General features: G+C 46.7%; 3 protein-coding genes across 6 annotated transcripts; 2 read left to right on the top strand and 1 right to left on the bottom strand.

Moving 5' to 3' along the window:
- The first annotated feature begins 5062 nt into the window (after positions 1-5062).
- Positions 5063-82917, top strand: LOC136586550 (sodium-dependent neutral amino acid transporter B(0)AT3-like). The gene is made up of 12 exons (XM_066584686.1): positions 5063-5192; positions 21679-21819; positions 24148-24285; positions 25774-25955; positions 52319-52429; positions 54123-54235; positions 60504-60632; positions 60709-60865; positions 73161-73365; positions 77995-78154; positions 80439-80601; positions 82729-82917. Exons 1-12 carry the CDS (start codon positions 5063-5065, stop codon positions 82915-82917), a joined length of 1818 nt encoding a protein of 605 aa, XP_066440783.1.
- A 10633-nt stretch (positions 82918-93550) lies between these two features.
- Positions 93551-104929, bottom strand: ALG2 (ALG2 alpha-1,3/1,6-mannosyltransferase). 4 transcript variants are annotated; one of them, XM_066584658.1, is made up of 3 exons: positions 104753-104929; positions 100636-100969; positions 93551-95023 (listed from the first exon to the last, which is right to left on the bottom strand). In XM_066584658.1, the coding sequence occupies exons 1-3, from the start codon at positions 104923-104925 to the stop codon at positions 94115-94117; spliced, it is 1416 nt and encodes a 471-aa protein (XP_066440755.1). In that variant the 5' UTR covers positions 104926-104929; the 3' UTR covers positions 93551-94114. The 4 variants fall into 4 exon arrangements, with proteins under 4 accessions (XP_066440755.1, XP_066440756.1, XP_066440757.1 ...); XM_066584659.1 differs by having other exon boundaries at positions 104713-104817; XM_066584660.1 differs by having other exon boundaries at positions 104686-104758.
- A 16-nt stretch (positions 104930-104945) lies between these two features.
- SEC61B (SEC61 translocon subunit beta) lies at positions 104946-111969 on the top strand. Its single transcript, XM_066584662.1, has 4 exons — positions 104946-105060; positions 107336-107433; positions 108966-109067; positions 111639-111969. The coding sequence occupies exons 1-4, from the start codon at positions 105058-105060 to the stop codon at positions 111724-111726; spliced, it is 291 nt and encodes a 96-aa protein (XP_066440759.1). The 5' UTR covers positions 104946-105057; the 3' UTR covers positions 111727-111969.
- Positions 111970-123554: the final 11585 nt, after the last annotated feature.

The following is a 123554-nucleotide window of genomic DNA, read 5'->3' as shown; positions in this document are numbered from 1 at the left end:
ACAATGTGATGCAGCAGCCAAAAAGGCAAACTCAATTCTAGGATGTATTAAGAGAAGCATAGAGTCTAGATCACGTGAGGTCATTATCCCCCTCTACTCTTCCTTAGTCAGACCTCATCTGGAATACTGTGTCCAGTTCTGGGCACCCCACTTTAAAAAAGACCAACAAACTGGAGCAAGTTCAGAGAAGAGTTACCAAGATGGTGAGAGGTCGCAAATCATGTCCTATGAGGAACAGTTGAAGGATCTGGGAATGTTTAGCTTGCAGAAGAAAAGGCTGAGAGGAGACTTAATAGCTGTCTGCAAATATCTGAAGGGCTGTCACAGTGCAGAGGGATCAGCCCTATTCTCATCTGCACAAGGAAAGACTAGAAGCGATGGGATGAAACTGAAAGGGAGGAGACACAGATTAGATATTAGATAGTGAGGGTGATCAATGAGTGGAACAGGTTGCCAAGGGAGGTAGTGCATTGAGCAGGGGATTGGTCCTGATGACCATGGAGGTCCCTTCCATCTCTACCATTCTATATGATGATGTGTCTTCTGAAGCCTGTTAAAGTGACCAGACTATATAAGAAAACCCATGATGTGCAGCAATATACAGCAATAGTAAAATATATATGTAAATGATGCATCTTCAAATATATATATGTAACGTGACAAGCGCACAAAGTAAAAAAATTGGAAACATAAAAAAGCATAGGAAACATACATACATATATAAAACCAGCATTGTAACAGGTGACCAACATAAATAGGTAGTTCATCTCCACAAATAGATGCAACAATTAGAAAGAAACATGAATTCAGGCGAAGACCACAACCATACTGATGCCGCGTCCCACAAGTAATACACATTTGGTCCAAAAGGAAATCCTATGGCTTAAAGGAAAAGCCCTTACAACAGAAATAAAACCATCAGGCGAAGCCTCGCCGCTGAACTTTTGGCTCTTTGGGCTCCAGGTCGGGTTGTCAGCGCAACCGGAATTGTTTGGTGCGTTGCCATATAGAAGTGACAGGTACTAATACTAAAGAATATGCGATTGCTCAGAACTACTTTGGGTGTTACCTACCTGGCATCATGTCCATGTAATTTCAAATATGTGGGCCTAACACCGACAGAATGACACACGAGGGCAGGTGAACATGTGTAGGGCGTTCAAGCAGAGATGGACTATATTTATCTTGGTCCCCCGTTACAATGCTGGTTTTGTATAAGTTTTTTATGCCTTTTTTATGCTGTCAGTTTTGTTTTTCTTTTTTTTGTGCACTTATCACTTTAATATACTGTATGAGTCTTGGAAGATGTGTCATTACATATATATTTTATTATTGTATATCGCTGGATATCATATAGTGAAATCGTACACAGTGTTATCACTAACAAATCCATGCTTCAAAAGATGCATCATATGACATATTTTATTATTTCTGTTCATTGTTGTACAGCACAGGTTTATTAACATGTGTTCAACTGCCCTCAATATGGGTCTGCCTAATTGCCATATTATTTTCCATTTTTTTTGTTTCCTTTTTCAACATATTATTTGTATCTTTCGTGGCTTTTCCTTCGGTGTGCCTTAGCTCTGATTTGGCTAAGGACTGCAAATTCTAAAGAAACTTATTCAATACAATATTGTGATAGACTGCAGTACCCATTACAACCACTGGGTGGCCACTATAGACAGATATAGGATAGACATCTCCTGAAAGAGTATCATGAGATCAGGTTGTTTTAAAAGATACCTTGTGACACACATAACTATATATACCCAGCCAAGAGGAAAGGGAAGGAAGCGCATATTTGTAATTACAAAGGGGTCACTCACTCTTTCTTGCATCTGTTTAACCTCACCTGAATAAACTAAGATTCTTACAGATCAGTAGTGAAAGTGTCTTTACAAATGTATTATTCAAAATACAGATATGAGTACACATATAGTCTCAGCCACTGCAGTTTTGGATCCAAAAATGAGAATTGGATCCAAAAATGTGTGAACATGGGCTATTTTGTGAAAAACAGTTAAATATGTTAACTTGTGAGTCATGGCCTAGCCTATGGCAGGATAAGATGCAGGTTTCCAGAGCTCCTGAACACCCTGTAGCACCTACAAATGGCATCTCAACACTCTCATGCTGACACATGGGATGCAGGAAGAAATGCTCAACACCAGCGACAGCAGTGGAGGGAGATCCAGGCACCATAGTGCGATTTTTTATTTTTTTTGGTGTGCAGACCTTATGGCATGACCGTACACTGCCTCGCCTCCCAAGATGTCACCAATACCTGCTCCCAATACCAACACTAGTGCCCCGGAGAAACCAGCCACTCCTGTCTATCCATCACAATACTCTGATGGCCCGGAGTGCTCACCTGCAGAAGCTCCTTTGTCCCCCTCAGCAGCAGTGGTACGCGGGAGCCCTCAGGTCTCCACACCATCACCTGTATCACCCCACACAGTTACAGCACAATGGTCCCCTTTCTCCACTAGCACTTCACCATCTTAGCCTTCAGGACAGAGGAACTATATGTATGGGGGTGCTGATAAGTATTGAGCCTTAGCCTGAAAAAATTGAGCTAGGAAGCTGTAAATGGCAGGATGTATTTGTCTATTTCTCTATATTCAATGCTGTAAAGATCAACTACCTGTGATTTTAACTTATCTTTTTTTCCGGTCCAAAGTAAACATGGCGGCATCTGCAAAGGCATTCAGTGTGGAAGAGCAGAGGACCAGAATCACGTTCCTGTTTCTCCAAGGGAAAGGTGCACATCAGATCAATGATGAAGTGTCACAAACGTTGGGTGACGGCGGCCCTTCATGTGCAACACTTAAACGTTGGCTTGTAAATTTTAAAACTGGGCATTTCGGTGTTGCAAGCGAGAAATCCAGTGGAGGCCTCTCTCTATCTCCTTGCCTGCAAATGTGAAAGCCATCCATGACAGGATCATGGAGGACTGCCGAATATCAGCCAAAAGTATTGCTACATATCTGGTCAGAGAGTTGGTGCCGTTATCCACAATGACTTGGGAATGAGAAAGCGTACAGCCAAGTGGATCCCGAAACTTTTGACAACTGAATAGAAGAGAAGACATGTGGAGACATCGATGTTTTGGAGCATTTTGGCTGTTTCGGAGCATTTTTCAAGAAATTAGTCAGATTTCCTGGACCAAATGGTAACTGGTGATGATACATGGATCTACTATTATGGTCTAGAGACAAAGGAACAGTCTAAGGAATGGGGGCACAGCGGTTCCCCCAGGCCAAAGAAGTTCTGCGTACAAAGGTCAGCGCAGAAGCAAATAGCAACCATTTTTGGGATAAGAAGAGAATTCTGCTCGTGGACGACCTCCCAAAGGGTTCAACTATCAATGCAACATGTTGCTGTTCATTATTGACAAAGCTGAGGCAAAAACACCGAGGAAAGCTCTCCAATGGTGTCATCCTGTTGCATGACAGTGTCCCATCACACAGCACCTTAGGCTTTCCACTGATGCCCCATCCACCCTATTTGCCCAACCTGGCTCCGTCTGACTACCATCTGTTCCCCAATCTCAAAAAAACACCTACAGGGACAACGATTTGGGAGTGTTTTGGAGGCAACTAGTGCTGCAAACGAGTGGTTTGACCAGCAGTCGGAAGAATTCTATTTTCAGGGACTTAAGATGCAGGAGAGACGTCACAAGTGCATCCTGGGGAATGTGTAGAATAGTGGAGCAGTTTCAACTTCCTAGCTCAATTTTTTCTGGGTAAGGCTCAAAATTTATCAGCACCCCTTTGTCACCTCTGATGAAGTAGATTATTGGGATTGGAAAGCCCTCTTAGAGCTATTACTTCTAAAGCAGAAATGGACAGTTCATTTAGAAACATCCCATAAGCAGGCTATGGAGTCCCAGCAAAGAGAGATACAACATGTTGGCCAATGTTTAGCAGAGGTTGTGTGTGCACAGGAACAAATCCTTGACCAAATCAACATACATCAGACTGTTTTGCAAAAATATTCAAACCAGATTTACAATAGATTGACCTATCCATATGATATAGAGACCCGCCATAGGTGCAATAAATATTATATATTGTAAACATTACATAATATATTATATAACATATATTATGTTATATATTCGCATCCGGGGGCTGATTGAGAAGCTTGAGCCAGCGAACTTAGAGCAATAGGCACAAAAATGCTTTGGTGAATTACTACAATAGCTGGAAGAAAAACTGGTTGAAATAGACAGGATACGCAGATCTCTGGGATCAAAACCTCTTTTTCCTGGAATATAATTTGTCAGATCCATTTCAGTAGAGGAAAATATGCTATTTTAAAGATGACCCAAGACAAGGGCCCTATCATGTTTAAGAACACAATGCTCACTGTCACTCCTGACCTTTCCAGACAGACTCTCCAGCTCCACAGAGTTCTCCTTCCACTGCTTGTGGACTTGAAGGAGAAAGAGATACCTTACCAGTGGGGGTACCCCCTCCAACTCGGGGCCAGACGTGACCAGTAGATCTGCTATCTTCAAGACCTTAGGGGATTGGCCCAAGTTCCTGGCCAAATTTGAGTTGCCCATGACTGCACTTCCAGAATGGCCAACACCAGCCGTTCCTCTCACCCTGCCTCCTAGAGAAAAATAGCAACCGGGTAGATTCAGCACCATGCGGAACACTAAGAGTACGGATAGATATCCAGCTGGAATACTCAATAAATTACTTGAATAAAAATGAAATCAGAAAATCCGTCCTATCAGTTAGAGCTGAATAAATTCTACCGGACAAGGAAGGCAATGAACATTTTCCCGATGATGCATATTATTTGTCATCAAGACAAACACAGAAAATCCTTTAATATTAGTTACGGTTTAACTTACCTGTCCACCTATTGCTCTTGGCTAATGGTAAAAGAAAACCTCATTGTCATTCAGGAGATACATTCTTTCCTCTCACTTGTTATGTTAAGCCCAGCTGATCACTGAAATGAGGTACATATTAAGGTTGGTCGGAGTGGTCAAAGGCATTTCCACAAACCTGTCCGACACGAGAGACATTTGTCTCATAGAACCATGGCTAGTAATGACCGGGAGAGGCCAAAATGGGACAATAAGGTCCAGTACTTGTTGACGTGTATTGGATTTGCAGTGGGTTTAGGAAATGTATGGAGATTTCCTTACTTATGTCAGACCTATGGAGGAGGTAAGTGAGCTCAATAATATGAGCTGATACTAAATAGCTGAAAGCATGTTTCATGTTCCCGCGTTATATTTACTATTATTTGAGACGTATTGCCAGCCATATTCTTCTTTTTTTACGCATAGACAATATATCCCAATACCCAGTGCGGTCTTTACATGAAATTGTGATTTTGTATGAGGTTTGTATTGTGACCAATCTGCCTTCATTTCATATGACTAGGGCTCTGTTCACATATACACTATCAGCTTTCATTGTTCAGCTCCATCATAGGAAAATCACAGAAGCGCTAGATCTGGCACACCAAAGACATAAATGGTGACTGACAGACTTCACTAATTATAATGGAGTCTGTTGGGTTTCCATCATGGCGGACGGCAACGTACCACACAAAATAGAGTAGCATACAGAGCTTTTTATCAGATTTTGGGCTGAACCTGCGATAGAGAATCAGAACAGCCTGATGCAATCAGATCCTCGTGTGCGTGTACAGGCAGGGTTTCCTTCCAATTACATATGAATCAGTGGGTTGGCCGCTCTCACATTGATTTCAATGGGGCCCCGTAGACCTGCACTCGAATGCCACATTAAAAACACCGTGATTTTCAAGCATTGTCTGTTTTATTTTCTTGCGCTTTCACATTTTTTACCACACTTCATCACTAGAGATGAGCGAACGTGCTCGTTTAGAGCAATTACTGGAATGAGTATCGCTTTTTTCGAGCGTCTGCCTACTCGGGTGAAAAGATTCAGAGGGCGGCAGGGTGAAGTGGTGGGTAGCAGGGGGAACAGGGAGGAGCTCTCTCCCCCCCCCCCCCCCCCGCAACCCCTTGCTCACCCCAGGCGCCCCCGAATCTTTTCCCCCGAGTAGGCAGTTACTCAAAAAAAGCGATGCTCGATCCAGTAATTGCTCTAAACGGACACGTTCGCTCATTTCTATTCATCACACATTACACTGATGGGGGACATTAAAAAACACCATCAAGCGCTGTGAAATGCGTGCAATAATGCTGCTCTAAATCGCAGATAAGCGCTGTGGTTTTGAATGCGCGTTTTGTGAACTCATGTGGGAGAGCGGCCTCAAGGGGTAAGAGGGCAATAAAATAGCGTTTATCGCTCCTGTAGTTTCCTTCTGTTCAGTGACTCACTTCTGCTGAATCGCCACTTTTTTCCCCTTACAAATCCTTCTTGCAAATAATCGCAGTTCTTGAAAATAGGAAGGATAAAAGGTTTTCCTGCGACACTTATAAAAGAGGACTTACTTCACTTGGGGAGGGGTGGATATATGCCAACTCCCCCCCAAGTCCAGGTCAGCCAAACGTAACAGGGGAATCAAATGGCAGGCGATCTGCATCCAAAATTATATATTTGACAATACAAGCAGTACATACACAGGTATAGCGATAACAGCAGCGCGTTTCGGGCTGCTCTGTACACCTTTTTCAAGCCTAGTAACACTTAGAAGTCTCCTCACTTTTATAACACAGCGTCTTCATGTTGGTCTATCTCATTCGGATGACGCCACGGGGCTTCGTGAGGTCAGTGGGATGCACAGAACGTTATGCGTTCCATTTGCGGTCCATTTCCCGCGTGCGTCGTGATGGTCGTTGCAGGTCATATGCGTTTCAAACAAACGCCATATTAGTTCCTATCTATATCAGTATAGTGCGGAGATTCTATTCATTCCATGCAGTGTTTAATAGGATCGTTCCTACAGCTCGCTGTAATTAATAAAATGCATTCTTCCTTATCACTAAGGGAATATATATATATAGTTTTTCTAAAACTGTATATATAAATCGGTCATCCATAAAAAAAATATATATTTCTATTCAATCAAAGAAATATGATTTAAAAACACAATTAGTACAACATACCTACCCCAATGCTACATATTATGATAACCACCAGGATATCTATCGTCAGATTTTGGAACGCTAAATCTACCCCATCCATTACTGAGATTATTACGGACGTGAATAGTAATAGCTGGTTCGAGTATATGAATTCCTGCGCTTCCAATAAAAAGGGGAAATACATGAAAGATTGGGAAATCTGGATTCATAGCAATTTTCAGCCATACGCCAATTTGGTTCTTACTTGAACTATTCTAAGTATGCAATTTTGTGTTTTGGTTTGATGACCTGATCTACAAGTTCCTTTTTTTGTTACATATGTTTTCTCTTTACCTATATTATATTCAAGTTATGATAAGCGAACGTCTGTCTATTCTCACATTTTGTAAACATCTATGCATATATATCAGTACGATATCTGAAGATCAAATAATATAAACCAAGACTTTAATATATCTATATATATATATATAGAATTGATAATATTATATATTTAGGTATTAAACAACTGGGGAAATACCATAGAATTCAGGGGTGTCCAAAAAGTAAATAAATATGTTACTAGGTAATCTAGTTATCTAAAAGTGCCCGTATTTGATCATTCTCCAAGACTTCATTTAGCCCTCTAGGTTGTAGGGTGTCCAACATATAGATCCAATACATTTCCTTTCTTTTAAGAGTATAAAATTGCTCTAATGGAGTAATATGCATCTTACAGATTACAGACTGCGACCCTGGACCATAGGTGTGGAGCCTGGTCAGAAATGACAGGCTCCATACCAGGTGAGTCCTTGCCATATTTTACCTGGATATCTATATCATTCAATCTAGAACTAATTTATTCTGGTACTCTATATCCATATATTTTATTACTATCTCTAAATCTCGTCTTTGGAGCACGGACACAATATTTTAAATATTTCTTTCTTGAAAATAATGACAACTGGGAAGAAGGACTCTAAATAAAGATAATTTGCTTATTTCAGCTGCATTCTGGGAGTAGTAAAGAGTCACTGTGAATGGGATGATTCCTGTTTTTAGCTAGGTCCAGCTGCTCGGAGAACATCTAAATCTAGAGAGATGGTGAGGGAACACTTAACTAACTTAAATTAAGTCAAGTCTCCAGATCCAGGTGAATTACATCCTAGGATACTGAAGGAAGCAGCGGAGGTAATTGCTGAACCACTCGCCCTAATCTTTGCAAATTCCTGGAGAACAGGAGAAGTTCCAGAAGATTGGAAAAGGGCAAATGTTGTCCCTATCTCCAAAAATGGCAAGAAGGTGGATCCAGGAAACTACAGGCCTGTGAGCCTGACTTCTATACCGGGAAAGATCTTTGAACAAATTATTAAACAGCATGTATGCAAGTACTTGGATAAAAATGGAGTAATTAACCAGAGCCAACATGGGTTTGTAACAAACAAGTCATGCCAGATGAATCTAATTTCCTTCTATAATAGGATCCCTGATTTCAGGGAAACGCGGTATAGTACATCTTGACTTTAGTAAAGCATTTGACAAAGTATCTCATACCATTGTTTTAGTCCATCCTCTTCGTTTATTACTTTAGTTGCCTGCCTTTGTACCCACTCAAGGGCTGGTAAGTCCTTTTGGAGTACTGATGTGCAAAACTGTCCACAATATTCCATGTGTGGTCTGACCAGTGACTTGTACAGAGGAAAAACAATGTTCTCGTCATGCGCCCCTAGCCATGTTTTGATCCACCTCAATGATCCTATTTGCCTTGGCAGCAGCTGCCTGGCACTGGTTGCTCCAGTTAAGCTTACAGTTAACTATAATCCCCAAGTAATTTTCCATGTCAGTAATACTCGGTGGTTTCCCATTTAGTCTGTAATGGTGACATGTATTTCCTCTGCCAGTGTGCATAAACTTACATTTATCATTGTTAAACCACATTTGCAACTTTTCTGCCCAACCTCCATTTTATCCAGATCCTCTTGCAACCAACTTGTTTCCTCTCTTGTGTTAATTACTTTCCATAGTTTTGGATCATCTGCATTGATATTTTACTGTGCAATGCTTCTAACATTTTATTAATAAATATATTAAAAGAAATAGAGCCCAACACTAGCCCCTGTGGTAACCCACTAGTAACGGTGACCCCTCCAGTGATGATCCCTGGGGAACCGCACTAGTAACTGTGAGACAATCAGAGTATGTACCTTTACTAACCCTCCTCTGCTTTCTATTACCAAGCCAGCTACTTGATCTCTTACACACATTCTCACCCAGACTGAGCATTCTCATTTTATATACCAACCTTTTATGCGGCACAGTATCAAACACTTTAGAAAAGTCCAAATACACAAGATCCAGTAACTCCCCTGTCCAGTCTAGAACTTACCCCCTCGTAGAAGATCACCCTATAAATCCATGCTGATATGGAATTATACAGTTATATTCCTAAAAGGTTCTCCTGGCTGGCATCTCTTAGAAACCCTTCAAACATTTTACCCACAATAGAAGTAAGACTTACCAACCTGTAGGTTCCAGGTTCACTTTTTGACCCCTCTTTGAATATTGCCACCAAATTGACAATGCGCCAATCCAGTGGAACAGACCTGTTCCACTGGAGTCTTTAAATATAAGAAACAACAGTCAGGGTTTAGTCACACGGGCGCATCGGCACCCGTACACGGGCGCCGATGCGCCCGTGTGACTGTGCCCTTACTGCAGGAAGAAGACGGCCGTACTTCAGGACAGATGACTCCCCGCAGTGCTGAAGAAAGAACACATGACCGGCAATGAAGCCGGTCACATGTTCTTTTCTCCGGCGCTGAAGAGAGACGTCCATCCTGAAATGCGGTCGTCTCCTTCCTGCAGTAACACGAGCGCCGATGCGTCCATGTGACTAAGCCCTTAGTCTATCACATTACTTAATTCTCTCAGAACCCGAAGGTGTATGCCATCGGAACTCAGCAATTTGTCTATTTTAATCTTTTTAAGGCAGCTCTGCACTTCTTCCTGGGTTAGACTGGTGACATTTAGTGGAGAGTTTACTTTATCACTCTGCATCTCATCTGACATTTCATTTTCCTCTGTGAATATACTGGAGAAATAACTAGTAGATTTGCTTTCACCTCATTACCCTCTACAACTTTATCTACATTTTTTATTAAAGGGCCAACACTTTCAGTATTTATCGTTTTACTATTTATATAATTGAATAACAGTTATGGGTTAGTATTACTCTCCTTGGCAAGAAGTCTCATTGTCTCCATCTTTGCTGCTTTTATTTGCTTTTTATATACCGTATATACTCGAGTATTAGCCGACCCAAGTATAAGCCGAGACAATAAGTTTCACCACAAAAAACTGGTAAAACTTATTGACTCGAGTATAAGCCAAGCTATACTCGAGTATATACTAGGTAAAGTAAAAATGTAACTCTCACCTCCCAGCTGGCGTCTGTGTCCCCGGAGCAATGGTCTCCCCGGCAGTGTGGCAAGCTGCTTGAGAATTCTCCCAGCTGTCATCTTCCTGGCTCGGTTTTCAATTCCCCGCTGTCAGAGCTGTGTAAGTAAGCGCTGTGATTGGATCGAGCACCAGCCAAGCACAGCCGGCGCTCGATAAACCAATCACAGCCATTCAGTGATGTCATCCACTGAATGGCTCTGAATGATCGAGCGCCGGCTGTGATTGGATAGCGCTCGATCCAATCACAGCGCTTACGACGGGGGAATTCAAAGCTGAGCAGGGAAATGACAGCGGGAAGAATTCTCAAGCAGCTTGCCGCACTGCCGGGAGACCATCGCGCGGGGAGCACAGGTGCAGGCTGGGAGGTGAGTATTGTGGGTTTTTTGTTGTTTTTTTTTTTTACCTTACTCGAGTATAAGCTGAGGGGCTTATAAAAAATGTGCTGAAAAACTAGGCTTATACTCGAGTATATATGGTAATTTGTTTCCTTGTAGGTTTTTAGTTCCTTTTTGCTGCCTTCTTGTTTTCAAAGTTTAAACACTTTCCTTTAGCTGTTTTTTGCCCCCTTTATTAAGCCACATTGGTTCCCCCTTTTCCTATCCATTTTATTCCTTTAGCGTATGTACATTTACCATTTTTTGTCTCTACTCTTATTTCTGAGGGCATTGTCTCAGTCAATAAGGTTAAGGGCATCTCTGAGCTGATTGAACTTGACCTTCTCAAAGTTTAGCTTTTTTTTTGTAGCCCTTTTGAAAGACAAGTGGAAATTTATTATATTATGGTCATTATTTCTATTGGTTAATATTGAGTTCAAAATGGCGGTCCCTCTAATTGGGTCCTGTACATGTTGGGAAAGGTAGTTATTTGCAGAAACTTGTTACCTTTATGAGATCCACAGGCTTCAGCTTCCCATCCCAATAGTTAAAGTCTCCATAATAATTACCTCATTGTGATTTTCCCACTTCATCTATTTCCTTCATTAATACATTTCAGTAGCTTCTGTTATGTTTGATGGCCCATAGAAAACCCCCATCAGGATTGTATTATTGTTTTTTCTACCATGTATCTATACTTAGAGAGACTCCATATGTTCATCTCCCTCACATATATTTTCCCGTAGTGTAGGCTTTAAACAGGACTTTACATAAAGACAAACCCCTGCCCCTTTCAATTTTTATGGTCCCTTCTGAACAAACTGTAAGTTCACTTCCCAGTTACAGCTTTCATTCAACCAGGTCTCAGTTATTCCCACTATGTTATAGTTTTCCTCAGATATTATTACTTCCAGTTCACCAACCTCATTGGTCAGACTCCTAGCATTAGTCACCTTATTGGTCAGACTTATAGCATTACTCCTCTATTGGACATACTTCTAAGATTAGTCCCCTTATTGGACATACTTCTAGCATTAGTCACCATACAGTTTTAGAAGATTTTGGTTACTTTTTATTTTAACAGTGTCTCTATTAACTCTCCTGCCAGTTCTAACTGTACTAACCCCTCCCACTGCTGTACCCCCATTCTCATTTCTTAGTCCCAGGTCACTGTTTACACTATCTTCCACTCTGTCTCTCTGGATTTGGGGGTCTTTGCCCTAAGCTTTCATCCTAATTCGCTGAAATTGTTTTAAGGACCCCCACCTATCTCTAACTTTATCATTGGTGCCAATGTATACCATGACTGCAAGACCCTCACCAGCCCCTCCCAGTAATCTCAACTCAATCCACAATGTCAAACTCAATCTTCAGGAAGAGAACACATCGTTCGATGATCCCAGTCTTTGTGTCAGATTGCCATGTATGCCCCCCTAATACTTGAGTCTCTCACTACCAGGACCTGTTTAGCCTGCCCTGCACTCCCATTCCCCTTTTGACTAGAACAGACATCCCCATCGCGGTCAGTGGCCATGAAGTGCTGCAGCAGTGCTAATCTTGTAATAGTATCCCCCTCATCTGCCAACTTTGCTGTTTATTGATCGAGAATTAGATAAAAGAGTTCGAGAGGGGCTTGGATGTCTTTCTTAAGTGTTACAATATTAGATGTTATATCAATTATTACGTCAGAAGGGTATAATGATCCAGGGATTATTGCGATTGCCAGGTTGGAGTTGGGAAAGATTTTTTTCCCTTAAATGTGGAAAATTGGCTTCTTCCTCATTGGGTTTTTCTGCCTTCCTCTGGATCAACATTGGGGGTGGGGAGGTGGGTAATAGGCTGAACTGGATGGATATATGTCTTTTTTTGGCCTTACATACGATGTTACTGAATGCCTGCTCAGTGAGCAGCAAACTCCTTTCCATGGTACCAATGGATCTCAGTGTTGCAAGCCACACAATTAGATCCAGGATCTGGGCTTCCAAATGCGCAACATGCTCACATTTTGTACAATAGTATGCACCCTCGAACGACTGATCAAGGACCGCATACATGGCACAAGATGTACCCGGGATGGCATTGTCAGTCATGGGGCACATTGTAAATGGGGACCGTACAGATAGATTAGATAAAAGTAGTAGATGCCAAAATTCAAACAGATAAGCAATAGAGATGAGCGAGCACCAAAATGCTCGGGTGCTCGTTACTCGAGTCGAACTTTCCGCGATGCTCGAGGGTTCGTTTTGAGTAATGAACCCCATTGAAGTCAATGGGTGACTCAAGCATTTTTGTATATCGCCGATGCTCGCTAAGGTTTTCATTTGTGAAAATCTGGGAAATTCAAGAAAGTGATGGGAACGACACAGAAACGGATAGGGCAGACGAGGGGCTACATGTTGGGCTGCATCTCAAGTTCCCAGGTCCCACTATTAAGCCACAATAGCGGCAAGAGTGCCCCCTACCAACAATTTTTACTTCTGAAAAACCCTCATTAGCAAGGCATACCTTAGCTAAGCACCACACTACCTCCAACAAAGCACAATTACTGCCTGCATGACACTCCGCTGCCACTTCTCCTGGGTTACATGCTGCCCAACCCCCCCGCACGACCCAGTGTCCACAGCGCACACCAAAGTGTCCCTGCGCAGCCTTCAGCTGCCCTCATGCCACACGCTGGCCTCATAGACACACCACCCTCATGTCTATTTATAAGTGCGTCTGCCATGAGGAGGAACCGGAGGCACACACTGCAGAGGGTTGGCAGGGCCAGGCAGCGACCCTCTTTTAAAGGGGCGGGGCGATAGCCCACAATGCTGTACAGAAGCAATGAGAACTCCAATCCTGTGCCACCTCCGTCAGGAGCTGCAAACATGGGCATAGCAATGGGGAATCCATGTGCCACACAGTATTCATTCTGTCAAGGTGTCGCATAGCTCAATCCACACTGCAAGGGGAAAGCCATCAGCGCTCTGCCCCCTACCCAAGTCAGTCAGTGCCTTTGTGCCAGACAGGTCAAACACCGCAATGGGAACTAAGTTTGCACCAACAGCATAGGTGGGTCCTAGGAAACCCAATACATGAACAAAAAATTGATCTGAACGGCCAAACATGGCAGACTTGCACCGCGCCCACGACATAGGCCTCAGCCCACAGCCTTAGCAATCCTAGGCTGGAAGCGGACTTTCACTGCACCCAGGACATAGGTCTCTGCACAAACCCTCAGCAATCGCGTGCCTACAGCGGACTCCAATGCTAGCGTAGCAGTGCACGTCTCATTATTGTATTGATCCTGTAGTTTGTCCCAATGCAGTGCCCCGGATAGTAGAGCTAGTCAGATTAGTCAGACATTAGTCAGAGCTAGTCAGACATTAGTCAGATTAAATACAGCTAGGCTTTGGCCCACACTGCATGCCCCAGTCCGACCGGGGTTCTTTATAAGTAGACACAGGCAGGTACAACTCCGTGTGGACCAACAGCATGGGTGGGTCCCAGGAAGCCACCGGCGTTACAGAAAATAAATCCCATTGCATTGCCCAGCACAGCTGAGGTGACGTCAGATTAAATGCAGGTGGGCTTCGGCCCACAATGCATGCCCCAGTCTGACCGGGGTTTTTAATACATAGACACAGGCAGGTACAAATCCCTAATGTGAAGTCCGTGTGGACCCAAAGCATGGGTGGCTCCCTGGAACCCACCGGCGGTACATAAACAAATCCCATTGCAGTGCCCTGGACAGCAGAGCTAACGTTAGATACAATACAGGTGGTCTTCGGCCCACAGTGCATGCCCCAGTCAGACTGGTAACACCTTAACAGTAACCGCGTTGGTGGGAATGTGGTTGCGACTGCGGACCTAGTAGCGCGGTTTTATTTAGATGGTTTTCGGAATGTGGCCAGGATTAAGTGGGCCGTGGCGGGGGGATGGTGGGGGGCTCTCTTGTTGTGTCGTTAAAGGTGAAATTCTTGGACTGCCACCAGACGGACCAATGCAAAAGTATTTGCCAAGAATGTTTTCATTGTTGGAGGAGGAGGGGGATGTTTTTGAGGCACTACGTGTCCTCTCCACGTGTCCGTGGTTATATGCACCTTAACAGTAACCGCGTTGGTGGGAAATGGCCTCGCCGCCATCATGTCTTTGGGAAGCCTCCGTTTCCACACCCCAGTGACATAGCATTAGCAGCGGTATAGGCAGAGCCCAGAATTAGTAACATTTCAGCGGTAGCATAAGGGACAGGCCCCAGTAACATATCACTAGCAGCATTATAGGGGGAGCACAGTATTAGTTCCATTTCAGTAGTAGTAGCAGTCCAGACAGGCCCCAGTAACAATTCCGAAGCAGCAGTATAGGGGGAGCGCAGTCTTAGTTCCATTTCAGAAATAGTAGCACTCAAGACAGGCCCCAGTAACAATTCCGAAGAAGCAGTATAGGGGGAGCACAGTCTTAGTTCCATTTCAGTAATAGTAGCATTCAAGACATGCCCCAGTAACAATTCCGAAGCAGCAGTATAGGAGGAGCACAGTCTTAGTTCCATTTCAGTAATAGTAGCACTCAAGACAGGCCCCAGTAACAATTCCGAAGAAGCAGTATAGGGGGAGCACAGTCTTAGTTCCATTTCAGTAATAGTAGCACTCAAGACAGGCCCCAGTAACAATTCTGAAACAGCAGTATAGGGGGAGCACAGTCTTAGTTCCATTTAAGTAGTAGTAGTAGACAAGACAGGCCACAGTAACATTCCCGTTGCAGCAGTTTAGGGAGATAACAGTCTCTTTCACATTTCAGTAGTTGCAGTATAGACAAGGCCCCAGTTACATTTATGTAGCAAAAGTGTAGGCCAACCTCACACACCTGGCTGTACCATGAGTGCAGGCGAAGCCCATAAAAATTACTAGGATTACACTGTAGGCGAGGGCCCAAAAAAATTGGTGTACCAACAGTACTAATGTACCTCAGAAAAATTGCCCATGCCCAACCAAGAGGGCAGGTGAAACCCATTAATCGCTTTGGTTACTGTGGCTTAATTTATAACTAGGCCTAGAGGCAGCCCAGTTAAAATAAAAATTGGTTCAGGTGCAAGTTTCAACGCTTTAATGAGAATTGAAACGTATAAGCATTGTTTACAAAAGTAATATGACTGAGCCTTGTGGGCCTAAGAAAAATTGCCCGTTCGGCGTGATTACGTGAGGTTTCAGGAGGAGGAGCAGGAGGAGGAGGATGAATATAATACACAGATTGATGAAGCTAAAAGGTCCACGTTTTTGATGGTGATAGAGAACGATGCTTCCATCCGCGGGTGCAGCCTACGTATTGTTTAGGTACCGCTGCTGTCCGCTGGTGGAGAAGAGAAGTCTGGGGAAATCCAGGCTTTGTTCATCTTTATCAGTGTAAGCCTGTTGGCACTGTCAGTTGACAGGCGGGTACGCTTATCCGTGATGATTCCCCCAGCCGCACTAAACACCCTCTCTGACAAGACGCTAGCTGCAGGGCAAGCAAGCACCTCCAAGGCATGCAGCGCGAGTTCAGGCCACGTGTCCAGCTTCCACACCCAGTAGTTGTACGGAGCAGAGGCGTCACGGAGTCCGGTCGTGCGATCGGCTACGTATTCCCTCACCATCCTTTCACAGTGCTCCCGCCGACTCAGCCTTGACTGGGGAGCGGTGACACAGTCTTGCTGGGGAGCCATAAAGCTGTCAAATGCCTTGGAGAGTGTTCCCCTGCCTGCGCTGTACATGCTGCCTGATCTCCGCGCCTCCCCTGCTACCTGGCCCTCGGAACTGCGCCTTCTGCCACTAGCACTGTCGGATGGGAATTTTACCATCAGTTTGTCCGCCAGGGTCCTGTGGTATAGCATCACTCTCGAACCCCTTTCCTCTTCGGGTATGAGAGTGGAAAGGTTCTCCTTATACCGTGGGTCGAGCAGTGTGTACACCCAGTAATCCGTAGCGGCCAGAATGCGTGTAACGCGTGGGTCACGAGAAAGGCATCCTAACATGAAGTCAGCCATGTGTGCCAGGGTACCTGTACGCAACACATGGTTGTCCTCACTAGGAAGATCACTTTCAGGATCCTCCTCCTCCTCCTCAGGCCATACACGCTGAAAGGATGACAGGCAAGCAACATGGGTACCCTCAGCAGTGGGCCCGGCTGTCTCTTCCCCCTCCTCCTCATGCTCCTCCCCTCCTCCTCCTCCTCCTCAACGCGCTGAGATATAGACATGAGGGTGCTCTGACTATCCAGCGACATACTGTCTTCCCCCGCCCCCGTTTCCGAGTGCAAAGCATCTGCTTTTATGCTTTGCAGGGAACTTCTCAAGAGTTGAATGGTGACGCTAATGATTGCAGCATCGCCGCTCACCATCTGGGTAGACTCCTCAAAGTTTCCAAGGACCTGGCAGATGTCTGCCAACCAGGCCACTCTTCTGTAAAGAATTGAGGAGGCTGACTCCCACCACGCCGCCCATGTTGGAGTTGGTATTCCACTATAGCTCTACGCTGCTCATAGAGCCTGGCCAACATGTGGAGCGTAGAGTTCCACCATGTGGGCACGTCGCACAGCAGTCGGTACACTGGCAGATTAAACCAATGTTGCAGGGTCCGCAGGGTGGCAGCGTCCGTGTTGGACCTGCGGAAATGTGCGCTGAGCCGGCGCACCTTTCCGAGCAGGTCGGACAAGCGTGGCTAGCTTTTCAGAAACAGCTGAACCACCAAATTAAAGACGTGGGCCAGGCATGGCACGTGCGTGAGGCTGCCGAGCTGCAGAGCCGTCACCAGGTTACAGCCGTTGTTACACACGACCATGCCCGGTTGGAGGCTCAGCGGCGAAAGCCAGCGGTCGGTCTGCTCTGTCAGACCCTGCAGCAGTTCGTGGGCCGTGGGCCTCTTCTCTCCTGAGCTGAGTAGTTTCACCACAGCCTGCTGTCGCTTGGCCACCGCTGTGCTGCCATGCCGCGCGACACCGACTGCTGGCGACGTGCTGCTGCTGACACATCTTGATTGTGAGACAGAGGTTGCGTAGGAGGAGGGTGGTTTAGTGGAGGAAGCATACACCGCCGCAGATACCAGCACCGAGCTGGGGCCCGCAATTCTGGGGGTGGGTAGGACGTGAGCGGTCCCAGGCTCTGACTCAGTCCCAGCCTCCACTAAATTCACCCAATGTGCCGTCAGGGAGATATAGTGGCCCTGCCCGCCTGTGCTTGTCCACGTGTCTGTTGTTAAGTGGACCTTGGCAGTAACCGTGTTGGTGAGGGCGCGTACAATGTTGCGGGAGACGTAGTCGTGCAGGGCTGGGACGGCACATCGGGAAAAGTAGTGGCGACTGGGAACCGAGTAGCGCGGGGCCGCCGCCGCCATCATGTTTTTGAAAGCCTCCATTTCCACAAGCCTATACGGCAGCATCTCCAGGCTGATCAATTTGGCTATGTGCACGTTTAACGCTTGAGCGTGCGGGTGCGTGGCAGCGTACTTGCGCTTGCGCTCAAACAGTTGCGCTAGAGACGGCTGGACGGTGCGCTGAGAGACATTGCTGGATGGGGCCGAGGACAGCGGAGGTGAGCGTGTGGGTGCAGGCCGGGAGACGGTCGTGCCTGTGTCCTGAGAGGGGGGTTGGATCTCAGTGGCAGGTTGGGGCACAGGGGGAGAGGCAGTGGTGCAAACCGGAGGCGGTGAACGGCCTTCGTCCCACCTTGTAGGGTGCTTGGCCATCATATGCCTGCGCATGCTGGTGGTGGTGAGGCTGGTGGTGGTGGCTCCCCGGCTGATCTTGGCGCGACAAACCTTGCACACCACAGTTCGTCGGTCGTCTGCACTCTCAGTGAAAAACTGCCACATCTTTGACCACCTCGGCCTCTGCAGGGTGGCATGGCGCGAGGGGGCGCTTTGGGAAACAGTTGGTGGATTATTCGGTCTGGCCCTGCCTCTACCCCTGGCCACCGCACTGCCTCTTCCAACCTGCCTTGCTGCTGCACTTGCCTCCCCCTCTGAAGACCTGTCCTCAGTAGGCTTAGCAAACCAGGTGGGGTCAGTCACCTCATCGTCCAGCTGCTCTTCCTCCGAATCCTCTGTGCGCTCCTCCCTCGGACTTACTCCAATTACTACTACCTGACTGATAGACAACTGTGTCTCATCGTCATCGTCCTCCTCACCCACTGAAAGCTCTTGAGACAGTTGCCGGAAGTCCCCAGCCTCATCCCCCGGACCCCGGGAACTTTCCAAAGGTTGGGCATCGGCCACGACAAACTCCTCCGGTGGGGGAGGAACCATTGCTGCCCAATCTCGGCAGGGTCCCGAGAACAGTTCCTGGGAGTCTGCCTGCTCCTCAGAATGTGTCATTTTCATGGAGTGAGGAGGCTGGGAGGAAGGAGGAGCAGCAGCCAGAGGATTCAGAGTTGCAGCTGTGGACGGCGTAGAAGACTGGGTGGTCAATAGATTGCTGCATGCACTTTCTGCCATCCACGACAGGACCTGCTCACACTGCTCAGTTTCTAATAAAGGTCTACCGCGTGGACCCATTAATTGTGAGATGAATCTGGGGACCCCAGAAACTTGCCTCTCTCCTAATCCCGCAGCAGTCGGCTGCGATACACCTGGACGAGGAGCTCGGCCTGTGCCCACATCCTGACTTGGGCCTCCGCGTCCTCGCCCCCGTCCTCTAGGCCTACCCCTACCCCTCAGCATGGTGTATTACGAGTAGAGCAGAAACAGAACACTGTAATTAAATGTGCCGCTTATTGGCCTGTGGTTGGAGGCTGACTTCGCTTACGGAACGCACAGCAGAGCCAGGAAACAATTATGCGCAAGGCTGGGTATTAATCAGCAACTACTCCCCCCAGCAGACACGGCGTAAACTGAAGACGGTCACTGCCTGGCCAAATATAGTATATTTTTAAACTTTTTGGGAAAAATCCCACTGCCTCTGATATACACTGTATTTCGATTTCCCTGTTGGAGGCTGACTTCGCTTACGAAACGCACAGCAGAGCCAGGAAACAATTATGCGCAAGGCTGGGTATTAATCAGCGACTACTCCCCCCAGCAGACACGGCGTAAACTGAAGACGTCACTGCCAGGCCAAATATAGTATATTTTTAAACTTTTTGGGAAAAAGCCCACTGCCTCTGATATACACTGTATTTCGATTTCCCTGTTGGAGGATGACTGTGGTTACTGAAAGCCGAGTGCAGCCAGGAAACAATTATGCGCAAGGCTGGGTATTAATCACCGAATACTACCCCCAGCAGACACGCAGTAAACTGAAGACAGTCACAGGCAGGCCAAATATAGTATATTTTTCTACTTTTTGGGAAAAAGCCCACTGCCTATATAGCCAGTATACCTCTTTCCCTGTACCACTATCCCTGCCTCACCAGTACTGCCCCTATACTCTGTAAAATGACTGCAGACTGAGGACGCAATGCTCTGCACGCCCAATATCCAAAAAAAAATAAATTGTGCAACACTGCTAAAAGCAGCCTCAACAGTACTGCACACGGTCAGATGTGGCCCTAAGAAGGACCATTGGGGTTCTTCAAGACAAATATAACACCTAGCACTCTCCCTATAGCAGCAACAGCATCAGCAGCACTTTCCCTGATCTCTCTCAGCATGCATCTGTGGCGAGCCGTGGGCGGGGCAGATTTAAATACTCAGGTGTCATCTGATCTCCCCAGCCACTCACTGCAGGGGGGTGGGATAGGGCTTGAACGTCGCAGGGGGAAGTTGTAATGCCTTCCCTGTCTTTCTATTGGCCAGAAAAGCGTGCAAATTTCTCAGGGAGCGAAAGGTAATGGAGTCGAGCACCGCGTGGTGCTCGTCTCAAGTAACGAGCATCTCGAACACCCTAATACTCGAATGAGTATCAAGCTCGGATGAGTACGCTCGCTCATCGCTAATAAGCAGTAAATGAATACAAGTGACTCTTCCAAAATCCCTGAATCCAACGTCACTGATCCCAAGTCACATTTATGACGCAGTACACTTAGAATACAGCCATGGATACTCACATATATATATAGCACTTAGCTGTATTACTTCTGCTCCATTTAAAAAAGGTTAATACACCAGAATCATTATACAATAAAAAACTTGTCAGTGAATCCCATTCCGGATACGATGGTCTGCTTATACAACGCCAAGCATCAGCTTTCAACTGCCCATCATAGCAGCTCTCTGCATCTATAGCCTAAAGAATTGCACGAGGCTTCACATAAAAAAAAACTAAAGAAACCACTAAAATGTTTTGCACAAGAGAAAAACATAGACACAGAACAAGATCCAATGTAATTAGCCTGGGCGCATTACTGCCCATCCTGCTGGACCCGGCCATCTCTTTGAAATGAAGGTCGCTAATGGTGATGTTGCAATATTAACTTCTAACTTTAAAAATGTCCCCACTTCCTGTTCCTGTGTAAAGTTTAGGTTTTGATAATAAAATGAGCCTCGTGTGGTGCAGAGTGTAAGCTCTCGCCTACGACCTGAAGGTTGTAAGTTCGATCCCCAGATGATTCAGGTAGCTGGCTCAAGGTTGACTCAGCCTTCCATCCTTCTGAGGTCAGTAAAATGAGAACCCAGCTTGGTGGGCGGTCATAAGTAATAATTACCTGAAAGCGCTGCGTAATAAGTTGGTGCTATACAAATACCAAGATTTATTTTATTTTTATTTAAAACTTTATTTCATGTATATAGCTGAGGATTTTATGAGGCTTTCTTTTACTACAGTAATCCTCGTTATCTGTTTTAGGCCTCTTTCACACGGGGACCATTTCCGCTATGTGCGGATGCACCCCAACATTTATTGTCTAATATCTAACAAGAATACCTTTCTTCCCAGGGGCATTTCTAATTCCATATGGAATCGCACTTATCCTGGAAGGAATCCCGCTATTTCATCTGGAACTTGCAATTGGGCAACGATTAAGAAGAGGAAGCATAGGAGTCTGGACTGCAATTTCCCCATATTTTGGAGGAGTTGGTATGAGTTCTTATCATAATCTGTTTGGCATCATGAAGTTCTGTACGGAGTACCCGTGCTGATATTGTAGGGTATATGTCATGTGAACAGTCTGGATTACCACATATTGGGGAGATTTAGTTTTTGAGCACCATTGCCTTTTAAGAGATACATAAATCTGACCGCTAATTGTTCCAATGTCGAAGTCACTCAATTACTTCCACTGTGACTAAAATGTTCGATCCAGGAATAACTGAAGGCTCGTGGGCCCTGGGAGAAAACTCTAGCATTTCTTAACGTACCTTTAAGGTAGGTTTACATGAGACAACTGTTGAGCCATTAGCACCTGCCAGCTGTCTCACAGACTACCGCCCAACTATCGTTGCTGTGCTTTACACTGCAGCAACAGTCACTCTACGAATGGAGGCGGAGCCGGATGCAGATCGTTCTGACCCGCCAGCCTCCATTCACATGTAAACAGGTAGTCATTCATAGCTGAATGACTACCTGTTTACACGGCCTGCTAGGCTCTTGGTCTTTAGTTCTGCTAAAAACTAAGTGACTCCAACAAGTGCGCGATTAGTTGCTCAGTGCCCAGTCGGCGGCCGCTTCTCCACAGAACAATTAGCACCTGAATTTGCTGTTTCCCGCTATAATTTGGACGCTAACTGCCCCATGTAAAGCTGCTATTACACGGGATTATTGTCCCACGCATTATCACTGGAAACCACACATTCGAGTGGTAATTGTCCCGTCTACAAGCGGTCGCCAACAGGGCACTGAGCAACGAATGGAGTCACTTGGTTTTTAGCAGAACTACAAAAACGAGCGACTGTTGGGCCGTGTGAACAGAAGCTCCTGTTCACTGTGAATAGAGGCGGGCATACAATCCTCGGCCTGCTCCGCCGCCGCTCACTTGAATGATTATCTTCCCTGTGTGATAGTCACCGGTACGGCTGTCAGGCACCAGTGCGCCCAGTAGTTGTGCCATCTAAAGGTACCTCTAGGGTGTAAATATATGATTTATTCTAGTCAAGATTTCTCTCTTATTTGTTTTTTGTGGAAAATCATCACAAATACTGTGAACAAAAGAACTCATGTAAACACACCCTATACATACCCTACACACACCCTACACGCCCTATACATGCCCTATACACCCAATACACACCCTATACACCCCTATACACCCCCTATACACATCCTATACACACCCTATACACCCCTATACACGCCCAATACACACCCTATACACACCCTACACACCCTATACACACCCTATACACCCAATACACACCCTATACACCCCCTATACACAGCCTATACACATCCTATACACACCCTATACACCCCTATACACACCCAATACACACCCTATACACATCCTATACACACCCTATACACCCCTATACACGCCCAATACACACCCTACACACCCTATACACACCCTATACACCCCTATACACCCTATACACACTCTACACACACCTATACACACCCTACACATACTATACACACCCTATACACACCCTATACACCCCTATACACACCCTATAAACACGCTACACACACCTATACACACCCTACACACCCTATACACACCCTACACACACCCTATACACACCCTACACACACCCTACACACACCTTATACACACTCTATACACACCTTACATACCCTATACACACTGTATACACACCCTATACACACCCTACACACACCCTATACATACCCTACTCACACCCTACACATACCCTACACACACCCTATACACACCCTACACAAACCCTACACACCCTATACACACCCTCTACACAACCTACACACCCTATACATACCCTCTACACAACCTACACACCCTATACACCCTATACACACCCTACACACACCTATACACACCCTACACACACTATACACACCCTATAAACACCCTACACACCCCAATACATACCCTATACACACCCTACACACACCTTATACACACTCTATACACACCTTACATACCCTATACACACCCTATACACACTCTATACACACCATATACACACCCTGCACACACCCTATGCACACTGTATACACACCCTATACACACCCTACACACACCCTACACACACCCTATACACACCCTCTACACAACCTACACACCCTATACACCCTATACACACCCTATACACACCCTACACAAACCCTACACACCCTATACATACCCTCTACACAACCTACACACCCTATACACCCTATACACACCCTACACACCCAAATGATGAATACACAGATTGTATATCACTTTTGTTTACTGCTTGCATACTTCATAGTCTTTTCCCAATATATTTATCTTCTTTTTTTCAGGTATTGTTTCACTGCTTGTTTCTTTTTTGGTGGGAGTATATTATAATACAGTTATCGCCTGGATTCTTTGGTATTTTTTCAATTCGTTTCAAGACCCACTTCCTTGGAGTTATTGTCATACTAATTTAAACATAACAGGTACAGTAGTAGCAACATATTCCATCCTCCAAGATAGAATCCTAGACTGGTAGAGTTGGAAGGGACCTCCAGGGTCATCAGGTCCAACCCCCTGCTCAGTGCAGGATTCACTAAATCATGCCAGACAGATATCTGTCCAGCCTTTGTTTGAACACTTCCATTGAAGGAGAACTCCTCACCTCCCGTGGTAACCTGTTCCACTCATTGATCCCCCTCCCTGTCTAATATCTAATTTGTGGCTTCTCCCTTTCAGTTTCATCCCATTGCTTCTAGTCTTTCCTTGTGCAGATGAGAATAGGGCTGATCCCTCTGCACTGTGACAGCCCTTCAGATATTTGTAGACTGCTATTAAGTCTCCTCTCAGCCTTCTCTTCTGCAAGTTAAACATTTCAAGATCTTTTAACTCTTCCTCATAGGACATGATTTGCAGACCGCTCACCATCTTGGTAACTCTTCTCTGAACTTGTTTCAGTTTGTCGGTATCTTTTTGAAATTGAGGTGCCGAGAACTGGACACATTATTCCAGATGAGGACTGACTAAGGAAGAGTAGAGTGGTGTAGTCACCTTACGTGATCTAGACTCTATGCTTCTCTTAATGCATCCCAGAATTGTATTTGCCTTGTTTGCTGCTGCATCACATTGTTGACTCATGTTCAGTCTATGATCTATTAGTATACCCAAGTCTTTTTCACATGTGCTGCTGCTTAGCCCAATCCCTCCCATTCTGTATGTGCTTTTTTCATTTGCCCAGATGTAGGACTTTGCATTTTTCCTTGTTAAATACCATTCTGTTAGTCGCTGCCCACTGTTCAAGCTTTTCTAGATCTTTTTGAATACTCTCTCACTCTCTTCCCTAGTGTTAGCTATCCCTCCTAGCTTTGTGTTGTTGGCAAATTTGATCAGTTTCCCATCAACTCTGTCCTCCAGATCATTTATAAAAATGTTGAACAACACTGGGCCCAGCACAGAGCCTTGTGGTACCCCACTTGATACATTCTTCCACTTGGATGTCCAGCCATTTATGACCACTCTCTGAGTACGATCACTAAGCCAGTTGTGAAACCACCTAACAGTTTCCTTGTCGATCCCATATTTGGTATGCATGTTGTGCGTGGAGAACTTGAGCACAACTCACATTGAACAGCACAGACATCCATCTGAGAACTGTTCAATCTACTCACACACAATACACATTGCATGTCTTAAATTGCTCATGTGAATTACCTTATGGGTTGTAGTGGGCCATGTACTGTCCATGGAATATGCAGACAGCACAAACCCTGAAAATAGAGCCATGGGCCATTGGGCTAGATGTTTCTCCATAGATATTGTTTTGTGAATATATATGTCAGTTCACTCAAATTAACTAAACTGTATGTTGTAGAAAAATGTGAAACCTCCCATATATATTGAATATATAATACCATAAATAAATTCATAACTTTAAGAAAGAGAAGAATTAAACTGTGTGATACTGATTCTTCTAGGTGACGACGAGGAGTGCGCCCAAAGTGGCCCAGTTAATTATTTTTGGTATAGAAAAACATTAAATATAACTTCATCTATAAAAACCAATGGAGATCTGCAGTGGTGGATGGTGGTATCTCTGGCAGCTGCCTGGGGAGCTGTATATCTATGCATAATAAGAGGGATTCAATCTTCAGGAAAGGTAAGTTACCTATTAATGTACCATGTACATGCAAAAAAACGCGTGAATGCAGGTCCGTGCATTGTTTTCAATGGAGCAGCGGCTGAAAACAATGGTCTCCGGCCCCCTGCATTGTTTTTCAGGGAAGGGCTTTACATATAAGCCCTTCCCTGAAAAACAAAAATTTTAGTGTAAAAAAAAAGAAATAAATGAAAAATAAACTTACCTGTCTGCCGCTGCCGTGTCCCCTGCGGGGATGCAGAACACATCTGCAGCATGCGGCAGATGTTTCCTTCATTCCCGCTAGTAAAAAGAATTCCCTGCTGCTGCACCTGCCACATCTATGACAGATGAATTCTTCAATTCTCTACCACAGCTGTCACACATGTCATCTGCGGTAGAGAATTCTGCTGCTGGCACCCCATCAATTGATTTCAAGGAAGGGCTTTAAATATAAGCCCTTCTCTGAAAATCCAGTAAAAGTGCTGTAAAAAACAAAAAAATAGATACTCACCTCCCTTCAGCTGCCGGGGCTCAGCCGTGTCTTCTCCTGCTGTCCCCTGCACTGTGGTGCTGATCTATCAGCAGACGGGGATTTAAAATCCCCGCCTGCTGAAAGAGCTGAATGTGATTGGCTGAGGTGCTACCAAAATTATTTTTGCTGCATTTTTTCTCCATGACATATAGGGCGATTTTTCATATTTTTTCTTTTGTTTTATTGAGGGTAAAGATTAAAGGGGTTGTCCCACGGCAGCAAGTGGGTCTATACACTTCTGTATGGCCATATTAATGCACTTTGTAATATACATTGTGCATTAATTATGAGCCATACAGAAGTTATAAAAAGTTTTTTACTTACCTGCTCCGTTGCTGGCGTCCTCGTCTCCATGGTGCCGACTAATTTTCGCCCTCCGATGGCCAAATTAGCCGCGCTTGCGCAGTCCGGGTCTTCTGCTTTCTTCTATGGAGCCTTTCGTGCAGGATGCCGGCTCCGTGTAGCTCCGCCCCGTCACGTGCCGATTCCAGCCAATCAGGAGGCTGGAATCGGCAATGGACCGCACAGAAGAGCTGCGGTCCACGGAGGAAGAGGATTCCGGCGGCCATCTTCACAGGTAAGTATAGAAGTCACCGGAGCGTGGGGATTAAGGTAAGCGCTCCGGTAAGCTTTCTGTACGTCCCTGCATCGGGGTTGTCTCGCGCCGAACGGGGGGGGGGTTGAAAAAAAAAAAACCCGTTTCGGCGCGGGACAACCCCTTTAAGGATAACAAAACAGGTTTTTTTATTTCTAGTTTATTTATGCTAAAATAAAGTACAGGAATTTGTTCCTCATTTTGTTTTGGACGTTTTGATATATAATATGTATGGTTTGGGATTACAGGGCGCATACGACAACTGTTTTGGTTGGCGTCGGCTTTGGGTCATTTTCTTTTTTATGTGTATATTTTTATTTTATTCTTTTTTACTTATTTTTGTAAGTGTAGTTGTACCATCTATACCCCCATGACGTCCTGTAAGCCTTTGGGGCTTATCCACAATGTCTGTTTTTTGTTTTTTTTTATTTCATACTTTTCCACTGTAGCTGGGGCATCCATAGGATCCCCCTGTAGTGACAATAGTCACTAGCAGAGTTGATCTTGGTCTGCTAGGACCCTGCAGCTCTGCTGTGCCAGGGGGCTTCTGGCAGTCATGTGATCGCCGGGTCACATAGTGGAGCTAACATTTCTGCCTTCTCTCTTTACTACATTGCAGTCATTGAGTACTATGGAGCCTGGAAAGTAGAAGGCATGAGCAGTTAAAAACTGCTTTTCCCTTCTCCTCCAAGTCCTCAGCTGTGTCTGACAGCCGAGGACCCGACCTGCTCCTGCTTGATTGCCGGAGCAGAGTATTTTATTGTCATATTTTTCTATCGGCCAGGATTAAAGCCCAGGACCAAGCGCTCGTATATGTACTCCACTTGGTCCTTAAGGGGTTTACATAACAAATTAAAGTATACTCACCACTCCAGTCTCCCCCCAGTCCAGCACCACTATTCCTGGTGTTCCCTCAGGGCTCTATTGACTTTGGTTGTAGTGGTGACATATATGGAATGTCATCACTGCATAGCCAAGTAAGGACGGCAGCAGAGGTGCTGGCAGTAACCGTACCTTTACAAAGGTCAATAGTCGCTCAGCAATTCAGGCAATTGTTGTCCCGTGTACACATGGCCTCTGACACGGCACTGAGCCAGAAGTTGCTCAGTTGACACTAGTTGTTCCGTTTCAGCTCAGTGTAAGCAGCAGATATTCAGTCTATGAGCGAGTCCTGTTCCTATGATTGGAGGCGGGCAGCCGATCCCCGGCCCGCTCCGGCTTCACTCACTTAAAGGACCATCACTCATAGCCGCTGCCACAGCTGTGAGTCGCTCATGCGTCTGACAGCCACACTGTGTGAGGATACCTAAAGTAAAGCTTAGTTTGTTATTTTTAACTATTTGCTGCCCTCTCAAATATCTTTCTAGAGCATGGAGGAGCCCCTTTACAGCACCACGGTGGGAGGTGTTAGGTCTTCGTTGTCTCATTAAAGTCCTGTAGTAAGTTGCCAGTGTGTGAAAATATAAAATAAAGACTAAAACACATTAAAAAGTAAAGAAAAAACTTTTTCCATTTTTCCCATAAAGCATCATTGCTATTGCCGTGTCTTTAATAGTCTGAACTGTTCAAACATGGAATTATTTATCCTGCATGGTGAATGCCGTTCAAATCAATAGAAAAACTATAAGCAATGCCAGAATTGTGGGGTTTTTGTCTTCCCCAAAAAAACAAAATATATAAAGTGATCAAAAACCCATATGTACCCTGTTAGGGCTCCGGCACGCTTTTTTTCACGCGATATCACTGTGTTTTTGTAACGCAAATGTCAATTGGACTTTCTAATGTTAAAAACGCATCACACAAAAATGCAAGTTTGTGCTTTGCGATTATCCAATGGATAACGCCAATCGCATAAAATTAAACAGAAAGTGAAAAAAGGTAAAGTTTCAGCTCCCCTCATGGATTGGCAGCTGAAAATACTCGCTCCGGTCCTCGGTGATGTCCTAAGGCGATCTGAACCTGCCGCAGGCTTCTGTGCATGTGCTGATGTGGCGCGCATGCACAAAAGCCCATAGAGCCCAGCAAATTAAAAACCTCCCTGCGCCCAGCTGTCAAAGCTAGTCGAGTGCAGAGAGATGTCACCAGGGCCACTGTATGCGGTACCTGGTCACATGATCACTGTTATCCATCGGATAACAGCGATCATAAACAGTTAAAAAAAGTTTTTAAAAAAGTTTAAAAAGTTAAAGTTTCATCTTCCCTCACAGATCATATCCACGAGGGGAGATGAAATTACATACCTAAGTACCCAGATGGGATCTTTATCTGCAGACACTACCCCGGCTTCTGCACATGCGCCCGTCAGCAAAATGACGGACGCATGTACAAAAGTTGAGGACTGCCCAGGAAATGTTGAATCTCCCTGCTCCTGGCTACCTTAGGGGTCCGTGGTGAGCAGTCCCTGGTCACATGACCCCCATTATCCAATGGATAATGGCAATCATATAAAAGTTTTAAAAAAGTTGAAGTTTCATCTCCCCTCCCCAATTCGATCGGTGAGAGGAGATGAAACGTCTTACCAGAGGCTTCCGCATTTGAACCCCAATGCAAACCTCTTCCACAGATCTTCCCCGGCTTCTGCACATGCGCTCACCATCAAAATGCCGGACACACGCGCAGGAGCCGGGGAGGGCCCGGGAAATTTGAAATCTCCTTACTCCTGCAGCCCATATGCAACCACATTGTATATGGGCTGCGGGTTCCCACGTCATAGCTAGGTGACAGCGTGGGAAATACAAACAAAAAAAGGTGTACTGCGCATGACCACCTTTGTGAGTATGCAGTTATGTGCAGTACATTACACAGCACCATGGCCGGGCTCACAGCTGGGATCCACTATGGGCCTCCACAAGTGGATTCCATATACGGCCGTGTGAGCCCGACATTATTCAGACCGCTACCTGTAATACGTAATTTACAAGAAGCCCCGGGAACGTTCGTCTTCCTGCAGTTCCAGGAGCAGCTTGTTGAGCGCCTTCTGTGTGAGACCCCCGCACCTCAGCAAGATTACAAAGCCTTATAGAGTGTCTCTTTACACCCCATCCCCGCCGCTGAGGTCAAGAAATACCCCCCAGAAAAGCATGAGAGGAGGAGGGATACCGGGTTTTCTTGCCCCGCGTGCCCATCCCAACCAGCCTCCGTAATTACCCCTGTTTTCAGACATACCACACAGTATACATTATTACTTTTATTTAAGATTTAGGGAATGCCAAAAAGGAGGGGGAGGGGGGATTATTTTTAGGGAGTATTTTTTTTATGCACACTTGAGCAATGAGGACTGGAATTTATTCAGTTGTGTCCTGAAATCCAATAGGTGTTCCCTCCATTATAGGCCTAGCCATGTGTTCAGTAAGCAGATTGGGGCTGCAATGGATATATTTCTGATCATGGGACAAACAGGGGGATCCATTTTGGGGTGAAAGTCATTCATTCATATGTGTGCTGAACAAAATAAAAACAGTTTTAAAATTGACACAATTGCCAAAACAATGAAAATCGTAATTTTTTCCTTCTGCTTTGCTTAAATTTATTCAAAAACTGTGGGACCAAAATATGCTGTACACCCCTAGATGAATTCGTTAAAGGGTCTAGTTTTCAAAATGGGGTCATTTGTGGGGGTTCTCCATCGTTTTAGCCGCGCGGGGGCTCTACAAGTGAGCAATGGGGCCTAAATCACCTTCAAGAAAAATGTCTGTTCTGAAAGCCACCGGCTGCTCCTTTTGGTTTGGGCCCCGTTGTGCATCCAGACATAATACTAGGGCCACAATGGGTATGTTTCTGAAGACAGGAAAAACAGGGGTATCCATTTTGGGGTGAAAATCTTTATTTTCATCTGCACTATAGAAAAAAATTGCCTTTAAAATGACACATTTGCAAAAATATGAAATTTTATTTTTTCTCCTCTAAATTGTATTAACTCCTGAAAAAAAAAACTGTGGGGTCAAAATCCTCCTGACCCCCTCAGTAAATACATTAAGGGGTGTAGTTTTTAAAATGGCGTCATTTGTGGGGGCATCTATCATTCTGACACTTATGAGTCTTTGCAATCTTGGCTTGGTGTAAGAAAACAAAGTGATCCTCAGAATGTTGATAATTTCAATGTTAAACTTGTACGTCTCCTAAATGGTTAAAAAAAAACTGAAGTTTTGGGTCCAGAATAAAGTAAACAGACGGAAATATATATCGTATCAAACAATTTATAGTATGGTTGGACATATTTGAGATATTGCAATTAAAAATGTGAAAAAATGATAATTTTTTCAAACTTTTCCCAATTTTGGCAATTTTAATACAAAAATACACAAATTCTATCGGTTTGTTTTTACCATCTAAATGAAGTACAATATGTAGTGAAAAACAATGTCAACAATATGCGAAACCTTAACGCAGTTATTCTATGTTAAAGTGACACTTGTCAGATTTCCAAAATTTGGCCAGGTCATTAAGGCGCAAACAGGCTTGGTCACCAAGGGGTTAATATAAGATACAAAATGCAGCTTTTAAATGAAAGTTCCATTGATGATGATGATGATGATTTATTCTTAACGTATATTATCCATGTGTAAAAGTAATTGCCCCCTTATAACTGGTTATACCTTGGCAGCAACAGATGGAACCAAACATTTGTGCTACCTTGTGAGGAGTCTTTTGCTTCTCTGTCTAGGAACTTTGGCCAACTCTTTTCTGCTGAATTGTTCAGCTACATCGGAGGGTTTTCAAGAATGAACTGCACAGGAGGATCTCAATGGGGTTCAAGTCAGGACTTTCACTCGGCCACTCCAAAACCTTCATTTTGTCAGGACTCGGGGTCCGGGAAACTGGAAGTCCCTGAAAATACCCGCAACCCCTGTCCCTGCCTACTTGCCCCCCTGGGCTAAGCCCCAGGGCGACAACTGGGCGACGGTCCCTACGCTCACTAAGGAAGGGGGACACTGGGACTAACAAATGGACAGACACTGAAACAAACAACAGCAAGGAGAGTCAGACAATCCGGGTCAGCAACGAGAGGGTACGCGGTACAAGAGGGTCAGGCAAAGGCAACGTCAGGTCAAAAGGCAGAGAGTCAGTAACAGGAGTCAGGAGTCAGAAATACGCAGTACGCTGGTGTAGCAGGAAATCCAAACTAACACTGGCACTGGTTTGCAGACACCAACAGGTTTAAATGCTGTCAGAGCTCCCGCCCCAGCAGCTGATTGGGGCGGGGAGCCTGACAGCAGCTGAGTGCACCCAGCAGCACTGGGGAACCCACCCCCAGCCCTGCAGAAGGCAGGAAAGGAGACACATGCCTGGTTGCCATGATACCTAGGACGCGACACGGGGCAACACCCATCGCATCCCTAGCAACCCGGCGGCGAGGCGGAGCTCGGCGGCCAGGGGAGGTGACGAGGACCGGGGCCCCCCTGCGCCGCACAGCAGCCGCACGTGTGACAGGACCGGCGGTGCGGGCATGCCGGACCCGCAAACTGCCAGTCTTTACAGTACCCCCCCTTCTACGGGGGGACACTGGACCCCCATGGCCCGGAGCAGGCTTGAGGGGAAAGGCGCTGTGGAACCGTCGAACCAACAGTGGTGCATGTACGTCCCGGGCAGGAATCCATATACGGTCCTCAGGGCCAAAACCCTTCCAATGTACCAGATATTGTAAAATACCTCTTACACGCCGAGCATCAATCAAACGCTCTACCTCATACTCCAGTTCCCCCTGTACAAGAGTAGGAGAGGGCGGGCTCTGGGCGGGCAGAACTGGGGTTACATATTTCTTCAGCAGCCCCTTGTGGAAGACGTCATGAATAGAGATGAGCGAACGTGTTCTTCCGAGCTTGATATTCGTGCGAATATTAGGGTGTTCGGGATGTTCGTTATTCGTAACGAACACCATGCGGTGTTCTGGTTACTTTCACTTCCTTCCCTGAGACGTTAGCGCGCTTTTTTTGGCCAATTGAAAGACAGGGAAGGCATTACAACTTCCCCCTGTGACGTTCAAGCCCTATACCACCCCCCTGCAGTGAGTGGCTGGGGAGATCAGGTGTCACCCGAACATAAAAGTCGGCCCCTCCCGCGGTTCGGCTCAGATGCCGTGTGAGTTAGTGAGGGACAGTGCTGTTTGTACCGGAGCTGCTGTAGGGAAAGAATTGGTAGTTAGTGTAGGCTTCAAGACCCCCCAAAGGTCCTTATTAGGGCCACTGATAGCTGTGTGTTGGCTGCTGTTAGCAGTGCCATTTTTTTTTTCTCAAAATCGGCTCTGCAGAGCGTTGCACCCGGCATTAGGGACAGAAGTGCTGCATAGGCAGGGAGAGTGTTAGGAGTGAGTGTAGCCTTCAAGAACCTCAACGGTCCTTTCTAGGGCCATATTTATCCGTGTGCAGTACTGTCCAGGCTGCTGTTAGCTGTGCTGCATTTTTTTTTGCTTCTCAAAATCGCCTCTGCAGAGCATTGCACCCTCCATTGATACTGCAGGGAAAGAATTGTATAGGCAGGGCCACAACACAGTTATTATTCATTGAATATACGCAGTGCTGCCTTTTGCTTGTAAAACAAGTGAAAATAATTCTATTTGTCCTGCCTCTGTCCGTCCTAACGCCGGTGGACACGTGTCGGCTGCGTGTGCAACCTGTAAAAATCATACGCACCCAGCTACGTTTTACTCCTGGCTTCGCCATTTGCTTTCCTTAATTGGGAAAAAAAATACCTGCTCTGCCACAGTAAATAACTCTGCTACCCTCACGTTCTGTGACACATTAGCAGGAAAACAGCACAGTTATTAAACTTCTCATGTTCATAGAATATACGCAGTGCTGCCTTTTGGTGCAAAAAAACGGAAAATAATTCTATTTGTCCTGCCTCTGTCCGTACCAACGCCGGTGGACACGTGTCGGCTGCGTGTGCAACCTGTAAAAATCATACGCACCCAGCTACGTTTTACTCCTGGCTTCGCCATTTGCTTTCCTTAATTGGGAAAAAAAATACCTGCTCTGCCACAGTTAATAACTCTGCTACCCTCACGTTCTGTGACACATTAGCAGGAAAACAGCACAGTTATTAAACTTAGATTATTCATTCACTAGAGGCAGTGGGGCCTTTCGTTTTCAAAAAAGGGAAAAAATTATATTTAGCCTGCAGTCTTGCGCCAATTTATTAGCTGCCTGTGAAATCAAATCACTGGTAATACAGCATGCTGAGGGGTAGGGGTAGGCCTAGAGGACGTGGACGCGGCCGAGGACGCGGAGGGCCAAGTCAGGGTGTGGGCACAGGCCAAGCTCCTGATCCAGGTGTGTCGCAGCCGACTGCTGCGCGATTAGGAGAGAGGCACGTTTCTGGTGTCCCCACATTCATCGCCCAATTAATGGGTCCACGCGGGAGACGGTTATTAGAAAATGAGCAGTGTGAGCAGGTCCTGTCCTGGATGGCAGAAAGTGCTTCGAGCAACCTATCGTCTACCCGCAGTTCTGCGCCGTCCACTGCTGCCAATCCAAATCCTCTGTCTGCTGCTCCTCCTTCCTCCCAGCCTCCTCACTCCACTACAATAACACCTGCTCAGGAGCGGGAACACTCCCAGGAACTGTTCTCGGGCCCCTGCTTAGATTGGGCAGCAGCGGTTCCTCTCCCACCAGAGGAGTTTATCGTCACTGATGCCCAACCATTCGAAAGTTCCCGGGGTCCGGGGGAAGAGGCTGGGGACTTCCGCCAACTGTCTCAACAACTTTCTGTGGGTGAGGAGGACGATGACGATCAGACACAGTTGTCTTGCAGTGAGGTAGTAGTAAGGGCAGTAAGTCCGAGGGAGCAGCGCACAGAGGATTCGGAGGAAGAGCAGCAGGACGATGAGGTGACTGACCCCACCTGGTGTGCAACGCTTACTCAGGAGGACAGGTCTTCAGAGGGGGAGTCAAGGGCATCAGCAGGGCAGGTTGCAAGAGGCAGTGCGGTGGCCAGGGGTAGAGGCAGGGCCAGACCGAATAATCCACCAAGTGTTTCCCAAAGCGCCCCCTCGCGCCATGCCACCCTGCAGAGGCCGAGGTGCTCTAAGGTCTGGCAGTTTTTCACAGAGACGCCTGACGACCGACGAACAGTGGTGTGCAACCTTTGTCGCGCAAAGCTCAGCCGGGGAGCCAACACCAACAGCCTCATCACCACCACCATGCGCAGACATATGATGGCCAAGCACCCCGCAAGGTGGGACGAAGGCCGTTCAGCGCCTCCGGTTTGCACCCCTGCCTCTCCCCCTGTGCCCCAACCTGCCACTGAGATGCAACCCCCCTCTCAGGACACAGGCACTACCGTCTCCTGGCCTGCACCCACACCCTCACCTCCGCTGTCCTCGGCCCCACCAGCAGTGTAGTTCAGCGCACCGTCCAGCCGTCGCTTGCGCAACTGTTGGAGCGCAAGCGCAAGTACGCCGCCACGCACCCGCACGCTCAAACGTTAACCGTCCGCATAGCAAAATTCATCAGCCTTGAGATGCTGCCGTATAGGGTTGTGGAAACGGAGTCCTTCAAAAGTATCATGGAGGCGGCGGCCCCGCGCTACTCAGTTCCCAGTCGCCACTACTTTTCCCGATGTGCCGTCCCAGCCCTGCACGACCACGTCTCCCGCAACATTGTATGCGCCCTCACCAACGCGGTTACTGCCACGGTCCACTTAACTACGGACACGTGGACAAGCACAGGCGGGCAGGGCCACTACATCTCCCTGACGGCACATTGGGTCAGAGTCAGAGCCTGGGACCGCTCATGTCCTACCCACCCCCAGAATTGCGGGCCCCAGCTCGGTGGTGGTATCTGCGGAGGTGTATGCTTCCTCCACTAAAGCACCCTCCTCCTCCTCCTCCTCCTCCTCTGTCTCGCAATCAAGATGTGTTAGCAGCAGCATGTCGCCAGCAGTCGGTGTCGCGCGGTGTGGCAGCACAGCGGTGGGCAAGCGTCAGCAGGCCGTGCTGAAACTACTCAGCTTAGGCGATAAGAGGCACACGGCCCACGAACTGCTGCAGGGTCTGACACAGCAGACCGACCGCTGGCTTGCGCCGCTGAGCCTCCAACCGGGCATGGTCGTGTGTGACAACGGCCGTAACCTGGTGGCGGCTCTGCAGCTCGGCAGCCTCACGCACGTGCCATGCCTGGCCCACGACTTTAATTTGGTGGTTCAGCGCTTTCTGAAAAGCTACCCACACTTGTCAGACCTGCTCGTAAAGGCGCGCCGGCTCTGCGCACATTTTCGCAAGTCCCACACGGACGCTGCCACCCTGCGCACCCTGCGCACCCTGCAACATCACTTTAAGCTGCCAGTGCACCGACTGCTGTGCGACGTGCCCACACGGTGGAACTCTATGCTCCACATGTTGGCCAGGCTCTATGAACAACGTAGAGCTATAGTCGAATACCAACTCCAACATGGGCGGCGCAGTGGGAGTCAGCCTCCTCAATTCCTTTCAGAAGAGTGGGCCTGGTTGGCAGACATCTGCCATGTCCTTGGTAATTTTGAGGAGTCTACCCAGGTGGTGAGCGGCGATGCTACAATCATTAGCGTCACCATTCCTCTGCTATGCATCTTGAGAAATTCCCTGCAAACCATAAAGGCAGCTGCTTTGCGCTCGGAAACGGGGGCGGGGGAAGACAGTATGCCGCTGGATAGTCAGGGCACCCTCCTGTCTATTTCTCAGGAGGAGGAGGAGGAGCATGAGGAGGATGAGGAGGAGGGGGAAGAGACAGCTTGGGCCGCTGCTGACGGTACACCGGCTGATTGCCTGTCATCCTTTCAGCGTGTATGGCCTGAGGAGGAGGAGGAGGAGGATCCTGAAAGTGATCTTCCTAGTGAAGACAGCCATGTGTTGCGTACAGGTACCCTGGCACACATGGCTGACTTCATGTTAGGATGCCTTTCTCGTGACCCTCGCGTTGCATGCATTCTGGCCACGACGGATTACTGGGTGTACACACTGCTCGATCCACGGTATAAGGAGAACCTGCCCACTCTGATTCCCGAAGAGGAAAGGGGTTCGAGAGTGTTGCTATACCACAGGACCTTTGCGGACAAGCTGATGGTAAAATTCCCAGCCGACAGCGCTAGTGGCAGAAGGCGCAGTACCGAGGGCAAGGTAGCAGGGGATGTGCGTAGATCGAGCAGCATGTACATCCCAGGCAGTGCAACAGTCTTTAAGGGCCTGGCCAGCTTTATGGCTCCCCACCAAGACTGTGTCACCGCTCCCCAGTCACGGCTGAGTCGGCGGGAGCACTGTAAAAGGATGGTGAGGGAGTACGTAGCGGATCGCACGACCATCCTTGGTGACGCCTCTGCCCCCTACAACTACTGGGTGTCGAAGCTGGACACGTGGCCTGAACTAGCGCTGTATGCCCTGGAGGTGCTTGCTTGTCCTGCGGCTAGCGTCTTGTCGGAGAGGGTGTTTAGTGCGGCTGGGGGAATCATCACAGATAAGCGTAGCCGCTTGTCAACCGACAGTGCCGACAGGCTAACACTCATCAAGATGAACAAAGGCTGGATTTCGCCAGACTTCTGTTCTCCACCAGCGGACAGCAGCGATACGTAAGCAATACGTAGGCTGCACCCGCGGATGGAAGCTACGTTCTCTCTCACCATCCAAAACGGGGACATTTCTGCTTCATCAATTTGTGTCTAATATTCCTCCTCCTCCTCCTGCTCCTCCTCCTGAAACCTCACGTAATCACGCTGAACGGGCAATTTTTCTTAGGGCCACAAGGCTCACTCAAATAATTTTTCAGAACAATTTTTATAAGTTTCAATGCGCTTAAAAGCATTGGAACTTTAACTTGAACCAATTTTTCGTTACACTGGGCTGCCTCCAGGCCTAGTTACCACTTAAGCCACATTAACCAAAGCGATTAATGGGTTTCACCTGCCCTCTTGGCTGGCCATGGCCAATTTTTGGGATGTACATTAGTACTGTTGATACAGCAATTTTTGTGGGCCCTCGCCTACAGTGTAATCAAATTAATTTTTAGCCCACCTGCATTACAGCTGACGTTACCTCAGCTGTGTTGGGCAATGCAATGGGATATTTCTATGTACCGCCGGTGGCTTCCTGGCACCCACCCAGGCAGTGGGTCCACAGGGAGTTTAACCTACATGTGTCCACTTCTAAAGAACCCCAGTCTGACTGGGGCATGCAGTGTGGGCCGATGCCCACCTGCATTATGCACGACATTACTACCTCAGCTGTGTTGGGCAATGCAATGGGATATTTTTGTGTACCGCCGGTGGGTTCCAGGGAGCCACCCATGCTGTAGGTGCACACGGAGTTTTTAACACATCTGTACACTTGTAAAGAACCCCAGTCTGACTGGGGCATGCAGTGTGGGCCGAAGCCCACCTGTATTACGCACGACATTACTACCTCAGCTGTGTTGGGCAATGCAATGGGATATTTCTATGTACCGCCGGTGGCTTCCTGGCACCCACCCATGCTGTGGGTCCACAGGGAATTATAAATGCATCTGTTTCCACTTATAAAGAAACCCAGTCTGACTGGGGCATGCAGTGTGGGCCGAAACCCACCTGCATTAACCCTTTCCAGTCCACTGTGTGACCTGTGAAGACATTAGGGTTTAAGGCTGTACAGCTCCGTTGTTGGTAGACGTCCGTCGGGGTTCTCTTACTGTATATTGCCAGCCTCTCTGCTGTCGGAGCCTATCCTACGTGTCAGCTCATGCAGTACTGGCTTTAGCCAGCATATAGCGCCGTTGTATAACGGCAGAAAAAGAGTAAGCCCCCTAGGAAAACCATATACAAATTGGATTGGAAAGGGTTAAGCACAACATTACTACCTCAGCTGTGTTGGGCAATGCAATGGGATATTTTTATGTACCGCCGGTGGGTTCCAGGGAGCCACCCATGCTGTAGGTGCACACGGAGTTTTTAATACATCTGTACACTTCTAAAGAACCCCAGTCTGACTGGGGCATGCAGTGTGGGCCGAAGCCCACCTGTATTACGCACGACATTACTACCTCAGCTGTGTTGGGCAATGCAATGGGATATTTCTATGTACCGCCGGTGGCTTCCTGGCACCCACCCAGGCAGTGGGTCCACAGGGAGTTTAACCTACATGTGTCCACTTCTAAAGAACCCCAGTCTGACTGGGGCATGCAGTGTGGGCCGATGCCCACCTGCATTATGCACGACATTACTACCTCAGCTGTGTTGGGCAATGCAATGGGATATTTTTGTGTACCGCCGGTGGGTTCCAGGGAGCCACCCATGCTGTAGGTGCACACGGAGTTTTTAACACATCTGTACACTTGTAAAGAACCCCAGTCTGACTGGGGCATGCAGTGTGGGCCGAAGCCCACCTGTATTACGCACGACATTACTACCTCAGCTGTGTTGGGCAATGCAATGGGATATTTCTATGTACCGCCGGTGGCTTCCTGGCACCCACCCATGCTGTGGGTCGACAGGGACTTCACAATAGGGAGTTGTACCTGCCTGTGTCTATGAATTAAAAAGCCCAGTCTAACTGGGGCATGCAGACACCTTGACAGAATGAATAGTGTGTGGCACATAGGTTCCCCATTGCTATGCCTACGTGTGCAGCTCCTGATGGCGGTGGCACAGGATTCTATTTCTCATTGCTTCTGTACAGCATTGTGGGCTATCGCCCCGCCACTTTTAAAGAGGGTCGCTGCCTAGCCGTGCCAACCCTCTGCAGTGTGTGCCTGCGGTTCCTCCTCATGGCAGACGCACTTCTAAATAGACATGAGGGTGGTGTGGCATGAGGGCAGCTGAAGGCTGCGCAGGGACACTTTGGTGTGCGCTGTGGGGGGGAGGGGGGGCGGTTGGTCAGCATGTAACCCAGGAGAAGTGGCAGCAGAGTGTCATCCAGGCAGTGATTGTGCTTTGTTGTAGCTAGTGTGGTGCTTAGCAAAGGTATGCCATGCTAATGAGGGCTTTTCAGAAGTAAAAGTTGTTGGGAGGTGGGGGGGCCCACTCTTGCCGGTATTGTGGCTTAATAGTGGGACCTGTGAACTTGAGATGCAGCCCAACATGTAGCCCCTCGCCTGCCCTATCCGTTTCTGTGTCATTCCCATCACTTTCTTGAATTGCCCAGATTTTCACACATGAAAACCTTAGCGAGCATCGGCGAAATACAAAAATGCTCTGGTCGCCCATTGACTTCAATGGGGTTCGTTGTTCGAAACGAACCCTCGAGCATCGCGGGAAGTTCGTTCCAAATAACGAACACCCGAACATTTTGGTGTTCGCTCATCTCTAGTCATGAATCTTCCACGACTGCGGAAGAGATAGTCTGTACGCAACAGGATTGACCACCTGGGAGATGGTGAACGGACCAACAAAGCGGGGAGCCAGCTTTAGGGATGGAACCTTGAGTCTCAAATTTTTTGAGGCCAGTAATACCTGCTCCCCAACCACGAATGGTGCAGAGATCGTGCGTCTTTTATTAGCTTGACCAAGAAGTTTATCCTGGGAACCCTGAAGGTTCTTACGAACCTGGGCCCAAACTGTGCACAGTTCATTAATGGCAGAGTCCGCAGACGGCGTGTCAGTAACTGAGGGAGAAAAAGAAAATCGAGGATGGAAACCATAATTACAAAAGAACGGCGACTAATGAGAAGACGAATTTACATGGTTGTTAATGGCAAACTCGGCGAGAGGTAGGAAGTTAACCCACAGATGTTGATTGTCAGACACGAACAGTCGCAGGTATTGGATTAATTCTTGATGCATCCTCTCAGTTTGCCCATTCGACTCGGGATGAAAAGCAGACGAAAAGGACAAACCAATATTCAATTTCCTGCAGAAAGCTCGCCAGAAGCGAGCGACAAACTGTACACCTCTATCTGAGACCACGTACTCAGGAACCCCATGCAACCGCACCACCTCCTTAATAAACATGTCAGATAACAGTTTGGCATTTGGTAATTTGCTCAGAGGAACGAAATGTGCCATTTTGGAGAACCGATCTACAATGACCCAAATGACCGTATTCCCCTGTGACGGCGGCAAATCTGTGATAAAGTCCATGGACAGATGTGTCCAGGGTCTGGACGGAATGGACAAGGGAAGAAGAGGCCCCTCAGGACGTCTCCTGACGCTCTTCCCCCTGGCGCACACCGGACAAGCAGTGACAAAAGCCCGAACATCCCTACTCATATGAGGCCACCAATAAGTTCTGGAAAGTAATTCCTGAGTTCCCCGGATACCGGGGTGACCAGCAAGAACTGAGGCATGCGTCTCTTCTAACACCTTCAACCTTAATGGTAAAGGAACAAAGAGTTTGCCTTCTGGAAGTGCTTCAGGGGCTGATTGCTGCGCAGCCTGAATTAGCGGCGAGAGGTCAGAGGAGACAGCTGCGAGAACCACCCCAGGGGAAAGGATAGTCTCAGGTTCCGACTCAGGAGGTTCCGGAATACCAAAACTCCTAGATAGGGCATCTGCCTTCACATTCTTGGAACCGGGTCGGTAAGTAACCAGGAAATTAAAACGAGAAAAGAAAAGAGCCCAACGAGCTTGTCGAGCATTCAACCTTTTAGCAGAATCTAAATATACAAGGTTCTTATGGTCTGTGAGTACCATGATCTGATGGCGTGTTCCCTCCAAAAAATGCCTCCACTCCTCGAACGCCCATTTTATAGCAAGTAACTCACGATTGCCTATATCATAATTCTGTTCGGTAGGGGAAAATTTTCTAGAAAAGTTAGCGCACGGTCTAAGATTTGTGAGTGTAGACGGCCCCTGAGAAAGTACCGCCCCTACTCCAAACTCAGAGGCACCCACCTCCACGACAAATGGGCACGACAGGTCTGGTTGGACAAGAACGGGTGCGGAGGAAAAGGCAGCCTTCAGGGTAGCGAAGTCCGCCAGCGCATCTGGAGACCAGGTACTCACTCACATCTGCCCCTTTCCTGGTGAGATCCGTTAAGGGTTTAGCCACCACAGAAAAGTTCTTAATGAACTTCCGATAATAATTAGCAAAGCCCAAGAAGCGCTGGAGGGCCTATAGAGTGACTGGTTGGGCCCACCCTGTGATGGCTTTCACCTTCCCCGGATCCATCTGGATATCCCATGGAGTAATGATATACCCTAAAAAGGTTATCTTCTGCACCCCAAAAACACATTTTTCAAGCTTAGCAAACAGCTGGTTATCCCTGAGTCGAGTCAGGACCGTTTGAACATGTACCTGGTGTGTCTCCCAGTCGGGGGAAAAAATCAGAATATCATCTAGATACACTACGACGAACATCCCCATGATGTCCTGAAAAACTGAGTTCATGAAACCTTAAAATATAGCAGGGGCGTTACACAACCCAAAAGGCATGACCAGGTACTCAAAGTGACCGAGGGGCGTATTGAATGCCGTCTTCCACTCATCCCCCTCCTGAATACGAATGAGGTTGTAAGCTCCCCTTAGGTCGAGTTTAGAGAACCACTGGGCACCAGTGACCTCGTTGAGGAGGTCCAGGATGAGCGGAAGGGCGTACTGGTTCCTGACAGTGATTTTGTTTAGCTCCCTGTAATCAATACAGGGTCTGAGACCCCCATCCTTTTTCTCCACAAAGAAGAAACCAGCCCCTACTGGAGACTCGGAGGGCCGGATGTGCCCCTGGGACAAACTATCCTGGATATAATCCTTCTTCATAGATTCCCTCTCCGGAACCGTAACATTATAGATGCGACCTTTAGGAAGTTTGGCCCCCGGAATCAACTCTATCTTACAATCCCATTCTCTACGGGGAGGCAAGGCTTCTGATAGCTGTTTGGAAAAGACATCCGAAAACTTGGAGAGGTAGTCAGGTAGTTCAACTCCCTCGCAGGTGGAGACATCCACCCCCACTGGGCGCACGTGGCTGTCACAGCAAGAACCCCACTTGACCAGTTCCAACGTGTCCCAGTTAATTACTGGGTTGTGTTCCCTTAGCCAGGGTAGCCCCAACACAACATCCACAGACAGGTTCTTCATAACCAAAAATGTACAGGACTCCGTATGCAAGGCCCCAATAGTGAACTGTAACTCCGGGGTAACCAGATTTACAAGACCAGCCTGCAAGGGAGTAGAGTCGACACCAGAGACCAGAATAGGGGGGGTCTACACGGAAAAAATACTCAGACAGTTTAGCAACAAATTCAAAATTAACAAAATTAGCAGCAGCTCCAGAATCCAGAAACGCTTGCCCAGCACGGTAGAAAGACCGGAATTCCAAGGTGCAGGGCAACAACATTTTAGACTTTACAGGGAGTACCTTAGCTCCTAGACAGTCCTCCCGACAACTGCCTAGGAGCGGAAGGTTTCCTGCTGCGGCTTTTTCTCACAGGTCACAATGCGATGACCCGCTCCCCACAGTAGAGACAGAGGTTCATCCTGAGACGATATTCCCGACGTTGCTTCGGGGTCATGGTTCCCAGCTCCATGGGTTCTGTGGAGGGAGAGGTTAAGGTCAGAACCACCGAAGATGTAAACGTTCGGACAGGGCAGGTCCGAGTCGAGCGTCTGGCCCTCAAGCGTCGGTCAGCCCGGATGGCCAGAGACATGGCTTGCTCCAAAGTTCTAGGCTCCGGGTGTGCCACCAAGAGGTCCTTGAGGCCCTCCGACTGACCAGTCAAAAACAGATCCTTTAAGGCCGCGTCATTCCACCCAGACTCCGTGCAGTGTTGGCGAAATTGTGAACAATAGTCCTCAGCCACCTTCCGCCCCTGTCGCAAGGCCAGGAGTTTAGAGACTGCGAAGGCAGCATGGTCAGGTTCGTCATACAGCCAGCCCAAAGCAGCAAAAAAGGCGTCTAGTGACTGTCGGATGGGGGAGTCAGCTGGTAAGGAGAAGGCCCAATTTTGGGGTTCTCCCCTCAGGCGAGTTATCACGAAACCCACTTTCTGGTATTCTGTGCCAGAGGTGTGGGGTCAGAGGTCAAAATAAAGCTTGCAGCCTTCTCTGAACACAAAAAACTGACTTCTCTCCCTGGAAAAGAAGTCAGGAGGTGTTGCTCGGGGTTCAGAAACCGTACCAGGAGTGGCAGGGAGCTGTATCATATTAGAAGCCCGTCGCTGCTCCTGATGCTGCAGGCGAGCAGTCAGGTCCTGGACCAGGTCCGTCAGAACCTGTACCTGGTTGGCTAAGGCCGCCACAGCCTTCATAGCGGGGTTCAAGGTTGCTGGTCGGATGTAGGGATCCGACTTCCGTTCGGCCAGTGTTACTGTCAGGACTTGGGGTCCGGGAAACTGGAAGTCCCTGAAAATACCCGCAACCCCTGTCCCTGCCTACTTGCCCCCCTGGGCTAAGCCCCAGGGCGACAACTGGGCGACGGTCCCTACGCTCACTAAGGAAGAGGGACACTGGGACTAACAAACGGACAGACACTGGAACAAACAACAGCAAGGAGAGTCAGACAATCCGGGTCAGCAACAAGAGGGTACGCGGTACAAGAGGGTCAGGCAAAGGCAATGTCAGGTCAAAAGGCAGAGAGTCAGTAACAGGAGTCAGGAGTCAGAAATACGCAGTACGCTGGTGTAGCAGGAAATCCAAACTAACACTGGCACTGGTCTGCAGACACCAGCAGGTTTAAATGCTGTCAGAGCTCCTGCCCCAGCAGCTGATTGGGGCGGGGAGCCTGACAGCAGCTGAGTGCACCCAGCAGCACTGGGGAACCCGCCCCCAGCCCTGCAGGAGGCAGGAGAGGAGACACATGCCTGGTTGCTATGATACCGAGGACGCGACGCGGGGCAACACCCACCGCATCCCTAGCAACCCGGCGGCGAGGCGGAGCTCGGCGGCCAGGGGAGGTGACGAGGACCGGTGTCAGGGTAAAATTCTAAGTACAGCACCAATCAGGCCCACCCCACTTGGCCCGCTGCCGGCGGAAAGAAGAAAACACCACACGGAGGTCTGGTATAGTTTCTCACACGGGGACATGACTGCGCTGCCCTTTATTACAGATTACATGAGATCTTATACCCTTTGGTCTCATCACTAGAAATGGGTGATGGGCTCATTGGCTAAAATTCACAGCATAACCATATATGGGAAGTCCGGATTTCCGGCCTGAGACAGTGAAAGTTCAGATGCATAGTTGAACGGTCTTCATCTAGATATGGCGCTTCTGGGAAAACGGCCAAGTACACGCGGCCTTGTCCGATTCTTCTTTGCTGTACATTTTGTCTTCGCCTGGCAAGGCCTTTGGAATATCTGGTATAAGGCGAAGTTAGAGTTCATAGAGTTAGTACATATGAGAATAAAGTTAGTTATACATATAAAAAGAAAGGCACATAACTATATCTATATAAATGTATATATTCCAGTGTTTTCTTTTCTACCTACAAGGATATATATATTTCCTTCTCAAACCCCCCTAAAAACTTAATACGGAGATCAAGCACCAGACCTTGCACTCTTCCTCGGTCGCCTCTCCCTTGCGTCAGGGTTTCCCCACTGCCCGTAAGGCCCTACTCCTAGGAGGGGGGGATCCCTACCTCACCTCAGAAAGAGGCCATGGATTCCCTGGGCTCATTTCCGGACATCCATACCCTCTATCTGTACAAGTTAACACCCCACAGGGTGTGCCCTCGCCGGAACCTAAGGTCTTCTGCACTATCCCTAGGCAAATGGGAAGTCCACTGACAGTCCATCTTAGGAGACTGAGGCGGCGCAGTACTAGTACATCTCTCCATTCTTCTGGTAACGTACGTGGTTGGCATTATCGGAACTGGCTCTTCATCTTTTTCAAACAAGGGAAATGTTGGTGTCACCTTGTCCAGTCCCTCACTCATACTCTTTTTGATCAAAGGGATAATACACGTACAGGAAGTTACATACCCCACCTCTTTCTGCTAAAATCATATCCAGGGCCACTCTATGGCCATGGATGCAGTGGGCCCTTACTGGTCCGCTAACCCTTGTAAAGCATCTCTGGTGTAGTTTACAAACCTCTGCTGATTGTAATAGATATAATTCATCCAATCTACATTATTATTAACAGTGACAAAAGCAAATAAGGACTCAAAACCTGCTTTAACCTGATCTCTAGAATTAAATTAATCTGGCACCCCCCTTGGCACTCCTATTGCATCTATGTATACATGTGGATCAAAGTTACCACCTGGAGCGTCAACGTCTCTTTTAGCACGATGCAGTGTTGGATTCTCACCCTCAGTGTAGTCTTCATATTGCACATTTGATTGTATTAATTTGTTCTGAAACAGGGAGCTAGTGTACAGTAGTCAAAGGTGTGTGTTAGAGGAATTGTACCACATTATAGCATGTAAAGCATATGCAGGATCATTAGTTTTTTCAGTGCGAAGTGTGGATCCAAGTGGGCTTTCCTTCGAGCTTGACTGCAGTTGGGGTGGTAAGCAACATCTGGTAAGGACCTTTAAACAGGGTCTCTCTCTCAAACTTTTTCACATAGACCCTGTCACCTGGTTTCAGATTGTGACACTCATCTGTAGGACCTGGGAGAAAAGCAGAGACTGCAGAATGCATTATTGACAATTCCTTGAAGAGGCCTATGACAAAATTAACAAGAGAATCATTCCCCAAATTCAACTACTGTGGCATGTACCCTCCGGAGAAAAGAAAAAACTAATGGAAGACACTCAATTCAAGATTTACCCATTTCCTCTATTGGCTTTTGGATCTACTTTCCTACTACTCCGCGGATGGTAGGGTGTGTGAAAAGCCTGAAATATACCCAAAGCAGACATGATGTGTTGCATTATTTCACCTGTGAAGTGTGTACCTTTGTTTGACTCAATCACTTCCGGTACCCCGTATCTGCAGATTACCTCATTCATGAGCTTCTGTGCGGCTACCTGCTTATTTACTTTGGTAACAGAGTAGGTCTCCAACCTGAAAAACATCAACAACAACAAGCACATATTCATGCTTCCCAACAAGTAGGAGCTGAGTGTAGCCAATTTGCAATCCCTGAAATGGGTAGAGTGGCCCCGGCAAGTGTGATGTGGCAAATTTACTTCTGCCCTGCTGCTTAAGGCAAAGATCATGCAAAATTGGACAAATGATGCAGCAGCTACAGAAAACCCAGGAGCCACCCGTCCTTGTTCAAGCGTTGACATCATTGCTGCTTTGAGAGGTGCGTCTTTTCGTGCGTCAGCTGGGCCATCATGGGGCACAGGGATCGTGGTGGGCAAGTTCTGTTGACTGTTCGCCATACACCGTCCCTTTTTAGTCCATTTTTCCTTTTCTTCCTTGCTGGCTTGTAACTGTAAAGTCTTTAGCATATCAAAGTCCAAAGTTTTTATCAAAGTCCAAGTTCATATCAAAGTCCAAGGTTTAGTCAAAGTCCAAAGTTATTGTTAAATTCTTCTTTTTCTTCTTTTCTTCCACGGCTTGAGGGCCGCTGCTTTTGCTGTGTGGTCTGTGATGGCATTACCTCTCGCTTCTCCGGTGTAGGAATTGGTGTGAGCTTTCCACCTTGTTAGGTAGAAGTAGAGCCTCCGTGAGGCTCTGCACCGCTGCATCATTCTCAATTGGCTGTCCTGCTGAGGTAAAAAACTGTCTGGCCTTCCATGTTGGGCCGTAATCATGAGCTATGCCAAATGCATACCGGGAGTCAGTGTAAATGTTTGCCGTCTTACCTTTCGCCACTCTACACGCCTCAGTGAGGGCATTCCATTCCGCTTCTTGTACTGCGACATGCGGAGGCATTCTGCTTTTAGGACATCTTGTTGTGTGACCACTGCATATCCAGTGTGGAGTCGTCAATCACCCTGGTACCATCTATAAAAAACAACTCAAAATATGCATTGTTAACAAGGGCTTTCAGTAACTTTTTTAAAACTTAAATTTTCTTGTTGCATCAATCCTAGACAATCAGGCTGATATTCTATTTCAAAAAGATCAGAACCTTGTTGCAAAAAATTTTAAAATTTAAAAATGGCTTGCAAAAAATTTAAAAATGGCTGATTTGCAATACCTAGATCACCTATGCCTTCTCCTCCCCCCCTTTGAACCAGGGTACTCAATTGGAACAAGAGTACCCGAGTTCAAGGTAGTATAACATTGTAAAAAGATTTGCTGGATGCAGATAAGGCCTGTAAGATGTCAGCACCAATAACAGAGACATGAGTTACACCGGGGAAGAATAATCTACAAACATGTATTAATATTGGAAATGTGATATTCCTTTAAGCAAATTCATTATTAATCTGTTCCTGCCTGCAATGTCTTATCAAGTTTGAGAGAGAAAAAAAAAACCCAAAAAACTTTTACTAGCTGCTCAAGATCCTCACCCCCTCCCTTGTGGACAAGAGGGATGAAACATTACGTACTTTTACATCATCTAGCTCCACCCCTTTGATACTGGCTGCGTGCGTCTTTTTTCCCAACTTCATTTCAGCTGTACAGTCTAAGCATCCACATCACAACCAAGTAAAGTCCCATGCATGGGGGGGGGGGACTTTTATCCCCAGTCAATAACTCTCATCCATCCATGCGCTCAAGTCCGCTCCGTCACCCCCCATTGAAGGTGTACCAGTACATACAGATGCACAGACAAAAAAAGTTTGACAAACAAACATACATCAGTTGAAAAACATTGAGGTGAGTGCTACAATGTTACAAAGTACATGATTCTATTGAGATGAGATTGTGAATGAGCGCTATCTTTGACAAATTATGTGAAAAAAATTTGCTGAGTGACTGAGACATTCTATATTTCTTATTTACTGAAGCTATTATATGCTGTATTAAACGCTGAAGTATTTTAGAATGCGTGGGTATCTTTCAGCCCCCCTTGTCTTTCTTTCTCTGTATTTGACCCTGAACAAAAAGTGAAGTCTGAAAGCCCCCACCTTTGCAAACTATCTGTTATCTCTCTACGAATATGACACACAGACTGAACAGAGTTGTTTTAGTTTAAACTATTGCCTGCATTTGAACTCGTAATTAACACATATGCTGGGACCTTCTGACAAATTTAACATGTTTTGCATTTTCAACCCCTGCATTCTTAAAAGCCCCCACAGGATGTGAGTGGGGTAAAACTTACACCTGTATGAAAGAGACCAAGACATGTCCATTTGTGACCCCAGAACCCAGTAAGAATATATCTTAGAAATTGCTATATTTCCTGCCTACTAAGACAGTATAATTAATTAAATTCATTTCAAGCCTCCATTCCATTTAAGCAAGCAGATATTTTTCAGGGTTATTATTGCATTCTCTCTGCTTTGTTATCGCTTGACCTTGAAAACAAAACACAAGCTCTACAGCTTCATGTAAACAATCTTTCTCATCTAAAAGCAAGCTCAGTTAACTATTTGCACATACAGTATATACATATATACACACATATATATCTATCTATATCTATCTAGTATTATACACCTTTAAACAATTATACACCTTTAAACAAATAATGTGTACATACTTAACTTTCTCTGACTATCTCTCTGCTTCTCACTCCAGCACTTTCTAGCAAACCTTGATCTTTTAAGGCACGCTTCTTGGTCCTAAAGACCTCCTAGTCACCATACTGTAATCTACCGTGCGGGTCCTTGTTACACATTTTCATAAGTTTTCTTACATTTTACAGATTGTGACCCTTGTCTCTCCTACTGTCTCTCCTCCATCAATTGATCCGCACGGTGGCAGCCCTTGAGGGGCTCTGTCTTCTTTAATAAGGTCTTACGCATATTAGAACATCAACAACAAAAATAATAACACGCTCCATAGAGTGCATCCTTCTGACCCGAATTGTCAGCCCCTTATATATGGCAAAACAACCGAAGGCATCTTCTTCTATGGAACCAGTCCCAAAGAGTGCATCCCTCTCCTCAGCTAAACCATCAACAACTTAACTAAACTAAAACCGAGGGTCTCTTCTTCTGTGGAACCTATCTCACAGAGTGTATCCCTCTCTGCTAAACCATTAACAACTAAAACAACCGAGGGTTCCTTCTTCTATGGGACCTGTCTCACAGAGTGCATCCCTCTCCTTAGCTAAACCATTAACAACTAAAACAACCGAGGGTTCCTTCTTCTGTGAGACCAAATGAAAAGTAAGAGAAAAAAAAAATTCTGCAGATACAACAAACAATCTCCACTATCGTTAAAACACTACGGACTTCAACAACAAATAGACTACAGACTAGTTCCTGGGTGAGCGATTGGTGCGCATATCACGGTCAGTGGTTCATGACGGCAAACCCGAAGCCCACACGAGTTACCGTCTAGAACTCTTAACCCAACCCGTCCGGTCACAAAACACAGATAGTCCCTCCTGCTGCAAGACCCGCAGTGTAAAACACAACATAAATATATGCTGGTCTTACCTGGAGTTCTGTGAGTTGATCAGGCTCGGTTTGCAGCAGGATGGCTTCCCCGTGGCGTGGAATGCGTTGTACGGCTCCGGTTTTGTCGCCCCAGTTGGTTGCGCCAAATTGTCAGGGTAAAATTCTAAGTACAGCACCAATCAGGCCCACCCCACTTGGCCCGCTGCCGGCGGAAAGAAGAAAACACCACACGGAGGTCTGGTATAGTTTCTCACACGGGGACATGACTGCGCTGCCCTTTATTACAGATTACATGAGATCTTATACCCTTTGGTCTCATCACTAGAAATGGGTGATGGGCTCATTGGCTAAAATTCACAGCATAACCATATATGGGAAGTCCGGATTTCCGGCCTGAGACAGTGAAAGTTCAGATGCATAGTTGAACGGTCTTCATCTAGATATGGCGCTTCTGGGAAAACGGCCAAGTACACGCGGCCTTGTCCGATTCTTCTTTGCTGTACATTTTGTCTTCGCCTGGCAAGGCCTTTGGAATATCTGGTATAAGGCGAAGTATTAAGTTTTTCATAGAGTTAGTACATATGAGAATAAAGTTAGTTATACATATAAAAAGAAAGGCACATAACTATATCTATATAAATGTATATATTCCAGTGTTTTCTTTTCTACCTACAAGGATATATATATTTCCTTCTCACCGGGGCCCCCCTGCGCCACACAGCAGCCGCACGTGTGACAGGACCGGCGGTGCGGGCACGATGGACCCGCGAACCGCCAGTCCTTACACATTTATTCTTATAAGACCTCCTTAATGAGTCGTTAATGTGGTCCTGGTGATATTTTGGTAGGCCGGCCACCCTAGAGGTTCTCGGCTGTTCCAGGTTTTCTTAGCTTGTGGATAATGGCCCTCACTGTGCTTTGCTGGGGTCCAACCAGTTAATAACGATAACCCTCTGCACTTTGTTGTGCCCCTGTATTTGAATCTCTTTACTCCGCTATCACACGAGCACTGGCAGCCAGGCTATTACAGGAGCGTTAATGGCATTCTGCGCCACATTGTCAGGCCGGTTCTAGTTATGTGATGTTTAGAGTCAGCGGGTCTGCAGTAATCATTCCTGCTTGTGGCTCGTGAAATTGAATCCAATTGTCAATTGAATTGAACGAATCCACTTGCCAGCTATGGGGGCAATCACCTGTTCACATAGGGGCCGGTGTGCTGAACAGCACTCCTTCAATCAATAAAACCCTAAAAGTGTAATTTTGTGTTTACTTGGGTTGTCTTTGTCCAATGCGAAAAATAGTCGATAATCTGAAACATTCAAGTGTGACACATATGCAAAGTAGAAGAAACTGGGAAGGAGCAAATACTTTATTACAGTACTGCATAGACAGGTCTAAGGCAGCTCTCACACAGCCCGCTAACCAAGGCACAACACTCCCATTGATTTCAATGGGGCTTCGCAGACCAGTGCTCGAATTCGATGCTGTCTGCTCTATTGGATCGGAAGAGGTGTTGTCTCTCCTTAAGGAGAGCACCCATAAGGGATGTGGAGACACCTAGGAGATGAGTGAGGAGACTTATAAGGCCATGCATGCTCCTGTGGGTAATATATGCAAATAAGATGGAACAATACCTCTGCAGCGTCACCTATTGCGTGGCAGCATTCCTTCAGATCTCTATTTTCATGTGTTTAACGCTTTTTAACGCACCTCATCACCCATCACAATGATGGGGTGTGTTAAAAAAATGCTGTCAAATGCTGTAACGGGCTTTCGAAAACGCTGCACAAAATTGTGGTAAAATGCTGCGGTTTCAGACACGGTGTCTTCAGGCTTGTCTGAGTGCAGCCCAAGTCTCATAACATGGCCTGACATTCGTAGCCTTTGTACAATCATGTCAGACTTAGTAATTCAGTGTTTCCTATTAATGTTTCTAGAATAGTTACTTTCCCATCTACAAACGAACACACGTGTTTATCATCTCGCACTATTCATACCGCTTCATTTGCTTTCATCTTACAGGTGGTTTATGTTACTTCTACTTTTCCATATGTAGTTTTAACGATATTCCTAATTCGTGGATTCACATTGCCAGGAGCCATTGATGGATTACAATACCTGTTTACTCCCGACGTAAGTTACTAATTTTTATGAGAAAGTACTAATTAACATCTAGCCTAAAATCTACCTGTATTAGGCCGTCTTCACACAAGGAATGCCGCGGAATTTCCATTGCAGGAATCACGGTGGACATTCCACAGCGTTTACAGTACAAGCCACGTGGCGGTGAGTTCAGCAATCTGCTTCACACGGTGCGCCAAACTACAACAAATCTACAGCATTTTCCAAAAACGCTGCAGATCCTAAATCCGTGGCACGCCCGTCTATGTTGCTGATTTCTGCGGTGGAATTCATAATTGAAATACAAGGGTTAATCCACTGGCCACTGCGTATTTGTTGCAGGAAAGCCTGTGAAGGCGTCCTTACAGTAAAAGCGGAAAGCATACTCTTCCAAATATCATCGAAAGGGTTGCACCAAAATCTAAAGTTATCCCCTACCCACAGGATATGACATAACTTTCTGATTGGTGGGACTCTGTCCACTGGGACCCCACCAATCCCAAGAATGGGGCTTCCTACTGTTTCTGAATAGATAAAATGGCAGTTGGACACGTGCGTCACCCTCCATTCATTTCAATGACAGTTCTGGAAACGTCCAAAGATGACTGCTCAGCAATGAGTGGACTAGTGATATGCATGCACAACTGCAGCATCATTCAGGCGGAGACCCTCAGGACCACCACCAATCATAATGTGGATAGGGGATAACTTTAGATTTTGGTACAAGCCCTTATCACTATGTATACATAATACATGGAACAATCACTGCATCAGGGACACCTTCTCAATAATAGGTTGGTCTACCTTTTTGGGCAATCATGGCTTTCAGATGCTAGAAACAGATCCCACAAGGATCGAGGTCAAGAAATGAGGGGCCCATACAAAGATTTCACTGTTTATCAGGGTGGTCATCAGAAATATCTGGATCCTATACCCACAAATAGTCAGGACTCCTGAACTCCCCATTATGTCCATCAAACTCGCTCTCATTTCCTATAGTGTACATTTGTTGAGCACTTGAGAAAGGCTGTTCCTCTCAAGCAGTGACCCGAACATTGACCCACTCACTCATTTAGAAATGAAGGGGAATATTATAATCTATATGTAATTTCTCGATTCTATACTATACTTTTAGGTCCTTGTTGCCCATAGTATGCCCATTATCAATTATTAAAAAGGACCAATTCATGGTATAAGTGAAACATTAGAGTTCTCATGACATGCTTGGTGTATGGCAGCCCAGAAGGGAGTTTGGGCTCGTTAATTGCCAGCACCCCCAACAGCAATACCACCTGTACTGCCCTGATGGCGGCCCGGCTGGTAATTGCACTATAAGAATGGATTACATAAGCACAATTGCTTCTAGGTAGTCGGCAAGTGCCAAATATCAGAGTTGTCCCCGACTAGTAAGCCTTGGTCGGTTAAATGCTCTTCTATCTCCATCTGTTCCTTCTAGCGGACACATCCTGCCATCTCTTTAATATCAGGGTAGAACATCCTATGTGGTGGAGCCCACTCTGCCCACTGATGTTAGTTCCAACCTTAGGGCACTTTACTGGATTTCTATGTCATCAGTGCCAGTAAGGTGTGCCAGTTCCAAGGATGGAAGTGAAGGCCCCAGACGTCAGGAAGCACAGGTGACTGAACGGCTGTGTTCATGGTGAGTGGCTGTTATAAGGAACATAATGACGTTTATTTTTTGCAGTTGGCAATATTGATGAATCCCCGAGTGTGGCTGGATGCTGCAACCCAAATATTTTTTTCTCTTTCCTTGGGTTTTGGAGGATTAATTGCATTTTCAAGTTACAACCCTGAACAGTAAGCACCTTTTATTCTCATAGTTTATGATATTTAATACCTAAATCTTGTTCTTTTAATCATTTACCATTTTGATTAAAACTATGTATTAAAAATGAACCGGGGATTATGAAAAGCCAAGTAAAGATATTAAGACACAAAGGTTCTGTTTTCTTTTTACCAATACAAATAACTATAGACACAAGCATTTGTGAAGTTGTATACAGGACCCCCGAACACGTACTATATGACAAATACTAATACGGTTGTGACAAGCTGATGCATCTGTGGCCTTAACAGCGAGTATCACGTTAGACTCCGGCACAGACATGCTTTCCTTCTGCTGGTGTGGTGGGTGGTCTGTACAGGACCTCATCGTACAAACACATTGCAGTCCATTGCAATATTACATCTGTGTCTGCTGCTGCATAATATAGTATACTGGCGGAGCTGATGCGGCGGCCAGGGTCAAATCAGAAAATCGGTCTGTCCCGGCAGCATGCGACGGTAAATGCTAGTGACTACTATTGGTGACTTTTTATGGAGGAATAAAGTCTTTTTGTATTTTTTACTCTTTTGCATCTTCCATTGCTGCCATAACTTTACTATTTTCTACGCCAGTAGAGTAATGATAGCTTAACTGTTCACGTGACGCCAGTGCCCCTTTTCCAGTAACAAGTTAACAAAATCAAATAAGGAGTCCACAGTCAAAGCTTTAAAACTGGAGGCACATGTTTTTACTGGATATTTTCCAATTTTGATTTTCCAAGTACATTACTGAAACAATCTCAAGTACAATACTCCTGGTATTTTCTTTCACCACCTTCCGACACACTTGCATTGGACATTCACTCTTTTCCCGAGTCATCAGTCTCAATTATCTGATGGAAGGTTCTGGGAAGAGCGCTCTGGACACAGAGAGACAAACACGAGAGGTCTTTGCTTACTTTTCACGCTCTTTTCTCACTGACCTCGCAACATTCAGGGGTCAAAACACTCATGCCAGGCTTGTCCTCCGACTTACAGTAGCAAGGTCGGTACTGTCTCTCTACTCCGTAGTTAAGCAGCGGAGTGTACAGCATTCTCCGCTGACTCCTACTGCAAGAACTGATGCTCACTTTAAGTCCCCAGAGGGGATCCATCTCAAAGCTAAATGAGACAAGTCCGGGCCTAACCCAGACAGAAGCATCACAGCCTCAGCCTCCTGCTCACACATCCCTATTTCTCCGACTACATCTCTCCTTCTCTCTCCTTTTTCTTCCAACTCCGCCCCCAACCGCTCTACCAGTCACAACACACAGAGCAGGTTAGGGAAACAGTCACGCGGACACCACCAGGATTGGTGACACTAACATAAGACATTGACCAAATTGGTCTGCCATGATCGACCCCTCATAAACCCATGCTGATAAGGAGTTACGCCATTGTTTTCCTTGAGGTATTCTAGGATGGCGTCTCAGAAACTCCTGGAATATTTTCCCAATTATTGAGGTGAAACTTACCAGCCCGTAGTTACCAGGCTCTCTTTTAGACCCCTTTTTGTATATTTAACCACATTGGCAATGCACCAATCCAATGGTACAACCCCGGTCTCAATGATGTCCATAAATATAAAAAAAAATGCTCTAGCTATCACGTCACTTAGTTCCCTTAGAACCCTTGGGTGTATTTCATCTGGGCTCGGACATTTATCGATTTTAATCCTCTTTAATCGGCACTGAACATCCTCCTGTGTTAGGCATGCAATATTTAGTTGGGGGGGTCATTTTATTCCCCTGCATCTCGTGTGGCATTTCTTTTTCATTTGTGAATACACTTGAGAAAAAAAACTATTTAATAGATTTGCCTTCCTCCCATCGTCTTTTACGATTTCTCCTGCATTATTTGTTAGCAGGCCAGTATTCTCAGTACAAATCCTTTTACTGTTCCTATAATTGAAGAATAATTTAAGGTTAATTTTGCTCTATTTGGTGATCAGTCTTTCTGCCTCCTCTTTAGCAATTTTGATCTCTTTACATGATCAGTTTTTTCCCTGTATAATTTTAGCACTTCTTCACTGTCTTCTTGTTTTAGTAGCTGAAATGCTTTCTTTTTTCATTTATTGCCCCCATTACAGTCTTCTCGAGCCACATTGGTTTCCTTCTACTTGTAGTTATTTTATTTCTAAAGGGTATAAACTGCTCATATAAGGTAATTAGCCCAGTACACTCACTTTCCAAAGCCTCTTTGGCCTTTTACAAGGTTTCTTTCACCTTTTCATTTTGCTCTAACCCACATGTGTCAAACAAAAGGCCCGCGGGCATATGGCCTGCGGCGTCCCGAAGCCGCTCACCACTGAAGCGATTACCAGCTGGGGTGCCGTAGCTCCCCGCTGGTAATTGCGCTATTACCGCTGTTCCCGGAACACACTGACATCAGTGTGCAGCCAGGATCCTCCTCCCCGAGTCCCCTGCTCTTCAGTTCCGCAGGAGAGGACTCGGGGAGGAAGCATGCTGAGCGCACACACTGTTGTCAGAATGTAGCCAGGATCAGCGTGAGCAGAAGGAGAGCGGCGCTGACTGCAGGGAGCGGGTAAGTATAAGGGTTGGGGGAGGGTTAATATTACTGCTGGAGGGGGGGGTGTTAATCTTGGTGCTGGAAGGGGTTAATATTACTACTGCTGCTGGGGGGGATAGGGTTAATATTACTGCTGCTGAGGGGGGGTTAATTAATATTACTGCTGCTGGGGGGGTTAATTAATATTACTGCTGCTGGGGGGGGTTAATTAATATTACTGCTGCTGGGGGGGTTAATTAATATTACTGTTGCTGGGGGGGGTTAATTAATATTACTGCTGCTTGGGGGGGGATAATTAATATTACTGCTGCTGGGGGGGTTAATATTACTGCTGCTGGGGGGGTTAATATTACTGCTGCGGGGGGGGGTTAATATTACTGCTGGGGATGATGTTGCTGAGGGGTTATTACTAGTGAGGGGGTATATATTACTGTGGGGGTTACTATTACTACTGGGGCCACTGTGGGGCTCGCTATTACTAATGGGGCCACTGTGGGGCTCGCTATTACTAATGGGGCCACTGTGGGGCTTGCTATTACTAATGGGGCCACTGTGGGGGTCAATATTGTTACTGGGGCCAGTATGAGAGTCACTATTACTACTGCGACCACTATAGGGGTCACTATTAGGGCTCGTTCACACGGGTATAATCGTATTTCGGTCGCACAAATACGCTGTGTATTTGCGAAATCGAAAATCGCTTATGCCTCCATATTTGGGCACGCAAAAAACGCAGATGGGCCCACTGAAATGGTGCGCAAATATGCAGTGAATACAGAGGTTTCCTGCGCATTCACCACGTATTTGCGCGGCCCATTCACTTCAATGGCCTATCGGGGTGTGTCGTACGCAACAAAATAGGTCATGCTGTGTGAAAATATACATCATGTGAATGACTCATTGAAACCAATGGCTTCTATTCACTGCATATTATGTACGTAAATACGCTTGTGTGAACAGGCCCCTACTGTACTGTCTTACAATCGGCCCTTTGAAGGTCACCATAAGCCCGATGTGGCCCTCGGTAAAAATGAGTTTGACACCCCTGCTCTAACCGTTTGGACAGTTTTCCCATAACTAGAGCATGATTCTGTTTAAGCGCCTGGGTCTGGGTGTAATATACTTCATCTTCCTCATCCCAAACTTTACTTCATTTTCAGGTTTTCTTTGAGCTCACTTATCTGAGACTCCAATTCACCATTTTGCTTTGCTAAGTGCATTTTCAACTCTGCAACTTAATTACACGCATATATCGTCTCTCTTTCTAACTTGCAACTCGTCATCTCCAGCTTTTGGGCTCTCCTATGCATTTTCTTACAGTCCTGCTCACGCTGTGCAGCTCACGCTTCCAGAAATAATTTTTAGCTCCATTTCTGAGGAGCTCATTCTCTTCAACCCCGACTGACTCTGTCAGTGTAGCCATCTGCTTCATTAGGAGTAGCTTTGTCTCCTGCTCCTAGGTGGTCATTTGAACCAACTCTTTCAGCAGCTCCTCCATGCTTGGAGGAGCTGTTTGCAACTTTTCATTTTCTTTTTCACCCTGGACCACAGGGTCTGCACTGACTACATCTGCTGTCTTACTAGAAACAAACTTCTTTCTCTTTGCATTTTCTTCACTATTTCTTCTCTCTAGCACTAGAGGCATATTTGAGCTAACTCCCACATAGGTGGTAGCTGAATTCCCTGAAACACCCTGCTCACCTGTGTAGGCTGGGGAACATTTCTACAAATTCTCGACATTTTATAGACAGAAAACATACCACAATCCCCCTCGCATTAGGCTTCTGTGTCATCCTGCAAGGAACACATCCTATCATGCAACATTTTCCTTGCATTTGTAACATAACCTTTTTCAACATTGCATCTATCAGTTCTTTTAAGTCCCATTGCCTTTAAGAACTCCATCACGCTCCAGTGGGGTTTTACTGGGTGCTTTACTCTGGACACCCATACATGCTAAATTCCACTTGCAAACATCCCTTGCAAGGCTCTTTTTGGTGGTCTCCCTTGACAACTGCTATCTCTGTAGCACAATCCAATACAGACAAAAAACAAGTCCACTCACTTGGTTTCGCAGTCGTCATCTGCCTGACCTTTGTTGCCCCACAGCAACTGCACTTTCGGCCTCCTGGACCATTAAACGCAACTTGCGAACTTTTGTTGTCCCATGTCAACTGCACTTTCACTCCCCTGGCCCTTTAAATGTATCCAGCTAACCTTTGTTGCCCCACAGCAACCACACTTTCGGCCTCCTGGCCCTTTAAATGGAGGGATAGCTAACACTAGAGAAGAGAGAGTATTCAAAAAGATCTAGAAAAGCTTGAACAGTGGGAGGCAACTAACAGAATGGTAGTTACCAGGGAGAAATGCAAAGTCCTACATCTGGGCAAAAAAAATGAAAAAAGGACATACAGAATAGGAGGAATTGGGCTAAGCAGCAGCAAATGTGAAAAAGATTTGGGTATACTAATAGATCATAAACTGAACATGAGTCAGGAATGTGATACAGCAGCCAAAAAGGCAAACACAATTCTGGGATGTATTAAGAGAAGCATAGAGTCTAGATCACGTGAGGTCATTATTCCCCTCTACTCTTCCTTAGTCAGACCTCATCTGGAATACTGTGTCCAATTCTGGCACCCCACTTAAAAAAAAAATGAACAAACTGGAGCAAGTTCAGAGAAGGCTGAGAGGAGACTTAGTAGCCATCAACAAATATCTGAAGGGCTGTCACAGTGCAGAGGGATCAGCCCTATTCTCATTTGAACAAGGAAACACTAGAAGCAATGAGATGAAACTGAAAGGGAGGAGACACTGATTAGATATTAGAAAAAACTTTCTGACAGTGAGGGTGATCAATGAGTGAAACAGGTTACCATGGGAGGTGGTGAGTTCTCCTTCAGTGGAAGTCTTCAAACAAATGCTGGACAGACATCTGTCTGGGATTATTTAGTAAATCCTGCACTGAGCAAGAGGCTGTACCAGATGGCCCTGGGGGTCCCTTCCTACTCTACTATTCTATGATTCTATGAAATGCAGCCTGCAGACTTTTGCACCATTCCCTGCCAGTGAATCCTCCACCATATGTGGCACCCTGGAGGTACTCGCTTTTCAAATTGCCATCTTTGCCTTTCAGCAGGAACGTGCACCATGTGCATAAAGGCTCCAAGGATTTGGATTACTTGAAAACTCCGGCTTCCACCTGTTTTTATTCCATATCACAGTAATCACTTAAACCATACAATGACTCAGAGTTCACAATCCACTGGGTCTCCGTCACTATCCTACACCCGGGGCATCTAGAGTGTGTCCTCCTCTGTCAGACCCTTGTGACAGGCCCAGACTGGTCATAACGGACCTTAGGCTCCATGTGCCTGATGGCTGCTCCTTCAGCCTCTCACTCTCTCTGGCTGCCAGTCAACTTCCCTCTGAGTGTAACAGGAACTCATACTTATATTACTTCCTGCCACACCCACAGGTGTTTTCTCTAATTTCTGCAGCCCAAATGCCTGTCTACAGCCCTCTGCAGGCCATTCTGTATACTGCAGCACCACAATATATTATTATTAACACATGTATATCTATAGATATATATACATACACATCAAGGACCCTGAAGCTTTATTCCATCTGAGAGAATCTTCAAGTGGGAGGGTCTTATTGCTAGGTTCTAATTAATATCTGAGAACTATAATCAAGCATATTTTGAATAATTATCTTGTTTTCCCTCTAGGAATGATTGTCAAAAGGATGCTGTGACCATAGCGCTCATCAATAGCATGTCATCACTCTATGCTTCCATTCCAATATTTTGTATTTTAGGATTCAAAGCAAAAACTAACTACTGGCAATGCTTGGACAGGTAAGTGCGGATTCAGGCACCCGTTTCAGAAAATGACATTTACATTTGATGTAGTTAACCATTTTAACTATTTCAGGAATATAATCTCCTTAATGAACGAGTTTGATCTTAGTGAACTGAATATTACGAGAGATAACTACAGGGAATCTTTTGAAATTCTTAATTCAAGCCACACAGAAAGGATTCTACATTTAAAAATGAAAGAATGTAACCTGAATGAATTTCTTGATCAGGTAACAATTTAAAAAAATATATTTAAAAAACGTGAAAGTATTTGTTCCACTAACACATACATGGATATTCTTGTGGCCTGTCACACCACATCCAAGAGAAATGCTGTCCTAAGCTCTCACTCATGACCTGAAGGTTGCAGGTTCAATCCCTGTGTGATTCAGGTAGCCGGCTCAAGGTTGACTCAGCCTTCCATCCTTCCGAGGCTGGTAAAATGAGCCCCCAGTTAGCTGAGGGGTAAAAGATGACTGGAGAAGGCAAACCACCTCACAAAAGCAGTAATAGTTTCTGAAATACTACGTTTACCATGTGCCACATCAGAAAGGCAGTGGGAGATTAGGAAAGTAATCAAGTGGCTCCAGTGCTGGTGCAGGAGCGAGGGCTTCAGGTTCCTGGAGAATTGGGCCGACTTTGCTGTTGGCTACAGGTTCTATCATAGGGTGGGCTGCATGTCAATGGGGAGGGGGCAGCTGTGCTGGGGGAGAAGATGGTGAGAAGGTTGGAGGAGAGTTTATAACAAAGGCTGGATGAAAGCTGTGACTAGGTGGTGAACTTACAGGGTTACAGTCTGTCCGGAATGCATCAAAAGGGGGAAAGGGTTTGTCTTTATGTAAAATCCTATTTAAAGACCACAACACCTAATAACGGCACCTCTTTACTGACAGTGACTAGCCCTGAAATCAGCTGATCGACAGGGATCCATGCTGATCTGCTATTGATGACCTATCCTGATATAACTAGATGATAGGAGAGATCTCTGTATAGTCCTCTGATGTATTTATACATAGTTATTAGAGCGCCCCCTTGTTACAGTCCTGGGTACAATAGATGATGGGAGAGATCTCTGTATTGTCCCCTGATATATTATACATAGTTAGTAGAATTCCCCCTTGTTACAGTCCTGGGTATAATAGATGATGGGAGAGATCTCTGTATTGATATATTATACATAGTTATTAGGTTGTCCATCAGCCATCTTTTTTACTAAACTAAATAACTCCAATTTTTAGAACCTCTCTGGGTATTGTAGTTCACCCATTCCATTATTTACTTCAGTTGCCTGCCTTTGAACCCACTTAAGCTCTGATATGTTCTTCTTGAGTACCAGTGTCAGGACTCGATTCAGGAACCTCCTACACACTCCAAGCAGTAGCACTTCTTATTCAGCTATCCAGCCTTTGGAGAGCTCGCTTTCTGAAACTCAGCCTTGTTCCAGTAATCCTGATCTAGTCCCTGTTTTGGCTCCACCCTACCTGTTAATTGGACTTCCTATAAAAGCCTGGCCCTGCCACTCACTCAGTGCGAGATTATTCTGCTCCACTGCATTGCTAAGTTCTTCTTCTGCATGCTACTCTGCATTTACAACAAGACCTCATGATATCAACTCCAGGTTTTCCATCTGACTATGTTTCCTGCCTCATCCCATCCTTTGTAGTGCAAACCCAGACTTCCCATTGCTGACTCCTGGCTTCCATCTAACTACTCTCCAAACCTGTGGCTGCTACATCAGAGGCTCCTATTCAGTGCCAGTAAGATGCTACACAAAGACTTCCCGTTCATGATTCTTGGCTATCCAGACTGCTCTCTAGTGACCTGCATGGCTACTACACCCGTGGTTTCTATCCAGCCACGGTAAAATGTTACAACCAGTGCCCAAAACTGTCCACAATATTCCATGTGTGGTCTGACCAGTGACTTGTAAAGAGGAAGAACAATGTTCTCATCATGCGCCCCTAGACCTATTTTGATGCACCCCATGATCCTATTTGACTTGACCACTTGACACTGGTGGCTCCAGTTAACTTTATAATCAACTAAAATCCCCGAGTCCTTTTTAATGTCCTTATTTTTTCAATTAATTTTTATTCATGAACCATGGTACATGTCATAAACATACAAAAATTGCACAAATTAAAAAGCTTAGTCACAATGATTTAGTTGGAACTCAATCACATAAAATTTTCTAGTTTTCAACATTTCAACATATTAATGCTTGATCGAAAACAAGGATTCTGGAGACTTTAATAACGTTTTATGAAATAGGAGAGGTGGGGGGGTAGTCATAGGGACAGGAAGCTATAGGAGGGAAGGAAGAGGCAGGGGAACCAGGCTGGGAATGAGGGGAGGAGGGATAGGGCAGGGTCACCACATAATGTTTGCTCAGTATGATCCTGCGCGTTTGTTTCGCATAGGGATCTGCTAAAGAGTTGTTCTTAATAATTATAAAAACTATAAAACCATTTAATGTCATTTTTGTAGGGTGTAATGGTGACATGTATTTCCCTGCCTATGTGCATAATGTACATTTATCACTGTTATGCCTCATTTGACACTTTTTTGCCCACACCCCAATTATCCAGATCGATTTGCAACTGCATTCTGTCCTCTCTTCTGTTGATTACTTTACATATTTTTGTATTATCTGCAAATATTGATGTTTTACTGTACGATCCTTCTACCACATCATTAATAATATAATAAAAAAAATAGGGCCCAATACTGCCCCTGTGTTATCCCACTAGTAAAGGTAACTCCCTCCAATACTACCCCTGTGGCACCCCACTAATAATGGTAAATCCTCCAATACTGCCCACCCACTAGGTCACCCACTAGTGACAATGAAGCCTCCAATACTGCCCCCTGTGGTACCCCACTAGTAATGGTGACCCAATCAAAGTAGGTACCATTTTTAACCCCCTCTGCTTTCTATCACTGAGCTAGTTACTTACCCCCTTAGGGCTCATGTCCACGGGCAAAATAGGATTTAGGATCCGCAGCGGATTTCCTGCATGCGGATCCGCATCCCATAGGGATGCATTGACCACCCGCGGGTAGATAAATACCCGCGGATCGTCAATAAAAGGGATTTAAAAAAAAATGGAGCATGGAAAAATCCGGACCATGCTCCATTTTCGTGCGGGTCTCCCGCGGGGACGGCTCCCGCGGGCTTCTATTGAAGCCTATGGAAGCCGTCCGGATCCGCGGGAGACCTAAAATAGGAATTTAAAGTATTTACCATCCGGCGCGGGCGGGGAAGGTCAGCTGTTCCTCACGGCCGCATCTTCCTTGCTTCGGCTCGGCGGATGTGCCCGGCGCATGCGCGCGGCACGTCGGCGACGTGCCGGCGACGTGCCGCCGGCGTCAGGAATTCATCCGCCGGCCGAAAATGAAGATCCGGCCGTGAGGAACAGCTGATCTTCTCCGCCCGCGCCGGATGGTAAATACTTTTAAATTCTTATTTTCAGCGCTCATGTCCGCGGGGCAGGAGGGACCCGCTGCAGATTCTACATGTAGAATCTGCAGCGGATCTGATTTTCCCCGTGGACATGAGGCCTTACACACATTCTCGCCCAGACCAAGCTTTCTCTTTTTATATACCGACCTTTTATGTGGCACAGTATCAAGTACTTTGGAAAAGTTCAGATAGAGAAGATCCAATCACTTTCCCCAGTCTAGTCTAGAACTTACCTCCTCATAGGAGCTGATCTGGTTGATTTCACAGGAGCCATCCCTCATAAACCCATGCGAATATGAGTTATACCATGAGGTCCTCCAGGACAGTGATTCTCAAAAACTCTTCAAACATTTTACCCACAATAAAAGTCAGGCTTACCGGTCTGTAGTTTCCAGGTTCACTTTTTGACCCCTATTTTTTCAGAATCAAAAGTTTATTAAAACAACAAGGATAAACGGAATAAAGTAAACAGGTACTTAATTAGACGTAATTGATAATAACAAAGCAGAAAATAAATTCTAATTATGATAATCCAAATGTTATCGCAGGCACTAGAGAACCTGGATACAGTAGCAATGTAGAATAGTATGGTGCCGACGAGTATCTATGCCATTTCAGTTAGAGGATGTTTATACAAGTAGGCCTGGTTGATCAATATCATTCAATCATATTTTAACCAATAAATAGAACAAGAAACAAGAATGATAAGGACAAATGTTCAAGGAAGGTTTACATAGCAAATACATAAGGAAAGAGAGAGAGAAGACAAACAACAACAAAAAGAGGTCGGGGTGGAGAAGGAATTTTTTGTAAGCCAATGAGCCAATTCCGCACTATCTTTAAAATCTACCCAACAGCCCAGGTATGGTGAAATGCATCAGTCTTATCATTGTCATCAGCCATAATGCGCTCCATTTCTTGCAAAAACCTCCCCTATTCCTGAATAGAAGGGCTGGTAGGAGATCTCCAGCGCATAGGAATAATTGTCCTAACCGCCAAGAGAACGGGTCGCAGGATCTATTTTAATACCAGGAAAAAAACTGGAATGATAGAGAGTAAGGCTGCCTTTGGTGAAGGGTGTAGCTCGCACCGATATACACAATTATACGTGGCAAATGTGATTACCTGGCAAGTCCACCAAATGTGACCCATAGACCCCGCTCCAGACATACATCACCAACAAGCCTCAGGAACCCAAAGGGTAAACTCAATGCAGGGAGACCGGACAGCGGTACCATGGTGTCATTGTTCTGTAACTTCTCTCCTGCGCAGCACAAGCTGTCGGCATCTTTTGAGTGAGCAGGAACACTTTGGCTCAGTCTTCAGAGATCTTCCTCTCATGCCCTTTGAAAATCCAGCTGTTCATTGTACGTGAAAAGCATGGACTGAAATCACAGAGAGAATGTGCGTTGGTGGGGAAGCCCACATTAACAAGACCTCAAATAGTGTGAGGGGCCTGAATGTAGTTCGAGTAGGACCTAAGTTTACACATGATCACCGTTCAAGGGAAACCTCTCCAGGCGATCACTACTGATAATGAGGGAAAATCTCCGCCATCAGTCAGGATCTGGCTCAAGCGGGTCTGATCCCTAGATAACCATATTAGAAAATCCTTGGCGTCCAGCGCTGATTCAAAATCAGGGTTACCAAACAGCGAAGTCAATGGGCATACCGAGGAAGAGATATGCAGCTCTGCAATGAGTTTGTCCCAGAGACACAAAAAATGAGTGATCAACATAGGTAAAGAGTGACAGAGGTGAAATTTGGGTCCACTTACCCAAGGAATGACAAAAGCACAACAGAGGATAGCTGTTCCTCAATCCTGACTCCCTGCCTCAAATCCCAAAACCTAAACCAATCGGTTAACATCATACTGCCGCCTGATATTTGCTAAAGTCATGGAGGCCTACCCCTCCACAGCTTTGTGTGAACCCCAAACAAAGTGATCAACCTCCGTATGTAACTGGCTGGAAAAAGATAGGGAACCCGGCTCGGAATAATCTGGAATATATATAAAAAACGTGGCAGAATATCCATTTTGGGGCATTTATTCTACCAACCACAATAGATGAATTCTGTTATAACTTCTAAAGTCAATATTGGTTTCTTGTAGAAGGGGGATGTAAAGTTAGAGTAAACAATTGTGAGAGTTGAGTAGGAATCTGAGTCCCGAGGTATAGAAGTAAGCCTGCCGGTCACCGCAGAGGGAAAGCCCTAGATAGGTGTTCCAACTCAGAATGAGGAAGGGAAACATTAAGGGCCTCTGTTTTCCCATATTTTCCTTTAAAGTTGATGATCTTACCATATCTTTCAAATTCCCCATTTACAGAAGACAGAAAGATATGGGGTGCGGTAACAAACAAGGGCAGGTCGTGGGCATATAACGCCAACTTGTGTGTCTGGCCACCCGGATGTAATCACCTTATATTTGGGTTTCGGCCTCATTGTAACAGCTAAATGTTCCATGACCAAAGTGTACAGGAGAGGGGACAGCGAATAATCCAGTCTGCAGGCTAGCAGAGAGAAGGTCATTAATCCGTACCCTCATGGTAGGACTATAATATAAGGCCATGCTTCTGTTGCACAGGTGAGGACCAACACTAACCTGTCAAAGAGTACTTTGGAGAAAGGACCAATGGACTCTATCAAACACCCTTTTGCTATCGACTTACACTAAGCATTTTGGGATGTTTTTATCTTGAGCGTATGACATTAGAAGGAGTGTGTAGTTGGTGTTCTTCCTCACTTCCCATCTCCGCACAAAGCCCATCCAATCATCATCTAGTCAGCCTCTAAGACCTGTCCCGAAAATAAGCCCTGGCATGATTTTTCTGGATTTTTAGGGAGGCTTGAAATATAAGCCCTACCCCGAAAATAAGCCCTAGTTACAGTTCATAAAAAAGGTCAATAGGAATGCATTAGGTGCGTGAAAAGGGACGTAAAAACGCTGATTTTTTACAGTGCTTTTCACTTACCCAGCAGGCTCGGTATAGGTCCTTTCCGCTGCTCTCCAGTGCCCAAGCACGGTTCCCGCAGTCCTCGGTCGCCGACACAGGATCACTTTCTGGTTACAACTCAAAGGATCAATGTTCTGCAAAGTAGAAGTAGCATTAGATGCTGAGTCCGTGGCCAAGCAGGCATGTCTATGACAGAGACCAGGCCACGTTTTAGCATTATGCAGATAACAAGTAGCAATGGGTATAGATAGCAGTGGAGTTCACGCTCCTCTGGGTTACAGGTTAACAAGAACAGTTCAAGGTTTGTGGAAAAGCAACAACTATAGAATTTGCCGCACAGATGTTTTACTTTTCAAGATGTTATACTCCTTAGCATCCACTAGATGGGAGTAGAGGATCAAAGATAAAGTGTTATATTCTGTAATGTCCACTGGGTGGTAGTAGAAGATTAAGAGAAATACACCATCTATTCCTACTGTAATGTCAGATTGAAAAATTCTAGTAGTGCAGACTGTTCACATGGTCCTAACAAACTGGAAGTTGCAGAATAGCGGATGGTGTAGACAGTGCAGGCAGTCCGAAAAAATGAGGGTAGATTCCCTGTATCAATATGGGCACTGTATGTGGCTTCTAGAGTCTGTATGTTAGTCTGCAGTGAGTGATGAGGTAGTCTAATGAAATCTGTTGATGACCAGGAGGCTCTAGCTATGTTCAGATGATAGTTAAAATAATTACGGTCACTAGATAGCACCAGAGTCTTATCTTTAGGATTGAGCTATTAAGTTTAGAGGAACTTGGGAAAGTCCAGACTGCTTTAGTGCTGTGTCTCTAATAGCACTAAAGTGGTACTATTCTGCAATTGTCCTATGCCTACCACCGTTCCATCGTGCAAAGATGGCGCCCATGTGAGGATCAATGCCTGGATGGAGCTGCAATCACTGCTGACCCACTAGGATGGCAGCTGCAGAAAGATCAGGCATGCTTGGGACCTCTGCAGTTGCACAAGATCAGCACAGTTTCAGAGCCTTCGGTGAAGCAGAGACAGCACAGTGCTGGTGGAGAGGAGCTGTGCAGTCTGTAGTGCTGATGGATCTGGCACCAGGCCGCAGAGTGAGGAAAGGCCGAGATCCTCCTTCCAGGCAGGCCGCAGGCAGGCCCTATCGTCCGGGACATCCAAGCATCTTCAGCACGTGTTCACAGCATGAGGGGAACGTCAGCAGTAGATAGCTGGGGAATGGTAGTGGAAAGAACCGTGATGCCCAGAGCTACTCTACGGTCCACTTGCTCCTACCAATAGCTAGGCCACACCACTTTTTGTATGGCGGCATTACATCTCCTATGTGTTAATCCAGTGCAATAGACCCCATCACTATAGAGTCCTAAAATATAAGAAACAATGGTCTGTCTGTCACATAACTGAATATCCTTAGAACCCGGGGGTGTATATCATCAGAACCCAGTTATTCGTCCATTTAAATCTTTTTAAGGCAACTCCGCACTTCTTCCTGAATTAGACTGGTGATATTAAATGGAGAGTTCCCTTTATCACCCTGCATTTCATTTTTCCAAGTTAATACACAGTCGAAAACACTATTTAACAGATTTGATTTCACCTCATCTCCCTCTACAATTTTTTGCGCTTTACTTTTTAAAGGGCCAACACTTTGTTTTAATCTTTTCACTATTTATATAGTTGGACAGTTTAGGGTTAATTTTACTTTCTTTGGCTTTGAGTTTCTTCGCTGCTTTTATTTGCTTTTTAGGTTTAATCTGTTTATTTGAATTCACAAAGTATAAATGCAGAACAATAAAACAAAGCAGATACAATAACACTCGGGGGGCATTATGTGTATTTATGTGTGATTATTACATAGTTCATATAGCAATGGACCGTCCTCACAGATTAGGTGGCTCAGCTGTCTGCAAAGGATGTCGGAGGATCCACTGCAGATTCTAGGATCATCGAGTATGCCGAAGGGGCTGGGTACCCCAGACTCGATCTTACCGACTCCAGCAAATACGTTACTCCCCAAACATAAAATACTCAACACTAAATCAAAAGGAAGAACAGGGAAGTACAAGAGGAAAAAAGAAGAGAAACTATAGACAAAAAAGAGAGAGAGAGAGAGAAAGGACAGAAGGAACAGGGTAAGGAAATGAAAGTAAGAAAAAAAGGGAAAGAAGGAAAGTAAAAGGATATCATTTACCTCAGTGCGGCTTACTCCAAGAAACTCCGGAAATCAGACGTATCCAAGAAAGAAGACCAGGAGATCAACTGATCTGGGGTTCTGCTAAGATCAGGCCTATTCTCAGCTACTAACGCCTTCATATGCAAGTTCTACAATAGATGGAGGTTGCATACTCCACCAATGTCTTGGAATCCATGCCTTTGCAGCTGCTGAGAAGTAGCTCAGGATGCCTTTCTTCACAGAGGAGAAGCTAATCGGAATAGTGGAGAGTAAGGCCAGTTGAGGAGTCAACACAAGTGAACAGGGAGTCACATTTTCATACATTAAGAAGCAGGGGCGTAACTAAAGGCTCAGGGGCCCTGATGCAAAACGTGAACTGGGGCCCCCCCTCTATCTGTATCTGTACCCGTACCCATACCTAAACCATGCTGCACAGAGACATAACTTGAAGCTTCTGGGCCCCAATGCAAAACCTGTAACAGGGCACCCAACTATAATGCTTTATTCATAGTACTGGGCTCCCTAAATGGAGAAGAGAGGCCTTATGGGCCCCTAAGGCTCCTGGGCCCAGGTGCAACCGCATCCCCTGCACCCTCTATAGTTACGCCCCTGTTAAGAAGATAGCACTCCAAAAAAATCCTAAAGTCTGTGCAGTCACACCGGATCGGAAGTATGGTTCCAACAGCCAACCCACAGTGCCAGCAGGAGTCAGAAACTGTTGACAAAGCATGATGAATGAGATCAGGACACCGACACCGTCTAGCGAGCAACTTGTAGACCATCTCTTGCGCTACACATGCTAAGGGCATTTTATGCAAAAGCAAGAGAAGGCTTTATCCCACTTAGTCAGGAATTGAAATTTGCTTCTCCAGGCTGTGGCAAAGGTGGATTCCCCGGGAAGAGAATAACGATTAGAAAGTTGTTTCCTAGCTCACAATCTCTCAAAAATCTGCAATCTTGCAATAACAAATCTTCAATTGGAATTGAGGGCCTGCAGATGGTAAATACCAGACTTTGATATCAGAGAAGAAGCCAGTTGCAACCACATCAAAGTCCCTGATGTCGCCTGTCTCTTGCCAGCCTAAGAACATGCATTTTTCTTGTCTTGGAGGAAAGGTGGGGGTTGTGGAAAAGTGGGGCCAAGGTACCCTACCGGATAGATTGCCTCTAGCGATACGGCTATTTCATAATGTTAGACAAAGGAGTGAAATGCAAGAAACAGTCTTTTTGGTGTAAGCAGGACAGGGTGTGGAGATGAGGCTCCATCAAGTGCACTTTTAGCCATTGCTTAGATTGGCGATGGTAGTGCCAATCAAGCAGTCTAGTAAGGATAGCAGCTGAATGGCATAGTTTAATGTTTTGTATCCCAGCGCCCCCTTGAACAGGTCAGGACTAGAGATGAGTGAACTTACTCGTTTAGGGCGTTTTTGCACTCGAGCACCGCTTTTTCCGAGTAACCGACTACGCGGACAAAAAGATTCGGGGGGCGCCGGGAGTGAGCGGGGGGTTGCAGAGGGGAGTGGGGGGGGAGGGGAGAGAGAGAGCTCCCCCTGTTCCCCACTGCTACCCCCCGCTCCACCACGCTGCCCCCCCCGGCACCCCCCGAATCTTTTCGTCCGAGTGTCAGCTACTCGGAAAAAGCTGTGCTCGAGTGCAAAAACGCCCTAAACGAGTACGTTCGCTCATCTCTAGTCAGGACCCAATTAAGCCTGCTACTTCTTTTCCCCAGACAAACCTACAGAAGGTTGTTTCTATCTGTTTAAAAAAATGTTCAGGTTTTGAATCCAGTAGAAGTAGCGTGGCGTCACTTCCATTTCCAGGATGTTGATTTGCCCAAACTAGGACAAATAATTTTTTAGTCAATGTTCAGGTTCCTTATCGTGCGCTTCAATAAAGGAGCATAGTGCAGCGTGAATAACTGAGACGGATCTGCAGAGATATACACCTAAGAAATGAATAGCGGGGGACCTCCACTCACCATCCAGATGTTCTATTACATTGTGATTTGCTGCTTCATCTATTTGCCCCAGTAATAGGTTTTCAGTGGCTTCTGTTATATTTGGTGGTCTATAAAAAAAACCCTATGAGGATTTTATTATTGTTTTTTCCCCTCCATGTATCTCTACACATACACACTTCACATGTTCATCTCGCTCTCATATATCTTCCTGTAATGTGGGCTTTAAACAGGCTTTACATAAAGACAACCCCCCCCTTTTTTTTTTCTTGTCTTTACAATCCCTTCTGAACAGACTGTAACCCTGTAAGTTCACCTCCCAGTCATAGCTTTCATCCAACCAGGTCTCCGTTATTCCCACTATGATAACGTTCTCTTCAGACAATATTACTATCAGTTTGTCATCCTTACTGGTCAGACTTCTAGCATTAGTCAACATATAATGTAGAAGGTTTTGGTAATTTAAGTGTATGCCTATTTACTATTCTGCCATTTCTAACTGTACTAACCCCTCCCACTGCTCCACCCCCATTCTCATTACTTAGTCCCAGGTCACTATCTACATTATCTTCCTCTCTATCTCTCTAGTTGCCCCCCAGTCCCTAGTTTAAACACTCCTCCAACATTCTAGCCATCTTCTCCCCAGCACAGCTGCACCCTCCCCATTGAGATGCAGCTCATCCCTATGGTAGAACCTGTTAGCCCACTTCTCCAGGAACTTTTCTACCTGTACCATGAGCCTTTCTAATGTGGCACATGGTACAGGTAGTATTTCAAAAAATACTACTTTGGAGGTCCTCGACCTGAGCTTACATCCTAGTTTCCTGAAATCATTTAAGGATCTTCCACCTACCTCTAACTTAGTCATTGGTGCCATCGTGTACTATGACTGCTGGATCCTCACCAGTCTCTCCCAATTATCTGTCAAACCGATTTGTGATGTGTGAACTCAAGTACCAGGAAGACAACACACCGTTCGACGATCCCTGGCTTTGTTGCAGATTGCCCTGGCTGTCCCCCTAATAATTGAGTAGAATATGCTATGTACCGCTCTTTACCTGTGCCAGGGTGAACGGCTTCTTTGGACACCAGGCGAGGGCAGCTCCGTTTTATTTTCTTCGTAATTTCCTATAGTCTTCATTTTTTATGACTCTGGAGGGACATTTTGGGACTTCAGAACCAATTACTAGTTTTCCATAAAGTTATAGTCTGATGTTATGTTTTCAGTTTACGATCACAGCAACCAGATGACTTATAAATAAAAGATAATCTTCATATTTAAGACGTTACTATGTAGGGATATTGCAGGGCAAGCCTCGGCATAACAAGGCTGCCATTATTAACCCCTTCTGTTTATCCTCAGGATTTCACCTGATTAGTGCTGGCTCTGCTAATGGTGACATTGATTGCCAAACACTCTCATTGTTAATGTTGAAGATCTGATTGGTGGCCAAGAGCCTTTTAGATAAACATGTAATAAAAGTTATGTTTTATTTATAAGGAGAAATTAATCCTTTTGCTGTGATAATTGTCTTACTAATTAATTCAGTGAGAAGAATGTTTTCAGCTTATAACGATCGCCCCAAAACCAATTAATATTGTAATTTGAGAGACCACTGCGCATGTATGTAAAAAGATGAGCCAGGCTCAAATGCCCCAATTACAGTACCAACTTCAGACGCACCAAACATTGTGAGCTGTAGGGGCCCCAAATGCATCTAGGGAAAAGTAACTGGATAACACAGCAGCTGGTGTAGCCGGGCACATTGCCCTCCTATCAGAGTCATACGGTACACCTTGTATGAAGTCACAGGCATACGGAGACCCAGCAGATGCCCACGCATTCATACATGAGGCCTGAATAAAGATTTGAGGCACTTTTAGCCTTTGAATAGTATAAATCTAGCAGAACTATAGCCGATGCTTCCTCGGTATAGTAACATTATGTTCCCTTCGCAGAGTGCATCTGGCACCGGATTGGCATTTATTGTCTTCACTGAGGCCATCATCCAAATGCCCGGCTCTCAGGTGTGGGCCATTCTCTTTTTTATAATGTTGTTCAGCCTTGGTTTGTCTTCAATGTTTGGAAATATCGAGGGTGTGCTGACGCCAGTGCTGGATCTGCAAATATTTCCTAAATGGATTCCAATTGAGGCTATATCCGGTAAGTTCAAAACATGATCACTAGTACATCTATATGTGTATAAAGGTGAAAGCCCTCCCTGACTGACTGGCTGACTCACTCACTCACTCACTGACGGACTGACTCACTGGCTGACTGATAGACTGACTCACCGACTGATTGACTGACAGACTGACTCACCACTGATTCTCTAACTTCCCGGTGTCGTACAAACATGAAATTTGTCAGGAGCATTCTTTAGGTTTGAAATAGGAAAAGTAAAGGGGTCACAACTCGAAAATTCACTGCTAAGTGCAAAAGTATTGGCACCCCTATGAAATGTAACTTCCCGCTGTCGTACAAACATGAAATTTGTTGTACAAACATGAGAGCTGCTCTGTGATTGGTTGTTATATATTATACTGAGGTAACATGAAAGCTGCGCCGTGATTGGTTGTTATATATTATACTGAGGTAACATGAAAGCTGCACTGTTATTGGTTGTTATATATTATACTGAGGTAACATGAAAGCTGCGCTGTGATTGGTTGTTATATATTATACTGAGGTAATATGAAAGCTGCTCTGTGATTGGTTGCTATATATTATACTGCTGAGGTAACATGAAAGCTGCGCTGTGATTGGTTGTTATATATTATACTGAGGTGACATGAAAGCTGTGCTGTGATTGGTTGTTATATATTATACCGTTGAGGTAACATGAAAGCTGCGCTGTGATTGGTTGTTATATATTATACCGCTGAGGTAACATGAAAGCTGCGCTGTTATTGATTGTTATATATCATACAGCTGAGGTAACATGAAAGCTGCTCTGTGATTGGTTGTTATATATTATACTGCTGAGGTAACATGAAAGCTGCGCTGTGATTGGTTGTTATATATTATACTGTTGAGGTAACATGAAAGCTGCGCTGTGATTGGTTGTTATATATTATACTGAGGTAACATGAAAGCTGCACTGTTATTGCTTGTTATATATTATACTGAGGTAACATGAAAGCTGCTCTGTGATTGGTTGTTATATATTATACTGCTGAGGTAACATGAAAGCTGCGCTGTGATTGGTTGTTATATATTATACTGAGGTAACATGAAAGCTGTGCTGTGATTGGTTGTTATATATTATACCGTTGAGGTAACATGAAAGCTGCGCTGTGATTGGTTGTTATATTTATACCGCTGAGGTAACATGAAAGCTGCAATGTGATTGGTTATTATATATCATACTGCTGAGGTAACATGAAAGCTGCGCTGTGATTGGTTATTATATATTATACTGAGGTAACATGAAAGGGAGTATTTGAGGCTAATAAGAAGGCCTGGAGTCAGTTAATAATGTCTGTCACAGGCCGTACTACTAGGGACTGATCTGTCTGCTTATAACCCTCAAACACATAGAACTCTGTGGAGCTGGAATTCCCAGAGTGAGAGAGAACTTTCTACAAAGGTCTATAAGTCACATGTTATGTAACTTTACATTTCCTTGGCTTGGCTTGTGAGCTATATATTTAGAAAAAAAGACTTTTATCCCACCTTAGACGGCTTCTAGCTCCTGGTTCCATGCAGCAGGTGCGTCTCCAAGTGCTTGTACAGCCTTGCAGTCACTTAGGCTTTCTTTCACAAGTAAGTTCCATAGAAGGAGAGGCACTGGTGTGAGAAACTTGCTGCTTTATTGTTTCAAAATTGTGCATATTCACAGAAAAACAAGGACCGGTTTCAACTCTGTCAAGAGCCTTGATCAAGGTGATCAAGGCTCTTGACAGAGTTGAAACCGGTCCTTGTTTTTCTGTGAATATGCACAATTTGTAAACAATAAAGCAGCAAGTTTCTCACACCAGTGCCTCCCCTTCTATGGAACTTACTTGTGAGCTACAGTATATACTGTGATATCTGTTTGGTGGTCCTGTGGTTGGGGAGGTTAGGGGTATGTTGGTAAGATTGTAAGCTCTTGTGCTGTGCTGCCGGTGCTTCCCTAGCATCCTCACTAATTGTTCCTTTTTCTAGGGTGATAAAAGGTAATAGCGGCTGGTTAGAGACAGTCTGCAGATAGGCAAAAGCTTGGAGTATATTGGAAGCACACATTATAAAGCACCACGCTGCATGGCATAAGGGTCTCGGCTTCTCAGCTGAGTGTATGGAAATATCTGGGGGGTTCTTTTTGGTAAAGAGTTTAACTAAACTAAGTAAAATCTCATTTTTACTAAGTGGGTCGGAGTCGCCTCTTTTGTTTGAGACTTCGCTGTATCCTGGGGAGTCCTCAGTATAATATATAATAACCAATCACAGCGCAGCTTTCATGTTACCTCAGTGTAATATATAATAACCAATCACAGCGCAGCTTTCATGTTCTCTTTTTTTAAGCTTCCTTTCTGGGCAGTGATGATGCACTTCCTCTCCCCTGTTGCATTCCAGGCCACAGTGCCCTCTGGTGGTCAAACAACAAAATGTCAGTTATAACAGCATAAATTTATTTACAGAAACAGGTACATTCACTACAGGAGGGCTGTTTTCACCATCTTACACCTACATAATGACAGGGGGGGTGAAAATTGACAGATGTAATTCACAATTGACACAACAGTACTAGGAAGCCGAAGTTACTTAATCAATCAAATGAGCAATGGCATGTCAGTCTTATCTGAAAGAGTAATGTCACCAGGAGGACATGCACCGGACCAGAACTCTACCATGCAGATGAATAACTGCCGCTCTCTGAAAGGAGGGGCCAGAATACATACACTACAGTAAGGGTTGATTGGCCGGCTGGGGTAACCACCTCCTCGCTGACCAATCAAAGCCCACAACAGCAGATAATGTTGTCATACCATGTGCCATGATCACGTGGACTGATGCCAAGATGTCACCCTGGATGTTCATACATTGCATAAAATCTGCAGTGTTTAAAGTACAATTCATGTGGATGAGATTTCAACAACTCTTATTAACATGGTGGGGAAAAAACTCTATTCAGAAGTCACAGCTTAGCTGACATGCGGTACAGATGTTAAATCCGCAGCGCGCCAATTGTGTGCCGTGGATTTACAGCGTGGAATTTAGCCATTTCAGTGAGCAGAGTGAATTCCATGATGTAAACAAATGGTGCCGACCGAGTCAGATTGTTGGGGCGCTTATCTTAGTAAATCTGCACCATTGCTTCTGCTTGTCTATGATGATATATATAATCTAAGAGTAGGACAGACCGCATACATGAGGGCATCTAGTAGACCTTCAGACAGCTGCAGCGGCCGCACCACGCACTCCCCGAGCAGCAGAGACCTCATCTAGACATGTGGATAAGGCCAGGGGCGTAACAAAAGGCTCAGGGGCCCTGATGCAAAACGTGAGCTGCCCCCCCCCCCCTCTCTGTATCTGTACCCGTACCCATACCCAAACCATGCTGCACAGAGGCATAACTTGAAGCTTCTGGGCCCCAGTGCCAATCCAGTAACTGGGCCCCCAACTATAATGCTTTATTCATAGTACTGGGCTCCCTATATGGAGAAGAGAGGCCTTATGGGCCCCCTAAGGCTCCTGGGCCCGGGTGCAACCGCATCCCCTGCACCCCCTATAGTTACGCCCCTGGATAAGGCATTATAAACCTAGAACATCTTAGTGAGCTCCAATAGGGGATAGCAGCTGCTATCTGACTCCTTGTTGTGCTCACTGCATCAGGGTTCATTTTACAGTGTAAGCTGCACCTCTTGGTTAGAAGTCACTCTTAGGGTGCCCACCCACTAGCGTTTTTTTACTGCGAAATTCGCAGCGTTTTTTTTTTTTCTGCAGGGGTCTTTGGGCTATGGGACATGCAAAGCTAAAATCGCGATCGCGCAAAATCGCGATATCGCGGTAAATCGCGATTTTGCGCGATCGTGATTTTTACATTACAAGTCCCATAGACCCCCTGCAGAAAAAAAAAAACCTGCGAATTTCGCAGTGAAAAAAAACGCTAGTGGGTGGGCACCCTTAAAGGGGTTGTCTCGCGAAAGCAAGTGGGGTTAAGCACTTCTGTATGGCCATATTAATGCACTTTGTAATGTACATCGTGCATTGAATATGAGCCATACAGAAGTTATTCACTTACCTTCCCTGCGCTGGCGTCCCCGTCTCCATGGCTCCGTCTAACTTCAGCGTCTAATCGCCCGATTAGACGCGCTTGCGCAGAAGAGTCTTCTGCCTTCGGGTCTGTCCGGCAGCAGTGGCGTTCTGGCTCCACCCCCTTCTACGCGTCATCGCGTAGCTCCGCCCCGTCACGTGTGCCGATTCCAGCCAATCAGGAGGCTGGAATCGGCACACGTGACGGGGCGGAGCTACGCGATGATGCGTAGAAGGGGGCGGAGCCAGAACGCCGCTCGTGCCAGACCGAGCCAAAGGCAGAAGACCCTTCTGCGCAAGCGCGTCTAATCGGGCAATTAGACGCTGAAGTTAGACGGAGCGATGGAGACGGAGACACCAGCGCAGGGAAGGTAAGTGAATAACTTCTGTATGGCTCATATTCAATGCACGATGTATATTACAAAGTGCATTAATATGGCCATACAGAAGTGTATAACCCCACTTGCTTTCGCGAGACAACCCCTTTAAGGCAGAACCTGTTTTTTTACTTTAACAAAGTTGATCTTTTTTTCATACTTTTTCCTTTTTCTTTTCTAGGTTTAATATGTTTGATATCGTTTGCATTTTCTCTTATTTTTACAATGGGATCTGGAAATTATTGGCTTCAGATCTTTGACACCTTCACGGGTTCTTTAACACTTTTAGTGGTCGTTTTCTTTGAAGTGATGGTTGTTACACATGTCTACGGTATTGACAGGTAAGATACATTTAGCACTTTTTGTTTAGATATATTATACTGTCTTAGCTAATGAGTCTAATCAGAGTGACATTACAGTACATCCTTGTATTTACACTTCGTATCACACAATAGTTTAGATGCTCATGGATTCTAGTCGAGTCGCTGTACTTGGTTTCTACTGAAGAGACTTTCTCTGTCCCCGGTTCAGGGTAGTTCTGCTTCTGTCTCACTCGCTCATCAGCTCTCGGCATCTCTTCTGAGATTAGTAGCTACAGCCGAGGATGCTATTCAGGCCGTCTTGGAATATCGAAGGATATAAAGTTTTTTCATAAAACTGAATATAAAAAAAGTTTCTAATTATTGGCTGAATAGAACAATCAACAATATCCTGCATGGACAAAACCTGATAGCACCAGATAATAAGGCAGTAATGCTTGCTATCTATTCACATGGGCCACGGCTATATGAAAAAAAAACACTTTACTTTTGTTTTTGTTTCAAATGGATTCAAATAATTGTAATATCCAATTATCTATTGAATATTAAATATAAGTTGTTTAGGTATGACTAAGAACCAAACCAAGTTTAAAGTGTGGAGGGGGAAACCTTCCTGCTGGATGCACATTTTGTATATTTAACTATACCACTATTTATTAGGAAATTATAGCAGGAGTGTTTCCGTGGTACAATGCGCTACACAGCTCTGCTACATGCACATCACATACATACAGCTCTGCCACATGCATGTCACACACAGCTCTGCCACATGGTCGTGTCACAGACACACACAGCTCTGCTACAGTCACATGTCACACACAACTCTGCTACAGTCACGTCACACACAGCTTTACTACATGTTCGTGTTACACACACCACACACAGCTCTGCTACAGTCACATGTCGCACACACCACACACAGCTGTACTACATACATTCTTCATCTGCCTCTACTGGTTTAGGATCTGTGATGACATCACCATCATGTGATCAGGGGCGGAGCTAAGAATCAGTGACTGATTACATGACTGACTTCATCACAGGTCGTGTCAGCACATGGCTGCTGTCAGGCTCTGCATGTTTTATGCTTTAGGACCTGCGATGACATCATCGTCGTGTGATCAGGGGCGGAGCATGTAACGCACTCACTTACGGACAAGTGGTCCTTAGCACTTTGTTGTACTAATAAACATTTGCTCTTAGGGTCATTGATGCTGAAGAACTAAAGTTCATATACCCTTTCCTGCTACTGCAATCAGCTCCACCAACTGTCATTTACACTGTACGCACAATTCCTCTCAATATAGACTTAAAAATCTTGGAGTAACAGCTGGTGTGCGTGACAGAACTGACAGAACTGTGTGCACCGCCTTGTATGTTCAGACATATTCACCCCTGGAAGCATGCTACAATACTAATTCTGGTGGACTCATACGGAAAACTATGTGATGCGTCTGTATAGATTCATAAGGCTTGGGTGCTATTACACGAGTGCTAGCGGTGGCCAATGGTGCTCACGTGTACCAGACAAGTGCAGCCAGGAAACAAGCGCCGTTACACGCCAATAACAGTTATCAGAAATACGTGCTCGTGTAGTAGCAGCCTTACAGTGGAGGGCTACGGACCTATATGGAAGCCCTATTACAGCACTATACAGAAGAGGGCCATCATTCACCCCGCACACGAGCACTTCCTGCAGACTGTGAACCAGCAGCAAGAAAACTGGGGAGGTATAACCCAGCCCCTTGAATGGCGGGAGCGTCGCTGGGGGTCTCCGGGGGATGTCTACATATGATTGCAAAGAAACATGGATGTGTGGAAACTCGTTATTTAATTGCACATTCATGCTCAAAGTAATAAAAGGGCTACCTTAACCCTATCAGGGGGTTTTAGGCTCAACTGGATGGACAGATGTCTTTTTTCGGCCTTACATACTATACTAATATGTTAACTCTATTTGTTCTAATTTTAGCAAAATCATTTCTAAATTTATTTATATCTTTATATATATTTTCATGGTCCTTTTACATCTCTAAGGGAGGTTTCACATCTGCGGCTGGGGTTCCGCTTTCCTGCTCCATTCAGGGGGAAAGAGATGGAAATCCCTGTAACCAAACAGCACTGAATGGACCCCCTTGATTATAATGGCATCTGTTGGGTTTCTGCTCAGCTTTTATACGGAAGTATGCGCTTTTTCTTCTGGTATTTTGAGCCAGATCTGCAGTGGAAGCTCCAACCGGAAGATCCAACGCAGATGTGGAAGCGCCCATAACTGAATTACTACTAACAATACTGTTTTCTGCAGGTTCAATGAAGATATAAAATGGATGACCGGCAGATATCCAAATATTTACTGGCAAGCTACATGGAGATATATCAGTCCATTGCTAATGGCAGCTGTGTTCTTCTCATATATTGCAGTTCAATTTTTAACTCCTTTGACTTATGAAACATGGGATCCCAAATATGTAAGTAACTTACGGTTTGTCACCATCAGCGCACGAAGAGAGAGAAGTCTCTGCATCATAGAGATAATGCCACCATGAAGATTTTGGCGCAGCATTATGCGATTTTCAGGGTGTGAACCGATAAAGTGATGCAGTTTTGGGCCAAACACATGATAGGGAAGAGTGATAAAAGAAAGTGTGTGATGATGTGTGATGATGTGTGATGACGTCACGTCCAGGAAACTGCTTCTTGTAACTTATTTGTGCTTAGCTAAAAATTAAGGGACAAAGATGCCTTAAGATACGAGGATACTGGCCTGAGCCATGTCATCAGACACGTCTACTAAACGCTTCATCATAGGGCTACGTACCGTTGGTTTGGCTTTGCGTTGTATCATGGCAGAAACTCAATGAGATTCCACAACAGTTGGTTGAATTTGGAGACGGTGGTCAGTGGAACGGAATCTGTAGCGTCATAGTGGTTGGAGCACCGATATGAATCCCCCGAAGCACAGATCAATGCGTCTGGCATCATGTACCAACGTCTCCACAATCCACAATTGGCGACATGCTGCGTAGTATGCAGATAGATTTGGATGCTCCAGCCTCTCAGTGATTGGCTGAGGCAGGCTTGCGGACCAGCGGTTTGTTGCAAAGACTGCCCTCACACCCCACCATCGTTGTGAACGCCTGCAGTGATGTCGCTCTAGAGTTACCATGACGGATAGCACATTGTGGTGTTCAGTGACAAATGGAGATCCTATCTCAGCAATGATCACTGAGCGACGGTCTTGAGGCAATATTGGAGTAGGGCTGAGCATCACACGGCTCATCAACGTGAAGCCAAGGTTTGGGATGCCATCAGTATCAACAGCCGATCACCTCTACTATGCATCAATGGCACATTAATGGCACGCTGCTACATTGATGAGGTGCTGCAGCCTATAGCTTTAAGAGGTACCCAATGCTAACTTACCAGCAAGATTATATATGTCCCCACACAGTAAACATCTGCAGGTGTGCTTCACAAGGTGTCCGGGTGATTCCTTGGCACAGTGAACGTTGCAGGGCTTCCCTTAAAGGGACTGTCCACCCAAACACATACTAGATTGTGTGCTATTTTCACACCTCTAGGCTGGATTCACATGGGGTGGACTTGCTGCGAAATTCCCATGCAGACCCTCCGCACGGAGATTCCGCTGCGTTTACAGAAGCAGCAAAGTGATGAGATTTTGAAAATTTTGTCCACAGGCTGCAGAAATATTCAGCACAAAAGCCGAGCGTAAATTGACATGCGGTGCGGAATTCAATTCTACAACATGGCAATTTTATTGCTGTTTCCGCTGCAGAATTCACCTCTTCTCCATGAGAGGGAGGAGTCCACAAAGGAGGAAGCAATAAAACCCGCTTAACAATCTGCACCAAATGGTGTGGGTGTTAAGGCAGGCTGCGGACATTCCGTGGCAAATCCGGCCCGTGTGAACCCAGCCTAAAGGTCTGGTTTGGACCTCAGGGCTCTTGCACACAAGTGATAGGTTTGCTTGCGATACGAGAGTGAGTGAAAACACATGATTATGGGACCAATGATTTTCAATGGTTTCATTCTCTTTTGTGATGTGTTCACTCTAGCCAAGTTGCGATAAATAAAATCTGCGGTATCGCCCATTGAAATCAATGGGAGAAGATTGTGAAACAGCCTCCTAGTCGCCCAGGATAGAGAGGGGGGGGATAGAGCTACAGGGGAACTCCTACATAGCTCCCCATATTTGGAGAGAGGGCTAGAGGGCTTTCCAAGGGCTTCTCCAAGAGCAGGGTTCTCATAGTGATTCTTCTCTAGCCAAGAGAGTTGGCGGGGCTAGAGAAGAATCATTATGGGAGCCCCTCTAGCCCCGCCCCCTCGCCCTATCCATATTTTGTCTGCAGTCCGTGGACCCCCATGCACTTACATCAGTACAGGGTTGTATGGTGAACCGCAGGAGAACTTCATATTGCAGCCATAATGCAGATGCCAAAATACTACAAACTTATGAGCGGCTACAATCGGCCTTCCTTCTGTTATTTTTATTCCACAGCCGATAGCATTAGTGAATCCAGATAATGTGTTATGTATCATACGGGTGTAATATTCAGTTTTGTTTCCTCCTACAGGAAAACTTTCCTATGAAGAAGACTGAAGATTATCCCACCTGGGTTGTGACTATTTGCATTTTGTTGGTGGTCCTACCTTGCATGTTTATACCATTTATTGCACTTCTCCACTTTCTTCGAAAAAGGTTTAAGAAAGAAGACTCTCCAGCAGAAGATCCGAAAAGTAAAGGACCCGGGATTATTTTATAAACAAATAAAACCTTTCTAAATTTTAGTGAATACTTGGTGAGTTTTGTCCGTCTTTCCGGGCTCTCTTCACATGCATTGTGTTTTTTTCTGTTAAATGTGACAGAATTTGCAATGGAGTTCACTAACAGAGCTTTAGTGCAGATATAATGGCAGCCTGGGGCCTGTTATCGTCTGCGAAACCAGGTATATCGTGATTATGTCACATTTGTATTAAGAGGACAGCAGCTGCCTGGAGACCCTCACGTCACACTCAGGCTGCTGTAAAGAATGATCACGGCACTTTTATAGTGTTTTAAATCTAAGGGTTCACTTACCTTTTTAGCCAATAAACAAGTGTGGAAAGTTGTAGGAGTTCCTAGACGGTTTGTAGAACAATAGTTCTGCTATGTCATCTTGCTAAATTGTGCCATTACGTCAACGTTACGTTCATGTGGGCTAGTGAGTACCGGGCCCATATGAACATTACCAAGGACAGGGAACACCAGGTGAAGCGACCGTCGAATTACACCTCTCCCTATCTTCTACAAAGGAAAGTGACCAAGGACCTACCTGAGTGGGGACATCACCCCAATATGGGGCGGCCCAGCGGTCTTTGGATCTTGGCTCTTACTGCCCCTTGGAACCCATGCACCCAGGCTAGGATGCATACACATGCCACCACCGGCAGGGACAACTGGACAGGATAGGAAGACACTCAGAGCCATAATCGCACCATACAACCAATACACAAACACTAGTAGCAGATGTTAATGCTATAAATGACATTTTAGCCAAAATACGGAAGCTAGTGGGCCATGTCACGGCTCCCGGCAATACCGCTAGTCCCTACACTAACCAGGAGTCCAATGACATAACCAAACACACAAATTAACTCATTCATCTGGCAAAAAGCAAAACCCTGAGTAGTCTTCTCTATTATGACAAAAAATAAAAAACATGGTGGTCTAAGCCTACCTGCTGCGTCCGAGTGGTCCGTTCTAAAACATAACGCCCAGCACAGATGCAGGGCGGCATTCATACAGAACTGCAAAAGCACACACAGAAGAATGCTGATTAATACTACACCCCACCAGACTAAAGAAGATGGAACTAATCAAGAAGATAGGGAACCCCTCTTAATCGAAGAGTTAGCGCCCTGGAAAGGACGGCCCCACGGTCTTCTCCTAGGACTTGGCTTTTCCTATGGAAACACTTGAAGGGAAACACTTAAGCACAGCAAAGCAACTACTGCAAACACCAACACAGCAAAAGGAAAGTAAACCAGCACTTATCTGCAAGTAGACGGCTTTCACCGAGAATAGAGGCTCCAACTACCACCACTAACAGAACTGAAAAGACAGCAATGGACAAGGGGTGGGGTAGGAATATAAAGCCCTCCTCACCTGCTGATAGGTAGCACATAAAAGGTAGCACACCTAAACCATCTCAGAGAGAATACCAGCATGCAGTATACAGGTGTTGATAATAGCCAGCAGCACCTGCACAATGTGTCAACCAATGGCTTGCATAGTGGCTGTTCTGTCCCTGAATCATGGTCAGCATGCCACAATACTACCTAACCTCAAAAACTAGTACAACTTATCTTTGATGAATCAAATCTAAAGAAGGCAGCAAAAAGTTCTATAGCCCGGTGGATCGGCCTGGCTATCACTGAAGCATATGGGGCAATAGATAAAGTAGCTCCCACAAGACTTAAAGCCCACTCTACAAGGGCAGTATCCACTTCCTGGGCCGAACACGCTTCAGCATTGGTAGAACAAATATTGAAAGCTGCAGTATGGAAAAAACGCATACTTTCATCAAACACTACAGGGTAGATATTCAGGCGGATGAGGATCCGGCCTTCGGCCACAAGGTCCTCTCAGCTGTGATCTCACCCTGACAAAAATTTAGTAGGTCCATCTCAGGTGGTGCTGTTATGGAGACGACTGAGAAAATATGGATTATGCCTACCTGATAATCAGGTTTTCAGGAGTCTCCATGACGGCACCCATACATTCCCCCCCGAGAAGATATTTAATTTTCATTAAAATATACCAGTTTAGGTAAATATTTTAGTTAAAGCTCCTACCCCTGGCAGTTCATTATAAATCACCGAGGAAGGTGGGAGAGGGGGGAGCTTTTAAACCTATCTATTCCTGTCCTATCGGGGGAGGTGATCTCAGGTGGTGCTGTCTTGGGGACACCTGAAAACCCGATTGTTGGGTTGGTATGATCCATATTTTTCTAAAGAAAACAGTACAGTTCCTGATATGTGAAACAGAACTCTCCTGAGAAGAATAGCAAGCTGCCCTAAAATGGGCCGTAAACTCTGCAGTATGCGCATCCCGCCTTCTGTGATGCATTTTTTATTAGTGTAGGGACCCACTACAAAGCAAGGGACCGTGAAGTGGTTAGTGGGCTCATGTATCTTGGCCAACATCCAACCAATGCCTTGCATTTATTATCTATCATTCACATGCAGTGTGGCATTGAGACTCCAGGGGGGAGCCCAGGGTGGCAGTACCAATGTGGTTCACTGATGGAAGTGCAGGGCAACCCGCCGAACTATTATGGTGTCATTAATAGGTTGCTGGTCTGCATGGTGAACTACATGTATCAGAATGGTCTGCCACTTTGTATCCACTGTGTGTGGGAGTATACACCAAGCAGCCACCCCCCTCTATATTAGGAGGCAGTGTGAGTGGCTGTCTCATCGGTGTCCTGCACAGGTGTAATTCGCTCCCTCATCGTGTAGTCAGCTACCTGCATGGTGAGAGGAGGATGCATCTATATGCACTCCTCACCCAGTAAGTAATGGCCGTTTTCTGTAATTGTTTTTAATTTTCTATATTTCCCCTTCTGTGATGTACCACCACGAGCAGTACTATAAATTATTGGTCAGATGGTGCTATACGCCATTAAATCTTTAACACATTTATAGTAATGTATCTCCTAAATGTTGGCAAACTGCGGATAGATAGGGTCACTGCTCCACATTTTCTGGAGTTGCCCACTAATCTTCTATGAATAAAAATGTTTGAGATGATAAAACTACTCTACCCCTTCTCAACTAAAAACAAACCCAGTTTCGTTCTTCTACTACTGCTGGGATAGTTTCTATTGGAATGCAGAACACTTGTCTGCCACATATTACATGCAACTCGTCTTACAATAACAAGCAACTGGAAAAGCTATAAAGTTTCTTCTATAGAAGAAATAGTCTCATCTAACTGCACCTATGAAAAAATGCTGGCCGTCCAAAATGGAACATTCGATCCCTTTATATCCCAATGGAACATTTGGCTGATAAATCATCCCTCAATCAATTAGCATACAAATGCCTTCACAAACCAACGTACCAAATACATCCATGTCTTAACCCCTTCCAATCCACTGTCTGACGTCTGAAGACATTATGATTTAAGGCTGTACAGCTCCAATGTTGGAAGACGTCCGTCAGGGTTCCCTTACTGTATATTGCCAGCCTCTCTGCTGTCGGAGCCTATCCAACATGTCACCTCATGCAGTACTGGCTTTAGCCAGCAGATAGCATCGTTGTATAACGGCAGAAAAAAAAATAAGCTCCCTAGGAAAACCAGGATACAAATTGGATTGGAAAGGGTTAAAGCCCCCTCCTTCCCTTTACAGATCCTTTTGCCATAAGGTGAAAGCCTTCAAGTGATCCACACAAGTTTCTAGTTTGCGGTTCGAAGTTGATATCTAGTATTTAAGTGACGAACTACATTAAGCTGGCAATTATTTTCTTTTGTCAGAAGGAACATTAATTTCATTACTATTCAACAACGCATTGTGTTCAAAATATTAATGTCACGGTACAGAAATTGTATTCTAATACGACAAATGTGTCAAATTTCTTCTATTTCTTTGTTTCCATTAAAATCCAAATAACATACAAAAACATTGTATCAGAAGTCTTGTGGTTTGCTGAAAGGCAATTTTGCACACTTTAGCCGCACTGCCATGTCCTTTTTTTGAAGCCATGCTTGTTCAGGTCTTTTTCTAATTGTATTGTCATGAACTTGAACATTTACCATGCTCACTGTCACCATTAGAGTCTGACCTTGGGCTGAATTTGCTGGGACGTCCGCTGCTGTGCGGATTGCTAACTGTCTTCAAAGAATATTCACAAGTGAAAAACATTCCCACTGTAGATTGATGGACTCCAAATTGTTTGGAAATGGCCTTATAACCCTTCCCAGATTGTTGGGCAGCAACAATTGGTTGTAAGATCACTGCTGATGTCTTTCCTCCTTGGCATTGTGTTAACATATCTGAATGCTGCAGACCAGCAAACTGCCATAACTTCTGCTTTTATAGAGGTGGGTCACACTTGTTGTTAATCAATTAAGGCCAATTGCTTAGCAGCATCCAGCTGCTACTTACCCTCTAAATTCCTATGGAGGTAGTAAGGGTGCACTTAATTTTTCACATACTGCTTCTGCATTTTGATCTCGTTTTTGTTACATAAATAATGGCACAGTGTATTTTGTCATGTGTTGATATTCATCTTAGGATGTAGTTACCTAATTTTAAGACGTAAGATTTTTTTAATGTCCCGATACAACCAAACCAAACAATCCAATGAGGGTTTATTTAGTTTTTCCCATGACTGTAAGATTATATTTTGTATTATTCTACATACACATACTTTTCTGAATATTAAGGGCTCTACATGACAGGAAAGATCATGACTTACTGAGGGAGTCTATTAATAATGTGCCTTACATGGACTATTCTCTATGAAATATTTACCATATTAGCTGACTGTTGAAATATGTAGATACATATTTAAATTATTTATGATCTACAACACTACAATCTTGGTGTCTCTTATGAGACTGCAGACTTCATAAAACTTAGATATCAAGTTTTAGTTTATGTAGGATATCAAACTCCATTTTCCCACATGTCAGTTTACTCAGGGAAACTTCCTGGATTTGAGGGGGCTGTCTCGCCATCCTGGGAGGGCATGCCCCATGTCTGATAGGAAGGGGGGTGGGCTAACTCTTTCCTTCTAGAATAAAGCCATCATCATCACACAGAACTGCCCGACAGCATGGTACTCACAGCATACACAATATAGCTCCTTGATCCTGCTCCCATTACTGTGCATCCAGAGCCATGGAGAGAAGTCAAACTATGCTGTGTATGAAACACGGTCAGGCAGTCCGGTGTGAAAATGGTGCTTTTACTACAGATGGGAGGAGTTTGTGGAGGGAGGGTCGGTAAGTGGAAGAGGGGTCGCAGGCGAGGTCACTGTAGCTAAGTGGGGCCACAGAGGGTCATAGGTTGGGCCAAAAGAGGATACTATAACTAAATGGGTCTACAGGGAACAGGGATACCACAGTGGGCGCATTATAAGTAAAAGGAGCCACTGAGAAGTCATTATAACTGAGTCACAGAGAGGACCATATCACTTTGTGAAGCCACAGATAGGGCACTATTACTTCAAAGAGGAGCCACCATTACAATGGAGGGGTTTCTGAGAGGAAAATTGGGGTTAACAACTAAATCAAGAGTGCGGAAATGACTTATTACTGGAAGAAGTCGTCATGGTAGCCTGGGTCAAGACAGACGAAAAATACAAACAGACATCACCAATCAGACAAGATGTCATCTGTGATCATTAGAGGTAACTGCACTGTAATCGCTGTCACTATGTAGAAATGGGTATGTGTCTATTATTTAGAGGTGTACTATGAGGGGGTCACTTACAGCCACTATTACTGATTAGGGACACAAAGGGCATGGCCTAGCTCAAAAGGAGCATGGCTACTGTAAAAAAATTGGGCAGTAGTGCTACATGCGATACTAAACGTTGTCAATCTTTTCACTCATTTATTATATGTCATTATAACATATAAAGGATATATTCACAAGAACCAATAAGGGAAGGTCCAAAGTATTATACATATTTGATATTTTTGTTTTACTTAAACAATTTTAATAGAGATTTCCTTAAACAAAACCCTGATAGCAAACTTTTTGCTGAAATGTAACACAGTGGCTCAGTGGTTAGTATTGTTGCTTGACAAAACTGGGATTTTGGGTTCAAATCTGACCAAGGCCAACTGCTTTGCGGATATGGTATATTCTCCATGGTTTTGCCTGGGCTTCCTCAGTCATTTCAAAATCCTAGCGATGTAGTCATTGGTTTTCAAGGAAATTGTAGATCGTAAGCCTTAGTGGGAATAATGAGTGATGGCAATTTCTGTAGAGTTCTACAGTGTAAATTGATATAATCTAGGCACCAGAAAATCCCTGGCTGTTTATAGCTATGACGATCTTCATGCATAGCGTATTACAAAGTGATTTTTTTTTTAATTCAAACTTTACTTGTAACACAGTAACATAATTTGTAAGACTGAAAAAAGACATCCATCCATTTGCGCCTATTATCCTGTTGTAGTGACCCAGCAGGTCCTACAAAACAATCACGCACACTTGTCCTGTCTCACCTGTCTGTATGCCGTCCATGGGGACAGAAGGTGCCGACTGTGGGAGAGACCCTGTGTGTCCATTTCTGCTCTAAGCATACAGCTCAACTCTGATGTCAGCTGGTCTCTCATTGGATGACACTCAGGTTTAATCTCACTGGTGCAAAGCTCAAGGATGAGGAAGCAGCTTTATAAGTCCCTATGCAGGAGGAGGAGTCCAGAAAGTGCGGGAAGCAAAGAAAGGTTATAAAAGGGAGTGATAGAGAACAGTTAGTCAGACTCAGTCAGGTGTGAGTAAGAAGAGGTTGCAGTTCAGTTGTCAGAGAGGAGTCAGTTTCATCACACTTGTCACCCGAGGTAGAGAGGTGAAAAAACCCACTCCCTTGGCATCTTGCAGCAGAGAAAAAGAAGAGCCTTTCTGAGGTCCATCTTCCACAAACAGTGAGTTATATAGCTACCCAGTGAAATCAAAGTCAGGGTTAGCATACAGCCACTTGTCCCTCTGCTTCATAAATCCTATAGTCCAATCAACTCAATCATTTATCTAAATCCACTAGTGGGGAAAATTGTCTAATTAAGCAATATCCAGGAAAGGAAGTGAGAGAGCGTTGATGTTGGAGATCTTTAATTCAATACTATTGTATTCAGATTGCCTGCTTGCTGTTGCATCTTAGTGTATTCATTTCAAATACATCTTACAGAGAACTGTGTACTCAATTTGTTTCTGCAATTTTTTAAAGTTAGTAAATCTGCACACTTTGATTAATAAACTACCACTGGGCTTGTCTCTGTTATTTCTGTGGCATTTCATCCAGAGTGTCCAGTTAGAGTGTTGGCGTCACGTGACAAGGATTAGGCCTCCGGCCATATGGACACCAAGTTCATTGCGGCGTTACACTGTTATGTTGAACTAGAGGAAGGCAAAACTCCTTTAAGGTTGACAATTTTATTCATCACAGTTCCTTCCCAACTCTAACCATGAGGGTGACAACCTTGAGAGGCACATGGTGCTCACTGAGCAGGTAGTTAGTAGGGTAGATGTGGATGTTGGAGAAATGGGTCAGGAGGACTAGGCAAGAAGCTTGGTTAATGTAGTTAAGAGGAGTATATTGAGTTCCAGAAAAGGAAAGCCTCTTCTGTTTCCAAGCAAAATTGCAACATTGGGTGATGATATGAGGGTATCAATCCCAGAAATGGCACCATTAGTGGATATTTGTAACCCTGCTAATCTCGAGAACAGCTCAACTATTAGTTGACAATTAAAGAATATTATGGATTCCATAACTAAGAAGATGGATAGCATTTGTTGCCAAGTCCACTTCAACTAAATGGTTTACTGGCTTTCTGGTGCCAGGGTTTGGTATATGGTGGAACAGGTAGATTACTGGGAGATAAAAGTGATGGCCCAGCTCTTGTGTTTCATACGGGAAACAACTTCAGAATACATGGTAGGTGAAGGATCCTCAAAGAGTAGTTATACTTTCAACTGACTTTTGAGATGTCATAGAGAAATGTAAAATATGTATTGATCAGTGCCGTCCCACTGCTGAGACTGTCGCTGATCTCTAGAACAAGGAGACTGCAGCGCTCACCCAAGTGTTGTGGCCCTCAGCTGTCTTTACTGCTTGTTGGCTCCCTATGGTAGCTAAAGATAGCCCGCATAGGGATGTACACTGCTTTCTATAGACCTTTATGCAGGCCATCTTAAGCTGCTGGAAGGAGCCGAAAAGCAACGAAAACAGATAAGGGGGCACAGCACTAGGGTTAGCACTGCAGCCCCCTTGTTTAACATGGGAGTCTCAGAAGCAGTACTCCCATTAATCCAAACTTTTGACATGTCTCTATGACATGTCAAGAGTTAGTTGACACTGAAGTTTCTCTTTAAGAATAAGTTTACAGAACTTTACAGTTTAATTATCCGCCATCCAGAGACAGGTGGCGTCATCGTTACAGGACCATGTGTCTTTCTGAACCATTTCCAGGTACTTGGCTGAAGGACATTTGGTCTCACAGCGCCCATTACATATACTGCCTTTGACACCCACACACGTCACCTCAGTTTCCAGTGATGTCATGAACAACAAAACTGGACTCCTATGGACTGAAACCAGGTTGTCTTCAGCAACAAATCCAGGTTTAGTTTGGGCGTGAACGATAGCCGTTTTCGTGTCTGTAAAGCTTGGTATGAGCACCTTAATGCTGCCTTTGCTTTGGAGCGGCACAATGTCCCCACTTCTGGTTCTGGGGAGCCATCACATACACCAGTCTGTCACTCCCTAGTAGTAGTGTGAGGGACAATGAAAGCTCAACGATATGTTCAGGACATTGTGCAGATATATGTGTTGCCTTTCATGACAGGGATTCTAAAGGCGCATTTTCCAGCAGGATAATGCTCGGCCACACACACAAGGGTATCACAGGAATGTCTCCACAACATTGCTACACTTCAGTGGCCTGCTCGAGCGCCAGATTTATCACCAATGGAACATGTATGGAAACATCTGGGATGCCAGCTTCAACAGCCAACTAGTTGGCAGCATCTAGATGCTCAGTTATAGCAAATATGGACTGATATGGCAGGCATGGAGATATAAAGGTTCCATATGGTATCCTGGGGTGTATCACATCTTGTATCCAAGCTAGAGGAGGCCTAACAGGGCACTCAAGCCTACATGCCCACAGTATCACATCTTGTATCCACAATGGCGGCAGCCCAAAAGAGTACTAAAGCATCCATGCTCGTCCGTATCACATCTAGTATCCAAGCTAGAGGAGGCCTAACAGGGCACTCAAGCCTACATGCCCGCAGTATCACATCCACAATGGAGGCAGCCCAAAAGAGTACTAAAGCATCCATGCTCGTCCGTATCACATCTAGTATCCAAGCTAGAGGTGGCCCAACAGGGTACTAGAGCCTCCCTTCAAGGAGTCAGTTGTCCACAATAAATGATCCTTTTGTTCTGATATTGTAACCACTTATTTATATCAACATTATAAATCACACAAAGTTTCATTCGATTCTGACAACTCCTAAGTGCTTGATTTTTTTGACAATGAGTTTAGTACCACCATTCAACAACAATGGTGGGGGGGGAGGCAAATCTATTAAATAGTTCCTTTTCAAGTGTATTCACAAACGAAGAGGAAATGTCCCACGAGATGCAGGGGAATAAAAAATAAATCCCCCGCTAAATATTGCATACCTAACACAGGAGGAAGTACAGAGCCAGTTAAAGGGGATTAAAATCGATAAATCGCTGGGCCCAGATGGAATACACCCAAGAGTTCTAAGGGAACTAGGTGATGTGATAGCTACACCGCCATTTCTTATATTTATGGACACTATCAAGACCAGGGTTGTACCATTGGATTGGCGCATTGCCAATGAATTTCCAACATACAAAAAGGGGTCCAAAAGAGAGCCTGGTAACTACAGGCCGGTAAGTCTCACCTCAATAACTAGAAAAATATTTGAGGGGTTTCTGAGAGACGCCATCCTAGAATACCTCAAGGAGAACAACAGAATAACTCCTCACCAGCAAGGGTTCATGGGGGGGGGGGGGGGGGTCGATCATGGCAGACCAATCTGATCAGCTTCTACAATAAAGTTCTAGGCTGGACCTGGAAGAGCCTATTGATCTCAGATATCTGGATTTCTCTAAAGGAGAAATAGGCTGATATATAAAATGAGACAGCTCAGATTGGGTGAAAACGCGAGTATCTGGGTAAAGAACTGGCTCAGAGATAGAAAGCAGAGGGTGGTAATAAACGGCTCATACTCAGATTCGACCACCGTCGCTAGTGGGGGCCACAGGGTTCAGAATTAGGCCCCATTCTGTTCAATATATTTATCAACGACCTGATAGAGGGACTGTACAGTAACATATCAATATTTATAATAACTATGTATAAATACATTAGGGGACGATACAAGGATCTCTCCCATGATCTGTTTATACCCAGGACTTCCACGGTAACAAGAGGACATCCGCTACGTCTAGAAGAAAGCAGGTTTCATCACCAACACAGAAGGGGGTTCTTTACTGTAAGAGCAGTGAGACTGTGGAACTCTCTGCCTGAGGACGTGGGGATGGCAAAATCCATAGAGGAGTTTAAGAGGGACTAGATGTCTTTCTAGAGCGGAAGGATATTACAGGACATGATAGAGGTGCCCATAATGAAAGCGTTTAACATTTATGAAGAAAACAAATAACACTTTTATTTTCTAGACGGCCTCAGAGCAGCAGGAAACATTACCAACTATTACATCGAACTTAGGAAACTTGAAAACAATCTCCCATGACAAACCAACATCTCTCGAATTTGGAAGCAAGCTCACCCTTGGTGAGAGCGCTATACCTCTAACATGGATCCACATCATTACGATTCTAGCATAAATACTTGTACAAATGCTTCCATACTTCTTTCCAGCCTCGCCTTCTGCATTGGGCCTCATTCAGAGGAGGATTCCAAAACAGTATCTTTAAACCAAGAATAGAAAGGAGCCAAATATAAAGGAGGTTCAAATCTCTCCATCACTCCTGGTTCAGGTTTACATGAACTGATGAAAATAGTCAAGTGTGGACGAGACACAAGTTTGAAAAATTCTAACCTTTTTTTCCTTATATGTAACCCCCCCCCCAGTTCTAGCTTTCAGGTCCCCGTAATAAACAGAAGACCCAAACTACTCCTAAAGTGCACCATTCTGAAAAACTGTAAAGTAATTTAAACATATGGTTTTATCAGACATTTTGGGATTATTCTCTATCCACCAGTTTACAGATGTAATGGTAGAGCTGATGTGAAAATGCTTTGGAAGAAAACTTCTGCATCACTCTCTCATGCCCCGACTTCCCCATTGTTGTTCTGAGGGTAGAATTTGTAATAAACTCTTGCATTGCCTCAGCAAACGCTTCACATGTAGGCGGACACAGGAACCCGGTGACCTGATCGGCGATAGATTCGAGGGGGCCGCCTGAGTTAACAGCTATTACTGGGCAGCACATATACATGGCCTCTACTGGGACTATTCCGAAATGTTCGTTGCTTGGGGTGTACAATATACATGTGCAGTTGTGCAGCAGATTCAGTTTCTGCTTATCAGAAAAGGATCTTAGGAATGTAACATGGTTGTCAATGTCAGACTTGACCGCGAGCTGGTTCAGTTCCTGATAGTACTCCACGTTCTCTCGCACCCTCTCATCATACCCTCCCGCCATGATGAGATGGACCTTCTCCCAGTCCTCCAAACCTACTTTGTCGCGGAGCGCACACAGAGATTCCAGCGCGAGCTTAAGGTTTTTCTTTCTCTCATATCTGTTGATGGAAAGGAATACAAACTCTCTCTCTGTCGGTACAAGTTGGGCCAGACCATCAAAATCACACAGCTGGAAGCTGGAAACGTTCAGTGATGGATATAAGATATCAGGCTTTATGTGAGATAATGACGGGAAGGTTTTTTCGAAGATTTCAGCAGTGAAGCGGCTGTTGACCAGAATACAGTCCGCCATGCCCGTCGTCTTCTCCTCCAACCAATCAATGGGCGCTCTGTAGATCTTCTTAGCCAATGATATCCGATCAGTAAGAAGCTGGTCTGGAAAATGGCAATAAAATAAAAGACGTTTTCTATTTCTGGTCAATTTGAAAATTGGAATGCAGGCGGAAATCTGAAAGAAAGGCAACATGAGAGTTGTGTCACATTAATAATAATAATCTTTATTTGTATAGCGCCATCATATTCCGCAGCGCTTACATAGACGGGGGAATACAGAAAGACAAAAGTACAAACATTACAGAACCACGGTTACATAGTAATCAATTGATGGAAACAATAGTGGTGAGGGTCCTGCTCCAACGAGCTTACATACTACAAATATGGGGTGATACAGAAGGTAAAGGGGCTGGAGATGTGCATGGTATGGCGAGGTGGAGAGTGAGCGATGTTATACACATAGACAATGGTCAGACATCTAGCCGTGTGACGGCAGGATCATTATGACTGCAGGAGCGGTTTATGATGGCTAGCAGGGATTGCAGTCAGTAGGTCAGGGAGCATGTTATCAGGCGGAGTACAGAGGGGTTTGTTTAGGGAATTCGGAATGCCTCCCTGAAGAGGTGCGTTTTTAGAGCACGCCTGAAGTTCTGCGAGTCCTGGATTGCTCGGGTGGCCTTTGGTAGTGCGTTCCAGAGGACCGGTGCTACTCTGGAGAAGTCTTGGAGGTGGGAATGAGAAGTTCGAATTAAAGGGGCGCTCAGTCTGGTTTCGTTAGCAGAGCAGAGAGCCCGGGCTGGTTGATGGATTGAGATGAGGGAGGCGATATAGGGGGGCGCTGCACTGTGGAGGGCTTTGTGGATGAAGGTGGCGAGTTTAAATTGAATTCTGTATTTAACGGGCAGCCAGTGCAGTGACTGGCACAGGGCAGAGGCATCCAAGTAGCGGCTGGACAGGAAGATGAGCCTGGCTGCCGCATTCAGGATGGATTGGAGAGGGTAGAGTCTGGTGAAGGGGAGGCCGATCAGCAACGAGTTGCAATAATCGAGCCGGGAGTGGATGAGGGCAACAGTAAGCGTTTTTAGCGTGTCCACAGTGAGAAAAGAGCAGATTCTTGCGATGTTCTTGAGGTGCAGCTGACATGTTCGGGCCAGAGATTGGATGTAGGGAGTAAAAGAGAGATCAGAGTCAAATATGACCCCAAGGAAGCGGGCATATTGTCTAGGAGTTATGGTGGCGCCACACACTGAGATGGAGATGTCAGGAGGAGGTCGGTTAGTGGAGCATGGAAATACCAGCAGGTCAGTTTTAGAGAGGTTTAGTTTTAGGTAGAGAGAGGACATGGTGTTAGAGACAGCGGACAGACAGTTAGTGATATTTTGGAGTAAAGGTGCAGAGATGTCACGGGAAGAGGTGTATAGCTGGGTGTCGTCAGCATACAGGTGGTATTGGAGGCCAAATCTCCTGATGGTTTGTCCAATAGGGGCTGTGTAGATAGAGAAAAGGAGGGGGCCGAGGACAGAGCCCTGGGGGACCCCAACAGCAAGGGGAAGAGGAGGGGAGGTAGAGCCAGCAAAGGAGACACTGAAAGAGCGGTCAGATAGGTAGGAAGAGAACCAGGAGAGAGCAGTGTCCTTTAGGCCAATGGAGCGTAGCAAACTGAGGAGGAGTTTGTGGTCAACAGTGTCAAATGCTGCAGAGAGGTCGAGGAGGATCAGTAGGGAGTAATCGCCCCTCGATTTGGCTGTCAGTAGGCCATTGGATACCCTTGTAAGGGCAGTTTCTGTCGAGTGTTGAGGTCGAAAGCCAGACTGTAGGGGGTCTAGGAGAGAGTGCTCTGATAGGTAGCTTACAAGGCGGGAGTAAACCAGCCGTTCTAGTAGTTTGGAGATGAAGGGGAGGTTTGAGATGGGTCGGTAGTTGGCAGCATCAGTCGCGTCCAGAGTCAGCTTCTTTAGCAGTGGGGATATGATGGCGTGTTTGAAAGAAGAGGGAAAGATGCCAGAGGTCAGAGAGAGGTTGAATATAGTGGTGAGATGGGAGATGACCACTGGGGAGAAGGAACGGAGGAGGTGTGAGGGGAGGGGGTTGCTAGCGCAGGTGGTGGGGCGAGCAGAGAAGAGCAATTTGGAGACTTCTTCCTCTGTCGCTGGTCTGAGTACAGACAGTGAGCAGGAGCTAGATGCAGTGCTGACAAGACTAGGGTCAGGGCTAATCTGGGGTTGGGAAGTTATTTCCTGACGGATGTCATCAATTTTCTTTTTGAAGTAAGCAGCCAGCTCTTCGGCACTGAGATCCGTCACCGGGGGCTGTGGTTTAGGGCTGAGAAGGGAGTGAAAAGTATCAAAGAGCCTTTTAGGGTTGTGGGATAGTGAGGAGACTAGAGAGGTGAAGTAGACTTGTTTGGCGCGGTGGAGGGCAAGGTTGTAGGTTCTGAGCATGAATTTGTAGTGGAGGAAGTCTGCGGACGTTTGCGATTTCCTCCACAGCCGTTCAGCACTTCTAGAGCACCGCCGGATGAAGCACGCTTGAGGCGTGAGCCAGGGTTGCCGAGGTCTACATCGGATTGCTCGGGTCCTGGGGGGCGCCCCTTCATCCAGGGCATGTTTGAGAGCGGTGTTGTAGTGAGCGGCAGCCAGGTTGGGGCAGGTGAGGAGAGAGATGGGGGACAGAGAGGACTGTAGGGATTCAGCAAAGTTCTGGGTGTGAATGGCCTTAAGGTTCCTGTAGGTACTGTGGGTAGGTGGGTCTGGAGAGATGTTAGGGAGCGTGACAGAGAAAGAGAGGAGGTTATGATCCGAGAGCGGGAGAGGAGAGTTAGTGAAGTTGGAAGCAGAGCAGAGCCGGAGGAAGACCAGATCCAGAGTATTGCCATCCCTGTGAGTGGGAGAGGCTGTGAGTTGAGAGAGACCAAGAGAGGAGGTGAGTGAAAGAAGCTGAGAGGCAGATGGGGAGTTGGGGTCATTAGTGGGGATGTTAAAATCACCTAAGATGAGGGTTGGAATTTCACAGCATAGGAAGTGGGGGAGCCAGGCAGCAAAGTGGTCCAAAAACAGGCGAGGAGCACCTGGGGGGCGGTAGATAACTGCTACTCGCATGGACAGCGGGCGGAAAAGCCGTAGCATATGTACTTCAAAAGGATGGAAAAGTGAGTGAGGGTACAGGGGGGGGATGACCTGGTAGGTGCATTTCGGGGAGAGAAGAGCACCTACTCCCCTGCCACGCCTGTCATCTGGTCTCGGGGTATGGGAAAACTGCAGGCCATTGTAGGACAGTGCAGCAGGGGAGGCCGTGTCAGACTGCTGTATCCACATTTCTGTGAGAGCTAGCAGATTTAAAGATTTAGCAGTAAAAAAGTCATGGATGGTGGGGAGTTTATTACATGCTGACTGGCAGTTCCAGAGTGCACATTTAAAGGAGTCAGGGGAGAGTATGCATCGGCTAGCAGTTGGGCTTGGGGATTTTATTAGTGAGCCCGGTAGGGGGTAATAGCTAGGAGCAGTGGAGGGTGGGCCAGGATTGGGAGAGATATCCCCAGCAGCTAGTAACAGCAGGATAGTGAGGGTTAGCAGATGGCTAGGAGATTTATGAGGATGACTGTTATGTTTGTTAGTGGCATTAGGGGGTTTGAGGCTAAGCAAGAAGGTAAGGGCTCATGTCCACGGGGAAAATAAGAATTAAAATCCGCAGCGGATTTTAACTCTTCTCCCGCGCGCGGATCCGCATCCCATAGGGATGCATTGACCACCCTCGGGTAGATAAATACCCGCGGATCGTCAATAAAAGGGATTTTAAAAAAAATGGAGCATGAAAAAATCTGGACTATGCTCCATTTTCATGCGGGTCTCCCGCGGGGACGGCTCCCGCGGGCTTCTATTGAAGCCTATGGAAGCCGTCCGGATCCGCGGGAGACCTAAAATAGGAATTTAAAAGAATTTACTCACCCGCAGCGGGCCGGGAAGGTCTTCTCTTCCTCACGGCCGCATCTCCCTTGCTTCGGCTCGGCGGATGTGCCCGGCGCATGCGCGCGGCACGTCGACGACGTGCCGGCGACGTGCCGCCGGCGTGAGGAATTCATCCGCCGGCCGAAAAAGATCCGGCCGTGAGGAAGAGCAGAGCGTCCCCGCCCGCTACGGATAGGTAAATTCTTATAAATTCTTATTTTCAGCTCTCATGTCCGCGGGGCAGGAGGGACCCGCTACGGATTCTACATGTAGAATCCGTAGCGGATCTGATTTTCCCCGTGGACATGAGGCCTTAAGAGCCATTAGGAGCCTCGTGGACGGAGAATAGTTGGAATTGTGTGTTTGGCAAATATTTGCTAAAACATCGACAAACTACAATTCCCAAACACAAATGTATAACATACTATTCTCCCGATAAGAGAAGGGCTGTGAGAAAACATACATTTCTATCTGAAATTCACAGGCAGAAATATTTACTTCCTGTATGTAGTATAGCTTCAACCTATTCCACAGCGTTGTACAGAGTGTAATCATCACTAAGCATGGGAGTTGCATCCTCCGAATGGATGGGTCTCAGACAGACTGATGGTCATGACACCTCTAGCAGTCCTACTGAATTCATCAGGACTACTTCCGGTGGCAGAGAATTCAATAATCTTACTGCTCTTACACAAATCTTCTCTTCTCAAGAATTAGAGCGCCCCCTTGTTACAGTTCAGGGAATAATAGATTATGTGAGAGATCTCTGTACTGACCCCTGATATATCTATACATAGTTATTAGAGCGCCCCCTTGTTACAGTCCTGGGTATAATAGATGATGGGAGAGATCTCTGTATTGTCCCCTGATATATTATACATATACTTCTACACCGACATAGAAGGGGTTCTTTACTGTAAGAGCAGTGAGACTATAGAACTCTCTCCTGAGGATGCAGTGATGGCGAACTCAATACAAGAATGCAAGAGCGGCGTGGGTGACTTTCTTGGAGTGTCACAATATTACATATTATATCACTGATTACTCAGAAGGGTCGTTGACCTGGGAATCAACGATGGGGGGTGGGGGGCAAGGGGGGGGAGGGGTGTGAGAGAACCGGCTGAACTGAATGGACAGATGGCTTTGTTTCTATCTTACATACTGTGTCACAGCGTTACTAGACAGGAGTAGTAAATATGCCCCAATATTCCATTGTGCAGTCTAACGACCTGCAAAGTATTAGAACTATGATCTCACATCTACGTCCCTTCCGCTGCTGATCTTATTTGCCTTGGCAGCAGCTGCCATTGTTTTCAATTGGCGGGTGGCAGCAATGCGCTATGTGCTGGGTGCATGCGACGCGATGCTTCCCCATTGAAAACACCTGAAGAGGTACCAGGTAGCCGCGGTGGATGATCGCTACTTCTCCGAAGTGAGGGGAGGCGGTTTTGACATAAAAATGCTTTCATCAGTGTGGAAATTGCATGTTGGAAGTTAGTCTTAAGCTTAGTTGGCTACAACCCCCAAGCCGTCTCCATGTCAGTGTGTAATGGGGACATGTATATACCTGCAGAACCTCACATGTATCAGTGTTACCCCTCACCGACCACTTCTCTGACCCCAACTTATCCTGTCCTCTTAGTATCCGTATTATGGCGGTAAAGAACAGTCGCCCCCTGCTGCCCAAGTGCATGAACATTATTCCAGCACGTTAGGGACATTAAGATGTATTCGCACTCTGGTCATATGAATGAGGACAAATATATATAAGGTCAGCTGACAGGACGGGCAAGAGGTAGACACTTACACCTTACTCGAATCGGGAGGACAAGTTATAACTTACCTGGTCACAAAACACAACATCAAACTGTTCTCCACTGAGAAAGACTATGTAGAAGGCCAGAAATATCATGCGGATGTACGCACACAGAGCCAGGAGTCTGCCGCAGAAGCCTCGGGGGAGCCAGTCTCCACAGCAGGTAATCGGGATGCCCGAATCTATGGTCTCGGAGAAGCAGTGATGGACGTCGTAGTGGGCGGTCCACACTTGGACGCGACAACCATGTGATTTCAGTGCAAGCGCCGCATCAACAACAAGTCTCTCCGCCCCGCCAATTCCAAGGTCTGGATGAATGAAGAGCACCGAAGGTCCCATGGTGCCGGCGGCGGCATACAAGCTGTACGGAGACAGATACGCAGTTAGGGGTCACCAATCCATAGCCACAAGAAGCTTCATGGCGGGGAACACAGGAAAGGTTTACTCCCCGTTCTCACGAGGTCACCCCCAAACGTCAGCGCACAGACTACTTGAAGACCCCAATGGGATCACCCACAGCATGCAGCTTTAAAGTTGGATTCTGGCACAGAGACTTTTTTTCACTTTTTACCAATCCACTCGATGAGTGAAAACTGATAGATGGGTAGGGATCTGACTACTGAGACCCCCACCTATCCCAAGAATGGTGGAGCCGTGCCCCCCTTAATGCACAGTTCAACACACATTGTCCCATTGCGGGATGTCCTGCAGGTTCTATACGTAATTTTATAGCACCCGCGGCTATTGGATTACTTTTTATTACATTTTTTTCTTGGAGATAGAATTGCGCTTTTCTGGTCATTCTAGCGTTATTTTTTTCTGACATTCACTGTTCAGTCGTTCAATTTCCGTAGGACTAAAAATCCTGATTGGCGCGTTCACTTAGAGCAACGCTCGCTTAGTCAGCCTCTCAGCCAACAATGATCTGTCCATACAGACCGCCTGAGTGCGAACGAGCCAGCAGTGACGCCATTCGCTCAAATGAGAATCGCTCAGTCGTTCCCATTCGCCGTATAAGCGGCCGAGAGGGACGGAGCGACGGATGCTCACACCGAACGGTAAGGTTTATTCGGCATAACAGGACCGACAAGCGAAAAGCGAATGATTATCTTCGTCGTTTAGTCTGAGCCATTATCGGTCACGCTTGCACATTTGAACGATAATCATTCCGTCTCCCCTCCCCCGTCAGCGGGTCCCCCTGTGCTAAAGCGGCAAATCTGCGGTTACCCTCTTTCCACTCCCCGTTGCCAACTCGGCTCTCCGCTGTCGAAGCTTACAGGCTGCTGTGATGTCCCATAAAAACTGTGGTAGCTAATGGCAGCGCTCAGCTACAGTCGTCAGCCCTGTCATCGGCTGCTGCAGCTTGTTTGCTGACCACTCCGGGTGGCTGCAGCCTGTGACGTCATGTGGAGACCGAAGCCGCCGGTGGGGGATGCGTGAGGGAGTGCTGAGAGGCAGGTAACTGCTGGGATGTCACTTTGATGGGCGGTTCCTTAAGTTGGACAGCCCCTTTAAGGCTCCTTGCACCTGGACTATTTTTCAGGCTGATTTTTGGACCAAGAGTCGGCCAGCGCACATCCATGTGTAAACACCCCAAACTGGTGCCGATACAGGGCGCCCACAAATACCTCAGTGATGAAGAAATGAAGTTATGGTGGCAGGAAGATGGCGACAGAGGAATTAGAAAAAAAAAGAAAGAAAAAAGAAAGGTTCTTATGTTTAAAATTGGTACAAAAACCGCCTACCGGCGACACATGATACGGTACATCACAGCAGGCTGGACTTCTGGTCAGATTCCCCCCTGACGGCACTGAAGTCAATGGAAGCCGTCCGACCGCGGCCCTTCCACAATCAGTATAGTAGAAAGCCCGTGGGATTTGCGTCATCGCCTAGCGAAAGTGTGGCATACTCTGTACTGCGCATGTGCGCCGGCAGCCACGTCCGCAGTGCAGAATAAAGAAGAATCCAGACAGGTATGCGGGGGCACTGACCGGGCGCAGGGTTGGGTTCCACTATGGGTTCCTACATGCGGAATCCAATCCGGTCGTGTGCAGGCCGCCCCACCCGAGCTGACCCCCGCCACCGGCCTGAGGGCCGCCTCACCCGAGCTGACCCCCGCCACCGGCCTGAGGGCCGCCTCACCCGAGCTGACCCCCGCCACCGGCCTGAGGGCCGCCTCACCCGAGCTGACCCCCGCCACCGGCCTGAGGGCCGCCTCACCCGAGCTGACCCCCGCCACCGGCCTGAGGGCCGCCTCACCCGAGCTGACCCCCACCACCGGCCTGAGGGCCGCCTCACCCGAGCTGACCCCCACCACCGGCCTGAGGGCCGCCTCACCCGAGCTGACCCCCCACACCGACCTGAGGGCCGCCTCACCCGAGCTGACCCCCCACACCGACCTGAGGGCCACCTCACCCGAGCTGACCCCCACCACCGGCCTGAGGGCCACCTCACCTGAGCTGACCCCCACCACCGGCCTGAGGGCCGCCTCACCCGAGCTGACGCCGGCCTTACCAGAGCTGATTCTTGAGAGGAGTCTGTTCTATTTTTCGGTATTTAGCGCTCCTCATCAATGGTGAGGGAAAGGGGTGCAGGAAATGAAGCTGCGGCCGAAAACAAAAGTAAGGTGGAAAGCCCACGGCCGGGTCAGATTTTGACTGTGAGATCTTGCAGTGAAACCCGACGCTGTGCCTCGGCGGAGGCCCCCGACTGCATATATTGTATTTCAGCAGCACTTCAGTAGCGGGGAGCGATTCCAGCAACCACATTGGTTGTTGGGGACACCCCCTCCGCCTTTGGAGATGTGCATGAGTGCTAGTTTCGGAGAGACCCGCGGGCCATGCACGGATGCTACCTCACGAACTCCGCGGCCCGTTAAATAAGCACTAGAATGCCCGTAGGAGGGTCGGCAACTTGTACTCTGTTGGCCGATGTTATGAACCCCTTGCAGGCTGCTGTTCCCTGCTGTGAGATCAGCACAGCGACTCCCGCTCACTTGATGTACCCAGCCGTGGTGTGACCCCCCCCCCACCGATCACCCTGCAATAATAAGCCTGGAAGAAGTATATTCTGATCGGCAGATCCGCTACTGCCGTGTGTCTTATCATAGAAGGCTGATCGGTGCGGACAGTCGGGGCTCAGACCCGGGCTGAGTACATGAAGTAACCGGGAGTTCTGTGCTGATGTCACAAGGGGGAGCACCAACCTGCAGGGGGTGAGAACAGCGGGCAACACAGGAGAACTGTAACGCTGGCAGGCGCTGCAGGGTGCCGCCGACCCTCCTATGGGGCTGCTAGCAGTTATGTCAGGGGCCGCGGGGCTCGTTAGGTAGCGCTCATGCACGGCTCGCGGGGCTCGTTAGGTAGCGCTCATGCACGGGCTGCGGGGCTCGTTAGGTAGCGCTCATGCACGGGCCGCGGGGCTCGTTAGGTAGCGCTCATGCACGGCTCGGGGGGCTCGTGCACATCTCCAAAGGGGTGTGTACCCAACAACCAATGAGGTTGCTGGAATCGCTCCCCGCTACTGAACTGCGGCTGAAATCCTAAATATGCCCCCCGACTACCTGTCTGGTCTTCTCTGTGCCGGTTGGCACGCCACCACACGTGCGCAGTATGCCGTGCCATTAAGGGCACAGATCTGTGGTGATTTCGAAATTGCCGTTTTGGAATCACCGCTGGACGGACGGCTTCACTTACTGCAATGGAAGCCGTCCCTGCCAGGCTCGCCCTAGAATAGGGCATACTACGACTCCTCCCCCGCGGGCGGAAAGTCACAGCTGATTTCTGCTCACAGACAGGGAAAAGCGTTTTGCGCAGCATGCTATGGGCGGTGTTTGCTGCGGGGTCGGGCGGACGCTGCGGGGTCTGGGGGGCGGGCGGACGCTGCTCGCTCCGGGTCCAGCAATGCAAACACCCCCGTGTGCATTGGGACTAATTGCGGCAGAGCGGTCCGGCTGCGTCTTCTCAGTCCGGGCTTCACCAGCCGGCTTGGCTGCGCTTATAACTGTGCGGTTCTCCCAGCAGCCGCCGCGCTTCCTGTAAGGTCTGCCGTCTCCGCGGACCTCCCACCAATATATACCGGCCCGCAGCGCCGCTCCAGGTATACCGTGCGGCCCCACCGGCCGGCTGACAGCTCCGCTCCTCACCGCTGACGTGTCCCAGCAGCAGCCGGACTGCAGACGTGGACCGCTCTCCTGTCTCCCGTCAGTCCGCCATCATGCTGCAGCCCGCCCAGCCACTCATCATCAGTCTCGGTCTCCGGGAACATGGCCGCCCCCGCTGACGGCCGCCGGGCTGCTGGAGACACAATATGCGCCATGTTGTACCTCTGCTGCCACGCAGGTGGGCGGGGCCTCGTGCTGCTCGGCGCTGTGATTGGCCGGCGGCCGCACTTCCGGTGACGTGCGTCTCTCGGCTGTAGAGTGAAGCTGACGAGGAGCTGATCGGAACGATGGTGAGAGCTCGGCGGCAGATAGATAGTAGTAGTACCGTAGTAATGGTAATAGAGAGTAATCCTAATAATAGCAGTGGTAGTAATGGTCATAGAGAGTAATATATAGCAGTGGTAGTAATGGTCATAGATAGTAATATATAGCAGTGGTAGTAATGGTAATAGCAGGGGTAAGGAGGGTTATCGGACCATTTGCTCCTATTTATCGGCCAAGTCCTCCTGATAATCCTGTAGCCTCAGGGCGGCGCTGGTCACCATGCTGTCAGGTTACTAGCTACACTGTGTTGGACCGCAGTGGCTGGGAGAATATGTGGTGGTGGCGGCCGGAGGTCCCCTGGGGAGTTGGGGCGGGCAGACGGGGTCCCCAGTGGAGAAGGGGTTGGCTGGGGGTCCCCCGTGGAGGAGAAGGCAGTGGGCAGCTGGGAGACCTGGTGGTGGTGGCCGCTTGGGGTCCCTGTGGAGGAGGCGGCGGCGGCTGGGGATCCGCTGTGGAAGGGGATGAGCAGTGAGCGGGCGGCTGGGGGTCCCCTGTGGAGGAGGTGATTTTGGGTTTCCTGTGGAGGAGGTCGGGGGTCCCCCGTGGAAGTGGCAGGAGGGTGGTCCCTTGTGGAGGAGGAGGCGGTGGGCGGCTGGGGGTCCCCCATGGAGGAGGAGGCTGGGGGTCCTCCGCAGAAGCGGCAGGAGGTAGTCTATCGTGGAGGAGGAGGCGGCGGTTGGCTAGGGGTTTCCTGTGGAGGAGGAGGCTGACTGTCCCCCTTGAAAGTGGTGGGAGGTGGTCCCCCGTGGAGGAGGAGGCTGGCGATGGTTGGAGGGGGGACGGGGGTGTTCTTACTGCTCAGTACCGGACTCCCCCAGCAGGTTCCTCTCCCGCGGGCCTTCATTACAGAATTGCGGATGCTGGGAGACAGATGGACTCCATTATGGGCATCTGTCACGAGATATACGAGCACTGATGTGGCCCCGGTCTATGTTGGCTGTTGGGGGCCGGTGCCTAGCACATCGCTGTAGCGCCCCCTTGTCTTCCAGTGGAGGATGGCAGTATCTGTGCGGTCAGAACGCTCGGTCGCGGCTCACCAGCTGAAGGCGCAGACTTCCTACTGAGCCGTCTGCAGCTCGTGAGCCGCAGCCTCCTTGTAGGCGTCAGTGGCCCCGGCCCCCAGCCGTCTGTGGCAGGTATATTCTTAAAGGGGTTTGGTCATTAAAAAAATCCATCCTCACCTATACCCCCCTGGCGGCCTTCTTTCCGCATCATCTCCTCGCAGATCTCCAGTTCCCCGGGTCACCTCACCGCAGCCGGCCGGATCCTCTTCTTCCTGTGATGTAGCGTACATTCTCCTTCCGGCAGGTCCGTTCACCCGCTCACTGCCTAGCAGGGAGTGCTGAGCTATTGCAGAGAGGCGGCGTGCACATATTGGTCACTCCGTGCTAGGCAGTGAGCGGGTGCACCGACCTGCTGGCAGGAGAATGCAGAGACGGTATGCTACATCACAGGAAGAAGAGGATCCAGCCAGCTTGTGGTCAGGTGACCCGGGGGACTGGAGAAGATGCGGTAAGTAGTCTGCCTGGGCAGGAATAGGTAAGTAGAGTTTTTTTTTAATGACAAAACCCTTTTAAAGTCTTAGAGATGTGTGTTGTCCGTGCAGGAGGTGGGCGGGGGCTGAGTGATGGACATCTGGTGATGGCGGTGCGGTGGCCACGGTGACTCTACTGCATGATCCACCTTTTCGCTGTCCATGATCTTCTTATAGAACCCGGCTCCTCCACCATAAAGAGGGCCGTGTGTCGTGTCCCCCTACCTTCCCCGCTGCATCTGGCGCCACCACTCCACCTCTCATCTACAGGTTGCTACAGCTTGGCCGTTGGCTGCAGCAGCCTGTAAGCAAACAGTGGGGGGGGGGACGTGACGGGGGGGCTGGGTTTTATAGAAGATCTGCACAGCCCCTCTAACAAGCGGCACGGTGGGCTCTTCCTGTGTGGACGTAGCCGTGCAGCTTCTGCGATTCTCCTTATTGTGTGGTGACGGCCTGTGGGGGGCTCTACCCCCCACATGTAATAGCGTGCTGTGTGGGGGAGCTGCATGTTCTACCACAGATTCCCTCGCTACACGTGTTTACAGCGGCACACGGCGCCTCCGGTGGAAGTATTTTCTTTTATGGGTAACTGGTAGACCCAGTGGTGGTGTGACCCCTGCATGGCGGCACGGACTGGTAACGTCCCATCACTCCGTTCAGGACAGACATGGACTCCTATCAATCTAACCCAAACCTTCTTTCCTCAGCCTGGTCCCGCAGCAAGTTCTACCAATGTTGGGGCTTCTGGACGCTCCCCGAGTAAAGCGGTCTCCCCGAGGGCAGCCGGATCTACTGTGAGACAAAGGTAGTGAACGTTGTGTAGCGGGGCACGGCGGGGGGGGGGGGTTAGCCCGCCTCTATGACTCACCCTGAGAAGACGGACTAACGGGGGAGGGCGGGGATTATGGAAGTCCGCCCACTCCACTTGTACAACTTCCCCTGTAACTACTAGTGGTCTTACCAGACTTCCCTCATCCGACTCGACGTCTTGTGTCCTCCTGGATTGGACTTTGGACATCTGATATTAATAAACGTTGTATTATTTGAGGGTTTTGCTCCTTTTTCAGCCTCCTGGACCCGTTTCTTAGTGCTGCTGTTGATCCGCCTAACAGTCAAAGTTGGAACACCCTCCCAAAAAAGTCACCTTTTTTTATTGTAGATTTTGAATGCCTCTTGTAAATAAAGTTGGCGCAGAACTCGGGTGCCTTAAGTGCATTTTTAACCCCTTAGTGACATAACTGTAAACCTTAAAGGGGTTGTCCAGGTTACATAAACTGTATAAAAGGGTCGCGCAGGTAAAAAATAACAAAGCAGCTCGTATTCACATCTCCTGGCCGGCGGCTCCGGGGCCCCCGCTGACGTAATGTTCATGTACTGCAGCCAGTAGATATAATCGGGTACATATAATTTATTGAATAATGTGTGGGATGTTTTTTTGTCTGGGAGCCATGTGATGTTTTTTGGGGGTTCATTTTTGCGGTTCATATTATGTGCCAGCGGTCACGTCCCGGCGGCTCTATAACTCCGTTCCGGTGCCGGGGGATGCATTCCTTTCCAATACTGTCCTCCTCCTGTGATCAGCGCTGTCACCCAATAAAGATCATCCGGCGCAGGAAGAGCCCCTCGTTTCAGAGGAATGATCACAAAGTGGCCCGATGCTTCTCACTGAATCCACAAGTTGCTCCTCCTGCAGTGTTTGGGGTCCGCGAGCTGCTATACCCCCCCCACCTTCTAGTATCAGGGGTCTTGGAGGGTGTACTCACATCATTGTAGTCCCTTATCCTTATTAGAACGTCTCAGACCCCGGTCTTCCAGCGCGGATACTGAACAATCCATGCTTGTGAAGGAAGGTCTGTCGCAGCGATCCCAGCCTTGTAGTCCAGCAGGACAGACTGTGTTTCACCAACATTTCCACTTATTACCATTATTCCAAACCGCCATCTAAATCATCAAACAGAATCTCGGTACCTTTTTTTGCCGACCTCCCTTTCGGCTGACTTCAGATTTCCACATTATTTACAATTGCTGCCAGGAGTGCAAAAACTACATCTCCCACAATGCCCCACTGCAGGTTACTGATGAGTACAAACGGAGTCGTCATTGCAGAACGTGAAGGGCGCCGAGCAGCCTGACCGGTAACACAGCGGGGGGTACAGACCGTAACCGTTGGGGGGGGGGGGGGATACTATTCCATGTTATCTCCTTATGAAGCATCTAACTGGCCGGGCCGCCCCTCGGATTGTTGACTGTCAAGCTGTATTGATGACGACGGATACAGATTTGGAGAAGTAAATCTTGTGCAGAACGCATTATATTCTGGGATTTTATTCCAAACAGGAAAACTACAAGCAGCAGTACGAGGAGCGCCGGCCGGACGACCTCTGCGGGCACAGGGGGCATGTGGAGGTTCTACACAGAGGATTCCCCAGGTCTGAAAGTGTAAGTATCCCTCTCTGATACAAGTCCTCCGGCCGGCTTCACACGGGCGAGAACTTAGTGGGAGAATTGTGCGTTGCGAGACACAGAAATATGAAGCCCATTGATTGGGGTCATACACATGAGCGATGTTTTCCCTCATGGCGCCGCCATGTGATGCAGGAAACTAATCGTGGCATGTCCTATCTGGGTTGGTGATCTCCCATAGCAGCACCCTTTGTATTCAGTGGGGCCGGCGGTAGCACAGTACGATATCACCCACTGAAAACAATGGGAGAGACTCCGCCAACCTCTGCCGCTGTCAGCCTCTTGGATGAAGCTTGCATAAAACTGATCCTCCCCGCAGCATGGCGCAGCAGATATAATCTGACCGGTGCTTGCCCATCTTTTGTTTTGTTGTCATTTGCCAGCGATGACCCTGGAACTTGTCACCTGCTGATATAAACTCAAATTAGCAAGTGCGCCGTAATCGCTAAGTCTAATGCGACTTCGTGCAGTTTTCATTTGCCTTTAATTTGTTGCTCAGTTTCAGCCTGCATAAAACCCCTCTCCAGCTCGCTCCTCGTCACGTCCGCACGCCGCCCGCCTGTTCATGTAGGAATCAGCGACGATCGGCCTGTCTAAACGGTCTGCATGGGCGCCGACAACTGCGAACAGATTAACGGAGACGTCACTCGTTCGGTCAAATTGGAATGGCCCTGTGTAAAAGGCCGTTGGCCTGGCTACAGAACGATGAGTTGTGCGTTCAGACATTAGCGTAGCGGTGTTGTTTGGCTACAGTTTGCACTTTTTTCCTGATAGATCTGGAAAATCGGATCGGCCCACTTTCCCAATCTAATCTGGATTCACGCTGAAACTGATCCCTGCGACGCTTGTCACTTGAGTTTACATGGCGCTGCCAAGTCGCTGGTCTAGTCTCCGTACAGGGAGGCTGGTTTTACCAGAGATGTTTCAGACACTGTAATCCTATCGCAGTCATACAATGAATATAGACTAATGGTCCTCTTCCACGGGCCGAGCTTTGGGGTAAACGATGGCGGACAGCTTGTCCCAGGGATGCCCGCTGCAGTGCGGTAACACAGAAGTGAGTATTGCCCAGACTGCTGCTGGCATGGAGGCGGGTGGCCGGGGAGCGTTCTCCACCTACCGCCTCCATACACTGAATGACGCGCTGCATTCAGAAACTGAGCAATTCACATGTAGTCCCTGCTTGCATTTACACGGGACGGTTATCGTTCAGGTTGTGCAGGAGTGCAGGCATCTAAAAGATAATTGTCCCGTGTAAAAGGGCTATTCGTAAAACAATCCATCACCGATTAGACGCATCCTACCCAGCACATCGATGCAGGAGTCATGTCTACATCGGAATAAATGTGCCTCGTCGGGTCCAGAGGCGAGCGTCCTGCCGATGTACTCTCAAGGCCATCGTATATATGATTTGGGAATTGTCTACGTGCCTATGTGCACCTAGACACTAATCATGTGGACTCTTCTTGATATTTACCTGCGTTGTCTCATCTCCAAATATTGTCCAGATACCTGGAGACTAGAGATGAGCGAGCATACTCGCTAAGGGCAATTGCTCGAGCGAGCATACTCGCTAAGGGCAATTGCTCGAGCGAGCATTGCCCTTAGCGAGTACCTGCCCGCTCGAGAGAAAAGGTTCGGGTGCCGGCGCAGGGGAGCAGTGAGTAGCGGCAGTCAGCGAGAGGGAGAGAGAGATCTCCCCTCCGTTCCTCCCCGCTTTCTTTCCCCGCAGCTCCCTGCCCGCCGCTGGCACCCGAACCTTTTCTCTCGAGCGGGCAGGTACTCGCTAAGGGCAATGCTCACTTGAGCAATTGCCCTTAGCGAGTATGCTCGCTCATCTCTACTGGAGACGTCACAAGCCAGACAAGCCAACATTTAGACCCGTTGTTGTTCTTGATAGACCCTCTTAAATACGGTAAATAAATTAGCGCACTGTTCTGGATAGACCCTACTATACAAGAACAAACAGAAAAGGTTACATGGTGTCAAATACAATATGGAGGGCATTCAGCAAGAGCCACTGATGCATCTGCAGAAGCTTCGGTTGTAGAAGGGTCTCTAGTAAAGGGCTTTTGAATGTGTTGAACCATTGTCTGGTCACTTGGCCGTACACGACTATAATATGTAGAGGTCTGATCCTAAAAGACATCCTTCTGTAGGATACTAAATGATGCTCATTTGTGCTATAAGTTAGAAACGAATCTAGTAATTGCTCATATTTTTTCCCATTCATCACGTCCCAATTGTAGTGGTGGGCGAGTGAATGCGGGACATACAGTTTTTAAAGTGGTTGACACTTTATCACTAGAAATGGCTTCTATGCTCTGGCAATCAGCGGTTGTCCTCGGAATGATGTGCGGCGGTGTAATGGATGGACGGTTGGAGAGGCTCTTACACAGCCGCACCATGATATTCATGTGCCCTAACAAGGAACATGTAGACAGTGGAGAGAGTCATTAAATGTCATTGCAGGTACTGTGTAAGCCCTATGGAGAGATGACACAATGCCTGGATAGTCCCACTAAATCTGATGATTTCTCCCCACAGAGGGCCCGTTCCTGTCCTGGTGATGAGTCTGCTCTTCATTGCTTCAGTCTTCATGCTGCACATCTGGGGGAAATACACGCGTTCATGAAGTTCCTTAAGTGCTAATGTGTTACTGGACCAAACGACTTGGGAGAACAGTCCAACCGCAGGCATCACATTGAATCTTCAATGGACTTGTAAAAATTTTATCTCTTTTGTACAACATTTAACATGATGAAATATGACCTTTATCTCCTAGATGGTAAATATGTCGGTCATTGGGAAGTTAAGTAAACGTTTGCTTGATGTAATTTTGTGGAGGGAGATAAAATAAATTACTTTTGAATTAGGACTTTGTGGTTTGTTCACATTTTTGTGTCCAGATATTAAGGCTTTAGAGAAGGAGCTGTAGAATAACTAGTGTGAATAAAGTTTCTGCATACTTTGTAACTCTGCTGGGGAGGCCAAGTTCATCCAGCTCAGAGAGGTCCTTATTGTTGACTGGGACAATGTCCTCAAAAATAAGAGTACAAACAATAAATGGGAAACGTTTATAAACATCCTAATTACTTACCGTGAGCGGGTCATACCTTACAGGAATAAAAGGGCTAGTAATAGGAGAAAACCAATGTGGGGCAATAACAGCAAAAAGAAAGCGCTTAAACTACTAAAACAAGAAGGTGGGGAAGAAGCACTAAAACCTATAAGGAAAAAGATGGAGACAGAAGAGAGTATAACTAACCCTAAACTGTTCAACTATATAAATAGTAAGATTAATACAGAAAGTGCTGGCCCTTTAATTAATAATGTAGGAGAAACTGTAGAGGGTGATGAGGAGAAGACAAATCTATTAGTTTTTTCTTCAGTGTATTCACAGAAGAAAATGAAATGTCAGATGAGATGCAGATGATAAAGTAAACTCTCCACTAAATGTAATCAGTCCAACCCAGGAGGAAGTGCAGAGCCATCTTAAAAAGATTAAAATATACAAGAAAAGTCACAGATGCAATCGGATGTTTACAGGATGAAAATGGTGAATTGGTTGAGAAAGATGTTGAAAAGGGCGAACTTTTAAATTCCTATCTGTTTTCTCTCAAAAAGTAGCCATCTACCTAAGGCTGGTCTCACACAACTGGATAGAAATAGCGGATTCCGCAAGCGTTAGATCCGCCATAATATGAGGATCAATCAAATGCATTGGATTACACAATTCCGCTCACATTAGCGGGTCAGAATTACGTAATCCACTCGCAGAAAACAACGCAGTAGGTTCTATTTTACCACGGATATCTACAACATAGAGCCCATTGTGCTCCATGAACGTGGATATATCTGCTGCCCATATGCATCTACATTATGTACGGGCTGCGGGTACCCGCGTCATCGCTAAGCAACGGCGCAGGAAATACAAACAAAAAAGGTGTACTGCGCATGACCGCCTGTGTGAGCACGCAGTTATGCGCAGTACATTACGTGGCCGTACACAGCGCCATGGCTGGGCTCACAGCTGGAATCCACTCCGGGCCTCCGCAAGCTGATTCCACATGCGGCCGTGTGAGCCCGGCGTTATTCAGAGCGCTACCTGTAATACGTAATTACAAGAAGTTCCTGGGAACGCTCACCTTCCTGCAGTTCCAGGAGCAGCTCGTTGAGCGCCCTCTGTGTGAGACCGCCGCACCTCAGCAGGCTTACGGAGCCTCACAAGCGCCATGTTTTACACTCCGTCCCTGTACAAAAAAAAAAAACAGGTTTTAAAATGACACAATTGCCTTGCTTAGATTCATTCAAACACTGTGGGGTTAAAATACGCAGTACACCCCTAGATGAATTCGTTAAGGGGTCTAGTTTTCAAAATGGCGTCATTTGTGGGGGTTCTGCATCGTTTTAGCCGCTCAAGGGCTCTACAAGTGGGCAATGGGGCCTAAATCACCTTCAAGCAAAATGTCTGTCCTGAAAGCCACCGGCTGCTCCTTTCAGCTTGGGCCCCGTTGTGCATATGGACATAATATTAGGGCCACAGTGGGGATGTTTCTGAACACGGGACAAACGGGGATCCATTTTGGGGTCTAAATCCTCATTTCATGTGCATTATAGTAAAAAAACTGTCTTTAAAATGACGTATTTGCAAACATACGTCATTTTATTTCCCCAGTCGTCTCCACAACTCCACCAATTGAGATTGCCTCCTCCTGGTAGGACAGGAACATACTGAGAGGTTAAAAGCTCCCCCCCCCCCCCCCCCTTCCCCACTTTCCTCAGTGTCTTCCTGTCCTGCCAGGAGGCAGGATCTCTGAGGGGCTGGTGGAGAAGCCAGCCAGGATTACTTACAGGCGGATCGGAGGGCAGTGGGTCAGCCTGTCCTCCCTTCCAAGCCAGACGACTCCCGGGACGCCACATGGGGTGGTAACCCCCGGGCCAGGTTCCTCCCGCGGCGGCCCATGGGGGTACAAAAAGGGAGCCTCAGTCCCTCTCCTCCTCCCTGCAGAGTTGCAGCGCGGCGCTCCAGGAAGCCCCTTGATGGCGGGGCGCCGCGTCACGTGTCCAGCGCGATGACGTCATCGCGTCTGCATCAGGAGGGGGCGGGGCTTGGCGCAGGAGCGCAAAAATGTAAGAAATATAGGAACCTGAGAGAAGCCAGAACAGACCAGCACTACAGGTCGCAGGGTGTCTGCAGCACCGGTACAGAAATGAGTGCTCCAGCCCCAGAGACAGCTGAAACCTCAGCCTCAGCGGCCGTAAGTAGCCAGTGCGGCAAAAAATGCAATGCAAATATCCAGTATGTCGTATATGGAGAAATTGCATGTTTACCCGCAAAAATGTTTGTCAGGGGGATAAAAAAGACAAACCCCCCCCCCCCCAGAACAAAACTCAGAAAATACGTGGAATGCGGGACGAGACTGCCAGCTACGTACCAGAGGCCTCTATGCAAGGCATGCGTAGCTAGGCTAGTCAGAGAGGAATCGGGGGGATTCATGGAGGACGTTAGGAAGCTGGTGAAGGAGGAGGTTAGATCAGCCCTAACGTCACAGCTGGCACCGCCAGCGAAACGCCAGAAAGAGACGTATGTTCCCGACGAGCCTTCCGACTCCGAGAGTTTTATCGGATCGGAGCAAGAGGAACAGGCGGCCGAGGAGTCCTCAGACGATGAGGACTACAAAAGATCCTTATTCCATCAAGACGACTTAACGGAATTGATTAAGTCAGTCAGGGCTACACTAAAAATGGAAGAGCCCAGAGAGCCACGTACCTTACAAGATGAGATATTCGCGGGACTAGGGGAGAGGCGCAAGCATACCTTCCCTGTCCACAGGAATATCACCAAAATAATCCAGAAAGAGTGGAGGAAACCAGACGCAGGCTCCTTCTCCGCTAGAGGGGTAAAAAGAAGGTACCCATTCGAGGAGGAAGTTTGCGCCAGCTGGGAGGACGTACCTAGGGTAGACGTCCCGGTGGCCAAAGTAGCCAGGAGGATGACCCTGCCCTTTTGAGGACGCCGCACAGTTAAAAGATCCCATGGATCGCAAAGCGGAGGGCCTCCTAAAGAAATCATGGGAGGCAGCGGCAAACATACTTAGGCCAGGGATCGCAGCCACTTGTGTGGCGCGGAATCTGGGGGTATGGCTAGAACAGCTGGAGCTACACCTAACCAATAAGACGCCGAGGGAACAGATTCTAAATTCCCTTCCGATCCTGCGTATGGCAACAAATTTCCTAGCGGACGCTGCGGCCGAAACTGTCAAACTCTCGGCGAAAGCTACAGCCCGCTCTAACTCAGCCAGAAGAGTGTTATGGCTGAAATCATGGTCAGGCGACCTAGCCTCAAAAAATAAGCTATGTGCCCTTCCATTCTATGGCCAGTTTTTGTTTGGACCGGACTTAGACAAGATTCTAGAGAAGGTGGCCGACAAAAAGAAGGAATTCCCGGAAGAAAAGCCACAGAGAGGGAAGACCTTCTTTCGGGCCCCAGTGCAACAGCCCGAGGCCTACCGAAGCAAGGGCAAGACAGGCCGCTGGAGTTACCCCAAGGGGGGCACAGGAAGGAACATCCTCTTTAACCCCCACCAGGGGGAGCTAAAGCAGAGACCCTGACGCCATCCCCGTAGGGGCAAGGCTGGGGAGCTTTGTGGATCAATGGGCCGCGATTTGCGAAGGCCCATGAATCCCAAAGATCTTACAGCAGGGATACCGGATAGAGCTGGTGTCCCTCCCCAGAAGAAAATTCATTATCACGGGAGGCTCCAAACAACAGTTACACCTACTAAGGCAAAGCGTTCGGGACCTGCAACAACTAAACGCAATATCCCCCGTACCGCAAGACGAGGAAACCCAGGGCCATTATTCCAGGCTCTTCCTAGTAAGAAAACCCTGCGGGAAACAGCGGATGATAGTAAACCTGAAGCCTCTGAACACCTGCATCAGATACAGCAAATTCAAGATGGAGTCCATCGCCTCAACGATAAAGTTGATTCCCAAAGGAGACTACATGGCATCCATCGATTTAAAGGATGCTTATTTCCACGTACCGATCCACGAGGGGTCCCGAAAATACCTAAGGTTCGCAGTGGATATGGGCAAGGGAATAGAGCACCATCAATTCAGATGCCTGCCCTTCGGGATCTCCTCAGCACCCAGAATCTTCACCAAAATTATGGCAGAGGTAGCCGCCTACCTGAGGAAGAAGTCGGTCCTAATAGTACCCTACCTGGACGATATTTTAATAATAGCAGAGTCCAGAGAACTCCTAACGGAACACCTGGGGATAGTGCTAGAACTTCTCCAATCATTAGGATGGATCAAAAACTGGGAAAAATCCAGCCTAGATCCCGACAAGCAGAAGACGTTTCTGGAAATAACGCTCAACTCAGAATCGCAATGCTCCTGCCTACCCGAGGAAAAAATACAAAAAATCCTACGGCTAGTCAAAACCTTCCTACGGAGACGATTATGCACAATTCGGGAAGCCATGTCTCTCCTGGGAAGCTTGACGTCATGCATTCCAGGAGTGGCATGGGCCCAGGCTCACACCAGAGCCCTGCAAGCCTCAGTCCTATCCACGTGGGACAAGAGGCAGTCCTCTCTAGGGACAAGAATGTACATCCCAAGCACGGTGAAAACATCCCTGCGTTGGTGGACATCCCCAGAGAACCTGCGGAGAGGGGTTCATTGGCTACAAAACCCAGCCACTCGCATCTCAACGGACGCAAGCGCCTGGGGATGGGGAGCGCATGTGGGGAACCAGTTCTTTCAGGGCCCATGGCCTCAATGGACAAAAGAACAGTCCTCAAATTACAGGGAACTACAGGCCGTATGGCAGGTCCTACAGCAGTTAGGGAACTCGCTACGGAACTGGCATATAAAGATACTGTCAGACAATATCACCGCGGTCGCCCATATACGACACCAAGAGGGCACAAGAACTCCCGCCCTGCAAAACATCGCGCAGAAAATTTTTCACTGGGCAGAGGGCCGGATCCTTTCAATCACGGCAACCCACTTGAAGGGGACACTAAACCAAAAAGCGGACTTTCTGAGCAGGACGCAAATAGACCCAGGAGAATGGTCTCTCTCCCTGGAGGTGTTCAGAATCCTGACCAACCAGTGGGGGACCCCACGATTGGACCTGTTCGCAACCAGGGAAAATGCCAAAGTAAGCAACTTCTTCTCCCTCCGGCCGGGAGATCGGCCGACAGCAGTAGACGCCTTAGGCCAAGACTGGGGAGAGGGGCTGGTGTACGCCTTTCCTCCTATACCGCTGATCCCCAGAGTCTTACAACATTTCAGAACCCAGGTATGCACACTAATCCTGGTGACCCCCTTCTGGCCCAAGAGAAGCTGGTTCGGTCTTCTAGCAACATTGAGTGTCCAGGACCCAGTCACCTTTCCTACCTGGACGGATCTTCTATTGCAGGGGCCACTGAACCATCCGAGCCTAGACAAGCTCCACTTAACAGTATGGCTCTTGAGGAATCCTCACTAAGAGAGAAGGGATTCACAGAGAGGGTAGTAGGAACGTTAATGTCCAGCAGAAAAAAGACGACCCACCTTATCTACCAGAAAGTTTGGAGAAGGTTTGCCTCATGGAGACGGAAGGGATCGCAGGGATTCTATCCCGGACATCCCTCTAATCTTAGAGTTCTTGCAGGAGGGCCTAGAGATGGGCCTCTCTCCAAGCACCCTGAAGGTCCAGGTCTCAGCCCTTAGTGCCATATGTGACACAAGGTTCGCAGACAACAGATGGGTCAACAGGTTCCTAGCAGCAGCAACTAGATTACGACCTAGGCCCATAAATCTTTTTCCAGACTGGAACCTTAATTGGGCTCTAAGGGCCATGACAGCGGTACCATTCGAGCCGATCGAAGCACTACCCATAAAAATGCTTACTATCAAGACCATTTTTTTAGTAGCCATCACCTCCGCAAGGCGGGTTAGCGAGCTGTAGGCCTTGTCCATTCGCCACCCGTTCCTGAAAATCTCGGACACCAAATTAGTATTTAAAACGGACCCGGCTTTTATGCCAAAAGTGGTATCACATTTTCATAGGTCCCAAGACATAATAATCCCCTCATTTTTTAGTAAACCTAAAAACGAGGAAGAAAAAACCCTAAACTGCCTGGACGTTAGGAGAGCAGTCCTAGTCTACATAGACGCGACAAGCCACTGGAGGTGGGACGACAACTTGTTCGTCCAGTTCAGTGGCCCAAATAAAGGGAGCAAAGCAGCGAAAAGCTCCATAGCCAGTTGGATCCGCCTAGCCATCATAGAGTCCTATAAGGCCCTCGGGAAGGAAATCCCTTTAGCTCTTAAAGCCCATTCTACAAGGGCAGTGGCATCGTCATGGGCCGAACATAGCTCAGCTTCGGTCGAGCAGATATGCAAGGCCGCAGTCTGGAAGAAGCCCCACACGTTCGTTAAACACTATAGGGTAAAAGTGCAGCAGGACGAGGACATGGCCTTCGGCCGCAAAGTCCTCTCGGCAGCAATCCCACCCTAATAAACTTTAGTTGGTACGTCTCAATTGGTGCTGTCGTGGAGACGACTGGGGAAAAAATGGATTATACCTACCTGATAATCAGGTTTCCAGTAGTCTCCACGACAGCACCCGTACCTTCCCCCCCTAGTATAGAATATAATTTCCCCCCCAAAAAAAACCCCGGTTAGGGGAAAAAATTTAAGTTGAGCTCCTACCCCGGCAATTCGTTAGAATCCACTGAGGAAAGTGGGGAAGGGGGGGAGCTTTTAACCTCTGTGTGTTTCTGTCCTACCAGGAGGAGGCAATCTCAATTGGTGCTGTCGTGGAGACTCCTGGAAACCTGATTCGGGTAGGTAAAATCTATTTTTTTTTTCCTTCTAAATTGCATTAATTCCTGAAAAGAAACACTGGGGTCAAAATACTCATGACACCCCTCAGTGGATACATTAAGGGGTGTAGTTTTTAAAATGGGGTCACTTGTGGGGGTATCTATCATTTTGACTCCTATGAGCCTTTCCAATCTTGGCTTGGTGCAGGAAAACAAAGTGTTCCTCAAAATGCTGAAAAGTAATGTTAAATTTGTACGTCTCCTAAATGGTAAAAAAAAAACTGAAGTTTTTTCAATGTGCTTCCAGAATAAAGTAAACAGATGGAAATGTATAGCTCATCAAAAATTTGTACAGTATGTTTGCAAATATTTGAGATATTGCAGTTGAAAATGTGAAAAAATAACAATTTCTTCAACATTTTCCCAATTTTGGCATTTTTGATAAATATACACAAATTCTATTCTATTTTTACCACCTAAATGAAGTACAATATGTGGCGAAAAAACAATGTCAGAATCTCTTGGATATGCAAAACCTTTAGACCTCTTTCACACGGGCGACGCAATATCGCATCGGTGGTCTGTGTGATATCGCTGCATTTTCTCACGGCGATATCCTAATTTTGTGTCACTATGAAGTCGCACGACTTTGTAGCACTCTGATCCATGGATTTTGGGGGGTCTTAAAATATAAGACCTACCCTGAAAATAAGACCTAGCTGCATTAAAAAAAATTTAAAAAACAAATGCATCACCTAACAGCCGCTGTTCACTCCTCAGCAGGACCCCGGCACTTGCTTGTCGTATTCTCTTAGGGCTTCCTGGTCAGGGGTTCACATTCCCCGCCTCCAGGCTGTAATTGGGTCTGTTTTTTTCTCGCAATATTGAAGGCTACAAAACATGTGAAGGAACCTAAAGGAAAGCACGGGCTTCACATACATGCCATTTCTAGCACTGTCGCATTGTGATTTTGTCACCCATGTGAAACCAGCCGTACGGAATTATTCTATGTTAAAGTGACACATGTCAGATTTCCGAAATTTGGCCTGGTTATTAAGGCGCAAACAGGCTTGGTCACCAAGGGGTTAACTAAGTTTATTTTAAAAACAAGATGTAAACTGCACTATTTAGTATTAGCTAAACTGCAACATGCAAGTTCGTATTTGGATTGTTAAACCTGTCTGTCCACTAGATGGCAGTATCATGTCAGCTTTTGTCCTTCTGTCCTTTCTGGACAGTAATCAGGATGTTATAATGCACATATTATGGGAGATCTAGAAGCACATGTTATTGTCTGCTTTATCAGCATAGAAGGTTTTATTGGTACAATATTATTAGATTGCATATAAATGGAGATTGACAAATCCTACCCACTAAAGGTTAAATGTAACCCCGCTACTCCTGGCCTCGCTGTGACGGAGCCTTTCCAATACCGCTGATAGAACCACCTTGCTTCCACATGTAAATGATGCCCTCACCTCACCCAGTGCCCCATGATGCCCTCACCTCACCCAGTGTCCCATGATGCCCTCACCTCACCCAATGCCCCATGATTCCCTCACCTCACCCAGTGCCCCATGATGCCCTCACCTCACCCAGTGCCCCATGATGCCCTCACCTCACCCAGTGCCCCATGATACCCTTAACTCACCCAGTGCCCCTAGTGCCCCCACCTCACCCAGTGCCCCATGATGCCATCACCTCACCCAGTGCCCCATGATGCCTTCACCTCACCCAGTGCCTCATGATGCCCTCTCCTCACCCAGTGCCCCACGATGCCCTCTCCTCACCCAATGCCCCATGATGCCCTCACCTCACCCAGTGCCCCATAATACCCTAACCTCACCCAGTGCCCCATGATGCCCTCACCTCACCCAGTGCCTCATGATACCCTCACCTCACCCAGTGCCCCATGATGCCCTCACCTCACCCAGTGCCCCATGATGCCCTCACCTCAGCCAGTGCCCCATGATGCCCTCACCTCAGCCAGTGCCCCATGATGCCCTCTCCTCACCCAGTGCCCCATGATGCCCTCTCCTCACCCAGTGCCCCATGATGCCCTCTCCTCACCCAGTGCCCCATGATTCCTTCACCTCACCCAGTGCCTCATGATGCCCTCACCTCACCCAGTGCCCCATGATGCCCTCTCCTCACCCAGTGCCCCACGATGCCCTCTCCTCACCCAGTGCCCCATGATGCCCTCTCCTCAACCAGTACCCCATGATGCCTTCACCTCACCCAGTGCCTCATGATGCCCTCTCCTCACCCAGTGCCCCGCAGCTGCTGCCTCTACGGTCGATCGCCCCACATTACTGAAGTTCTACCATGAACAAATTGTGTGTCAACTGACCTTGTATATTTATACCTATTAAACCCCCTCTTAGTCCGGGTTCACATGGCTGTAAGCGGAACGCGCAGCGGATTACAGCGGTGAGCCCAGCCGAGACCCTGCGTACGGATGCAAAATTGTACTGCATTTGACCGCGTACTCACACAGGGGGTCATGCCCAGTCCACCTGTTTTCTATTTGTTTTTCAATTCCCATAAAAATAATTAAAAAACTGTCGTAAACCTCATTCTATTCAGAAATAGATCCTATATCTCATAATTATAAGAATCCCACTCAAAATATAGATTCAATTATTCATATACTGCCGCTATTAATCCTCATTGAGTATAGTACAGTAAAATGAAAACAATATACTTAAATATATATACTAGCTGATATACCCGGCTTCGCCCGAGTTAACTTGGCACAGGTGTTTACTTGTTGTTCGCATGGAAAATTGTATGAAGTTGTGGTTACTTCAGAGGAGCCGAGGAATAATCTCAGACAGCGGAGTCTGTTGTATGATGAACGTTTAGCACACCTCATCAATGATGAGGTATGCTAGGTTTTGGCTGCCTCCACCTGGTCGTGCACACCTGCCGCCCATTTACCTTTTGTCCCTCCTATTGGACCATGTGAATGGTATCCTACCTTCCCTGGTTTATTTGTAGCCTTAGTCCCAAGAGAGGAGCATTCTTAGAGGTGGGAACCCAACATTCCTAGATTGAGATTTACCACCTGGTATTAGCATTAGGACCCATCTGAGCTTGGTCACCTGGACGTTGGTAGATGGCCAATGGAATTTCATTGAATTATATACCAGGAACCTTGCATTATTTCATGTGGTTAGAGTATTGATTATAGGTATGTATACCTCTGATAGTAAATTTATTTTGCGTGCTGTTGCTGTTTTTGGTTTCTGCTTCTACTGTATGTTGCAGCCATGGTTTAATGTGCATCTATATAATTCTATTGGGATATATTTCCATTTGGTAGTGCTGACCTATTTTATCCTTTTTTTGTACAAACTCCGCTGTCAGTCACAGCTCCCTGCGGCCAAAAGTAAAATTAGAATCACTGCAAGGTGCCACAATTTAAATCGCGGCACTTACCGCAATGCCTGTGCGAGGGAGGCCTTATGGCGGGCGTTTGAAATGCCTGCTAAAAACGCTGTACTGAGCCTCCATTTATTTCAATGGGGCTTCTCAGAAAAGTGTTCTAGCTAATCGACTGACCTCTCCTCTAGTTTAGTGCGTTTAGCGCTTTTTAATGAACTACATCACCCATTACAATGATGGGGTACATTAAAAACGCTGTCCATGTGTTCAAAAATGCAGTTGGAAAACGCTGTAAAACGCCACGTTTAAAAATGCATCGTTTTTACAAATGTCTGTGTGACTGGCCTAAGGGGAGAAGTTGTGGATTGGATGTATGTATGCTGGAGATTACTGGCTTCAGTCATGTAATTGTTACATGTGCTGCTGGGATCTGTAGTTCTAAGCTTCCTAGCAGCACAGCTACAGGTGCTTGAGGGTTAATTGAGCTGGCTGGGTGTGGTACTTCCTGCTAGCCAATCTCCTGGGTCTGTGCTCACATATAAACCCAGCTCCTGGTCAGTGTCTGGCTGGGTCCTAGGGTGAGCAGTCTTGTTACTTCTGTGTTCTGTAACTTGTTATCAGTCATGTTCAGCTTGTTCCCACTCTGATCTGTGTTTGCAAGTAGGTCTGTTGTGTCTCTCTGCTTCCAGTGTGTCAGTTGGTGGATCCCTGACACAGTCCCCTATGTCAGCTCTGTGGCTGACTGTCTATCCCCCCTGGTATGAGGACACACAGACTTGCTGTGAGTTTCATCTGTGTTCGTGTGAGCTCTGGGTAGAGTCCGTGCCGGTAGAGTCCCCTTCTTTGGGTACGATCGTGTGGGCCCTGTTCTTAGTTACACCCACACAATCGTAACAGTAATTCTGGACTGGAGTTTGGGAGAGTCACTCCTAGACTCCAGTCCAGGCCTCTCACCTGAACCAAGGTGTATTATAGAAAGGAGGGCCTGGGAGCTGAGCAGGAGGAATGTCACCTGGTCAGAGAGGTCCAGTGAGAGACGGAAGACTGAGCCAAGTCTGGTATTATGTGGAAAGCTGGGTGGTATCTGCCTCAAGAAAGCTGGGTGAGAACCACTGTATAAAAACAATTCATTATGACTAAGGCCTGAAATGAAAGTCATTGAATTTCCTTTGGAGTTGCATTGCTGCAGCATGCTAAACTATTACTTTGAATCTGTATATAAAACCCCGGACTATTGGATTTAAATCTCTGC

This window comes from Eleutherodactylus coqui, chromosome 12, assembly GCF_035609145.1.
Source record: "Eleutherodactylus coqui strain aEleCoq1 chromosome 12, aEleCoq1.hap1, whole genome shotgun sequence".
Classification (NCBI taxonomy): Eukaryota; Metazoa; Chordata; class Amphibia; order Anura; family Eleutherodactylidae; genus Eleutherodactylus; species Eleutherodactylus coqui.
This window is presented reverse-complemented; position numbering and strand designations above follow the sequence as displayed.

Bases quoted from the DNA above. Each gene is read 5' to 3' on its own strand.
- LOC136586550 (XM_066584686.1), top strand. From the start codon at position 5,063: ATGGCTAGTAATGACCGGGAGAGGCCAAAATGGGACAATAAGGTCCAG. The intron at 25,956-52,318 runs GTAAGTTACCTA...TTCATCTTACAG, and splicing joins GGATTCAATCTTCAGGAAAG to GTGGTTTATGTTACTTCTAC. The intron at 60,633-60,708 runs GTAAGTGCGGAT...TAACTATTTCAG, and splicing joins TACTGGCAATGCTTGGACAG to GAATATAATCTCCTTAATGA.
- ALG2 (XM_066584658.1), bottom strand. From the start codon at position 104,925: ATGGCGCATATTGTGTCTCCAGCAGCCCGGCGGCCGTCAGCGGGGGCG. The intron at 100,970-104,752 runs GTGAGGAGCGGA...GTCTCCGTACAG, and splicing joins GCTGCTGGGACACGTCAGCG to CTTGTATGCCGCCGCCGGCA. The intron at 95,024-100,635 runs GTAAGTTATAAC...CCTTTCTTTCAG, and splicing joins ATGTTGTGTTTTGTGACCAG to ATTTCCGCCTGCATTCCAAT.
- SEC61B (XM_066584662.1), top strand. The intron at 107,434-108,965 runs GTAGTGAACGTT...TATTCCAAACAG, and splicing joins GGATCTACTGTGAGACAAAG to GAAAACTACAAGCAGCAGTA. The intron at 109,068-111,638 runs GTAAGTATCCCT...TTCTCCCCACAG, and splicing joins GATTCCCCAGGTCTGAAAGT to AGGGCCCGTTCCTGTCCTGG.